A 114,912-nucleotide genomic window follows, 5' to 3' on the forward strand; every position below is an offset into this window, starting at 1 on the left:
TTGTCTCTGTTGGAGCAGGAGGACGCCAAAAGGAAAACCGCCAATCAGCTCCTGAAAGACCAAAGGAATGGTGAGCGTCTCAGTTTATGTTTTTTTTTTTTTTTTTTTTTTTTTTTTTGTTTACTCTTTGTTTCAGACCACTGACTGACCCTCCCCTCTCCACAGTATATCCTGCCTTTACTCCTCAGGACTGCTTCCAAAGAATCGATCGCAGGCTTCAAGCGACTCTGAGAAGGAAACAAATACCAATGGTGGGTGCAACCTTTTTTCCTCTTATATCTCTGTTTATGAAATGTTCACATCTGTTACCTCTTGATTTAAAACTTCAGCCGTTTACTTTTCTGTCCATACATATATAACCGCTTGAGAGATTACCTCAGTACAGTAAATCTTGTAGAAGTGGGCTAGTACATGTATAATCATGAACCATATAGCCTCTTGCTGTGAAAAATATTTTCAGGGGAAGTTATCTCATAAAATAACTGCTTAAACACAACGTTGACTGTTTTATTCTGATTAGTAGACACTGGCACACTCCTATGCCAAACAGGTCTGATGACAGTATCAGGTGTTGTGTTTCAGACATATTGAACAAAGCCGCTGTAAGAAGTAAATCAGCTTGTGTCTTATGTCATCTGAATTTGCTGCTTCAAGTAACTAAAGAAAATTGAAAACTACATTTTGCCATTGTGATAATCAATAAGCAGTAGTTGATGAGGAAGGACACAAGAAGAATGAGTTATCATGACTTTCAGGAAGTTCGTATTGCTATTGATGGGCAACTAAATAATTAAAATATTATAGATTTATTAAGAAGGGATGGGATCAAATAAGTTTGTACATCCTCCTGCTCTTTTCAGATATGTTTATTGTAAATTTTTAATATTTATGGCTGTCCATTCATGTATTATTTGTTTGATCATTACATGTTTAAAATAAACTAAACTAAACTTTTTACCTTCCTATCAATGTCTATTTTTCCTTTCTGTATTTTTTAGGGAACTTTGGAAGTTCTTGAGGAAGGCCTTCTGAGCTTCTTCAGGGCCGAGCCTCGCTCAGTTTACACCACCAACCTCAGCAGCAGGTAGAAATCGTGTTTCTGTTGTCTATCTGCAGGTCTTCAGTAGCACTGCACTCACTTTCTTAAGAGGATTTTAATGGTAAGTCTTTGTGGTGGCGTAGTCAGCCCTCAGCATCTTTTGGTGTTGAAAGTGAGATGCTGTTGCTTTAATTAAAAAAAAAAAAAAGCTTTATATATCATATATTTTATTTGATTTATTCATCTATCTTTATCAGAAAATGCTGACATTTGTTAGAAAATAGCAGTTTTCACCCTGCTGAAATGGATCCAGCACCTAAACTGAAAGAAGCTTTTCAGCTCATAATCAGCCTTCATCCTTCAGTCTCGCTGATGATGAATGTGAAAGATGTGCAGCGCTTTGGCGCCAGATAGCCTTCAAAGCCATCAATATGTTGCTCAGACTTAGTTTGCCTTTTACATCTCAACGGTGCCTGAAATAGCACAGCCCACCAACTCAGCTGTTTAGATTGCGTTAACACACTTCTGTGTCCAGAGCACTTCACAAATAGTGCAGCCTGAATACTCAGACCGATGGGGCTTAATTTTATTTGGCCACCTGGAAAACCGATTCATATTAGATTATATGAAAACTGCACAAAGCAGTAGAGTCCCTGCAGTAGTAGGAGGCGAGCGAGAACAGGATGTGAGGAAATGGCAGATAATTGGCCTCAAACAGACAGACAAACTAACTTAACTGATCTATGTAGGGAAACTGGGTCACGACAAAAACTAATTAATTCTCCATGTTTGAGCTGATAGTAGATGCCTAGACGAGACTGAGGAGGGGAAAGTCATGCTTCTGTCGTTTGTCTTTGTAAACTAGTTTTGAGAGACTGCTGCTTCACGCCATCTGCCAGTATATGAACCTTGTCTCTGCAAGTAAGTAAAAATTATGTATAGCATAAACACACACACACACACACACATACACATACACACACGATCACAGTGTCAGACAGGTCAGCAGTTCCCACATTAAATGCTCTATATTACCTGCAATCTTTATTTCTACCATCCATCGCAAGAGGTTTTCTTCCTGTTAAAGGGAGTTTTTTCCTTCCCACTGTCGCCACATGCATGCTCAGGATGGGGGATTGGATTGGAGTCATGACTCGATGCAATCAGTTGGTTTCTCTAATAGGCTACGTATGAATTGGCTAAAAATAATGTGGATGTAAAGTGTCCTGTGACAACGTTGTGGTGAAGGGGCGCCATACAAATAAAGCTGAATTGAATTAAATTTCATTTAAATAAATTGTGTGAAATGTACAACCATGGGGGGGCCGAAGGCAGCCCACGAAAGGGTCCTGTCTATCCCATTGGATGAATTTGGTAAATGGGAAAACTATAATAAAAAATTAACAGCAATTTCCAAATAAAAGTCCTAATTTGTCCATTGGCTGGTGTATTTTTTATTTTTAATTGTAAAACTGTAGAAGCTCCTGTTTGTATGATGAGGTGAGTCGGTTCAGGTGGTCCGATTTGCTACAGATATGTAGAAATGTATGTTCATCAGGGCCACCAGGATTTGTCGATCAGTCATCGACTATTAAACTAGCCGACAACTTATTAAATAATCGTCTAATAAATTTTTTAAGCCTGTTTTTTCTCTAAAAACTGCCGCTGTACTTTCCGCTGCCTTTCTATACATGACGGACATGTGCAGTCGTGGCGATCAGAGTCAGCAAAAAGTTACGCCCAAACAATAGTATGGCGAGCTGGGAGTGGAGTTTGGCAGGATTTTATAAAAATTCAACTCTTTTCCTTTCCTGGCCGTACAACGGCGACACACGAGCTTATAAAGGAAACACGTTGCGACTGATTCAGTTTCTGACAAAGTATCTGTAAGATAATTGGTTCATCAGCTGCTAATATTAACATCAACAGTGGGTTAAAACATATTTTTTGTGGGTAATTTATTACTGGTTTCAGGCGTCGTCCTTATTTGACTTTGTAGCACAAACATGGCTGTCTGATGCCACAGACACATGAAGTAAAGAAAAACTGATACAAGTGTCTACTTTTGTTTTCCTTGTTTTACTACAAGCTGCAAAGTTCATTAGAAGTTGTTAAAGGAGATTTGATCTTAATTGTCTTTATTTTTCGTCGATACATCACCGAGATAACACTTCATGCTGGAATCTAATGATCATCCAAGAGCAGCTGCTTGCTGGTGCCATGAGATACACTTTACATGTTATTAGTTGAATAAACGACGGAATAGTGGTGACCAATTATCAAAACAATCACTATGTGGCTCACATGACATCATTTCTACTCTAATACAGTTACATTACTAAATTATCTGTGTAATTTATTGTTAAATGTACTTCTTCAGGCCTTGCAAAAGATTTTAGTCTGGTTAAATAAAGATTTGATTATTTTTTGAAGTGGAAAAACTGTATTTCTCAGTTCCAGATATCTGATTTAATTTTTTTTCTTCATATTTATCTATTATTTCTGAAGTTTTAATGTATGTGTTAAAATAGTGCAAAATATTGTTGATATTTTTATTTTATTTTTCTCAAAAAATGTCCGATTACTAATAATTTGTCTTCCAAAAGAATAGTTCATTAAATGTAGGCATGTTAATATGTACTTCTTTGTGTTAAAACAAAGGGAGAATTAGGAAGTGAGTCATTTTTGGGTCATTTTGCTGTTATATTACTAGTCTGGCCATTTGAAATTACATGGTATATACATTTTACTGTTAACATAATTTGTTTACATAGCCTAGCTGCTCTTACAAGCCAGTCTAATGTGTTTGAGTCACATGAGAGTGATCAAAGTCTGTGTGTTTGACCTTCAGGCACCAACTCCAACGGCTCACGTCAGACTGAAGTGACAAACAAACAAGAGGATTTCCTGCCTCCCGGACTTCTTCTCTCTGCTTACCTGGAGCAAATGAGCTGAGAGCAGGACCCACTTCCCTGTTAACCTGCAGCCAGGAGCTCGGTGAAATGTAGATATGATGTGCAGCCCCAACACAAAGCCTGAGATGTCTTCGAGGCTCAGCATACAGAGCTAAAAAAAAAAGATGCCTCCTTGTTTATCCGGTTAGTTTCTGTTGTAAATTTTCCATTCATTTTATCCAGTAACAAGTAAAAGTAAACGTTAGCATGGTAGCTGTAGGCTCATTCATATGATGCAGTTAGCATGCAACTCTGCACAACCTGAGCGAACGTCTGGCGCTGGCGAGCCATTCTGAGAGTGACTGCTTTTATTTGGATCTCACTTCTTTCCGCCATCCTCGAACACTTCAGCTAACGGTGCTAACGCTGCTCTCCAAGCAAACGCATCACTGCCTGAAAGCCTCACCTGTAGAGTTATAGCGTTTGTGAGGTGTGAAGCATGAATCAATCTGAATGCACAAACATGCCACCCGTCATAGGTGGAAAAGTAAGTCTTTCATCATTGCTTTAGGAGTAAGTCTAGCTTTTTGTGGCAGTCTGTGTATATTTCCGCTTTAACGTTGCATTGGACCGGTACTCTGACACCTGGTCAACACTGAACGTGTTACGGCCTACGTTCCATTTGACGAACAATGTTTACAGCTAAACCAACTAACAGTGTTACGATTTCACCGCTACTGCCTGAAACACTGTTACAAGCCTTCAGGCGCAAGTCTGTAAATGTGTGTGTGTGTGCGACTGCCTGTGAACACACCACTGCATTTCTGTTGACGATTTGCAGTTACTGGAAGATGCTGCTTTCACCACACACCCACACACACACACACACACACACACCAGTGTAGACAAGGTATCAGTGTTGCTTCAGTCATACTCAAAGATTAAAGAAAATGACATGAAAGCTGTTCAGCCTGTACATTTCCATGTATGTAAGGACACGTACACACACCTACTCTGTTTTACGCTCAGTTACAACTTGATATAAACTAGTAGAATAAATGATTTTGGGGATTTACTGTACTGTGTGTACAGTAGCACACGCCCGCCGTCATCTCCATAGTAACATTGACAACCCCAGAAAAGCACTTCTGCCTTAGAAACACCAGTTTCTATGTCTGTCTGTACGGGTGTTTCTACGTTTGTACTTGAACAGATTTTGGAGAACATGTATCCTGGTTCATGTACAGAAAAAAAAATGAACTACATTTTTTTTTTTTTTTTAATATATTTACTGTTGTTGGCAATGTAACAAAACTTCACCTGTTGACATGTTCAGTCAACAACCAAAGTTTGTGTGTTTAAACTTATTGTGTGGATATCCAACTTCTCAGGCTTTGAATTTCTCACTCTGAACGTGGAGTAGTGATTTCACCGTGTCGTTTTTCTGTGTGCCGTGTGCTCGCATGGGAAGAAACTCATCCGGATCATTTTCACCCCGACACCCCCAGCCACCGTGCTGTCAACATTTTGAATACAGTTGTGATGTAAATATTTAATTGATGTGTGCCAAAACCTGGATTGTAAAAGTCTTAATAGTCTGAGAGCTTTATACGCTGTACTGAAACATCTTTATGTATATTTGGTGGGCGTATTTATAATTTTCACAACAATTAAAAGAATTTAAGAGTTTTTCCTCGTCTCTCATTTTTTTTTTTTTTTTTTAAACAAATAGCCTTAATCATTTAGCTTTGTGTAGAATTGGTGGAGAAATGGTTCACATCTTAAAGTTCTGCAGTCAGTATTTTATTCCAGTGCGAAAAATATCAATGATACAAACATTTGTTACTCAGTTAAGATTTTTTAAAGTGCAATGTTTTATTTGTACTTAATATTAACTATGGACCCATGTCTTATCCTTTAGTCATTCAGTGAATGTTGCTGACGAGGGAACAGTAAAAGTGATCAGAACCCACCAGGAGGACACGTCAACAGAGATGCTCCTGTTGTATTTTTATATATGAGTATTTATAAAAGGTTTAAATTCAAGATTAATAGTTGTGTCTTTCTTAAGTAAGGTTTTTGGGCAGGGGTGGGCAACTTTGGTCTTCTAAGGCCACAGTCATGCAAATGTTTGGAGTTTCCCTGCTGCAACGCGCTTGGAGGACTGCAGCCCTCGAGGACCAGAGTTGCCGATGCAGCCCTGTTTTAGGGAATGCGATTGCTTGCATGTTCTGACTTTGTCCACTAGATGGGGCAGGCGTACAGGGAAACTCAGACCAGTATTGATCAGAAAGATCAGAATTGATCATCATACAGAGATAGCTAACAGCATGAGACCATTTTATCCAGTGTGATAACTTTGCATACTCTGCTGTTTAAAAAATAACAAATCTGTTGCCTTAAAATCTTCTTTTTCAGAGGACACAAAGATTCACCACAGATTGAAAACAAGATAATGTAAATTAAGTTAACTGGTTGGATGAGTTTGCAGTTAGTAGCATTTGTTTGCACTGCAGACTTATGAAAATAAGCAGTTTGGGAACAATCTGAACGACACATGACTGCAAAAAGGCCAAAATGATCTCAATATAAAGGACGGATCACACATATGTATGACAACATTGTGACTTGAGCTGATAAATGCAGAATTTAAGTAACATTACCTCACAGCATTTTGTTCCCTTCAAACTGTTTAACCTTTTGTTTTCTGTTGTTTTGCTTTCACATTTTAATAAGCTGTAAAAATTGTAAATATTCAGAGGAATTTCTTCATTTTTATCTCAAACATTAAGCAGCCTAAATGAAACATGATCACTGTTTATCGTGAAAACTTCAAATGATAAACATTTAATCAATATGTGTAATTGTAAAATTGAAATGTCATGCTTTTAGGCTTTTTTTTTTTCACCTACCATGCGTCACTGTGGCGATGAAAGCAGTGAGTTTCAGTACTGACCACACCCTGGCAGACGTTCATTTCAGCTGAAAAGCATCAGTCATCTTTAATTATTTTGGTATCAAGTGTGAAATTGCAGTTGTCATCACCACAGAGGCCCATTTAATTTTAATTTAATCTCTCGTGTGACAGAGCCAATGAACCCACGTGTATCCCAGATCCTGTTTCATTTAATGGGGCAGATGGAGGATTGGTTTTCTGTTTTAAAATATCACAAGCTCTTCATTTTAGCCAACAGCTGCTGCCAGCAACTGAGCAGTCAGCATTCATGGGAATTGGTTTTGTAAATATCAGAAATTGAAATGAAAGATGTGGCCGACTGGCTTTTGGGAACTGTCAACAGTTTAGATATGAGGATGGAAAGTTTTTACTCGCTGTGAGTTTATTCACCTGCAGCTGAAGGGCTTATTTCCTTCCCTTGCAACCAAAATATAAAGTTCTCACCACATGGCTTAAAGTGAGTGAACATACCAGGACTTTTTATATGACGTGTTTATTTGCAATCTTCCATTCTCAAATGTATTTCTATGTTCTGTCATTGTCTTTCACGCTAGAGTTTTTGGCATTTCTCATCAGCTTTGATGCCAAAATAACTTGAATATAAGTATATAACAAATACGTGTTTGTTCAAGTTCTTAAATTCCAGCAGAGGTGAATATTTGCACGGTTTTGTTCATGTTTGTGTCAGACAATATCAGATAATCTTCTGTCTGATGTTATTCATCTATCTGAATCTAACTCTGACTCATTCATTTTGAACTTCTGCTCTTCATAATTAATGTTTGTTAAGAACAAATCAGCTGGCTTCTCACTCACATACATATATTTTTTTAAATTAATCTGATTTAATGAATTACGATAAACCTGCAGATTATCTCGGTAACTAAAAAAAGATGATGTGGTTAAATCAAATTGAAAATGTTTTAACAATTTTGACAGAAAAACAGTCCTTCAGGGACGGTTCCACAGTCAAACTACAAATAACTTTCTATCAATAATAGGTTTCATTTTCAATGATTCAATATGATTTTTTTTTAAAGGAAGAAAAAAATCAGTGAATGCTAAACGATTTGGGTAAAGTTTAGTTAAAGGAAGCATGGAAAGTTTATACTTAAATAGTTTAAAGCACTTGTATTTCTATTTTCAAGCTCCATAAAATCAATATCGTTTCATGTCCTTTCCTGGCCTTTGTTGTGAAAATACAGGGTGTTTATAAAGTGTCTATAAATAATTTAATAAAAAGTAAATCAGTAGATCATTCTCTGGAAATTATCACAAAAGGAGGGGCAGATAAATAAGTCTTTTTTTAGTAGCTTTTTATACACCTTCACATCCGTTTTCCTCTAGGTTGTACACTCCTCCTTTTATCCAACACCATGTATGAATTTCTTCTGTACAAATTAAGAGACATGATGGTGAATGTCATCCATCTTTATTACTGTTGACTGTGATTCTAATACTGGACTTCTACTGAGTGCATGGGAGAAATCTGATTAATATTTGTCATCACTTGTATTTGTCACACAGTTTTTAAATGTTAAAGAAACTTTATGGATACCCTGTATATTCTTTTCTTCTAAATTCAGTTTGAATTATCCGTTTGAGGACTAAAAAATAGAAAGTGACAAATATCTTCTGCAGCAAACGACTAGTTTCAGTATCTGTTAATCTGCTGGTTATTAAGCTGGTTAAGCTTGTAACGCTTTACAGCTGTAATGTGACAGATAATGAAGGAGGGAAGAGGACCAGATGACCTGGGCTTTAAAACATAAACACAAACAATGAGAAAAGCAAATCAAGCACAATTAAAACACCTTCTTATTTTATTTACATATAAGGTGTCAATTTTTGTTACCGTAACTGTAGATCCAGACAATATTAAAACTTACAGTTTTGGAAGTACTGACAGTCCCTGTTTATACTGTACTATATGTACTAATGCAGAATATTTATGTTGGGTGTAAAAATACTGACTACTACTTCTCTTTTTTTTCCTTTTACTTCTGAGTTTATTTACTTCGCGTTCTGCCTTTTATTAATCGTTATTAATGTGTGAAATACAGCAAGCAGATAAAATGTACAGTTTGTTTGAAGTGTGCACCAGCAGTGCCAGCTTTCTGCCCCTCTTTCAGCCCGGTTTTGCAGCTCACACCCTCGCACCTACCGACGCCCCCCCGCCGCTGGGGGTGGGGGCGCCCGGGGCCCGGCCCCTGCTGATTCAGAGGTTAGGAATTTGCATCTGATTGCTGTTTGTCAACCAATGATGTGACCGTGCAAGCCAGATAGTCTCTCCACGCCTCTCTCGGCTCTGTGTGTCTCAGAGCGACACTCCAACTCAGAAAACACAATCTACACGCGAAAAGCAGAATGCGTGGATATCATGCAGTCACATGAAACCACTTCATTTTTATCCGATAAACACACGAACCACGTCTCCCTTTCATCGTGTTGGTGCCTTTTTCTCTGATCGGGAGGGGAGACTCGGGATTCAGACAGACGGGGAAAACGGGAATGTTTCTTCCGGTTCCAAAGAGTGTGAAAATCGAACGGAAGCCGATGTGGTAAGTCAACATTTCTCCATATTTCCCTTTTGCTTTACTTGCACCGTACTAACTTTCTAATCACCTCGATTTGAAGAGCTTCCTCGTTTTTCTTTACCTTCTTCTCCGACTCTCCAATAATAGGGCGCAGTTATTTTTTTTTTTTTTGTAAAGAATCGATACGACTTTATCAAATTACCTGATCAATAACCTATTGCAAAGGTAGCGGATGGATTTAACCACCGCGAGTCAGCGTACGTGAACCTATGCAAAATGAAATGGCACTTTATAAAATAGTGAAATATAAAAGACACGATGTAGGATTTTTACAGCGTGTTTTATGGGTAGTTTGAACCGATTTTAACCGAATATGGAGTTATAGATCAGTCGCGAGCGCGTGTCAGGCCGTTAGGCTTCGCGTTCACCGTAGAAACGGCTGAGGTTCGAATTCTGACCGTTAACTCGATTTTCAGTTGTCAACCTAAAACTGTTACCAACGTACGCTAACGTAACTAACGTTACCAACGTAAAGTCACAACTCGGCCAGCTTCTGCTGTTAGCCTTACAAGAGGATTATTTACAGCGTTAACCACTGCTTTAGCCTCTTACGGACCGGTGTGGTTGTCTGTTAAAAATTTAAGAAGTAAAGTATAATCACAACAATCCCTTTGAAATGTACTTCTCTGCGCCAGCGCCTGCTGTATTGAATCGAATGCAACATTTTACAGCGCCATTAAACATCCACTGCGAGATTGTGTAACATCAGCACATCACATTGCCCTTGAAGTTAGATATAAAGCCAGTGTGTGTGGCTGAAATGAAAGTTTGGCCCGTCTATATCTGTAGGGGTCAAAGCAGAGCCTTATAGGTGCTTATGAATGAACGCGAGGCATGTTTGTTGACTGTTCGCTTTATTCATGGAGTAAACGGGTTAATCATAATAATGACGCAGAAAGGGTCTAAAAACACGATTCAGGCCAGAGAATATTAAAGTCTACTTGGTCACAATCATAACATTTTAGTTTAGAATTTCATTTTTAAAAGATACAGTTTAATATATTACATTTATGTCACTGATAGTTTTACCTGTCACCCAACAAAAAGCATCTTCAAAGTTATGGAGCTGTACTTTTTTCATGCTGGTTTCCATGTTCAGCTACATTGTCAACACATACTTATTTCAGTTTAGCTATATTCCAGACATAGAAGCTAAAATACTGGTGGGAAAATGGAAAAGATCATATAAATCCAACTTTTTAGTTATGAAAATAGTCCTAATTCAGATAAGGATGCTTAAAATGTATTTTGGAGGTGCATAGCAAAGGTGGAGTAGGTGAACAAGATTCTGGTGGCATCTTTTATTGGCTAAGATCACGACAAGTCCAAACATCCCAGATGCAAGTCCAACATGTCTGGTGAGGGATGGCTACAATGAGCCAAACTGCCTTGAGGACCACTGCGGTGGTGGGAAAATCCAAAGTAAATAATAAGTTGAGTATCCCTCCATAGTACGTCAGCTGACATGAAAATGGTCAGCAGACCTTTCATCCCAAACGGAGTTCAAGAGGTTCTTGTAGTGTATTATGTCAGGGGCGTCAGCCTGGCCAAGCAAAGCTGAGAAACCTCACAGCCACATCCAAAAGCTGCCTGGCATTTGGTTTGTGGTGCTAAAAGTTCCACCAAGAACTGGGGGTTGGGAACGCAGACACAGGAAGCAGGTTTTGTTTTAAAGCCACGTATAGTTCTTTGTCTTAATGACCTTCAGCATGAATGTTCTGAAAGCAATTATAACAACCGTTGTCAGTGAGGATTTTCAGGTTTCATAAGAAAGTGTGGCGTCAGATTTCCACGGTGAAAACAAACGGTGAAAGTAAGAATATTTTGAAGTGTCACAATAGTCACTTTTTTAAGTTTAAATCTATTTCTCTGTAATTAATTATGTGTTGTGCTGTTTCTTTAGCTAAAATAAAGGATATACTTACAGTAATAAGCATTTTGACTGAAACAAAGAAACTGATAAAAGACAGAATAAAGAGGGAGGCCTGGCAACAAGCTTTATTTTTATATTTACTTTCAGAGGTTTATGTTAAAACCATAGACTGTATGGTTACAACATGTCTGTTACAGTGCTGTGCAGCCATCTACCATGTCAACATGCTGCACCCTGAAGTTGTGGTTGATAAATATAAGTATCAGCTGCTAAATTGCAGAACATGGCACTCTCAGGAGATTTCGTGGCCCTTATCACACCCGCACCCCACCGAGCACCAATCACCTTAGGGGAAAATAAAATGCCTCACTAATCTGTTTGGTCCAATCTGGCATATGGTATCCTTCCTCTGACCGGCACTGCCTATCTGCACCAGGGTTTCCAGAGGAGAGAAATACTGCTGCAGCAAGCGGTGTGGGGGATTGGGGGTGGGGGGCATTTCTGTTGTGATTGGCCCTCTGTGGATTAGAAACGTATGGCAGGGCGATCAAGTTCAGGTCTTAAAAGGCCTACCCTCACTTTTGCATAATGTAGGCAGGACTTAATGAGCACACTGCTTCTTATGAAATGCGGTTAAAGACACTTGTTGCTGTTTTTGATTTGAAGAACTGATGGTTGTGTTGTATTTTTGTAGAAACTTCTGTTCAGTTTCCCATCAAAGGTCCGTGTTGAAATAGTGGCAGACCTTGACCTGATGTATCGGTGTATAAACCAGGCCTCGTGACTGCATGCGTTGCAGGGTTGGGGGGAATTAAACAGCAATGATTGAAAGCTGTGTTGGAAGTTTCTGAAATATTACATCTGATGAAACCAATGTAGAATGTGTCCATTAGGGCTGTTGTCTTTTCTTTTTGTTGTTGTTGTTGTTGGTAGTAAATGATGTAAAAAACAAGCCATAGAGTGGTTAAATCACTGACTTACTGCTTTTACTTTACACAGACTGATCATGCTTGTTGTTGTCTGTTATCACACCCTCAGGTCTCTTTCTAAAGCAGGAAAATCTCGCATAAAAGAACTGTTGAGACCTTCAGTGTGAATTATATGTAGCTTTCTAGCTTGTTTTTTTCAAGTGATTGAGACAATCTCATCATATCGGAAATGAATGAGCTAGTATTTAAACCCACTAACAGGTTGGGAATTTACGCTCATATTGCTGCTCGGCTACGTATCTTCACATAGTTTTGGGTAATTTGTCCAATGTCTGTCTTATTGTTTATCTTATATGTCCATGGCTCATTAAGAGTGTATTAGCTTTTGACTTGTAAACTGGTTAGAAACAGCCTCAGGTCCAGACCCAAGCATATAATATGTTTTGTTTTTTGTTTTTTTTATATATTCGCTTTATGTGTTTTAAGTTGAAATTCAAGCCAGCCCATGTTGTTGTTTTTTAAGCAACAGCCCTCTTGGTTTCCTGCCACCACAGATGCTTAAGTTCTAGTCAAGGGTTTTTGACAAATTTTTTTTAGCAGCAAGTGTATTATGCAAATAGTGTGCAGAGTTTGACTTTGGGCATCATGGCTGACTGAACGGCACCCACTGGCAGTTTGCCACTAAACTGGTTAGTGGCTGTCATTTAATGACAGACAAGTCTGTTTATTTCTTTATGATCAAACTACAGTGCAGTCCCTCCGTGGTTTGCAAAGGCTGTTTTTTAGGTTGTCGCTTCATTCAAATTCATCTTCAAGGATTAAGGGTGTGGACTTTGGCTTGAACTCTACATTGTATGATCTGCATGTTTCAATTTTAACCCATCTGTAAATACCAGCATGCATTGTGTCACAGTGAATGCGAACGCTGTCTTCACACCACAAGCTTCCCTGCCATTAAAGAAACGAGAGGCAGAGTGGCTTGGCTGCCTTTCAGCTGTTCTCCTGCCAAAAGCTACTCTTTTTCCAAAGCCCCTGTTTGACTTGCGGTGCTGAATCTCTGTTACTCAGCCAAAACATGCAGACGGAAGGAAAAAACTTCACAGGGTACTTTTATTTCTTGGGATGGCGTCACAGAGGGAATCCCATCAGGCCTGATGGTGACGCAGGTGGAAGGAAGGATCTAAGGTTTTGGGATGCCCTGCAATGCCTGAACTAGACTGTATTGAGTCTGCGGCTGAAACTAGGTTCAGTGGCAATCAGTGCGATGTACTCTAGTCTGCCTGGATACCAGCACGCAGCTGCCGCATGCTGACATGTGCATCACACATGAAGCATTTGTGTTTTATATTTTTGGTAGCAGACACTCACAGCTTGCTCCACCACTCAGAACTAATTTTTTTTTCTTTTTCTTTTTTTTTGTCTTGTCCAGCATTTAAGCAGGCAAAATGATTTTCTGGATGCTGTGTTCTGCTGGGCAAATTTACTTTGCCAAGGGAAGCATCATAGATATAATGCTTCCCTTGATATTCTGGGTTCTTATTTTATTTTTTTTATTTATTTTGCATAATTGTTTGTATTACAAAGTTTGTACTGCTGGACCAGACCGGAGAGGACAGACGAGGGACAGAGAGAGAATCGAAAAGAAGAGGAAACAGAAATACACCTTGTAGAGAGAAAAAGAGAAGGAGAAAACTCATAACTAATTTAACCAGATCTTTTCGTCAAGTTACCGGATAAAGTTTTCATTATGGAGCTTGACTGTACGTAAAACGTATCATCTATACTTTGCAGAGAAGCAACAATATTTACTCTGGATGACTACATGTAGGCTACAACATGTCAAACTTTTTTTCTTTTTTAATCCAAGATTCCCTCTCATCTTTCATGTCTTTGCACACAAAATAGTTTACTGTTAAAGATCACAAAGCAATGACGTGACAACATGGTCACCACATAAACCAACAAGTTAATCCAGTTTTCATACCATTCAATGAAAAATGCAAATCCTCTACTCCACCTCTCCTGCACTTGATGAACTATCGTCATACCAGCTGTGTAGCAGCGCTCTGGACTCTGCAAGCTGCAAGCTGCAACATGCAGCTCGTCTCCGGAGTCTTAGTCTTTCTTGACAAATCCAGCTCTGGTACACGAATTTGACTTGGTGTCTTGCCTCAAAATAAGCATGGAAACGACATTCAATAACTAAGTTAAAGAGGCATTAACATGGTTTAGTTTTAACCGCACAAATAGTTTGTCACATTGGCTAATTATGTAATGTAGCAGAAAACTGCTGCTGAGTAAAAGCCAACTGCATGCCAAGGGAACTATGAAACCAAGTGAAAAGCAGAATCATTCAGGGAATACAGACAATAACGGCTTGACTAAGGAAACGCAATCCGCCACAATCTGCCTGTCATCATTTGGATGTTTGCCTTTTTTTAAGATTGTTTTTAAAAAAGGCTTTTTTAAATATAATTTGTGGGAGAACTGCAGAAAATAAATAAAATCATGTGTTTTTTTTGGTTGTTTTACTGCGCTGACCTCCTTAAGAATGGGTTGTGTTTCCCCTCCGGAGCTGTCATCACATGAGATTTATGTTTGCTCCCATAATGCTACTGTCTCTATGTCAGGCTTTAGGTGGAGTTGTAACGTGGCGAGGTCAGTATCCACGAGGGAGGCGGACATAATCTGCAGCAAACATTTCAGCTGAATCAGCAGAGATTTTTCTTGCATTCAACATTATATGTCATGACTTCTCCTGTGGATAGAAGAAGTGATCCTTTTAACACATAAATGTCCTGCTCGCGTTATGTGACCTTTTTCATTTTACAGATTTAGAATCTTGTGCATTTTGGAGGTCACATATGGTTGACATCTTGTGGCTTTTTTAACACTAGAGATGTTTCCTCCAGTTTTATCTTGATTTCCCACAGTTTTGGTTCCCAAACCTTTAATTATAGTCATTACTGTGTTCTGTACTGCTGCAACTTGCTCACCAGTATGTCGTTCTAACATATTACTCTGAATGAAGCACTCATAATGTGAACAGACACTTAAGTATTTTAATTTTCCAAGTGAAATATATTACATCAACACTTAAATCTAGTCTCTGTATATTTATTAGTGCAAAGTCAGAGCACTAAAACATATATGTGGTCACAACTGCTACACAAATCACTTTCAGCCTCTCTTGCTTGCATAGTGCAACTCTGTAGCTTGATATATGGCTCCAGATTTCACTGCTGAGAAGTGAATCACTGGATTATTTTTGCTATATGCCCACTTAATTTATGGCATAGCTGGGCCTAATCAGATTTGGCTTGGTGTATTGCTTCGGCTTGCTGGAAGAGGTCAGTGGAAAATGCGTGACCAGCCTGTGCGACACTTCCTCAATGATCTTGTTGTTGGTGCACAGGGGCTCAATGGAGCCTGTGTTACTGCCTTACGAGGTAATGCTGCGAGGAATGTGAGAGAGGGTCACATAATCAAGACCAGCACCACTGACCGACTTCTTGCTTTAATGCTTTTCTTCCCCTTTTTCGTAATGTTGATGAAGGGCTGCAGTCTGGCTTCTCTCTGTGCTCCTTCTGTCAGTTTATATGCCAACATGTTTTATATAAAGGGGTTTGAGCTCGAAGCTATTTATTGAAGCAAATAACCTCTTAATATAATTAAAAAGCTCTGAGATTTTATATAATTGAAGCCATTTGCATGTTAATTTTTTACTTTAATTAAACATGTTAATATGTTTGCAAGGTTAAATATAAAGTGATTAATGTATACTATACAAATATATCTTTTTTTTTCCCGTGGTCCTTGATGAAGTATTTTTATTTTGCAATCCATACTTAGAGGTAAAAAAATGCAAAACAAAAGTTTGTAAAAGAACTTCAAAGTGGACATGGGGATAATCCGTAATTTAGTACTGGTGAAGCTGCAAATAAAGGTTCAAATTCCCCTCCAGGCGTGCTTTGCACTTCATCAAAATAAGCTGCTATGACTCATACTTTGCTAAATAAAACATCTCCAACATTTAAAGTGATTTAAAAGGGGGGTACTATCGTAATTATTACCACTCCAGGCAAACATCCGCCCTCAGAAAGCATCAATTCAGATTAGAAGGAAACTGGAGAGATTCAGTCCTGCAGGTTTGAGTTAACTGGGATGATGAATTTATTTTTCTGCGTGGTGGCGATTAAGTAAAGGTTCTTAACATCGCTTTTCATGTCTGTAAGTCTGTGTAAATAGCTCACTTTGTTACCCTTTACTGGCAGTGACTGGCACCACATTGGTGGTTTCTTATCAGAATTTCCATTTTGCTAATTCTCATGTTTTTCACTCGAGGGCTGTGGTGTGTTTTGCTGCCACCGGACAAAATACCAACTGCATCTGTAAACATTTCTCCAGAATAAAACTTTGTTGTGAAGAGGAGAGGATTTGTCTTTGCACAGCTGCAAACCTGAACTGATGAGGAAACAGCACATGTTCAATACCAGTCAAAGGTTTGGCGTAGACTTTCCCATTAAGTTCGGTGGGAAAACATACCCAAACTTTTGACTGGTGCTGCATGTCTGTCCAGAAATATGGTCATTGATAATATCAGCAGAAATTCTGAGTGAATGCTAATGTGACTTGCTCAAACTGAGTGATTTAAAAACTCTGCACTGATGCTTGTGATTGATTCTAATTTAAAACAGGTGTTGCACAAGCGTCATTATGAAACATGAACAGATAAGGAAAATGGTCAAACTGGCACCCACAGAAACCCAAACCAAACCAGCCCAACTCCAAAGAAGACATGAAAGGATCATCCACACTGACTGACACAAAGTGAAGAGCAGAGACGCCAGCGAGCGCTTAGCACCAGAGATGGAGACGAAGAGTGGATTACCACTTTAAGAATCTGACTCTGTGATTTTCAGCCAAGCAGAACAGACAGACGTTCATTTTAATACCCAGTTTCAGGTCTCGCAAAGACCTCACCCAGCTCCTCTCAAACCACATGGCTTTATCAGGCAAGAGATGGTTTGTTCTTTCAGTACATAAAAGGAAAATTATGCGTTTGCTCCAGAAGTTAAATAGCTACACTGACATCAGCACATACAAACAACAGTACCTGCTATATTTAAACAAAACAGTGTATTCATACTTGTTTCTCTTGAGAGCTTCCTTTTTTTTTTGATTGTTTATGTTGAAAACACCATATGTGCCTTGGTAAACTGCACCGTCAGTGTTTTATTAGTTATTAGTGGGCGCATGGAAAAAGCTATTCTCAGTGATGAATTCTAGTTTTTAAGAAGGACTGTGGTGTTTGCCGTATTTCACAAGGTTTGCATGCAGCCGTACTATATGGACATGTATATATGTGCATGTGTGCGAGGCGGTGTGGGTCTTTTTATCTCATTGGAATTAGACCCTTAGCTCTTGTTCTTATCACTCTGCCTTGTTTGCTCAGACCTTGCAATCCTCTGCCTCTCAAATGTGGGTTTAGAGAAAAAAAAAAAAAAAAAAAAAAAAAGAGGCTTAACCCATTAGCTCTTGTCATTTCTACTTTATCCTTCGTTCAGCCAAGCCCTGACGTTTGTGTGCCAGTTGGTCCTCCCTTATCTGCTCCCACTGTTAGAAAGCTCCCTGCCACCTTGCCCAGCAGGTGGTCTCTATTTAGCCAATTAAGGTGTTATATGAGCCCTAAGGCTCTTATTGTCCATTCCACTTGAGCTCCAAAGTCTGAATTCCCAAGCACAGGTAGGAAAAATTAACTGGAGCTGGAATTGGGTGTGATATCATTACAAACATTAATTTTTCATGTCTGAGGAATACAGAAAGCGTCATTAAAGTCGCATGTTGCAATTTGAGGCATTGCTTCTTCGTGTTGTAGAACAGCTTCAATTCCTTGAGAAGATGTAGGGCAGTTTCCTGAGCAGAACGTCTGAATACTGGTTGCAAATGAATGCAGATAGTGTCAAATGAACACTGATTTGCCTCTAAACTGCACCATCTGTTTGCAAATTCCAACATTTGTTTCAAAGGCTGGCTTTAAAGTAGACTCTTTAAAACCAAAGCGTACAAAAGCCATTGTTAGGAGTCAAAGTGACACAATGCAACCCATTTAAATATATTTAAAATTCCAAAAGAAGAACGATAATTTTCATGCATTGCTCCTTTTTAAAAAAAAAAAAAAATAAATAAATGTGTTATGAGACGGCAATTATTAATCAGTGCATTAAATCTGCAATCCTGGATATGAAACTAAACTGCAGTTTTATTGATAGGAATGGGAAAATGTGCATGTGATTAAAAACTACATATCAGACAGGAAATAAACAGCCAATGCTGTGGTGGCATGGCACTCGGATGAGGAACCGTTATGATCAAACCCACATAATTGTCTAGGATGAAGAATGCTGCTGAATGTCTCTAAAACAGATGGTTGACCATAAAAGAAAGTCACCATATGTCAGCCATCACAGCAGGGGTTACATTTGTCCTCTGATCTTTGGTGAAAGATGCCCAGCACTGACATGGAAAAAGACTTGTGCAGTTCAGGTTAAACTGCTAAAATTATGAGGGAGAGGCTCCACATTTGTAATCTGAGAAGAAATTCACAAAAGTGGTAATAAAACGAAGGAAACAGTATGTTGTCCTCTACATGTCCACTCAGTATTTCCTCAACTAGAAAAAGCCCATTTGCCCGGTTACATAAATATCAGGATTTACCTGGTGATGGAGAAAAGTAGTGATATGATTTGCTTGCTGCAAACCAGTTTCCGAAGCATTTTGACTGGCAAAGGAGGACAACAGCCACCTGTTTGTGCCCTGCCTATAGAGGCTTCCTCTAAAACTGAGTCATATATTCAAATGTTTTTGTACATATAAGAAATTACAAATATCTACTGATCACATCACATAAAGAAATGACCCAATTAATAAGGATTTTACAACCCTGGTTGCAGTACAGAAGACATGCAGCCAATGTATAAAATGATTCAGTTTGGGTCACTAATGCTGCGTAATGTGTGCTCTGGACCAGTTGTGGTCTGGACATTATACAACTTATCACTCTAGCCGACGCTTGGTTATTAATGTGTGAGAATGAGATACCAAAGTAAACCTGCGGCGTTATTTGCCACAGCAGAGTTGCACCCAGAAAAAAAAAAAGGGAGAAAGTTCAGCAAGTTAATTGCTTTGTCATGCACTATTAACACCCCCTAATCCTGTTGTTAATAAGTACCCAACTTTATGACTAAAATATTAAACAGTTGCTTGCTTTTTCAGTACAAGTTTTCAGAAATGGTGGACCACAAAATTAAAGGAAAAAGTATTTGAAAAGCATACATGCAGTGCTAGAAAGCTTTGCAAGCAAGTTTTCTGCAAGACCCAGTAACACTTTTCTCACATTTCTTACGATTCCACTGTGCCAACACAAAAGTGAGAAACTGCTTTTTTTTTTTTTTTTTTTGGTGCTGTTGCTGATATTTATTAACGGAAAATGTCCAGTCAGGTTGATGCTTTGTTCACAGCTGCTATTGTGTTTAGTTTAAATAAAATCCTGACTCATTCAGGAATGTGCAGGTTTCATTGCAGAAAAACTTATTCAATCTGTTGCAATATTGCGACACGTTCATATCGGAACTTAATGTTCCCTAATGAGATTATACAGAACAATTTATGAGCGTCAACATATGCCTCCTGAATTGGGGAAGCGGGCAGAAACATGTATCGTGGTGCAATGGAATTTACACCATCTAGCATGTAGGAAATCATGATGCTTGTGATCATTAGTGGCATGAAACAACGAGACCACTTCTGCTTCCTTCTGTATAGGAAAGCCCAGCTCACACAACAGCTTTGTTGTAATCACTTCTGTCTTTAGAATGACACATATGGCACATGCAATGAGAGATGTGTCAGAAACGGCACTGGTAATGGCACAAGCATGATCTTTTGAGTTTGACTATCTGAGTTATTAAGTGTTGGATGGTGCGTTTAAAAATGCCACTAATGGCGCAGTTAATGCTCAGAGTGTCCTACAGCGAATCTGTATTGTGTTAACTCACACATATGTTGGGTTTCGTAGATGCAGAAAGTAGCACAAACTTGTTACAAGTTAAGATCCAGTTAGGTAAGATGCTTTAATCCTGTTTACACTGGTGCTATTCTGCGGCCGACAACTGCGGATGTTCAGTTGTGCCTCCCTCGCCCTTAAAGAATGCAGGGAATCAATATTGAAAATCTGTCGGCTGCTTCACTGCATGTGTTGTGAGTTGTCACTTCCTTCACTGTCTGAATAAGCATGCCAGTTTCACAGTCCCTCTTTCCTGCGCAACATTTCTCCAACATATGTATGCAGCGGCGGAGGTATTTTCCTGGACAGCTGTCGGTTCTGGCTTGATAGTGCTGCAAACTTAAAGTTTACCTGTTTTTCAGAAGTTTATGCTTCTGAAGTATCTTTAGTGCAGCGAAGATATGGCAAACTTAGGGATGAGCTGCAGATATGCTGATTTCTTATGACTTGAAGCAAAATAGCAGCTGAATTTTACCATTTTTACCGATTCACCATCTACTTCTTTTTTTTTTTTGACAGACATAATTTGTCCTTGCAACCTGCATTTAGATGCTTTGCGACGCTTATCGCATATCAGAACTGCACTTTGTCAGAGCTATGGTAGAATAAGCAGATTGTAGATTTACGGCTGCATGAAAACAGAGCCCGTCTTTGACTCCAGCTCCATTTTCAGCTTCATCTGCCATGAGGGAAGGAGCATTCACCATGCTGGTGTGCTGCTTGTGTTATACCCAAGTCTTTATGCAGCTGGAGATTACTGAAATTATGTAAATATAATTTAATCCTTCACATGAGTCAAATCTATGTAATGTAATTATAGTTTAAAAAAAACAAAAACAACGTACATGCTGGTTGAAAAGGTACTTCCAGCTTGACTACTTGCATAAAAACAATCAGTGTGTTTACATGGGAGTTTTAATTCCTGTTTAATTCCTAATAAAAGTTAAAACTGCTGAAAAACGACCATGTAAACACTTAATTCCTAATGCAAATTTCTATTTGGAATTAAACTTAATTCCGATGAAAGTGACTGGTTTATTCACATTTTATTTCCTGTCTATTTAATTCCTCTGTCATGTAAACCTTCATTCTGCTCTAAATTAATTCCGGTCGTTCTGCGCATGCTGGTGACCTCTTCCTGTCCCGATGACGCGCATTGTTTTGCCTCCCCGTGTTCGGTGGTCTATCTTTCTTTCCTTCTCAGTTGCTGAAAAAAGTGAAGTAGTACGCTTGTGTTAAACTGGTATTCCAAATGTATAATAACAATAGTGGCAAAACTGGTGCTTATTATGTAGTTTTTACAAGTTACGACTGAAAAGACGAGAAGCAGGGAGTCAACTTTGTTTATTTCCGGTACACGTCATACGTCCCATTAACCCTCTATCCAATCAGAACCCTTCCCAACCTGCCGCTCTAAAGAGGAATTTAGTAAGGACGTGTTTCATGTAAACGTTCATTCTGAATTATTTTCTTCATGTAAACTCGTAGGAGAATACATTAATTCTGAATTATTAATTCCGAATTAAAAAACACCATGTAACCATACCCAATGAAGATGTTTCTCAGTGTTTCCTCCTCACCCCGTTATGTATTCATGACTGTAAACATTAAATATGGAAAATAGTCCATTTTCCTGTCAAACTGATGCACAGCATCTGTTTGATTTCATTTGTTCATGTGAAAAAGCCGGGATTTAAAGCGTATGTATTGTTTATCGTTCTCCTGTGCTCCTAACCTGCCTACATGTATTTATACCACCGTTGCTGTGAAACTCAAGTAAGATTTAGTGTAATTCCAGTGAGCCACATGCAGGAAAACGCCCCCCTCCTCTCCTGGGAGACAAATAATACCTGCATTGTAATGATGGGGTTTGCTGCGGGCAAAGAGTGCTGAGGTGGTCACTTTTTAGGCAGCTCAGCGTAGCGTAATGTAGTAGTACTTTGAAGAGTAGAATTACCTTGAAGGTGTGCTGACTCAAAGACTGCTTTTTAGAGTATGTTTTATTCAAGGGCCGTCATGCATGTGGTCAGCTGTAATACCAGCAAATGTGAGCTTTCAGAAGAGGAAATAATTTTTGTGGAATAAATGATGTTTTATCAATAGTTACTGTTATCTCATATAAATCAATAACTTGGAAAAGAACCTCATCGTTGCTTTCATCAGGCGTGGAACTGGTGAAGCAACGCAAACCCTGAAGTTTCACTAGCTGGGTGAGATTCAGGTGGTTGGTTACCAGGGTCTGTCTCTTCGGGTATTAGTCAGCGCAGCTGATGACTGGTGACTTTTACAGTCACTGCCAGCTCCTGTCATGACTGGTAGTTATGCATGTCCAGCACCTGCACTCAAATCTAAATTTCCCACATGCTGGATACTTGGCGTGCAGCTGTTATTGGTACTTGACTGATCTGGAAGAAATTCTGCAGACACCGACCTCTAAACATTTTGTGTTATATCTAGTAATCCAATCCACTTTATTTATAAAGCCCTTTTTTTAAAAAAAAAAACAAAAACAGAATATCATCAAAGTGCTGCACAGAGTCGAATATCACAAAATAAAAATAAAATGAAATAATGTCGTTAAAATAATAAAAACAGGTAGTAGATGGAGATGACTGGAAATGGATGTTTTGTGGTGGTATTTGACTGTAGGCAGCAGACGATTTTGATACCAGAAAGTCAGGGCTTTCTGCTTATAGCAGAGAGTTATTTGCATACTTGCGCCTGTTCTGTAGCAGGTGTGTAGGACACGTTTTGCCACCTACACACTGTAGAAAAACTCCCCGATATGTCTCTCATTTCATAGGGAGAAAATATCCTGTTCTATTTTGTGCTTTAACAAATCCAGGTTGACGGGAGAGCAATATATTGTTCTTTTTTTGTTGATAAGCTGAAAATGACTTCATGCCAGCCAGGTGAGGAAAGTGACTGTTCTTCCTGTGATTTCACTTCCTCTTGTTGAATTTAAAACATTGTGTCCTGTGTGAGCAGCTTGACTGGTTTGATTCTTGTGTGAGTAATCCTGCACATGCTGCAAAATAGATATTATCTGTGGGGCCGCCTGAATATGTGTCACTGGTATTTCAGATTGAAATTTGCATTTTTTTTTTGTGTGTGTGAAATTGAGCATTTCCTTCTCGGCCACCTTTTTCTTTTCTACTTGTGATTTCAATTGAAGGGGCAGTCCTGGAGCCATTACTGTAACTCAAGCTGCAAAACATTTACAACAGTTAAATGAGATTGTTGGTTTGTTATACATCTAAAAAAAAAGATTAATCAGGTTGCTTAAATGCCATGCTGGAGTTTTTCCTCACAGTATCACTTATTAACTTTGTTTTATCTATAAGAGGTTATGAGATACGTTGGTTGCAAAAGTGGGAACTTGAACCAGTGCAATTGCAACATTAAAGTTGCAACATTACCAAAATGAGCGTGGTTTTTAATCTGTTTATCTGAGTGAAGGAATTAAAGATGTACATGAGGAAGGAGGTGTAAGGTGTGTGTTTTTTTTTCCTTTTGTGACATGCTTTGCTGAGGAGGAAGAGTGAGTTTTAACTGCTTTGGCATTAAAACAGCAAAAAGCTTGTCTCAACCTTTAGCTCAAGTTGCTGATGTTAACAGAAAGTAAAAGAAAGCCCTCTGACACTGTGCTATTCTTTCTCTCCTTCAGGTCTTTGTAGTCTGTCAGTGAAGCCTTGTACTCCCACCTTCACTGCTACAAGCCGTGCTTCACTGAACACCGTACGACTCAGCTCTGCCCATCGGCTTTGATTCTCCTCCAACTGCAGGGAAAACCCTTGAGACGAAAGAGTGGCTTCTGCCTTCAGACTGCATGTTGCAGAGCTTTTACCAACCCCTCTCCTCTTTTTCTTCTTTGTACTCGTCCTCAAGGACCCACATTTTTACTTAATCACAGCCTTCAAGCATCCACACAGCTGTTAGCTGCTCCATCCCAGGTGCAGTTCGCGATAGTTACTTATTGGGAAAAGGTCTGACCGTCACTCCCTAACCAGCCTCCGTCTGGTGCGCCTTCAAGTGGGGGGAAGGAAGGCTGCTGAACACGGTGCCGCTTTCCCTGGAGATGAAGCTGCAGGCCGTGATGGAGAACCTGCACAGGCAGCAGAGGGCCAAGCTGCTGATGGAGCAGCAGCTACAGCAACAAGCCGCCGCTCAGCACACTCAGGTCCGCGCAGGCAATGAGCCAATGGGGAGCCCAGCGCCGGAGGCAGAGCAGGCCCAGATCGCCGCCCTGGCAGCCATGCGTGCTGCGGCGGCTGGACTGCAGAGGGTATCGGACAGTTCCATGTCGGAGCGCAGTAGTGGCGGTGAGGAGGACCATGATGATAACGATGAAGGGGAGGAGCAATACAAGGACATGATGGGGTCAGATGAAGAGGAGCAGATGTAAGAGCAACATTTATTTGGTCAAGTTTTTAAAAGTTGTTTCAGCAGATTTAAAACAATATTATTCTTGTGACATGCACAGAAAGCAGAAATGGGATGAAGAGGACTTTGAAGGTGAGATGGAGGACGACTTTGATGACGACCTGGCAGAGGAAGGTCTGCCAACGGGGCATGACGCTGTGGCACCTGGAAAGGGTATCCTCCTGCTGCCTCATCGCCAACTCAACCCCCATTCCCAGCTACTGAAGGTCCGTCCCAGCGTTGAACAGGAGCCCCGCGTAGCCATCATGCCTCCTCACGCAACACACAGCCATCTGGGTGGGCAGGATCATGGTGACTGGACCTATGAAGAGCAGTTCAGACAGGTAGGATCACTGCGCATGTCTCTGTGGTATATTTTTATGCTGGACCTGACAAGGAGAAACAAGGGAAGGGGGGAGCGGCAGGAGGAGACAGAAGAGAAGAATGAGGAGAAGAAAAAGGACACAAGGCGAATGAAACAGAAATACCAGCTGCTACACTTGTAGATTAATAAAGCAGGTTGAGGTTGCATGCACACTGGCACTGTTTTGTTAAACCACAGCCTCTCCTGCTGCTTATACTGAGCTCCATTAGTTTATGACACCAAAGGACAAACAGAAACCCAAGAGTGCAGAAACGCTGTGTTGCTACATTGTTTACTTGCAGAGAATGAGCCATTTTCGATCCTGGCCAATTCATGAGCCCATTTTTTTTTTCTTCCCAGAATTTCCCGATCATTTGAACCAAATCACATGGACTGTCCTGGTATGAATGCGGCCTTAAGGCTCATTTATGCTCCCTTACGTATGTAAATGGGGACGTCTGTTTAAAACATTGTCGTACTTCGCCACTTTCATGCTTCCGTGCGTGTTTTATGTTGCCATAGTTGTTAAGTCTGTTCATCCACTTGTAGGCAGTGCTGAGGCCGGAGTTCACCTTCCCGTTTTGACGCTGGTTGGTGGCCGTAGCTGCAGACACACTTGCACAATCTCTCTAAATGCCCCCGCCATGTCTGTAAATGTTGATGCTGTTTTCCTCATCTTCTTCTTCTGCATCTTCCTCTTCTTTAGGTGCATGTTATTTGGTGGTTTCTGGTTGCAGTACAGCTTTACAACTCAACACTGCCTGGTAGTTTTTCTGGTGGTAGTGCTCTGTTTTCTGTGCAAAGTGACGAATAGCTAAGCCCCTTCAAAAATGACCAAATTATGCACGTAACCGACTCGGGAGACTAAACTGTCCGTCCATCTGCATATCGATCTTCTGTATCAGACATAAGTGGACCTTTAGCTCTACTGTGGTCACTATAAAGAACCATGCAATATTAATTCCTAGAATATCCTAAATTCAGCTGTTTGGCACATCAAGGGAGTGGATAAAAAAAAAAAAAAAAAAAAAGTCTCCCAGTTAACCACATCTGGCCTTCACAATTCTCACGTCAAACATGTGTGGTACTTTCTCAACAGCAGTGGATGATGTAATCTGACCAGGGTGGGAAGTCAGCACCAGCCAGGCGTCATATGTAGATAAAAGTTGAGACTTTTCCATTTGCATTTGCCACCTGGCTTTTTGTTGAACTCCATATGTGAAAAGTTCTCATGTAAAGAAACCTCGTTTTTTGTGGTGGATCTTCGCTGTCTGCTTAAAGTTGGACATTAGCAGCATAGAAGTAAAAAGGTTTCTGTACTGAGTAGGGCAGAGAGCTGAGGAAGAGAGACTCTTGAGAGAGTGGCGGGGGGGAGGGGTGAGTTCGGGAGCATTTTACATGCTGGAGTTTACTGTAAACATGCCAGTGGGCTGGATATTATGAGGGAGGCCCTGGTGAAATAAGACAGGCTGTGTACATGAGGAGACTTAAGACTGTCAACAGCTACGTTAAGATTGAAGGCTGTTGTCAATAAAGAGACGGGGAGGAACAAGGAAGCCTACTCACACTTAATGCCTGATGTTAAATAATAATAGTTTTCTTTCTTTTCTTTTTATGATTATATTACGCTTAATCATAGAGTGAGTCAATTTGATCAAATTACAGATACACTTTTTTATTATTTAGCCTTTGTCTTAATTTTTAAATGAATTATTTCTTTATTGTGAGAAACTTGACAGTTTTTTTTAACGTTAGACAAAAACATGGCCTGTCGCAATATTTCAAAACATAAAACCTGCTCTACCGCTTTTTTGAAATCCTAGAATAGATTACTTCACTCTTTGGAATTCATACATGTTAATTATTGAAGCCTGTGGTTGGTTTGGAGGTAAATTATCTTTGCCACATTGCATGCAGCTTACATGTTCTCCATTATCAAGTCTAACTATAGATTCTGTAATTCAAGGCGGATTTCTTGTAATTACAGAGCATATGGAATATAACTTCCCTGCAACCCCCATACTGTGCTTCTCTAAATAGTCCGCCCCTTCCTCTGTAAAGTGTGTGAATGCCTTGAATTTATACTTTCAGTTTGCTTTTATGTGTCAGGTATGAAATGCAGACCAGTTTTATGGGAACTTGTCGGTTAGCAGTGGATCGGGCGTGCTTGCATTTAATGCAGCTGACAGTTACATAATCAGGACAACGAGTATCTTGGAAGTTAAGAGGCTGTTACCTAATCTATCTTTGATTAAAACCTATATCAGACCTCTGCAACATTAAGTTAATCACAGAGATTAACCTAATGTTAACGGAACCGTGGACGGGTTGTTCTGGAACCTTGAATTTCCCCTCGGGGACGAATAAAGGATTGTTGATTGATTGATTGAAACATGGAAAAAGAAAAGCTGCATATGTCATCATTTTAATCATATTAGCATGATGCAGCGTAGGGGATGCAATAATATCTGTTTACAAGGGGTGTCGTAAGCCATAATATTCATAACGCTGATAGATAAGAAATCATGAATCCAATTTTGCACATTTTCTTGGGGGTATTTTTTTCTCTGTACAATTACAGAGGTTGGTAGTAACTAAAGTGATTCCCTGTTAAAATGAATACTGATTCTGTCCGAACAGTTCTAACCACAGTCATCAAAATAGATTTCTGCTTACTTTGTTTACAGCTGTACTATTTTAATTTGCTTCTTCTTTTTCATGTGACCCTAGCTTTTGTGGTTTCTTCACATTATGTGAGGATTATGACAGTTAAACGTACGCTTTATGGGTTTTTTTTTTTATAATCAGAACAATCCACCATATCCACTGTGCTTGCTCAGCAGCTTATACACTGAGAAATGATAAAATTATATAGGATTATTGGTAATTGTGGTGATCGGAGCACATTAAGTGTTCATGGTGCAGATGCCCTAATCAAAAAAAATTACATGCTTACCAGGCCTGCATGTGAGTAAATGTCCCACTTCAGCAAAACATTAAATATAATGCATGCATGGAGCTCAGCAAAAGCTCTATCCAGAAATCCCTGTCACCATAGCACTTAGCAGTAGAGACGGCTCAGGCCATCGTGAAATTCAAGCGATTGATGCTAAACTAGACAAATGCTGAGCTTGAAAAGTCCATTTTTATCAGTTCTGCATTTATCACGAAAAGTCTGATAGTATAGACTGCTTTTCCATCTTATCAAACAAGAGTCTGGAATCTCCCCTTTCAGCCAACATTCAGGCTCACGTCAGGCCTGTGGAGGGAAAAAAATGGCCTCTTTTTGTTCTAATAAGGTCAGTTAACTTAGTGCAGTGTTTTTAATGTCTGATCATCCTTCACATTCATTAGTGGGAAACTCTCAGGACACATTGGTCTTTTCTTTAATTTATTTCAGTTACTGATCAGCTTTTTCACAGTGTCATCAGACATGTGACTGTAATTGGTTTATGTCTACGGAGAGTGGGAGGGGGCGTATTGTGGGATGTTAGGCGGTCAAAGCATGTGTGGAGCAGAAAAAATTTGTTGTGCCATACGTTATAGCAACAGATTCAGGGTGTTTTTAGAGTTATCTTTCCACACATTTCTAAACAGAGATGCTTAGAAATGTAAAATTTCAGTGAATAAAAACCCTTAAATGTCCACAAGCAGAGATAAGTTATTTAGCATCTCCTTGTCATCATGTAAATAACTGCAGTGTTTTCACTTATGGTGAATGAAACATGTGACAGGACTTCTTTTGGTATGCGTTGTGAATGAGGGTCATCTGTAATTGGTCATCACAGTTTTCTATAAAGAATTGTGTAGCATTGTAAAAGAAAAAAAAAGACTCTACACAGAAAGTGTTTTAACATTGAAAGTTTATTCCAACTATTTTAAAATGAAATTTAATATTTTTGTTATGATAGATGGCTTGATAATGGTGTTCCTCATCTCCAGTGTTAATTGAGCTGAATACTCAGTAAAAGGCTTTTTTTTCTCCTTTTTTAAAAAAAATAAAATGACCACTGTAAGGTGAAGCCTGTGTGTAAACTATCAAAATGATCGCTGGAGTCTTCGGCCCCTGAATGACAGATCCTGCTTTTCAGACATTTGGACTTTTTATTTGCTTTCACACTTTGCTTCATGAATTTTCTGTGCATCTGTGGAGAAGCACAATTTCTGGCCAAGTCTGAATGTTTGTGGTCCACAAATTCTTCCTTAGGTTGCACAGATGGCCTTTAATTTAAGATTATATCCCCCTGTTTTGTCATTCAGGAAGGCATATTGGGATGAAGCAGAGATGGAAATGAGCATCCTTTCAACCAACTTGGTAGCTCAGCTCTTTTTTTTTTTCTTTCTTATAAATAAATGATCACCTTAAGACTTCCCAAAGACCTGTTGCATGTCAGCATAACCCAGGGAGTAAGGCCGTTTTGTCATGACTATCTGTCCAGAACACATGTTAGGAAGTTTTTATTGCACTTAGAACAATGTAACAACTTTTTGTCCACTCAGCCACCGTTATCTTTGGTACACCATGCCTCCTTGCTTGGTGTGGCATGGACAAAGCTCAGGTCCATGCCTTCCATTACACATTTTGTTAGTATTTGTGTGTATGTGTGCATTTAAGTGGGGTGTGTGTGTTTGGGGGAGGGCAGGGGGCACTTGTTTGCTTATCTGGGACTTCCTGCCGACATGGGAACCACACTTTTGTCCTTAAGGGGGCTATGGTTAGGTTTAGGATTAGTGTTGGTGGGTTTGGCATTCAGTTCTGATGGTTAGTCAGGGAAAGGAGCTGGGAAATGTACTCTGTCAGTGGAGAATCCCCATGGGCAATATAAACCAGACATGTTTGAGTGTGTTTGTTGGGGGTGGTAGTTTTGGCTAGGCTAAACCCCAGCACTAATCGTAATGGTCCCCCTCTAACATTCACAGATCAGTTTCTCAAACTCGGCTTTTGTGATAGAATTCCATTGTCTCGCTGAAGCCTGAGGCAGCATGTCAACAAAAAACAACTTGCATTATTTCAAGGCCTGTCTGCTCCCTGGCCACAGTATTTTGGTAACAGACTGCAGCTGCCCAAACTCTTCATATTTTAACATACTTTTTATTCCATGTTTGCAGGAAAACACTTTTAGAGACCAGATAAGATGTTTTAATACTCTCATTGTATGAGCTGCGTGCCATTTACCAGACATTACCGTAATAAAAACAAATAATCTTAATGTCTTTTTTTTTTGTTATTTTTAACAGACCTTTACAAGCTAGGTTACTTGTATGAGTTCTTGTGCGTATTTGTGTGCAGTTTAAGTGTTTTGGAGGGCACAGGGTGGAGAGGAAAGGGTTAAGGCGATACAGTTTATTTTGGGCAGGTGGGTGGAGGCTGTTGGAATGTGCCTGATGGAGGGTGATAATGTGGCCACTAGGAACCTCAGATCCTCAGCAGAAACTTTGCATGCCTCTATCAGTTTGGAGCAGTAAGACTTCTTCCAACTGAAAACTGTCCTTTTCTTTCCTCTTGTCATGTGCAAGGTACATATAATGTGTTATATAGTGTCTCAGCATGAGGATTGTATTGTATTGTTTGTTGTTGTAAGCCAGTACTTAAGATGTATCAATCTAATATTTAAAGACAAAAATGTGGAAATCAAGTTGAGTAAATCCCCTTAATAGAAGAGGCTTAAACTTATTTGTTTGTTGCAAAAGAAAGTGACACACAAGCCCAGCCTTTAATTGAGCTTTGCCTCAGGCTGAGTGTGGCAAAGACATATCAGCAAAGCCCAACCTGCATTCCTGCTGGATCACCCAGCCACCTTCCTCCTCTTGCTCCACTTGCTCCATTTTCAGCTAAAAGGTCAGACTAAATCAAGCCAAGAAGTGCTGTCTGGTCGGATGTCTGATTACTCTGTGGTTTTTAAGTAAATTAATCAAAATATTCAAGGCACCTTGCCAGCTGCGTCATATCTGGCTGCTGCAGAGAGCAGCAGAATTAAATAAAGGATAAGGATTTATACAGATATCAAATTATGCCAGCGTTGTTGGATTAAATTGTAAATGAAACTGATTTGTGTGTCTGGTGGAGTTATTTCTATGATATCAGTGTGATGCCGGTGCAGTATTTGAGCTCAACACATATCTCTGCCTCTTGAAACATCACTATCTGTGTCTTAACAAATTCATTTCCAAGAAATACTGACGCTGCTATTAAAGTTCAGGAGCTTATAGCTAATAGGCTTGCATCCATCTGCTGCCATTAGCCCCTGGTAATATGCTAGGAATGTTTAGCTGTGCCTTTGCTAAATAGCCAATCATGAGAGGTGTTTTAGGTTTTATTAAATAATAAAAACACTTAACTATCTTAATATTAGTGAGAAATATAATTAATTTTATATGAATGTGTTTTTGTGTTAATATTAACTAAGAGTCACTACTACAGATTGTTAGCTTTACTAGCTAGGAGGTTTTTCAAATGTTTTGTGTCGAACAAAACAAACAATACATTCAAGTTTATTCTTTTAACTTATTAGGTAGTTTTTTTTGCCTATTCTACTCTTTGTCATTTTTATTTCAATGTTCTCAAAACACTGATTTTATCCATTCAGTATTTTTCAGTGTACATATTAGAGATGGAGAATTACAAAAGTATCACAGTTGTGTTGTCTTTAAAATGCTGTGGTGAAGCCATGACGAAATACCTTGCCCCCTTTTTTCTTTTAATAAACAAAATCTTTATCAGGCCAGAAGTTGTCCAGGGGCCATGCAGAGCCTTTGAAGTCTCCTCTTCTGCGTCCTCTGTCTGCTTTAAACACCAGCAGCTGGACAGATGGAGCCCAGATGGACAGTAAAGTAGGGATGTCTTTAAAAATTCATGGCACTCACCATGATCAGTTCAAATGGTGGGAGGGGGGTGGCATTAAACATTAAATTGCTCAGACACATATACACATCCAGCAGGAATAGGGGGAGGGGGTTGTTAGTGACTACAGGAAGTGTAGCTGGAATAAGACCCAATTGGGAGCGACACTTATTGGGATTGCCCATCAGGTTTCCGCTGATACAGCTGTCTGATAAGTGCTCGTTGGGTTTATATTCCACGGTAGGAAAACCTTTTGATCAATTTTGCAGCACTGTTTGAATAAGTCAGAATTTTTTTTCTTTTAATTGTCTTTTGTTGGCATTTTGAAACCAAAACCAATTGCAATATAAAGATAATTAATGTTTCATGACATGATGAAAGAGAAATATTGACAGGAAGTGGCTGGTTCCGTTTGTGAACAGCTTGACTATTTTCTACATTTCCAATCTTCTGTCTTGTCTTCCTGAAGTGAGGTGTATTTGTGTCTTTTGAGTGGGTTTCTAATCACATACCACAAAAAAGTACTGATAATTTCAGGTTAAACCGACCCCACCTCCGAGCCTTTGATTCCCAAACCTGCTGCCATTTATCATGTGAATGAATAACTGATGTCAGTCTATATGTTTTGCATCTTTTCAATCAATGTTTCACACACTATTGAGTTTTTCTTCCATCTATTTGCTTGGATTGTGTCCATTATATCCAGAGCAGTAATGTATTTGAACCTTTATAAAGCACTTTGGCTAAAATTGCTGATGTTATGTCCAGCATCAACATCCCTGCAGGGTCATTGTGACTAGTCCACAGGGCCTGCAGAAATCGACACAGGGGAATTTTTTACTCTATTCATTGTGCTGTGCCTGGAGAGACCTCTGTTTGCAACCGCCTGTGCTTAATAAAACAGCAATACAAGGTTAAAGGTCTCTGGTTATATCGTGAAAACAAAAGGCAAAACAAGAAAGAGCAGAACTAGCATGGGAAGATCTCTGAATGTCTTCCTGTTGAGAGGAAAAGGAGCTGCACAGGAGGGGAAAGGGTAGGTGTGACTCAGGCAACAGGAAAAAGTCCGTCAGTTGGCATTGGGCTTTGAACAGCTGCCAAGTAGAGCGTGTAGTAAATGCTCATTTTGACTGTGGAGCACCGCAGAGCATTTGAATCGTGTCCAACCCCTAGTGCGCTGCATGGAGCTGATGTCAGAAACTGTACAGCCATGGGGATTGTGGAAATTGGCAGGCACTCAATACGGAGCTGGAGAGGGGGGCGGGAGCAGGAATGTAAACAAAGATTGTGTAAAGGCTGAGGTTAGCTCTTTCATCCCGTCTCTTTATTTGGCTATTGTACTTTTTTTTATTATTAAGATAGTATTACATTCATTAAGACAGGTTCCCTGGATGCTTTTTTTTTTCCATTGAGCGTCTTTCTGACTTTTTAGCCTTTAGAAAAATGAAGAAATGATTAATTGTCTGGAGCCTCTCAAATGCCACACATTTCTCAATGACATTTTGCACCATTATGTGAGAATCTAATTTTGATGCCTTTCTCTTTCTTTTCAACGGAAGTATAAGGGTGCCGCTAAATCCATATCTTTCTTTTTGTCCCTGTTAAAAGCATTCCTAACTGCAGCCTTGTGTCTTTGTGTAAAGACAGATATAGATGAGCAAGGAATGGTTCAAGTTGTCAATAAACAAAGCCCTAGCTGACATGTCCTCATACAAAGACTCAGCGGTAGGCATTCAACTCAACAATAGCTGTGCAGTTTTGCACTTCTGCCTTCATATTCATCTGAAAATGTGGTGAGTGCTGAAAGCTTTCAATCTTGGAGGAATCAATTAAGAAATAGGTCAAACACAGATAAAGGTATTTAGCAGCGCATTTTCAAGGTCTGAAATGCTCTTTGTCCCGGTGTGAGGTAGAACTGGACTGAAAAGCGGTGGGAAATAAATCTGCATGTTTTTAAAATGGCCTGTAATAGTCTGTGCAGTCAATAAGTCTGACACAATGTGAAGCAGGGCACCTTTTTTTTTGCATTATTATGCATTCTGTAAGCAATTTGTGACTAATTTGTGACAAATTTCTCACTTGTGACAAATGAAGCTTCCACGATAGTAATTTCATAATTGTGTGGGTTTTTCTGGAAGTCAAAGTTGCCAAGCCGTAACCACTACAGATTCATTATTATCAGACTTTTATCTTACATGATGGGAATCACCTTTTTTCATGTCTCGTAAAGAAAGCTCCGATCATTTCTAATGACGTTAACTGTGGCATGTCCATGTACCATTTTAAGGTTATAGTATTATTTATGAGAAATTAGCAGTCATTGACATTAATTTTATGTTTTGTTTGAAGTAAAGAGTATTCATTTGTAAAGAATTGATGTGTTGTATACACAGCATATTTTGCAGCTGTTGCACAAACAAGATCCATGTTGGTTCCAAATGTGAGTGTAATGTGTATGTTTCAAGTTCCTCTAAAAAAGATCTGCAAATATCTAATAAGAGGAAGGTGGACCACGGCTACATATAGGAAACAAACTCAGGGGGGTTTGTTCAGGTCAGATGGCTGCTCATCCACATATTGACTGGAGTGGGTTCGGCCACGTGGCCACTACATCTCAGTCTCTGATGAGCCACATGGACAGCTATCTGCCCTTCATGGGGCCGAGTGGGCCAAATATGTTTTTAAGGTCACTGTTGTTAACCATTAAACCCGTTGCTCTGTCCATCTATCACTCTGACGGGCAGCACAGGCACCCAACCATGAGTGTTTTCCCCCTTCACTGTAAGGTGATCCTTATTGAGGAGCAGCAGCGTAGCAGAATGCCCATTTTTAGTCCTCCTAAGAAGGCAAGATCAACACGTTGTCTGACTCTTGTTTGTATAAAAGTGCCATTACAAACCTTTTGAAACTAAAACTAGTCTGCTATCTATGTCTCCATCTGTCTGCATTCAGACTTATGTTATCAGGGCATCTACTCTGGCGCTAAATAAATACCTTCAGCTTTTTACATAGACTGTCATTAGATGATTATCTAGCTCAGGCATTTTCTGTCATCTTAGGTAAAGGTTGGATAATAAGCTCAGTGCCTAATGTAAAGATACTTTACAGCGAAACAACATTAAAAACCTTTTTGATCAATTAGACGAGTCTGTGTGTGGTATCACACGTCACTTTATGATCTCAAATTGTTGCTACGCCCACTTCCCCCTCCTTCTCTGTCTGTTCAGTGTTGCCTCGCCCAATTTGGACATCCATCATCATGATCCTACTCATTAGCAGTGCAGTTAGAACATATATCAGACTCTGGAGAGCCCTGGGAAAACTTGCTGCTATTTCTGATTCTTATCCGAATCCGCGAGCCCTGGCAGCTGACCCAACAGTAGCGGGAAGGAGGGGAGTGTATGTCATTTTTGCATAGTGCTCATTCAGGTTTAATGTCCATGTGATCGTCAATTGATTTTCACCTTTTTCCCATGTCAGCAGAGGATACAGTATATCCAGTAATCCCAGCATAAAAAGATCTCTTGGCACAGCCTCACTTACAACATCACACATCATAAAGATAACATGTTCTCAATCTTTGAAATGATCTTTGAAATTCTAGAGATGCTTTAACACATAAGCCGCTCATAAGCTGTCTATGATAAAACTTATATCATGTTATGTGTTTGGCTCCAAATAAGGTGGATGAAAAGCTTTAAACTTGACAAACCAGGCTAGAATGTAGTTCAGTAGATCATTACCCTAATTTATTTCAGCCATTAAAGGGACTGAAATGTTCCTTAGCCCTTTACATCAAGTCCATTTATTATTAACCTTGAAACAATGATGGCAGCTGTGTATTTTTATGAATCATCGCCGCTTGGTTTTGTGCCACGGTTGGCACATTCAAACGTGTGGTTTTATACAACAGCTATGCAAACTGCATCTGTGTCACTCTTGCTTTCTTTTCCTAGCTCCCTTATCTTGTTTTTTTTCTCTCTCCTGTCATCTTTTTGGTTAAATGTGACTGCTGCAGATAAAGCCACATCAGTTAGAGTCAGTCGGAGCGATAAGCAAAGTTGTCAGCTCCTCATCCTCCCGTCGATGGAGTTGAATTCACGAGGTCAGCCGGTCAGTCAGGATTATGACGTGTGTGTGATCCTGCCTGTCAATAAAGTAATGTTGGGTGCCTCGGCAGCACCACAGCTCTGTTGTCGCTGTTAATTGTGTGCTTGTGGGGGGATGGGGATGGGCAGGGCTGAGAGCAGCGAAGACAAAGATGGATTCATTAAAGATGTCAGTTTATGGAAACATGTCCGCACAGTTTCTGTCACGCTGTCACCTGACTGGATTCAAAAGGTTCCAGTTTAAAGTGAAACACACAGGCAAGAAATTTAATATCAGACTAAAGGAAAGAGTGGAGATTAATTTCCATAGTTTTATAGCTGTTCAACAAACATACACAGGATGGGTTTTGTAACAAGGTTGTTTACATGTCTGCTCTAGATGCAAAAATAAAACATGAGTGTATTCTGTACTCAAGTCATTTGTGATGAACAGGTTTGAGGAGTCGTCGTAAAAACATGTCACGTCTTCACAATTCTTTCATCTGGTGATTATCATGTTTCCATTAATGTCTTCATTTAAAAAAAAAAAAAAAAAAAAAAAAAAAAGAGGCATCAAATATGTTGCTATAAATCAAAGGAGGGTGTGGACAGCAACCTATCTACATTCCTAAACATAATTAGCCAGTGCACGTATATTTTGTGCATCCAGATTTCTTCCTCTTTTGTTTTTCAAACTCAATGAGAGTCTTCCTTATACGTTTCTATGAGCGGCATGGTATGAAATGTATGGACGTGCATTTGAAGCATTGGAGTGTAGCTTTGTCTTTAGCACACGTTACGCAGTCGCAACCATTTTCTGAATAAACAAAGAAACTGGCGCAGGCAGTCAAATTCTGGCCACAGCAAGCACAGACGTCCCAGTTCTACTTCCATTGTTTGATTAGCAGCTGATCGCTGGAAAATGTGATCCAAAGCAGATTCCCAAATGACGAGAACAAGAACACTTCCACAATGACTTTTCTTTTATTGTTACTGTCAAACAGAACAAAGAGATGAAGAAATCAGAGTGTGCTATTCATAACTATTTTCCCACAGAGAGAGATGACTTCAAGACAAAGGCAGTCTAATATTTGCACAGAGGATTTCACTTCTCTAGTTCTTTCTCAGCAAAACCTGTAAGCTGATTATCTTGATATCAAAAAGCTCAATAAAACATTTGAAGATCTGAGGGGGAGGGAGGGAAAAGCAGTTTAGTGATTCCCAGCTTCTTCTTATCGTCTCTGCTGCACCACATCATGGCATGTGTTTTAGAGATCGGGTTTGACTGTTTTGGGTGACATTAAACTGCATCCTTTGATGGAAGGGAAAGGCCACTTGAATGTCCAAAATAGATACGTTTCAGCAGCATTCTTTTCACATCTCCGTCCATGGATCTCACTGTGATGATGGTAATCCGATAACGCCATCAATACTCACTGTATTGCCTTCATTGCGGAAAACTGAATTATGTGTTTGCATGGAAGTCCAGTGAGGGAAATTCTTTCTGTATACAGAAGAAACGTTGTTGTTGCCGAGGCCACACTTAGCATAACTCAAAGCTGATGAACCACAATTGCAGAGCTGGATTTGGGTTTGGCCTGTCATTCAGTCTGGGTTTGTTCTCTGCAGACAACAAGACATTAGTAAACGCAATGATTGCATCAGTATAGTATGAAAGAGGCTGTCAGATGAACTAATAATGAAAGTAGTCGTTAGTTTCATCCATGGTATCATTATGCTGGGATGACAGATATCTCCTGGTGTGACAAAGTGGTGAGAAAAAAAAAAAGCACCAACAGACAGTCAACATCATGTTTTCCTCATTTTCAGCTCATCCATATTCATTTATGTGAAACACCTGTCAGTTTACTTTATAGTTAATTACATTGGATTGGCCGTGTGAGACTAAATGTTTACATGCAGCAACATTTCATTTTCATCATGAAAACATGTTGTGAAGGGATCCTGTCCGGCTGTTTGCTTTGGACATTAATGACAGTTGTAAAGGGGCTTTGGCCTGGAACAATGCCCTGTTTGAATATGGCTGATCATGTGTTCATGTGTCCCCTCTCAACCCTTTCCACTGCTCTCCTTTCCCTTTAGGGAGTGGTTGCGTTTACGTTTTAGGTTGTTTTTTTCCTTTCTTTCCTTCATGCCTACAAACTAGCTCGGTTAGACAGTCTGCCTCTTGTCATCATCTAATTTTCACATCACAGTTTAGCAGAGATAATCTGATGTAGTCATGCTAAAACACAACCTTAGGAGACAGCAGCATTTTTTTCATTCCAGTCAGGCAAGGCAGTATAGAGAGAAAACAAGTTCCTACTAATCGCCTTCATGAGAAAAATCAACTAAAGGATTCAGATTAATTTTGATGTTGTGAAACTATACGTTCAGCGTTGGGTAAAAGGTGATTTAGTCTTTGTGTAATTCTGGGTTTAGCCATAAACATCTCCATTAAATAAAAGTCATACGCAGCTGGAGGATAAAACACACCTAAAGGTTATCACCCTGTACTTATTGAAGAGGTGTAACCACGTTTAAGGTGTGTTTGCTAGTTTCTTTTGTTTCCTGCAGTAACAGAGCTGATCAAAATGTCACTTTCACAAGCCAAGTCTGAACTTTTCCATAGACTTTGAATCATTAGATTTAGTGTTTTGTATACCTGTGTACCACGCAGACATCTCACCTATCAGATTGAGTTGGACTCAACTCAATCTGTTGGTTTCCTTATATAGGCTATTATGAATTGGCCTTCATTATGTTTTCCCCTCTGTCTGTAAAGCGTCTTGAGATGGCATTGCCGTGATTTGACGCTATATAAATAAAGTTGAATTGAATTGAATTGAATCAAATAAAGTCCCTTCTACCAGAAAACCACTGTCAGAGCTGCAGAATTAGGTCAGATGTTTAGATGAATGATGAGAAGTCATGCAAACCTAAAATTGTAAGCGTGACTTGTGCACAAAAGGGTATGACCATAATATCTTTTTTCTTTTTTTCTTTTTTTTTTTTCCTTCTAAGCTTTGCACTTGAATGTTGGTCATACGCAGGTGTTTACAAGTTATGTGTCCAAGTTAACCTCACCTGAAGGTGACAGGCAGGTGTAAGGGAGCATGTAGGTGATACTCCGCTTGTCTTGGTTTTGGTTTTTAGTTGCAAAGTCTCTATTGTGTGCTATATGATACCGGTGTGCCAGCAAGACTTACTACCATTTGTATTTATGGTTGAGCAAGCCCCCCCACCCCCACCATCCTAAACACATTCTGTTACCTATAGTCACAGCCGCTTGCCTTTGAGGCTACAAAGGCTGCTCTTTGATAACTGATTATTTGCACTATAAGGCCTGTTTACAATTTATCTGCAGACAGTCTGTCGCTGACCTACATACGTAGCCAGACTAAGAAACTATCAGACAACCGTCAAACACCAAATAATTATTTGTCTGAAGTTGTGAAATCTTGGAAGTCTCATTTTCTGGAGCGCTTATACAGCCAGCGTTTACATAGCTTTGATAAAGTTTCGCATCATCCACATAACAAAACATCTTAACTCCAACAAGATGATTTTAAAAAAAAAATCTATCTGTAAATGTTATTACAAAATTTTAATTCTCATTGAGAAACCCTAAATGTTTTTCTGTTGCAGAGGATTCAGTCAAGGGGCGTGAAGCCTGTGTTACCAGTTGGCCCAGTTTCTTGTCGTTTATCTAGTTTCTTATTGTTTATCTGACTTGCAGAGCTTTAATCCAGGAGGGGCCCCTGTCCCAGTGCACACACTATAGACATGAAAAACCTATAATGACCGCACCCGTGTGAGCCTGATAAAAGTCTGTATGTATGTTGGTGGGTGGTAGTGTCAGCGGCAGGGGAGTTATAATGTACACAAGGATTATATAGATGGAGCTGAGACAGGGCAAGAGACAAACAGCTGACAGGAGTTGAGGGACGAATGAGAACGGGGGACAGAATAAACAGATTCAGAAAGGGAAAAAAGTAGCAGAGGAAGGGAGGAAATGCATTTGCAGTGCATGAGAGACTCACAAGTCATATAGTTAGGGGTGTGGTGTGGTAGTGGTCTTGCCAGTTGGACAGGATAAGCATTGGCTTTTTTTTTTTTACTCAGCCACATATCCCACTCTGGTTATGTCAGTTCTGTGGCAGCAAGTCAGCACTAAAGCCCTCTTTAGCTAGTTCTGTCCATAATGGAGCCGTATCAGCAGCTCTACTCCAAGCCACACTCTGATACGTTTCCAATGATATATTGCATGAAGAGTGACTTGTGCAGCTGCTGGACACACCCAGTTTAGAGTTTCTTCCATTTAAATTGGCTGCTTGATTTATATTTCCCAGTAATCACGCATTTCTTTTACCTGTAAGAGAGTACGGTCTAGTCTGCCTACCAAGTTAGACGCTTATTTTAGTAATTTCAGTGACGTTTTATTCTAAATACATACTGTGCTTTAAGCAGTCATTTTATGACCATTTATATAAGATAATTTAAGCACAATAAAACTGGAAGCCTGTTAATTTATCACTGATGATTCATTATTTGAGATATGGTAACAGGCTATGTTTAAAAACATTTAAGCCCTTATTTTATTGGATTTTATCATGCAGTCCGGTTTTTTACATAATTTCCAGTTACAGAACGAACATGGTGTGATACTTCTGTCCCCATATCTGGACCTCTTTAAGCTCTCACTGTCAAACCTTCAGAATGACAGCAGATCAGAACACAAGATAAAAACCGGAAGAATTGAGATTATTGCCACATGTTCATTGATACAAAGCGGGACACGGTGCCCACATTTGTAAACACTGAGTGAGATTTGAAACTGGATATGCACATGTAAGATGGATACTGTCAATAGCGAAGTGTTAACACAGTTCACACTCCTTCGGCGAGACATGGGAACAGCGACACTAATCATCACACCACCTTTCAGTTCCAGTTATTAGTCTTTAGGAATTGCTGTGATAAGCAAATCATCACATGAGGATTGCAGCTTAAACTGTTAACAATAAAAGGATTTAGTTAGCTGGAAGTCTTGCGCCGTTTTGTGCATTACACTCAGCAGAATACAACTCTGCGCTTTGTCACCACATCTTATGGACTGGAGGGAGTGGGATCAGATCACTCCCACCACACCACAAGGCAAATATTTATTGGTGTGATTAGGACAGAAAGACTGAAAGAGGGATTGGGAGCAAATAAAGCAACATGGGGGGGATGGGAAGCAGGGGAGGGGTCATTTCTAAGATTTATGGAGCGGCACTTCACCAAATGCATGCATCCTGTAATTAAAACTCCCCCTTGCCTCCAGCAGGCCTCTACATTAGCTGGCATGCCCCCACCGCAATGTTCACCTCAACCCTCTTCTGTCCCACCTTCTCCAACCCACCCCCCCCCACTAGATAATAAGTTCCTATGGCAGCTTGGCGTCACTAATGAAGGTTGAAGGCCACAGAGAAGGACACTCTTTAAGTGGTATGAAGCCACTGCAGCCGCCATTGCGCTTTAAGCATTTCAGTTCTAGTTTAAAAATAACATCTTGCAGTAATTTGCAGTTTATATTGATGTGCCAGAATCAGCCTAATGGGCAGCATTTAGTCAGGTGTCAGATAAGAAGGCAGCTCGTTCTGTCAGACTTTGGTGGACACAGAGATTTGGAACTGATATTGCAAGATAACATGAAAAATGAACACATTGTGAGGGTCTAATTTCAGTATGGTGTGTGCAACACGGGGAAGCTGATTTTGTGCTGTCAGGTTTTAATAGTGTTTATGTCCTGCCTACAGTTTCAGTCCATTTAACCAGCACAGAAAACAAGAAGCGGCTGTTCACGTTTGCTTCTTTGCGTCGGTGTTGCTGAGTTGCGTGATTTCCTGAGGTGATATCAAATGCTCTTAGCTGAAGTGTGCAACATGAGGCGAAGCAGTGGCTTGCTTGCGAGCTGTGGGCTGATGGCTGTTCAGTAATAATACGCTTGGTTCTTTTTTCTGTGGTTTTCTTTGTTGGTGCTGTGTTGCACATTGTGTTTCACAACCTGTTATTTTCAATAACATAATGAAACTCCATGATCTCACTCAGACACTGTGTGATATTATCGATACTATTACGCTTTATATGTTACAGTTATAGATGTGTCTGTGTTGCCCATTGAAGGGGGATGACAGTTAAGTTGTGCTTCTGCGTACACACAGACCAGACAGGGGAAATTTTAGCATTCAGTGGAATATAAATAGAAGGACCTTTTACACGATATTTCACTATCACAGCGAATGGAAAAAAAACAACCCCAGGCTCAATAGCCCCACTGTACTCCCCCGAGTGGGTGCCTCACTTTTACTGCTAACGTTCACTGAACTTTCCGGAGCCCGGGGCCTCGCCAGCAGCTGGACCCACATCAGGTTCTCATCAAGTCACACTGGTCCACTACATTTCTCCATTTTCCTCTCTGTCATCTCCTTTTTTGAGTCAAAAGGTACCATCCATGTCCTCCTGTCATCATTTAGCTCAACATTTTGTTTTATTTTCCTTTGTTTAATTAAAAAATGTCAGCTATCACTGTGACGCAAAATGGTATTGGTTGTCATAGTGATTTGTAGACGTCGTTTTCTATCAACTTATAGGTCACATCTTTGCATATTGAGATTGATTTCCTGATGGCAGGGTGCTCTGATCGCAGATATCTAATGTTGTTTCAAAATATTTGTTGTCAAACCCATGAGCAGTATTTAAACCACCTTTTTCTTCCCATCTGAACAGCTGTATGAACTGGACGGAGACCCAAAGAGAAAAGAGTTTCTCGATGACCTTTTCAGCTTCATGCAAAAAAGAGGTATGTAGCTGCACACATGCATGTGTCTTTTTAAACCCCCAAACTCTCTGTATCCCATTTGCTCCCTCATTAAAGTACACCCTATCCACTCCAACTCTTATCTTGTTATATTATATCTCTTCGCTTTATCCTCAGCCGGTGCCATAGGCAGCTCCTGATAGTTATATAGAGAGGATGATCACCCTCCCCCTTCTCTCTCTCTTGACATATGACACAACACCGTCTACTCGTCTTTCACTGAGTTGGGTGGGGTCTTTATTCATTTCAGAGATGATTGCTTCATGGTCACACAGCAACTCATCATTCCCAGGCTATAACTAGAAGGTACATGTTGTATTAATGCCTTGGGATGGATTGACTTACCCTCCCATCTTGCTCACAATCCAAACACTACGCACACGATCATTCCTCATCTGCGCGTTTCATTCTGATACGAAGGCAGCAGCAGATTATTTGGACCTTTTTTTTTTTTGATGGATATCTTCTGGCTGCATGGCTGCTTGAGATTATTTCTCAGAGGAAATGCTTCTGGGGTCACAGGTGGGCTCAGGGCTGGTGTTATCACATCAGGGGCCACAACTGACATTGGAGGCAGCAGACATGTGCTCACAACTGTAAAAACTAGTGCAAGATATTTACAGTGTCAGCCACTGCCAGTGGGTGGGCCTGCCAAGTCGGCTCTGAGAATCTGAGAGTGCCACCTGTAGGCCATGCTGATAACTGGGCCATGGCTCCAGAATACGCTAATTGATGACCATTTATGTTTATGAAAAGGTAAAAGAGAAGATATTTTCATGTCCAATCAATCAATACAGCACTTTTTAAAATTTTAGAAGTTCTTACAGAGTATTACAAAGTTATAGGTATTGATTTCTCCTCAGGCATTTTGTCTCGTTATTTTCCATTAAACCATATTTGAATCTTTGTAAGTTTAAAAAAAAAAAAAAAAAAAGATGGAGAACATCCCCACATAAAATATCCAAGAAATGTTACATCTTATTACCCAGATATTATTGAACGATCTCCTGTACCTGAATGTTATCTGAGGCTTGTCCTGTAGTCAATCTCATACCAGATATTTCATAAACTGAGTGGATTTGCATTTAAGGCCAGAGATGCTCCACAGTCTCTGCTTGCTGGAGGACGGCCTGACTTTCATTTTAAGTGGCTGAGAATAATACTTTATGAAAATGAAACAAAGTTTAGTCCCGTATTACAATTAGTTAAGTTTGATGCCACAAATGTTGTTTCCACTAAAGTTTTCCATTACTGTTGGTATATAATGTTATTTCCTGTCTTTTGACCCTCCCTCCCCCTGTGTGTGTGTGTGTGTGTGTTGTAGGAACTCCTGTGAATCGTATTCCAATCATGGCCAAACAGGTCCTGGATCTGTACATGCTCTACAAGCTGGTGACAGAGAAGGGCGGCCTGGTGGAGGTCATCAACAAGAAACTGTGGAGGGAGATCACCAAGGGACTCAACCTGCCTACCTCAATCACCAGTGCAGCCTTCACCCTCCGCACACAGTCAGTACACACCCACACACACACACGCACACACACACACACACACACACACACACACACACACACACACACACACACACACACACACACCCACCCTCCTTTTTTGATTTGAATTTAAGCTAAAAGGTTACCTGGTTGCATTGTTGTGCTTGCTTTGTTTGGATTCACCCCGTTTGTTACAACAAAGGTGCAGATCTGTTAACTATCGCGCCACATAAAGGATCAACACAGGCCGAGTTTTTATAACGTAATGTAGCTTTAACTGTCAAAGCTATAATCCTTTAATCCTTGGTCTGTTTGGCGTTTCGCAGGTGTAGAAATGCTAGTGATCAAATGTCAACAACTGCTTTGTTTTACAAATCAACCCCTGTGTGCTGAAGTAATTTCCTATATCTGGTTCAGAATACAGGATTCACTGAGGCCTAGTTCGCAAAAGATCACATCACATGTACTCCTAATCTCTTCTTACAGGAAGGAGGCTTGTCTGCAAGTGGTAGACGATGATACTCTCATCTTGTTCATCTGAACTTAAATGCCTTAAGACACACCCATCACTACTTGTGCAAAAAAAAAGCTTTAAATTTAACCCTGTTGTTTGTTTCAGATACATGAAGTACCTGTATCCATATGAATGTGATAAGAGAGGTCTCAGCAACCCCAATGAGCTTCAGGCAGCCATCGACAGTAATCGACGGGAGGGCCGTCGACATAGCTTTGGCAGCTCCCTCTTCACCTACTCACCAAACGGGACTCCCACTATGCTGTCATCGCCAAAGGTCCCCACTCCCAGCGTGGGCCTGACAGTGGGGTCCAATGGGGCTTCTCTGACCTCCATCCAAAAGATCAAGAAAGGTTGTCTTTTTACAGGAAGTATTATTTGAAACTGATAGACTATAAAGTGAAAATACAGAAAGACTTGTTTTGTTTGCCAACATTCAGTATGTAAATATCGCTGTGACAGTTGCCTCGGACTGCAAATGTACATCTGTACATATATCTGTGGTGTCCAACTCCAGTCCTCAAGGGCCACAATTCTGCAAGTTTTCCATGTATCCCTGCTCCAACACACCTGACTCGAGTTAATCAATGATAGGGAAGAACCTCATTGGCCGTTGGATTCATTTAAAGTAAACTAAGTGTTGTTTGAACAGGGATGCATCAAAAACCTGTTGAGTGGCCCTCACGGACCGACTTTGGAAACTCCTGGCGTACACCCATATATGGGTTTTGCATCCATTTTACATTCAGAATTTGTAATAATAAATGGTGTTAAGAACCATTAATACTTGCCTGTATCATTTTGAAATGAGCTTAGTAATTCATTTTCACTGCAGATAGTTTGTTGTTGAGATGAGAAGATAAAATGAATCAGGGTCTTCAGCCAAATGTTGATTTTTAGAAATAAATTTTAGAAGATATTGACATACCATTGATCTGCTTTCAAACCTGACAGGCAGGAGCCATATGCATTCATGTAGGATAACACATCATCCATAGCTGCACAAGTTAACCTGAATTTACATTTCTATTTTTACTCCCTTTCTTACCAGAAGAGGAGGGAGGCCAGCCGCTCCCTGGGGTCAGCATGGCTCGTCTGCCACCAGTGGCCTTAGCGAGTCACTCTGTGGCTGCCGTACAGGCAGCAGCAGCAGCCCAGGCAGCGATGGCTCAGGTGGCGGCTCTGGAACAACTGAGGGACAAACTTGAGGCTGGTGAGCCACCAGAAAAGAAGATGGCGCTGCCTGCCGAAGAGCACCACAGATTGCTGCAAAGAGCGCTGCAACACAACCTGCTGGCAATGACCGCTCAGATACCAATGAACATCCGGATCAACAATCAAGGTACTGAACGCTCCATGCAGTGTCTGATATGTTCTCCTGTCATGAGACAAACATCAGCTACAGAGGTCTGTGCTGCCCTGTTAGTTCTGAAAATGTCCTCTATATCTAATGGATGTCAAATAAAAATACAAATCAGTTTCTGAACTCCAAAGTTTCCATCGCTCCAACTTTTGTTTGGTTTAAAAGCTGGAGCGGCTATCTTTTTGTCATTATTGCCCCAATTCATTAAAATATAAATAATAACAAAATGGAATGATTTGCAAATGTAATCAATCCATATTTTATTCCCAGTAGAATATAATAAACATATCAGATGTTAAAACTGAGACATGTTACTATTTCATGAAAAATATAAACTCATTTTAGATTTTAAAGCAATTTTAAAACAGCTGGAACAGGGGCTGCAAAAGGCTGGGAAAGCAACTGGTGAAAACTTAAAGCTGGGGTACGTAATGTTGGGGAGCTAGCAAGATGTGAAAGTGGCGCCCTGTCTTGGCTCCTCCCCCTCCTTGTGTGATCCAAGGCTTTTTTTATTAGCAGCTTTTTCCACCAACAATTTTCTCTTTCTCGGCTGTTTAGCGGGAGTAGGCAAATAAACTGAGCCGAGTTGCGGAAATCCTTCCTGCATTTGTCAGCCATGTTTGCCTTCTGAGTTTCTTCTTCACTACTTTGTATTTTCATCCTAACATACTATTTATATGCAGGGTGTGGCTGTCAGGTATGCACTGCTGGAGGGGGAGGAGAGGAGCTGGGAGAAGAAGCTTACGAAATATAAGAAATAAACTACTTCAATTCGGCCTGAACGTTTTCATTGGTCAGAGTTTTTACAGATTTACAGTAAACTGAGGGGTCTAACTATATTTCTTGTTTATGATTACAGTATACTTAGACTGCTATCAGGACGAGGAACCGCTTCACCCAGAGTAAAAAAAAAAAAAAAAAAAAATCTCTGAGCAAGATTACCAACTATAGCTTTAAACTTCCATCATAAACGAAGAAGAAGAAGCTATATGTGAACATGATTTTCTGGATTAAAGCTGATCTAAAAAGATCTGAGGCAAAGTGGAAAACTGTTCTGTGGTCAGTCTAATCAAAATATGGAGTTCTTTTTGAGGACCATAGACACCGATGTGTCCCGCAGACTAAAGAGGAGAGGGAGCATCCAGCCTGAGATCAGTGGATAGTTCAATAGCCTGCACCGTTGACAGAATGGGGTTTGCATTCGGGCAAGGGTGGCCAACTCTGCTCCATGAGAGCCGCAGTCCTGCAAGTGTTGGGAGTTTCCCTGCTGCAACACACCTGACACACATCAGACTTAATCAGCAGACTTGTGCAGTGCTTCACATCAAACTCTGCGAATTATCCATTGATTTGAGTCAGGTGTTTTGCAGAAGGGAAACTCCCAACCCTTGCGGGACTGAAGATGGCCACCCCTGCATTAGAGTTTATTGTGTGGGAAGCTTCCACATTTGCTAGGCTCCATAAATACTAAAAGGTAAAAGGTTTTAGAGCAACATCTGCTCCCATCCAAACAACAGGGGGTTAAAAGACGAGTGGATGTTGCACAATGGTCGACCAGATCTGTTGCTGCTATCAACATCAAAATCAAAATCAGTATTTTTCATGAAATGATAAAATCATTCGATGTGTTGCTTATATTCTGGTGTGAATAAAATATGGGCTCGTGTTCAAGATCTTCACCTTAATCTGCATATTTGAAATGATATCAAATGTCATCTTGCATCTTGCTTTATTTTCTTCTTTTTCTTTTTTTTTTTTTTTTTTGGCAATCTCCAGGAAGGTAATTCATCTGAAAGTATCCCAGTTGCATCACTACATCACAGTTAGAATAGGTTTAATTTTTAACAAACTCTGTCCTTGTTGGTTAGACAATCTGGATATCTCACTCTGCCTCTTCGTGACAGTTAACATCTCAAAACATGCTTCTTCATCTCACCTCAAACCACAGCACCCGGTAGTAAGGAAGTAAGCCACAGAAGGCCTATATGTTGACCTGTTTAGCTTATAGAAGCAGTACGCATGCATATATACAATACATGTGTATTGTCTTGTGGGGATTCCCTTCTGCAAGAATACTCTTTGATCTTATAGCAGGGTTTGTCTCACTTATTGTCTATCATATGGAGCATCAAAACGGTTTCTCAGTAAGTGAAAATACTTGTGAATTCGAAGAAATGTTCTGGATATTTTCCAAAGAATTCATTCACTGTGAAACTTGGTACCATGTGAAATGTTTGTTGACTTTCACTCATTTGGATTATCTTGTTGAGAAAGATGTCGAGTTTGGTCTGAGGAAAGACAAAAAAAAAAAAAAAAAAAAAGTTAAAACTTTTGTTTTCCTGACAGATAGCAGACAGGACTCTGCTCTGAACCTCACCACCAACGGCACAAGCAGCATCAGTATGTCAGTGGAGCTCAATGGAATCGTGTACACCGGTGAGCACCTATATCATGTGATTCAGGATGCAGTGATAACCATCCTCTTCTTTCTTCCTTAACACACACTAATATATGTTCAGAAAAATACTGTGAATGCTTCCATATCCAGATTTGTGTGTCAGATTACTCGGCTATGAAAGACTACAAACATAGCTGAGCTCTAGAGGTATTTAGCTTAGCTTAGCATAAAGCCTGGAACCAGGTGTTGGTTAATCCCATGCTACAAAAAGAAAAACACCAGAAATCTTTGTCTGCATCTCTTTAGTCGTATTGCAGAATATCTATAATATGACGCATATAGTTCATTAAAAAGTGAATATTCAGGATGGGAATAGTAGAAATAATTATTATTGAACAGGCTAGCTGTTTGTCCTTGTTGGGAATCTATCTGCTAAGCATGGCCTGACACCAGTGGTGCAAAGTTATGTGTGAAAAAATCTTCTCGCATGACAATAAATTAAATTTGTCGTTATTTTGAAATAACAAGGAGCTTTTTCTCGAGATAACGAAATGAATGATCCCGTTATCTCGAGAAAACCGAGCTTGCTTCGTTGAGCTATAACGACATGACAAAAGAGGGCTCAGTGACAGCTGGGGTACAGTCACGGTTTATATGTGTAATTCTGTGAAACAGTGATTGGTGAAAGTTAATAGACAGACATGTTGTAATTTCAGCCTTTGCCACGCTTGATAGAAGTAAAATCAGATATATTGATCAGTGATGGGTGTTCCTCAATCTGATGTCAGCTTGCTATTGCAGGTCCTTAGACTGGAAACCAGCACTGCTCCTGGCTCACCACAAACATTCCCAATAAAAACTAATATTATTTATTAATGGTCACACCTAATTCTTCATGTTTTTATCATTCTTTTATATATATGCATGGGTTTTCACCCACAGTCTTACAGAGGACACACCTCACAGACCACATGTGAGTCTTGCTAGGAGTGACTCCAGTTATGATCAACTATTTGTCTCTGTGTCGGTTCTGAGATGGACTAGGAACAGCTCCACCCCTCTTATTAACCTGCATTTGAATTGTCCATTATTATTCTGGAGATATAAAACCTCGCTATCATGAGGAAACGGTATTAAAAAAGCATGAGCACAACTGCTCTCTGTAGGATTGCTTCCAGTAGAGATGACATTAAAGTCCCGCACTTTGTTTTCTCATGTTAATTATTGGTCTTTGTATCTTTTTGCTGTTTAGGTGTTCTTTTTGCTCAGGCAGCAGCAGGGTCGGCCTCATCTGGTGCGTCTGCATCGTCCCTCTCCAACAAGCCTGTCAGCAGTCGTGTCGCTCCACAACAACAACAGCAGCAGCACACACCTACCTCAACCTCCAGCAACCCGTTGTCTTAACAAACTCTCAGCCTTTCCAGTTTTTTCCTTTTTTTTTTTTTTTTTTTTTTTTTTTTAAAAAATACCACGCTAAGAAAAGCCAAAAAGCAACCTCATTTTCTATATCGTCTATGCCAAAAAAGGAAAAAAAAAAAAAGAGAACCCTCAACAGTAGAGAAAGAAACTGAAACTCAGATCACTTGAAGTACACTATCTCAGGTTTTCTCTCACAAAATCACCTCTTTTGTTCTTCATCGCCAAAAGGATTTTGCAAAGAAATATCCCAACTGAGAGCCAGTATATGCTAAACTAATACGTATGCACATCCTGTGAATTATTTATTTCTGCATAAATGTACAGATTATTGGAGAACAACAGAGAGGGTAATAACTAGGAAGGCTAAAGCATTGTTTACACACACACACACACACACACATACAAACAGCTACTGACTGACAATGATATTTTATCCTCTACAGAAGACCTTTTTTTTTTTTTTTAAACTTTTCATTGTCATTATTATCATTATTGTTATTCTCTTTATTGTGTTTTATCTTTTAAATCTTTAACTATCTTCCCATTGCAGGAAAAAAAAATCTATATATTTAGAATTCTATAAGAAAGAAGTATGAATATCCTCTATTTGTAATCAGAAAAGCTTTAAAGGTATGTGTTATTTCTTCAGGGCATATAACGATGCACGGTTGTGACCTCATTTTGTGGAAAACCAGATAACCTTATCCACATGGCAACCATTTTGGATTTCTGTGTGGGCGAACAAGTCCAATGTAGGTCTGTGCTCTGGTTGTGTAATAAGATACACGTCATATCAATCCCACAGGGTGTCCTGTGAATCTGAAGGATCTAGAAGGATCTTGTAATCTCCTTTTAAGACATTTGGTGCATTATAGAGCCTGACCAGACTTCTTCTAGAGGGCTTCTGCACAAAGCTTGTTGTCTCGCTTGTTCTTCCAGTGAGAGCTGGCTATTTTTTTTTTAATCAAAAACCCACTCCTGTTTGTTGACATAAGGCCAGTTTGAGACAAATCTATGCCAATCTTGCAGGTAGTTTGTCAAGCTTAGTGTTCAGAATGACTCTCTGTAGGAGTAAGGTCAGTTGTGCGGGTTATAAAATGAGCTAAAACGCTTTGTTTGGCTTTCGTACTTAATGAGAATAACACAAATTTTCATGATTGTTCTCAGGTGTCTCTGCTTTGTAAAATCTCCCACTGTCTTCTTGTACACTGGACAGAGCAATGCTTTTCCACTTCTTTCTCTTCAGAGAGATTCATTTTTATCTTAACTCTGACTTGGCCTTCTTGTGGATTGACTCTCTTAAGGTCAGATGCATGCCTGTGTTTGTATATGAAAGCTCTTCTGTCAGAAATGAAATTATTTCCTGTCTTTGCAGAAGTTGAGTGTCTGCTATTAATGTGGAGACACTCACATGGACAATCAGATGTCAGGAGACACAATCTGGGCCTCAGAAGAAACTTGACAGGGATTTCAGCTCATCTCTGACCTTTTTTTTTTTTTTTTTTTTTGTATTATAGATGACAGATGCTTCTATTTTTTGTGTTCGGCTTTGTGTTTTGCATGACGTTGTGCTTCTTCTGATCCAAGTGCTTCTTATCCTGAGCTGTGACGTGGACAGGGTCTTATCGAGACCAGCTCACCACCTATCAAGGATATAGCAAAGAATGTCTTGTGATCCTTTGATTGTGCAGCTGTTGTTGAATTGGGCCTTTTGATAATACGAGCTGAGAGGTAATCATAGCCGTGGCTCTGCGTCTGCTTGTGTCTCAGTGTTTGTGCAACTCTCAGTTTGATTCATGACAGAGGCACCATGGCACTTCATGAGGACTAGTGTCTATGCATTTTGAAGTTGATCAATCATTCAGCTTTTTGAACTTTAACCTGTGTTACCTCTCTGGACTGTTGTCTGTTAAAGATTGTTACTCAACCGCCCCCCCCGTTCCTTTCCTTCCCTCTCTTCTCCCCAACCCCACAGCCATGCCAAGCAGCCTCATTCCTGCTGACGTTAGGAAGTAAATCAGGCTTTGTATGTGGGTTCTGTTCTGAGGCCTTAACACAGCGTGAGATGGTTGGAGAGCCAGCAGTACCTCAGTCTAATCAGTTTTTACTGTTCCAGTCAAATATCACCAGATGGCTATGGTGGCTTTGATTCTGTACTTGCTTCTCGGTGGGAAATTACCACCAGCTGCTCCACAAACACTGGTGACTTCTGAAAAGAGCCCGTCATACTCTGCGAGGGGGCATCAGAAACTTATTATCAAGTCAAATAAAATGGCAAAAGCTGTAGGAAAGGATTGAATTGCTACGACTTTATTGAACAGAACAGAAGAGAAAAGCAATCAGATTTGAAAAAGTCATATTTCGGTCACCATGTTGGTTGAAGAGCATATTTATTCTGACTTTTTAAAGATTTAATGAGCAGTACCTAAATAAACACTGCTGCTAAACAGTGATTTGAGCAAATTTAAAGGAAAACAAGTAGTATGTGCTTCTTCTTCTCAACTCACAAATTGGCAAGTTGCTTCTGTATTAATGTTACATTTTATTTATTTTATTTGTGGTTTTAACGGTAGCTTAACTACATAAAATCACACGCATGTCCCTGGACTTCAGTGCCACAGAAAGTCTGCTCACCTTTGGGGTCATCCTTTCTCTGTTATAGTTTAATATTTAGCACTTGTATTATTTATATGAAAAGACAAACTCAATTTGCAGGTTTTTGTAGCACTGAAGCAGATTTTTCTGAAATTACCTTTAAAACAAACTATCTTATCAGTTAGCCCGAGCGTGCCAGACTTCCCTTTGATTTTTGCTTTGTGAGTTTCCATGAGGTTTGCTTTTTCTAACAGGATGAGAGTTTCTGTGTTTGGTACACTGTAAACCATCTTGACCATAACAAAAGCACCGGGGAAAAGGGAAAATTCGACTTCTGTGTTAGTAGATAATATACTTTCTGATGGAGGAGGGTGTTTGTGTATATTAGTCTGATGGGTTACAGACAGCTCAGTATTTTTCCTCTTGCTGCTCTATGAGTTGCAGGTGTCACCGTTGCTGGTAATGGCTGACAATCAAATAGAGGCACGCAGCAGCTGAATGCACGGGTTTGTGGGGGAGGACGACTGGAGAAAACTAAATTCAATCAATCCAGATCTAAAGGATCAACATTGCTTTTTCAGATTTGACCCTCTGACCTTTTGGCCCCCAAGGCAATTTTCAAACACCTGCCCCCATTCAGTCGATCCATGTTTATTGTATATCTATTGACTGCTTCTGTGAGATATTTGCATTTGAACAGAGGAGGTACTGCAGCTCTCTTCTCTTTGTGCATGGCAGCGTTTTCAGGGAAGGTCAGAATCTTTTTAATTGCGTGGTAGCGACAATCAGGAGACATTAAGGCAGCACTGTATACCTTTAAACACTCTCAACATCCCTTCAATCACAACCAAGCCCTGTTTCTACCTCAAGGACTAAAGCTTTGGCAGATTGCTTTTCATCAGCCACAACAGAGAATCCTGTTGTGGTCTTCGTTCATGCAGGAAAACCTCATAAAAATTACTCTGATGCACGTTCACAATAACAAAAATAGAGATTGTAATTACTACAGACAATCAGATATCAGCTTTAAGTGTGACTCTAACCTTAAATCAATATCCGTTTTAGTTATGCGAGGGGGTGAAGGACTGTGGTAAGAGCGCCCCTTAGTGGAAGGTTTTATTATGATGCACAATCAGTTAAGTGTTCCTAAATGGAAACACTGAAAGGTCAGAAAGCTTCAAAGAATACATTTACCTCAATAAAAGTACATTATTTCCATGTATCCTTGTATCTTTCCAGTGTTTCATGGGTGTTATACCAGTCGTGGTGTAAAAGCCTCTGAATCAGCATTCAGATGGTCAAGAAACACTCATTTAATACTCCTGAATGCAGACTCGCTGTCTTGTAGAGTCAGCAGCTCATCAAGGTATTAAATTCAGAAAGTAATTCAGAAAGAAATAACAAAATGGATCTACTGATCAGTGATTAAGCATCCCTTTACTCTGACTCGAGCCTGTACATCAGAGGTAGCTGATTTCAGATGTTTAAGTCACAGTGTAGCATAACCAGTCTAACTGTAGCACCTGGTGTGAAACCCGGGCAAATTCAGCGTTTTAAAACAACAGATTTCGGTTCAGGCTGGTTTTTCTCTCCTATTTTTTTTTTCTTTTTTATTCCTGAATGCTGCATCTGTTTGTCCATAGGCGGTTCTTCTCATAGAGCCTGCAGGTGGATTTCATCATTGGATGCGATGAAACTTCCTCAAGACTTTGGCTTTGCTTTGTTGCCAAAGCTGAACCTGTGTTGTGTGGTGATGCAGTTACAAGCTTGGATTGCTTTCTGAAGTCTGCTTGCTTGATGCTGTTGTACAAAGTAAAACTTGAGGACTTAGCAGGAGCATTTTTTGTTCATCTTGAAGTTAAAATTCTTGACCAACTTAACAACAAAACCGCACAATTCATCAGTCTCGTGTGCTCTTTGTCAAATATACATTACATAAGAACAGCATAACCCTTGAAATACTGCTGCTTTTCAATCCCATCAGATCTGTAGGTAAAATAACTTGTAGAAATCTTACTTGGTCCAGAGTGTCTTGCATGCAGAGTTAACTCTGACTCCTGCCCCCACATGCTGCCGACATGGACATTCAGCTGGAACATTTACGGGTTGAGGCGCATGTGGGTTCAGGGCTTTTGACTGGACTTCATCACTGGCTTGACCTCTGTCAGGTGGACTGTGGGCAGGGAAAAATGATGGAAAATAACAAGATGCCTTCTGCTGTGACAATTGTATGAAATAACCTGTATTACTAAGATTCATTAAATAGATTCTTTCTGAAATATGGCTTTGTAGGGTTATGGATTATATCGTGTTTATATTGTTTGTCTTTTGCAATTTCTTTGCTTTTTTTTTTTTTTTTTTTGGACATGCTTTAGCGATTGTGGCACACAGAGATTACTTCTAGAGCAGATTTATGAATACAGCAATGATGATGATGATAACAATGAAAAAGAAAAAACAAAATGTGATTATTTTAGGGAAGCATGTGATGTATGTGTGCGTGTGTGCATGTGTGTGCGTGTGGGAGCTTCAGGTGTCTGAGTATCTTCAGAACAGAAATAAGGTGTGTCTCTTGTGTCTTACAACTTCTCAGGAAAATCTACCTCTACCTCCAGTCTAATGCATTTAACCCGGTGAGGGCTCAAGGTTCTGTTCAGCTGGAAGAGGCATGAGGACGAGCACCAGGGTCTGAAATGAACTTAAGCGTGCCGTATTAGAAATGAACACTCATCTCTGGTGATATGCACGAGATGGAAACTGTAATCATCTCTGCTGGATCAAAACAAAAACATCCTCAGAAATGTCTAGCTTCATTTCCAACACTAGGACGACTCCTTTTGTGCTCCCCTCTTGTCGCCGTTACACATCTGTAACACCTACTGGTCAGTTTGTTTGAGCACCGACAGCAGGGAACCTCCAGCTCTCAACAGCGAACTACTACCAGTACTACAGCAAGTACTGCTCCTTGTACCACTGTTAGTGCGGCAAGTGTGTTGTTCTCAAGTTTTTTTTTTCTGTCTGCTCGTAATTGTGTGCTTCTTCCTCCTTTTTCTATAAATGATTACATTTTTTTTTTTTTTTTTTTGATGAATGGGATGTTTCCCGGTAACCACAGCAGCAGTGAAGTGGCAGCGGGCAATGCAACTGTTTTGTTTTGGGTTTTTTTTCTGAAGGGTGAAGAGCAACTCTTGCCTAATTACTTAATATGTGTTTGTGTGAATACTTTCATTTGAAATCTGAAATAAATAAAATATCACCTTTCTTAAATGTCTACAGAGGTTTGGATGTTGTTTTATTGTTATATATGACAGCATACTTTAGCCAAACAGTCACACAACTGTTAACAAATGACATAAACAGGGATTTTTAGGGAGATGTTGGGCCTGGACAGACTCTTGGAATTGCTTTTTCTTTGTTTTTATTTTATGAAGTCCCCTACACTCTGCTGGAGCTGCTATTTTTCCTAAACACCTTGTGCTTTATGATGGGGGAGCTTTGACATCCATGAAGGCTGCAGCATGATTCACATCCTTTTGACACTCAACCGATTCTGTGACCTTGTGTCCTGTGGATGTGGGAGTTTTCCTCCTAGATGCGACCACTCCCATCACAATGGCAGTGGTCCCGTGTGGGATGAAGGGACCACTCAGAAAAATGTTCTATTGATTTGCAGTGATCCTTCCCTCGAAGACAAGAACCAATAAAATGCCCTCTACAGGGTAATCAAGCCACCTGATCCATCCACTCAGGGGGTCAAGAGTTCAATTTTTATTTTATTTTTATTTTATCAGTTTGCATTTTCAGATTACTGATATTTTTTATAATCATCAACAAGAAGAGAGAAACAAAAATGTCTTCAAATAGCTGATTTTATTTGGTATTTTAAAAATTAAAAAAGGGGAGAAGTATAAAGAACGAATCCTCATTTTATCACAATAACAAAACAGGTCTTTGAGTTTCTTAGCATCTTTATTTGATCTTCAAATTTTGTATATTTTTTCCAAATGGAAGCAGTTGTAAATTAAAAATATGACAAAGTATCCCAGAATGAGTTTTGAGGTAGTTATTTTGAAATAAAACTCATTATTATGAGATAAAAAGTCATTACATTTGAGTCAGTTTTATTTCATAATTTTAAATCTCATAATGACTAACTTATAATTATGACTTCCTCTCATAATAATAAATTATTATCTGAGTTATTTTATCTGGTTCTGTGTTGTTGTACCATTGTCTTTACGCCAGAGGCAAAAACAAATTTGTATTTTTGAGAATGAAATTGACAGTAAAGTGGTCTGAGTCTTATAAAAAAAAAAAAAAAAGGGCATATATTAGTATTTAAATACCATAGATTTTTTCTTACAATAGATCTCTGGTGGATCAGTCAGTCATATTCATACAGCATTACTGGAATATCTGTACTGACCTCCAGAATTTAATGGAAATGATAAAGAAGGAGCACACCTGTCTCTTTGAGGTCACATAGCTGATCTTGTCTCCAATCACAAAAACAAAGCCATCATTCTTGACAGATATGTGTCAAGTCACAGATGTTGAAGGTACAAGAAATGGGAGACATTTACAACCACCAACAGACTCCCAGGCTGCCCACCTTAACAATGATCTGGATTAAACACCTTCTGTGAGATATTCTTAAGAGATAGCAGATTCTTAAAGAAGGTAAAATGTAAGACCCCAGTTCTACCTCTCACCAAACATGGTGATGGCAGGAACACTGTGGGAATGTTTTTCTGCTGCAGAAGCCAGGAAACCAGTTAGTCGATGAAGATGAAGAAAAATACTGGGCAACTGAGCGTGAAAATATGTTTGGCTGTGTTAATGCAAAGATGAAGTTGACCTAAACCATGTGTAAAACCTAATCAATGGCTGTCCAGCTCCGGTGCTCAAGGGCCACAATCCTTCAAGTTTTCTATATATTCCTATTCCAACACACCTGATTCAAACGGCCTATACTAATTTGAGTCAGATGCACTGGAGAAGTAATTTATCAAAAACATGCAGGACAGCAGCCCTGGAGGACTGACCTGGGACAACTCTCCAATCTTAAGAGTGCACTGTGTAACTACAGCAAAGACCAATTACAGAAAAATGTGATACGTTACTTTTAAAAGAACATGTTTCTATTGGTGTATTGTCATTTTAATAAAATAACTTGTGTTTTTATTCTTTTTATATGAGCCATTCACACATGGGTCCACACTCAAGGCAGCTGCCATGTTGGTGCCATCATTTTGAGTCAAACAGCAACACCAGCTTTGTTTTAAGGAGGACCCTCTGGGATAAGAACACCACAAGGCACAAAGAAGAAGACTTTTTAATTCTTACGTATGATTAGCATCCATTTTCACACCTGTTGTTTGTTATTATAAGTTCAGTTACATGGGGTGCAGCTCTTTCCATGACAGCATTTCTAAAAACTTCTAAAGTTCATCTTTCAGTTGATTTGCATCTCAGTCCATTGCTATTAGTCTTTCAGATAGATATACACTAAGTTAAGATTTGTTGGTCAACTTTCAGCAAAACTATTTCAACATTACAGTTAAAAAGACATAAAGATTGATCACATTGAAGATTAAAAAAAAAACCCAAAACATTGTATAACATTTTCCCAATAAGCTTTTATTTCACTGCATTTAGTGAAAGGTTCCATGATCTTGCTTGATGCTGCACAGTCAAGCAGAGTAAAGTATGTTCTATTAATAAAACCATTAATCATTATTTTCTTCACTGATCAGGAATCTGCACAAAATCCGTTTCCTAATTTCTTTTAACTCCATTACTATTATTTACTGATTCATTGTATGGTTTTTATGCTACTTTTTTGACTGGCAATTACTTTTAACCTCATCTACTTCACTTTGACGTGACTTTAAAGTATGTGGTCAATTGTAATCTGATTTGTAAATATTTGCACTCCATTCATGCACTCGTTTAATTGCCAAAAGACAGATAAATTCTACTTTTCTTCAGAGCTTTAAGTAAGAAAGTTAATGTCATTAATTTGTTGTTTAAGTGCCTTTCTGCACCTATTAAAGCAGGTATACCATGGTCAGAGATAACTCTAATGACAACTGCATTATTTTCGTACATAGCACACGTAGTTTGGAGAGTTAAATTATTGTAATAACACTCCGCTACCAGGCGTCACCATAACAACGCGTTAATCCACTGTAATCAACTGATGCAGATAAACTGGCTTTTAACAGGTGAATGAGACAACCGTGCTGTATCTCGACGACGGTTGTTTAGCACAAAAAGTATATCGAGACCAACATTAAATTGTTCCTATATTTGAGTATAATCAGCAAGTGTAGTAAAAAAAAAAATAAATAAATAAAATAAAAATTAAATGTTTACGGTGTGGGACCAAACAAAATGAGGATCTGTGCATTAAACGGTTATAATGAACGACGCGGATCCGTATTCGTGTTCCTCCACGAAGTTTAATTCTTACATATATGTCGGCATATTACCCTCTTTTTCTAAATACAACGTTTATCTGTTGACCTAGATGTTTCCCCGGTTCACGTGATCATATGAACACCCAGCTCAACCATAGACTGTGTAAAAAGAACTCAACGTGACTCGCGGTTTATGTTGGAGCCTGTAGCTGAACTCCTCTGAAGCACCGCCCACACACAACCGTACGCAGCACCGAACCTAACGCACCTAAGCATATTTAAACAGGTCGCGGAGATTAATGGGGCGGAGCTAAGAACTAAGCACAATCTGTCGAGTGGATAAAAAACGAGGCATCCAAGACAGAAACGGGTAAACAGAGAGGTTCGCATTTATATGTTTATAAGACCCTCTCTGGAGACACCGAAGACGAGCCGTCGACCATCCAGGTGTATCTCATCTCTTTATATACAGTCTATGGTTGGAGCCTGTGGCTGAACTCCTCTGAAGCACCGCCCACACACAACCGTCCGCAGCACCGAACCTAACGCACCTAAGCATATTTAAACAGGTCGCGGGGGTGAGCGGGGCGGAGCTAAGAGTTAAACACAAGCGGTAGAGGCTTGTCGAGAAAAAAAACGAGACATCCAAGAGAGAAACGGGTAAACAGAGAAGTTCGCATTTAGATGTTTATAAGACCCGTATGAGAAACAAAAATGAGACTAAGGTCTCAAAAAACAATTGCTGCCTCTCCGGAGACACCGAAGGCGAGCCGTCGACCATCCATCAAAGGGGTTTCTAAACAAGCGGAATCGGTAACCGAAAGCCCAGTCTTGGCCAAGGTAACACACTGGGATAAAACTACAATTTTCTGTCAGATCAGTGGCATCTTACATCTTTGTATCACAGTGGCAAACACTTTGAAGGTGAACGGCACTAGATGTGTAAGTTACTGCTTGTTTTTACCGACGCTTGGCTGGCTAGCCGCTGGCTAGTGGCTAACTAGCCTAGCCTCTCCTCAGTAGGCTGCCTTGCTAACCACCATTAGCCACTGGTCTGTTGATGCAGCAGCTGAACGATTGATGGCTTTGCCTTCCTCTTTTAGTTTGACTTCAAGTTGCTTTTTCATGCAGGAACTCACCATCGTGTGGGAGATTTGTTGTTCCCCCCCCCCCAAACACACTTCAAAATCTCAATATGTTCAAAATACATTGGAAATCAACCTTATTTGATAGAGGCCATACTGACAAGATTTTTTTTTTTTTTTTTTTTTTTTTTTTTTAATGTTTTAAACGTGTCTAGGTTTTCTTTTGACCAAATGATTCCAATTAATAAAACAGCACGATACATTTTTGCACTTTCCCTGAACTAACCTGATTAAGTGTGGTGTTTTCTGTACCTAAAAATATTCACTTTTATTATTTTCCCTCTTCCTCTGTTCATTTCAGTCTTTGTTCTGTAAATAAGTGGATTTTTTGTGTCAGTCTTCAAACTGGAAAATTAAAGTACTTTAGGGGGGAAAAAAATTAAATTTTTGTGGGAAAAAAATCTATTTTAAAATTGTGAAGCAAAATAATCAAGATATTCGATTTTTTTTTCCTTTTTTTTCCCCCCAGCCCAATTAGGTTCTTTTCATATTAAATTGCAAAGGTGCTGCGTTAATTTAATGTCATCGTACTTAATTGTATGTCGTACTATACTAGTTGGATTGAGGATAAGTGTGCACCTCAAAGTTGTGTCACCTGGGTAATGCACTGATAGAATTTCATCCTAGTGTGGGGCGTTTTTATTTTTTATAACTCACTTTGACTTCTTGTTTCGGGTTGGGTAGCTTGATGCAGCCATAAAGGATTAAAAAGCCCAGTTGCATGTGAGAGATGCTCCCAGTAAAGTAGGTCATTAGGTCACATGCTTGCACATGGTGGTTTATGCTGCTGAAGCCCACAAGGTCTATTTGCAGGTTTGACTTTGACTCGGTTTACACCAAAACACTTTATTTTGAACCATTGAATATTTAAAAGAAAAATAAAGAGAGAAAACACAAATAGGGCTAGAAAGAAACCATGTCGTGTGCCTCGAGCATGCAGTGACCAGCAATAGGGTTGGTTGGTACCACCTCGGGGAGGAACTCCCATGGCGATTATTTATTTATTTTTTTGTCTCTGTCAACACCCCTAGTCATATATGATAGCAGTCCAGAGGTGTTTGCAAATTATGCTATCACATGACTTAACACTAAATAATAGGGGTGTGACGATATGATTCGATTCTGATTTTTTTTTTTTTAGTGCTGATTTGATTTAAATTGCGATTCTCACATTTTTTTTTTTATATATTGCTGATTTTGTAGATTAAAAACAAAAAAATGTATGTATAAAAATTTTTTTTTATTATTTTGCTAGTCATTTTTCTTGATTTTAATGAGGAAAAAACAGCACAGTGGCCAGATCATCATTCTGCTTCTATAATGCCCAATGCCCAAGAAGACAAGTAAAAAGATCAAAAATGATTTTTTTTTTTTTTTTTTTTTTTAAAAAAAAAAAAGGACAAACTTTATATTGGATTAATGTTATTTATTTGGAAGAAAAAAAAAAAAAGGTTTAAAAACTGTGAAACAAAAAATCCAGATTTTCGACTTGATTTTTCCCACCCCTACTAAATAATAATTTTCTGGTCAGGAGTTGAGGGCTTTAGGGATATTTTCTTTCTGTCAACCTCAGAGGACCAATATTGCCCTGGTTAGATCTGCCTACATCAGCAACCCTGTAGGTCATCATGGCAGCCAAATCTAATATGGCTGCCACCAATAAAATGTTTCTGGCACTAGCGATTGAACTATATGATGTACACATGCAAACTTTGTGCATATTCACCTTTATTTCACCATGAGAAACACACTGGAATTCATATTTTCTAATTTGCATTATTTCTAAGATGGTGGTGACTTGAAAATTAATGTTACTGAAAGTATTTATTTTGGAAAGCTTGGTGTCTATTTTATGCTCTTTTAGCAAAGAGAAAGTGATTGGAAAAATGCAGATTTATGATTTTGTGTGTGTACATGCTTGTGCATTTAAGTGGCTAACTCCTCCTGCATCTCTGGTCATCCCTTCTCCGCAGGTCATTGCCCGTCTGATGGTAGAGCTGACCTTTCAAGGGGTTCTTGTCAAAAACTTTGTGGTTTTATTCTGCCAAAACTTTGCCTCTGTGTAAATCAGAAGCTACAACACATGTTTGTGTTTCACTGTCTCAGGGCTGTGATGTAAACGAGCAGTCTTTTGTTGCTTTAGTTGATTTCATGGCATTTTTGTCTTTATTGCTACAACTCTACTCCCATGGCAGCTTTCTGAAAATGAAAGATTATAAGGGTAGACTTTCCTTACTGTGGCGTTTTGAGAGATGAAATGTTTTTGTTGTGATATTTTTGGTGTTTTTATTCATTTTATAGTTTCCTCATGTGTACACCATTGTTTATAAGAACTTATAAACCATCATATTGACTACAAGTTAGCACTTTGAGTTTTTTTTTGTATGTCAGACATATTTTTCACTTTATTCACGTGTATGTTAGATGCTATTTTTAAGCTAATTGTTGTGATGTGTACTTATGTTACAGTAAATGTAGTGTAGTGAAACATCAGTTTGCTGACCCCTTCCAACTGCACGTCTGACCACTGTAACCGGTTTCATATTCATCATTATAGTCTGAAACAAGAAATTGATTTTAAATAATTTGATTTCTTTATGCTTGGTTCTCATGTCTGTCTGCAGAATTTACACACCTTGCGGGGAATATACCTTTTACCCTATAATATGTTAGATATGTAGAACTGATAGATGTACTCTCTATTTTAAAAAAAAAAAAAAAAAAGTATTTTGCTTTTTACTCCATAGAGCGAAGAAACGTTGGATCGAAACTCTGATGATGACGATGAAGTTCCCATGATGAGGAGGCGGCCAGTGCATCGTGGCCGGGCCAGGAAGAGGGCCAGAGCTGTGGACGACAAAGAGTCGGGTAAATTTGCACCATCAGCAGACTTTCCCAGAGGATAAAACCGTAGTACATTTTCACGTTTACTCCTGTCTTTTCTCTGTTCTGACTGATGATGGTCTTTCTGTGGTCTAGATTTGGCATTCAAGACTCCACTCAGGCCCATAATACGCCATGAGCGCATACTGTCAGAGATTGACGTGGCGTCTCCTCGAAACTCAACCGCCAGAAATATCTATTCTCCCATCGTGCGTTTCCTCACACCCAGCAAAGAAAGTGAGTGCAGCTACCGTTGCTGAATTCTGAGCCTGGGATTTCAAGAGAAAGGAAGCCGTAATTGATCCTTTTTGTCTTGTGAACATGAGTTTTGTCACTTTATCCTCCTCTTTGGGAAATGATTGTTTATTCCTCAGAGGATTTTTTTTTTTCCCGTTTCCTTCACCAACCATGAGAAAAAAATTCCTATTGCCTTCGTCACGCTAAGTTTGTTCTCTCTTTACAAAAACTTGACAAGCTTTTGTTGCAGGAATCTGAAAAGTCCTGTTTGGTTTTCCTAGTTAAGAATAGTGATTGTGGGGAATTTAGCCGAGCTGCAGTAGATCAGCTAAACTTCACCAAACTCGTCCATGCTTTACAATGAATCATGTTGTTCATAGATCTAAATTGCTGTTTTTTTTGTTTTTTTTTTTAATGCCATCTTATTTAAGAACCCGAAGTCGGTATTTTAATTTTTTTTATTCTTCAGCATCGAGCTCTAAAATTCATAATTAAGAACTAAATAGTTGTGTGGATAGCTAATATCAGTGAAGGATGGCTTTTTTGTCATTGATCTGAGTCATTACTGTTCTGAAATATCAGAAATAAGGACTTCACTGTAAGATTATCAGTGTTTGTCTGTGTGCTGTTGTAACATTACTTCATGTGTGTAAAGTATCTTGTTTTGTATTGAGGAAAGAGGAAATTTGGTGATGCTGAGTCATTATTTCTTGACTCGTAAATTCATAATGCTTCAGATTTTCTTTGCTTTTATTTATTTATTTATTTTGTTTCTGTCTAGATCTGAAGTGTCCTGGAACAGGAAACAGTGTAATAATGAGCCCAGAACAAGGTGTGTTTGGTTATGGCTCCATTGATCTTCTGGCTGGTGATGAGGACGATGATGTCTTTGATCCGTAAGTACAATTTTTACCCTTCATCCCATCCACCAGGCATGGCAAACATTGGAAAGATATCTTTATGTATTTAAAAAAAACAAAACAAAAAAACCCCATAAATTCTGAGAAAAGTCCACTTTCTAACTGAACTTGTTTTTGCAACAAATGAATAAAATCTTTTTTTAGCTAATCAGTAAATTTTGAAGATGTGTTCAACACTTGTCTCTGTAATCTCATGAATGGTATTTTGTATCGAACTCCAGATGTATTTCTTGTTTCCAGATTTACCTTTATCAAGAACATCCCATCACAGTCTCAGCATTCCTGTCCCTGTCTCAGAGATATTCCCCCCAAAACCAGAAGCACCCCAGAGGCCACACTGGTGGTTGATCTGGTGAGTTTAATCTGCTGTGGCTTACAGCTTGCAGGACATGAACACAGCAGTTCAGACCCGTACATATTCACCAGCAGGAACTGTGACGTAATAATCTGCATCCATACATACTTTTCTTCTTTTCCTCTGAACTTTCACGGTTGTGGTTGCTGAATTGATTTCTCGTCTTGGTTGGGACACAGCAACGGGGAAAATATAAACCTTTTAAAACTGAATAGTTTTGCAAGTGACAGAAAATGAGAGAGATGTTTTTAAAACAAAACTCTTCGACTGCTTAAGCTTAACAGCTTCAACAACTTAACGCCAACGGATTCTGATGGAGGTAACATAGATTTCACATCATGTGCTGTATATAAGGCTGAGACTGCAGATGGGACTGATTTGTGAATGACATCTCGTGCTGAGGACGAGTGACGTGTCCAAAATAAATATCTCTGTGGATGACTCTGTGTCCTGCAGAGTGTTGTGTTTGATGGTGAACTTTGTGCATTCTCATATACTAGTACTTTACTTTCATCCTCATTTGTCTTTTAGCTTTCATTACTGGAGGCATTTGCTGAAGCATCATTTTGATAATATTATAAACTGTTAGAAAATTAGTTTCCATCCTGAGTTGCTTAGATTTTTCTCCAAGGTTTTATATTATTGCAAGAATCAAAATACTATATATTGTGTTCTCTAGTAAAATAGTCTCTGTGGGGTCTGGGCCACTGTTTTCCAGTAATCTGATAACCTGGAGGTATGACTGATGGAGTTAAATGACAATTATGTGTTTTCTTTATTTTTGAGCAGTTTACTCTTTTTAAATATCCTGATTTTCTGCAGTTATTTAAATCACAGGTCATTTACATAGAAATCATTGTCACTCTGTGAAACTGTGTTTTGAAGTTTTTTTTTTTTTTTTTTTTTTTTTTTAAATTTCAGAAAAATATTACACAATACTATTGGATTAATTAGAAAGAAGTTTGAGTTTTTTGCTGTACAATAAACTTAAACTGCTAAATGTGTCTTTCCAGGAGGAGACGCTGATGTACAGTTCCCTGAACGTGATTGAAGAAGCAGATTACACCTTTAACACAACTTTCCAGGATCATCAGTACAAGGTGACTACTTAGGATCGAAGCTGGTTCTAAGATTTCGACAGAAGCTCGAACACAGCCGTAGTACAATGTATTTATTTTAAAAGAGCTTAACTTGAATAGAAACCCTGGACCCACTTATCATCTTTCTCTTTTCCTGAAACAGGCGTATATGATCCTACGACCATACATGAGGGAGTTTCTACAGGCTATGGCAAAAATATATGAGGTATGGATCACAAACATGTTTCTTTTTTATTTAAGCTTTTGCCAAATCAGATTTTCATTTCCTCTTTCAGTTTTCATATTAATCCCAGACTTTTTTTTTTTTTTTTTTTTTAAATACAGCTGTTTGTTTACACGTGTGCAAAGAAAGAATATGCAGATAAGATCCTGGAGATCCTGGACCCTCAGAGAAAATTGTTTCGGTACGTTTCCCAGCGAGCTGCTTGTGTTTGTGTTTAAAAAGTTCCTGCCATAATGTCACCAAACGGCAGACTGACCTTCTGTAAAATGAACATGTTCAGTGTATTTAGGACAGAAATTAGGTCCCATCTGCCTCTGATCATTTGACGTCATGTTGATTTCTCTTTTTAAGACACCGTTTGTACCAAGATGATTGTGCCTGCGTTCTTGGACACTACATAAAAGATCTGGGCATCATTGGGAGGGACCTCAGAAAGACGGTGGTTCTGGATAACGCACCACACACATATCCATACCATGTAAGCCCTTTGTGCATTTAATATCATAACTGTTTTATTTACAAAACAATCTAAGACTATTTTATGTTTTTAAAAGAGGCAGGTCACATGACCAACTCGGATATTTCTATTGGTTTGTTTTATATCAAAGCTTTATTTTTGTGTTGTTTGTCCTCACCGAGCTGCCGTAGAAAATCTTATTGCCACACGGTGAAAGGAGAAGCGATTCACTCATGTTTGTGGTTGTTTTGCAGCTGATGAACACAATTCCCATCAAGAGCTGGTCTGGAGAGCTGGAAGACAAAGAGCTGCAGAAGCTCATCCCCTATATGGAGAAACTGGCTGCAGCTGTGAGTTTGTTTCGTAATAAAGACATTTTCATACATAAACACCAGGTTTTCACAAAGACGTCCACACACTGTTTCTTTTTCTGAAGTTGCTTTTCATACAAACATCACAGCGTCCGGCTTTCTGTGCTGTCGGGGGGGCAGCTGTTGAGAGCATGCAGGAGGCAACACGTGGTGCAGAAATGATGCAAGCTGCTGTCTTTTAAACATTGACATGATGCACTTCGCTTATCCTCCATAATGGGGAGAAACTCACCAGTACACAGACATGTTCACAGCAATGTGGAACATTTGTCGACACACACTTGTATTGTCGCTCTAGAGGTTTATATGAGGCCTGGGTGGAAAAATCACTGCAGAAAGTCCAGAGTGGACGTTCGTGTTCTCACGTGGCACTACGCCGGAACACATCAGGACTCCAGTCAGCGTGAAAGTGGTTTTAGTTTCACCCCCCTCCGTTTCAGCTGTTTCCCATAAAACGATTGGAGCCATGATGGTCCTGGACCTGTTCCGCTTCAAGCAGAACAAAGCCAGCAGCTGATCACAGCGGAGCAAGATTTTCATCTGTTCCTCTGGACAGCGGTGTCGAAGGAACACCGCCTGAAAGAGGAACTGTTAGGTCTGCCATGGGGAAGTTGTCAGAAAACATTTCCAGATAAACGGCAATGTTTCATGAGCGCTAGCTGTATGAATGAGCGACTGCTGCTCTGGTTTCGCCTCAAGGAGCTTTGTCCTCGTTTCTGTTGCCCCCGTGTGGCCACGGTGTGTCACACTGTGTGTGTTTTAAAAGGGTGGATGGAGAAATGTTGGAAGAGGCCTTTAACAATCAATAACTCTGAAAGGCACCAGACACACACCTTTTTAACATGAATAAACAGTTTGATTAACTCACAGGGTGTTTGTTTATAATGCCAACACACGGTCGCAGCATGTAACTGTAGGAAAAGTCAAACCTGCGGATCTGACTTGAATCTGTGTGGATTCATATCGTTGGTACCTGATGATGTAGATCAGGTGCATCCGCATAAACTGATGAAAATAATTTATTAATCTGCAGGAAATATTGTTTTGTACCAGCGAGCTTTAGCTGTATGGTGACGGTTGGTGCGGCTCGTCGACTGTGAGTGCAACAGCTGGTTATCTGCAGCAGCATCTGCCTGCTAACTTTCCTCCCCCAGCTTCAAAGTTGGGTCTGAATATCTCCTGCTGTGTTTTTTCAGGAGGATTTTCAGGAGGTGCTGAAGAAGAGGAAGGATCATTTCCACAGGCTGCTGTCGGAGGACTGACAGGACCCCCCCCCCCCATCCTCCTCTTCAAGCTGCTCTTTGACTACTTCACATGACTTTCACAGTTCATGTCCGCTTTCGTTTTGCTGCGGTCAAAAAGCAGAATCCAGCCGGGCTTTGGCGAACCTGCAGACCGTTGGTTTGTGGTGGACGTGCCCCCCCCCCCTCCTCTGTCCTCCCTGGCGACATGTAAAACCTGCAGATCAGTCGTCGCTGTAACCTGCCTTCTCACCGGGACTCATTCCAAAAGCAACAAACTGCTAACCTGTGTATATAGTTACAAAACAAAACATGAGATCTTTTGTCATTTTTTATTTATTGATTATATTGCTGATCAGCAGCTGTTATCTGTATATTTTAGAAATGCTTTCAATGCAATGACCCTCATAAATGTAGAAAATAAACGCCAGTTACGTAGTTTTGTCTCAGTAATTTGTTCTATAGCGGTCACTGTTATGGTTATACATGTTCCTTCCCACACCAAGAAGCCGTTTTTCTTACGAATATTAACACAGAGAGCAATGATGAGCTGGAATTTTAATATAGATTTGGTCTCAATGTTTTATGTATTGCAACACCAGCAACTTCAGATTTTCAAGCTTTAAACTGGAAAATCAGGTTTCAGTTCCAGATTTATTTTTTTATTTATTTATTTTTCCCCCCCAGAAATTTTAACCTGAATGTTCTCGAAATTTCCTTTTATGTGCAAGAAGTTGTTCTCATGTATGTGCTGTCATTTTCTACCAATTCTCTACAGGAGCCATCATCACAAAAACTGACTGTTAAACAAAGTGCATCGCTTTCTGTGCTGCAGGAAAGCTAAACTTCAACACAGCTGACGGAAAAGAGGCTTTAAAACAGAAAGTCACTGGAATACAGCAGCTCTGCTGTGTTCATACTTTCATGTTTTTCTAAACACTCAAGCTCCTCAACTTTGACTTCTCAATTATGAAAAAATGTTGATTTTTTTTTTATTATTTTTTTTTTATCCCTGAAATGTTTGATAACATTAAATGGAAAATTAGATTTGTGCAAAGACTGGAGTTAGATTTACAACGTATTTAAGTTCACATTTGTTTCGTCAATCGCTGGTGCAGCATCTCCAATCAGATCATTTGAGTACATGTGAATATGAAACACTGAACATGTCACAACACACAGCTGATTACTATAAGCTCACACTTCACACGAATCAGCTGGAAGAAGCTGCTGTGTTGCGGATTTTAAGATCAACAAGCAGCTTGGTGATTTTTGAGGAATGAATATGGGACTTAAAACGTCCCCAGCGGTGCAAACGCTCATCCCGCGTGGATGTTAGAGGAAAGTCAGTGTAAATGTTTACTGTCCTGTTTAGATAAACTTGCGCTTGTGATGGATGTGATTGTTATTGTTGGATTTGAAGGTAAACTGAGAGTAAGCGCCTCCTTCGGCTTTATTTGCTCCATATGGTGTTTGACATGGTACCCAGGAAGAAAGGAGGGGGGAAAAACAGCCCTGTGTGGGCGGAGGAAAAGCCTAGTATTTTGTCGGTCCTGAAATTTGATTCAGAAGTTCAGGATCCTGGAAGACAAAAAGCAAACGGAGGGGGAGGGAAGAAAGGCAGACGAGGACGGAGGGTCTTTTTTTTTTTTTTATCACACGGCGAGAAGAGCAAAAGCACCTGAATACTCTGCAAAGTAAAAAGTAAGTGCATTTGGAAGGGAAATGTTTTTAATTCGTGGGAATTTATCGCCAGGCTTGTAGTCAAGACTAAGTTAAGTGTGTGAAACTGCTGGAATCTGCGTGGCCACAAGATTGAAGATTTCTGAATGACTCGTTTGTATTTTAAGCACCGCTTCGCGGAGGCGCGAGCGCTTCATTTGATTTATCAATAAATGTGGCATTTCCTGCACCCCCCCCTTTACAATAATCCAGATCTCGCTCGCTCTGTGAAGGGGGAATCGCTGAAAGTTTTCGTTTTAAGAGTTGCTCAGCAGCAAGATGAGAAAGTTTTCTTTTTTTTTCACGTTGGCCCCCCTCACGCGCCTTTCCCCATCCACAACAGCTCCGATAACAGCTCCGTGATTTATTCCACTCTCACCTTAAAGTCCGACGCCTCCTAATTGCGCCTCTATACATGGTAAAGTCCTCATATGTTTGGAGGAACGTGGTTTTTGCGCGGAGATTTGCGTGCCGCAAGTTTGAATGTGCGCCAAGAGGTCCAGCAGAAAACCCTCCAAATTCAATCTGCAGATGTTAAAGAAGCCTCTGGAAGCGTTCAAACACCGTGAGCCCGACAAAAGCGCGTGATTGGTGCCATTTTCCTTTCGTCTGACTGATCCTTGGATTCTGTAAGTGGACTTCATGCGTAAAAGGAAGCTCAATGGAGAGTCTGCAAGATAAAGTTAGTTTTCTTGTAACCAAAAAGACCAAACGATCATATTCAATTAAAAGTATTTTTTTGTATAATATAAGTAAAGAGCTGAATGTTTCACTCTATGTTCAGTGTAAAAGACAGTTATTATGGCAACACCGTAAGAAATACTCTCATAATAGTGACTACTTGCATAAGGAGAGCTATGACAGCTCACTGGTTTTATGTTGAATAAATGTGATTTTTGAGCAGTTTTTCTAAATGCCATCATGCTCTATGTCTGGAAGCAGCTTGTCTATAGGTTTGTGAACATTGTGAATCTGCTGGATTTTTTAGGACTATAAAAAACATCCTCTAAAAAGAAATAATTGCTTTTTACCCACGAGAAGACAATGAAACTTGACACAAGTTGTCACAAGCAATAAGTGCTGGGGAAGATTATCTCAGTGGAAGCAGTGGCTCTGTCACAATTAGTACATTTACGCGCAGATGCAGTTCCATGAAGTGACTGATTGTTTCTCTCGTTACAACAATTTTCCTGCACCTGTTAAACAACAAGGCGTTGAAACTAACTAAATATGGCATATGTTTAATTATATTTCTGTGAAATTCTCCACTCATTCCTTCCTGCTCTTGTTTTATTACAACACGTCCTATCACCATTACTACTACTACTACTATTGTATTTTCATAAGCATTTACTGACATAAATGAATTGATCTGGCTGAAAACTAAGCGTCACAGCATCACGATGGCCTTTTTTCTTGGCCTTAAAATATGCAATATATTTATTTAGTGTTATTGGTATAACCCACTGATGCCTGAATTAACAAACGGCGCCACATTTTTTCCTCACAGTATTGTACATCATGTAAAATCATCATGTACAGACAGTACATGATGATTTTCTTTATTTTCAATCTTATTTGACTTTTCATTTTAAGTTATTCAGTTTATTTCGAAAAGAATATTTATGAAACAATATGTTGTCATATAAACATTGTAAATAAAGATAAAACCTCAGTGAGTGGATGAGGGTGAATCACTGATGTTTATTGAAGTGGTTCATTTGCAAATACGCCATCCAACATCCATGCATTTACAAAATTACAACTTTTGTGTCTTGATGTTGAAGATTAAACACCCTGCACCCTCCCATACCTCTGTTTTTAACTCCAAAACCTTTGTTTGACTTCCTGTCTGCTAAAAGGCATCCCCCTAAAAGGCCAGTCTGTTCTGATTGGTCGGTTTGTGACATGAAAAAAGTCAGCAGATTTTTATTTGCTTTAGGTGTTGCAGACTAATCAATAGACATATTTTTATTATGATTACATGTCATCGTTATGTTATCAAGTAAAGTTAAAAAAAGAAGCTGAAACAATGGATGTCCCCTGGACTTTTTATTCCACATTAAGGACATAGACTACGCCTACCACTGATTCCTACTGCCATGTTTTCAGCAGACCACTAACAGGACCTTATTGATACCTGCAACAAACCGACATTTGGTCTCAGTGTTTATATTTCTGAAATGTACTTTTCATATAGTTTATTTTTTTTAAAAAGTAAAAAGTGCCAGATTTCACAAGCGGCTATTGAACCAACAAAGGTCAGAGCACTGCTTGCAACCTTCTGAAGAACCAATTTAATCTGATTACACAGAGTCTACTTCCGTCTTTAAAGGTTGATGTGCACAAAAGACATTTGCAATCTTTTTCATCTTAATAAATTCCCTTAAAAATCTACCTCCAAATGGTACATGTCCAAGTTTTATGCCTGCCAAAAACAATATTTTGAGATATTTTTACTGAAGCTCAAGAAAATGAGCTTTCTTAAGTTATTACTGGGTTACTTGGAAGCATCCTGGTGATATGAGCTTTCAGTAAATCAGGTGGTAAGCTCCAAAAAACAGGCAAACTTAAAGACGCAGCATGTTATATAATCAAAGGTCAATGACAGAAAAAAATGTAATATATCACTAAAAACTGTTTTTATTGGTTTCTAATCACTTTATTAAACAGCTGTTATGTTTTCAATGTCATATAACTATATCTACTTTCCGTGGCCCCACATACGTACATTGCAGCTGCCATAACCATGTTTACTACGGTGTCTCTGACTGAACAAACATCTAAGAGTGTGAAAAGAGTTGAGCTTGAAAACTTTTCTAGCAGCTTTGTTTGAGAAGTGCAAGGCTAATGTGGGATAACTAATACTTTAAAAGGAACGTAGAAGAATGCAGACATATATTGCAGTAGTTACCTGTTTCCACTGGACCCACTCCCAGATAAAAACATGCAAATGTATTGAAGAATTTGCCACCATCCATTTTACGCAATTTATATGCTCATCTTTACCCCTCGATGGTAATCATTCTTACACACTAAAATGATAAAGACTACATTGTTACAGTTAATTGTTGACAGTTATAGTTTTTCTTTATTTAGACTCTAGGTCCATTAAAAAAAAAAAAAAAAAAAGAAGTACAGACATATGAACATATTTAAAAAAGGCAATTGCAGCAACAGTGATAATATAATATAATATAATATAATATAATATAATATAATATAATATAATATAATATAATATAATACGAGTTGTACAAAAATCTGTACATTATGTTGTACATTATAAATAATTATTATAATATAATCTAAAATAAATGAAAATTCTGCAATGTACTGGCGATCTGTCCAGGATGTACTCTGCCTCTGGCCCTAAAGACTGTTGGGATAGACTGCAGCTTCCCTGCTACCCTTAATCAGACTAAGCTGTAAGGATAGTGAATGAAAGTATGTTAAAGTATGATAAAAAAATGAAAGTATATCTGAGGAGTTTGCACAGGAATGTATAGAATATGGAGGGTAATAAATCTATAGCAATGATATAGACCATTTAGGTTAGTGGATTGCACATAAATAGTCTACTTGGTATTTTAAAACCGAGTTGAGATTGACTTGTCTTTTTGAAAAGTAAACATTAGTAAATTGTGAGAATTTAATTTAATGTTGAAATTAATCATTTCTTTACTTACTTTACTTTTCTAAACCGCTTAATCCAATTCAGGGCTGCAGGGAAGCTGGAGCCTATCCCAGCTTGGGCGACAGGCAGGGTACACCCTGGACAGCTCGCCAGTCCATCGCAGGGCCACACAGAGAGATGAACAACCACTCACGCTCATACTCATTCCTATGGGCAATTTAGAGTAACCAATTAACCTAACATGCATGTCTTTGGATGGTGGGAGGAAGCCAGAGAGAACCCATGCATACACAGGGAGAACATGCAAACTCCACACAGAAAGGCCACTGATCAAACCCCTCGCCAGCCAAGGATTGAACCAGTGACCTTCTTGCTGTGAGGCCACAGTGCTAACCACTGTTCCACCTTGCAGCCTACTAGTTCTTTTTTTTTTTTTTTCATTTCTTTTTCTTGTGTGCATTTTTCCTAAATACAAAATAAAAACTGAAAAACAGTTTTGTGAGCATTTGTCTTGTGAGCCATTGTCTGTGCACCTTTTTAGAGCTATTAGCTCGCCTAATGCTGCCATGAGGTAGTACAGTTCTCATATAAAACACGTAAAAGCAATGCTAAGTGAGAAGTTGTTGCTCTCTGCAAGCCGATGGGAGGTTTGCTTGCTGTGGGAGTACTGGTCTAACCAGAAATTTGCTTACGACAGAGGCACCAGGATTCATAAGCCAATAGGAACAGGCCTTAGCTCCTGAAGTAAGCTGTCTTGGTACCATTTCTTATCAAGTGCAGCAGGTTTGTCCATTAGCCTAGCCACCGATGTGTTCTAAGATTTCCCTCTGCTAGCTCCTGAGTTAGCCCAGGTCCAGACTGTCCGGCCTGGTGCTCCTATAACGTGCCTTCCACAGTTAGCTCCCATGCAACCAGGAGCAAATCAGCAAACTTCTAACCTCCGTCCTCTGAGAGTTTCCCAAATGTAAACTCTGTTTGCTCAACCTGTCCTCTATACCCTGTTTTAATTTGTTCTTATAGTATGCTAGCATCTCACTGCACTGTGCTTTTTTTCAGACAACAGATGCTGTTAAAATAAAAAAACAGAAATCCTCAGCCAAGCACTGATAGCTGAGTTTACTCATGATCAGTCGATGTTGTAACACATAAAAGAAACATCCTTTATATATGTTTAATTAAAGGTTGAAAATTAAATTTCAGTGAAATTACACTTCTAAAATTTCATGTGTCTACTTTCTATTAAGGATGAGAAATAAAAAGGTTTTGGTTGAGAAATTTGAGCTTTCCAGGAAACCTTCAGGGTTTAGAAGTTTTCAGTAAAATCATAGCTTAGTATTGAAACAGATACGAGCTGGGATAGTTTTCAGTCTTAGCATACCTGAATTCCACATGATTGTAGAATATAAACTTCCAACAAGCTTTGGAAGCATGAAGAGCTACAACCTCAATGTCCCAGCTGCATCATCAGAGCTTTATGTGGTTTGTGAACTTCCTGCAGACTGTACAGCTGTGTTCTTTTCTTTTGTTTTCTATCTGTTCAGAACAAACCACATCATAATGTACAACTCGTATGTGTTGATTTAGTTAAACGTCAACACATTTGCACTTTTAAGAAAAGTTCAAACAAAAGAAAAAGCAACACAAACCTGCAATGACAATTCAACCTTGAAGGAAGGAAAACTGATTTTATGCGAGTGGGAGAGTTTTCTTTATTTCTAAGTTATTATCTTAGTTATTATCTTACTTATTATCTCTAGATGCAATCAGCTCACATGAAGTCCCATCAGAGGTTTGAAACTTTCCAGAAAAATGACAGAAATCAGAAAAAGCCAAAGAAAACAAGTATTGTAAAAAATACTGATTTGTCTTCTTTTGCGTCTGCCATATTATTCTGAATATTACCATATTAAGGAGGAAATCCAGATAATTATTTAATCTTTTGGCTCCAAACGTGTCTTTTAAAAACTTTTAGATGACTTGTCAGATATTTTTCTCCCCACTGACACTAGTTTAGATTAAATTCAGTGTTTTAAGAGAGAGATGCATGCACTGATTTTCACTCTCACACTTCTCTGTGTCCCAGGTCTGGTGTTTTTTTTTTTTAGCTGTTTTTGGCCTGGTTTCTGTCTGGACCTCTTCCTGCTCCTCTCAGGCCGTGTTACTATGAGCGCCTCAGGGCTTCAGGCCACTAACCGGCAGAACGCGAAGGAGCTCGACAGCATGAAGGAGTCCATCAGCGACATCATCAACCAGCTCCAAGACATTGACCCAGCCAGGCTCTCGTTCTCCCCTTTCCTGGACCTGGACACCCAGATCTCCTTGGCGCCGGTGTCAGACAGCCCTGAGTCCTCAGTGGAGGAGCTCCACTCGTCCTCCCACTCTGTCTCCGGCTCCCAGCGCTCCCTGGAACTGCCACCAGCAAGAGATCGGCCAAGCAGTGAGTTATTACTGCCACTTTTCTACTTTTAACCGTCTGCTTACTGATCAAGGCTTTCGGGATTTGAGAAGATCGAGACGTGCAGCTTCTGTCATCTCCCTGGAGAAAAACAACAATGATGACATCAGAATGAAAATGACTATCATAGTTCATGACTATCATACAGAATAACTTTTAAAAAAAATCTTTTTTATGAGTTTTTCTAGATAAATTGTAAAACGAAAAAAAGAAAAGATGAGTGTGAGGAAATGAACCGTTTTTCATGCAAATCTTCCATTTTAAGATAAAGCTACACTTTTTTGTGGTCTCTTTTTCTTTCTTTCTCCTAGCTGTGCCGCTCTAGCTCCGAGAAGCCAGTAATGGGACAGATAGAGAGATTTATATCCATAAGTCCAATAAAACACTTCAAAAAGACTTCAGGGCAGAGCCTCATCAGATAAATCAGCAACTTTCCCACAACAATGCCAGCAGAGATCATAGGAGCAGGGACTACTGTTGTCTGGGTGGTGATTTTCTTTCTCTCTTTCTTTTTGGGGGGGAATTTTAGAGTGTTTATAACTTTCCACCCCTTTAGTCTCAGAGGTTTGATAGATGTTGATGAGAGGACCAGCAGCAACAGAAGGAAGGTTTTCTTTTCAACATTCAGTCTCTTAATCTCAGTTTAATTGTCTATTTTTCTTTAACATATCAAAATCTCAGTTCCTGAAGCACAGTTTATGCTTAATCATTTTTTAACAAAAATGCCTCCAGGACACACTTTATCATCAATAAAAGCAGGATAAAAAGTGTTGTATGAGTTCCTCACCCTGTATGGGAGCCAATTATTTAAATGTTATTCAACTTGTTGCTGTTATGGGACGCTCTGTTGCTACCTGGGCAGGTGATGTGTACTGTTTATAAGGAGGGTACGTTACTGGTATATCAGACGTTTGGCCAGAGGGTTTTGACCGCAAGGGCGCGAGTTGACACTTTTTTGTTTGCCACAAAGATAATGTACCAAGGAATAAAAATGACTGAATCTGCAATGAAATAATCCAAGTGGAAAATCTGTTATGGATAGACGGTCCATGAAGGTTCATGGTGAAGCGCAGGGCCGGATTAGAAATGCACAGGCCCCTGGGCCCAGAGTGTTGCAGGGGCACCCTTCCCTACCTCAACATTGTGAAAATTGTGAATGATATGCTGTGAAACGACATTTCTAATATCTCTCAGCCAATAATACCAATAGAAATACACTCGATGTTGTGGTGTAACTATCTGGCTTTTCTGTACATTTTGTTTCCTGTGCTGTTGGATCAACAGTGCATGGTGAAGTGGCGTGTCAACCTACACCTGGGCCAAGCAATCTCCGCTGCTTTGTATAGACTTAGCCTCTTCAATGCCCCGTCTGTGACCATCAGCCCGTTGAGCTCACTGGTTCCTTCTGATGGCACAGAGGAAACCTTTAAAACCAAGCACATATAAAAGTATTTCTTAGAAAGCGGAAGTTTTAGTAAACTTCTCTCAAGCATTTCATGGGTCATATTTTCAGCTGTGGAATAACTACAGAGTCTTTGGTCTTTTGATGAAGATCACTAGTTACTTATTTATGCGTCTTTAACGCTTTTTATCAGCCATGGCAGATTAAACTACTATACAGGTAGCACATATGCTGAAAGAGTTTATTGTTATTTCAGTACTATAAAACAGATAGATCCAGAGGAATTTAATGAAAAAGCCTCATGCATCAGTAACACTTTACACGAGACTCTGGACTCTAAGATACTCTGGACCTTCAGAAGTGAACAAATGATCAATGAAACCCTGCAGTTGATTTCTTTTTCTGTTTCTGTTTTAAAATGTGCTTTGATTTGAACAGGCTCAGCTCCACGCCACCAGCAGCCAGATGTCCCAGAAAAGCCCGCAGCAGATCAGACCAAAGAAGGGAAGCGGGATCAGACCATTTCCAGTCCGATCATCACAGCGCACGGTTTGGATGCCACCACGGAAAACTGCATCGGCCCTCCAACACCAGTCTCTCAGGGGGACATTCCCAATGGCACGGATATGCCGAGATGGAGTCCAGAATCCACTAATCTGGACTGTACTGTGGATGAGGGCCGGCCTCTGATAGGCTCGCTGCCAGAAAGCGTTGAGCTGGCCGTGTGGAGCTCAGAGAGCCGAGGAGAGACCTGCACGGCTGCGGTGGAGGCTTCAGATCAGGGACGATGCTGCTACCGCTGCTGCCAGTGTAAATGCTGTCAAAGTGGCCGAGTTCCAGCTTTCCTCTCAGTGCTGGCATCCATTCTGTGTGCAGCCGGGATCCTCTATGCACTCTATTTCTACGTCCCCATTAGACCCCCTGACTGCCCCGACGTCAGCAGCCGCATGCTTTTTACCTTCTGCTGCTGCGTGGTGGCTGCACTCCCCATCCTGCTGGGTACGTTTCAAACACCTGCGCTCTCACAAACACTGCCTCACATGACAGATAAAGATTAAAAGAGGACGGGATTTTGTCTTGGAACGCTTCAGTGTCCTTTTTAATGTCATGCGCTCTCAACCTCAAACGCAGCAGACATCTCCGCAGGCCTCTGGAGAGAAGCATAATTCCTTTCTCCTTCCATATTTCTAAATGGAAACTACAATAAGAGGTTTGCTCTCCCGGGCTGTGGCCTAATTGTCACAGTCATTTTATTCACTTCTCAGCCTGGTGACTTAGAAAGAGAGGCCAGGTGGCAAAATCATCCAAACCAAACCCAGCCCAGATGAATTCCTCTCACCCATTTATCAAACAAATGAGAGTGAAAAGTATTTGCATGTAGGACATTCTGCTGGCAGCTGCTGTATTCAAATGAAGCACTTAGGATGCTGTCAGACTGGTTTGCCATTAGCTGAGAACTTGTTGTGGAAAGATGGCCCAGATTGAAGATGCTGACTGACTTATTGCTCTTTTATCCCTTGCAGCGATGCTCATGGGTGCAATGTGCCAATTCTGTGACGGTTCCTTGAACTTGCAGGAGACGTTTCCCAGAAGACAGAAACTTCAGCAGCTGTTTGTCACGACGTCCTTGGAACAGTTACTCCTTTATGTCCTCAACCTCGTCGTTATGGCCGCTTTATTGCCTCAAGACCAGCTGAAGTTGGTTCCTATACTGGTTGCCATTTTCATCTTTGGAAGGTGAGGCTGTAAAATGGAGCAGAGAAAGGTTTGATGGTTGTGAACGAAGTTGTAAAAATCACTACAGAGCTAACAAAGCTGGTTAAATCAGAGTAAATTAAACATGCTTAAACAGGCCTGAAAGAAAAAATGTGAATCAAATAAAAGGAAACTTATTAGCAACCTTAAATGGCAACAGCTTGATTCATCACGTTATGTTATGTTATTAATCTCACCGATTGTTGTGGCAAATTCTTGACAGCTGCTATCGAATGTTTGATTGTTCATGTAGCAACTTAGCAAACTTTAGCCCCTATTGAATGAAAATGAGAAAAATTGAAGCCTCTTTGTAATATGCAAAAATGTTTATTGACATGCTTCAGGTGGTTTTTGCTGATTTTAATGAGGACTTGATCCACATTTACGGGAATGGAAACAACTCGAAATCTTGTCTGAGACAGAAAATACGTTAAAATGACTCGATTCACCGGATGTTTCTACTGTGAGCCAACAAATCATAAATTCACATGGCTGACAAGAGTCTTTCCCAGTTTATAATCTCCCAGATAGTCCCTGATAAGAACTGTCTCCATTTAACTGTTGTGGATGTCCATCGCAGTTATTGTTTGACGTTTGTTTTAATTCAGGGCAAATATCTCTTCTGAAATACAACCACTGACAATATAACATATAACAGAATATTTACTGACACTACACAGCCTAGTTTAATCACATTAAAGCCCCACTACTGAACTTTGGCGCAGTTTCACATTTTGGCGTCATAATGATGGTTAATTCAGAATTGCCTCCTGTCTCTTCTCTGAGCTCTCTCCAGCCAGTAAAAGTCAGTCCTGTTAACTCTTGCCTTTCCTCATGCTCTGTTACTTTTTATCTTTACTTTTCTTACTTCCTCCTCCAATAATATCCTCCTGGGTTTCTTTGCTGAATCAGCTATGTGTGTATTAATCACGACTGTTGGGTTGATATCCAGTTGCAGGCGTGTAACACTGTGCTGTAAAGTAAAACTCAGTTGTCATGTGATGCTCTGAGCTGGGACAAAAAGTTGAGAAGTGCATTTTTTTCAGTCGTGGGACGCTGTAGGGCGACGACGGCTCTAAAAATATACATCACAGAGTTTAAAGTTTTGAAACCAGTTGCTTTAAACCAGTTATTAGAAACATGTTTGAGATACATTTTTTTTTCTCTAAAGATTGAAGACGTTTCCTACTAACCTGATTGGCTAAGCTGTGACTTCCTTCTGCTGTTTTCGTTTTCTACCAGTATGTAGTGTTAAATCATCATTTATTTCAACCAGCTAGTCACAAACTTTGTCTGCACCCATCTTTGGTGCTGGATAAGTTATAAACATATTATTAGTGCTAAAAAGTGTTATAATGTGACAATATTAAAACAGATTAAAAACAGTAAAATCAGTCAGAAAAGTCCAAAATGAGCTGACAAATGCAACAAAACTCCCGAGATTAGTTTGTTTCTGTCATTTTCTCCGTGGCTTTGTCACTTTTAACACAACAGATTAAATGATCCCATCATAAAGTGAGCTTGACCATATAAATAAATTCATTGAAATGTTTATGTTATTAGTATTTATAATAACATTTAGATAAATATAAACCTGACTGACTGCCGTAAACGTGCTTCCACTTGTAATCACCATCCATCAGGAAGTTATGAGTGTTTATCATTGATGTTTGAACTCGATCTGATTTCCTGTTTGGTGTTTTTTGATCCTCTGCAGGCTTGTTTACTGGTGCAGCCTGAACACATGCAGCTCCTGGCGAGGCTTTGGCTCCGGTCTGACAGTCTTCCCACTCCTTGCCATGGTTGCTCTCAATCTGTACCTCATGTACATCCTCAATCTCAAAGATCCCCTTTTTGTCTCTCAGGACGTCCTCTATAATCAGGTCACCCCCTCTTCCTGGTCCAAAGAGACATCACAGAGCCCGAGTGGCAAACCAGACATCCTACCAACAGACATCTTGGACGCTCAGTGAGAAGGCGAGTCGCGCTTTCTTCTCTAAGAGGAGGCGATCTTTCCAAAAATAGTCCATTCCTGTGGTCTGCATTTGAGCACAGCTACACCCGCTGCCACTATAACCTCCAGCTCTGTGACGGCTTAACTTGTGTTTTTGCTCCTCCTGTGCGCAGCCTTTTTTATGTGGATTTGTGCTTTATTATCTGAAATACAAGACTTCAGCCTGCTAGTGGCCGAGAATGCCTTTGAACAATGCTGTAGTCATAAACCATTTGTCCTTTTAAGCTATTCCAGTGCCTTTATTTAAGGTTTTAAACTCTTGAGTACTTAAAAACTCTCCCAAAAATGTCTGCATTTGGTTTGACTTTAAAAAAAAAAACACAAAGCGCATCCAAGTGTCAAACATTTTATTATTTCGACTCTCCAGAAACTTTGTGCGACAGAATAAAAACCATTTTTTGAAAAAAATGTTTCCATTTCTTCCAGTTGCTTTCCGCATCAACCAGTTGTTGCTTCTGAGCAGCTATTCCTGGAGAAACTGCAGTTTATTTTCAGTGCCGGGGCTGTCATTATGTGATAACGTGCTCTCGGTGTTTGCACTATATTTCTGCCCTGCTGGCCGGCTCACTGCTGCTGATGAATTTGTTGGTTTGTGGTACCCAAAGAGGCCAAAACCAAAACAGAATGAGATGCACTTAGTCTCTTTTGAACTCTCAGTCAACAGGAGATTAATGAGCTATATGGATTACTGTAATTAGAGGCAATTCATTGACTAAACATACACATCAAGTCAAAAATATAACTTTTGAAGCTCAAATGGTGTGTTTGGTTTCTTACTGTTACTCCATGACAGTAAAAGTTGAATCTCTCATGTTTCATATACACAACGCCTGCTTTAATTAGCAAGTTGGGCCTGAATTTGCAGTATGTGACTCTGACATAAACACTTCTGCTTTCCTCAAACAAATCCTATTTCTGGACTCTAATCTACTGCATCCTGTCAAACAAACCTATGTTTTTTAAATCTGATGCTGAGGTTTGATGGTTGAATTGAATACGATTGCTTCCCATCTGGTCTGCAAAGCTGCTGCAAATGTCAGCCTTGAAAGTTGTGGGATGTGAGGCTGCGTTCATTCTGGCTCCAATCTGACTAGGTCCATATTTGACCAATATCTAATTCACTATAAGAGCCTGAACAGCAGAAATCCAGTGTCAACAAATCCAGTCCAAGCCACTTTCATATGTGGTACTAAATGAGAGGCATGTCAGATTTTTTCAGTCTGAACGGTCATTTGTTGCAGTTCATCCAACATTTACATGCTTGAAGTGAGACGGACGTCACAGTTCTGAACCAGAGTAAGCAGGACACGGTACGATCAGATATGAACAATCAACAAAACAAAATCCTTGTTATTTTGTATGCTCTGAAGTCCAAAGCAGCTTAAAAACTGGTAAAAACATGCAGACGTGTAGCATCCATATTTACCTCCATACAGCGTCTAGTGTGTGGCATCGTGTCTTCTCCTGAGTGGTCACTTCAGGGCCATAAACTGGTCATACTGGAATCTGAAGGTGATCACATATAGATTATAATCTGCATGATAACACAAAAATAGATCTCTGCAAAAAGATCCCTGGTGTGCGTGCAAATTATCTGTGAAGAGACATCCAAATAGTTGTCAGGATTATGTGTCCATGATTCTCCACACAGACGATACGGCTTTCTGAGAATGGAAATTATACTCTGCAAACTCAAAGCAAAAATCCTCAGCCAGAATGCTGATGGCTGGTTTTGCTCAAAACATACCTTGTAACACATAAAAATCTTATGATCATTGATTAGCTGCACTTTTTACAATCTGTGAGGGAATTAGTGAATATCCTTTTCTGTGCATTCAAAGACAGAGATGAGCAGCTTCACTTTGTCCTGTAGAGATCCACTGTCTCGCCTGAAACCCAGAAACAAACCAGCTTCATCTGAAATCACAAAGAAGTCATCAAAATTACACAAATTTTACTGGCGGCTGTTTGAAATGAATATTTCAGAGATTTTCGAAATGTTTTCTTTATAAAAAATATCTATGTTTGTTAAGATGGATGGATGGATGGATGGATGGTTTTTCATTGCCTCCTCACAGTTCTTCTGGGATGTAATAATAAGTGTCAGAGTATTTCTGGGTGTGTCATTACTAATAATCACTATTAGTGGTGTAGTCCAGGGTATACACGGGTATACAGAGTATACCTACTTCTTTTTCAGTCAGCATTGAGTCTACCCACTTCTAAACCCACAGTGATGCTGCTTTTACAATTACAAGCATCCCTACACATGTACCTACATCACCCAGCAGCTCAGATAATGTTACCAATGCTACACTGATGCAGTTATCCATCAGCTGCATTAACTTTAGCCTGAATGTAGACATAATAAAAATATGTATATTTATATTTCTATTAGCCTGTCTCTCTCTAGTCTGTGTGCCAGTACTGGTTTAGTCATTTCATAACGTTTCCTTTCTGAAACTGAAGAGCAGAAATTATGTAACGATGAGCTCTAAACTAAACTAATACAGTAGTCTAAACACTGTTTTTCTGGGCTAACTTTCTCTGTTTTAACACAAGGGTAAAAAATTGAGAATATGTCCACTTCTTGAGGGACCACTGCTCCACTGATCTCTAATTGAAAGGATCAGATATATTTAATCAAATGAGCTCACCGCCTGTGAAATTATATATTTTCTAATAAGTTTAAAACAGCAATATTCAGTTTCATCTATGAATATTTTCACCAAAATCCCAGTTAATCAGATCAAGTAGACTCATTTTATGGGGAACAAACTTGGGACTTTTGGGGTCCGTGCAGGTGCTGCTCTGGGAGCTGCCCAGCATAACCAGTCTCTTGCTTTAAATGCATCTCAGTGATGTGTTAAAGTGAAGTTTTGTTCCTCCAAGCTCTTCAAGCACAGTGGTTTTGTACAGAAACAGAGAAACACTGATCAAGAATGGTAATTTAGATTCATCTGAACATAATTCAATCTCAAGATCTGCTTTTAATTGCCGTCTGAGCATTAAGAAGTTTTTCAGGTGAAATAACCATTTAATTTCCTCAAATGAAGCAGCGCATTATTAAAAAGGTGTAAAACACAACTGCTTTCATAACAGGGTGAAATATCCCACAGCGAGAATCTCTGAGTTACACTCAGCCAGCATAATTTTTTTTTGTTACAAATGATGCGTTTGTTATGACAACAGATGTGAAAGCAGTTCAACCAGTGGAGCCAGTCTGCTGCTCCCCTTTAATTATCTGGGTCACACAAACTTAGCTCTGAACTTCTTGCTGCAGGGGAGAATCGCTGCTGTTACAGTTAATGTGTGAGAAACTCCTGCAGATTCTGCTCTGTGGATGAGCTCCAGAAATTTGACGGTTTTTTTTTAGTTCTGATCTGAGCTGATTTACATATAATCTCCTCACAATGGCCTGCACACCGAAGTGGAAAAGCTTAGGAATGTTTTCTCAACCCTTTCTGAAAAATTTAACGCAGACATTCAAAAATTCATCTTTCAGTAAATCAGTGAATTTTTCTTTCACTGCAACAAAACAAAGAACAGCACACAATCCAGTAATAATAATAATAACAGCACAAAATCAACTAACTTCGTTTTCTATTCTATAACAAGAAATCATGTTGTTTTTATAAACTCTCTTAAAAGCAACAAAAGTTCAACTTTATTTTATATTATTGAGATTTTTACTCCTCTAACAGAGACAGAGTAATATTTCTATAGTAGTTTGTGTTTTTGGTTTGACAAATAACCAAGTTCCTCTCAAGTTATTACTGGATTCCTTCATTTTGAACAAGTTTTGGACATGTTGAGGTAGAAGTTTTTGTTGTTTTTTTTTTTTTTTTTGCTCTGTACATTGTTTGTATTGCCATATAATCATCTAAGCCTTTGAATTTCAGAATATTTAAACAGATAAATAGTGGGTTAGCTAGCTCACTGTCAGGTTTATTACAGATATTTCTTATGGATTTCTTCTGCAATAAAACTACTGAATTAGTTACTGATTATTGAGAGAGGAAATCTTGGGCTTTATACAGAATTGCAATAGATTTGGACATTTTGAATTTAAAATGATCTTTGTGTGATTTCCAGCTCAATTTTTCGTCAATAATAACTCAAAGAAATTTGGTTTCAGTTACAACTTCAATTTAATTTGTTGTTAAATATCTGCTTCAGTATCCTGGGTTTTCTTCCAAATTTGTAGCACTTCGTTTTATCAAATCAAATCAAACTTTATTTGTATAGCACTTTTCTCGCAGAAGTATATCAAAGTGCTTGATAACATAAAACACAGTTTACACGTACATTATCCACATACTCACACAACCCAACTCTTACCCTGACTATTTATGCCAAAATAAAAGTCACTAACTTCAGGAATCTATCTCTCTATCTGGTTTTACTAAAGTGATGTAGATCATAGACACTGATAGGATTAACACCAGAATTAATTCCACATCTTCAGAACCTGGGACCTAACTCCATCTGCCAGGATGGCAATGCTCTCCCCACATCAGTCAAGATCATTTTGGATTACCTCCAGAGTTTGGGGTAGACAGGATGGAACAGCCTGCCAGGACTTCAGACCTCACCCAGCTGAATACTGTTTTATGCTAGAGAGAAAATCCCAACCACACTGGTTGACTTTCAGCAACCTTTCAGCATGGTGGAGGAATAGGAGGATAGCCATCTCACAGGAAAATGTGACCAGGCTGGTGATCAGCCTGAGGAAGAGGTGTCAAGCTGTTCTGCCATGGGCCCTCCAGACACTACTGAGGCCCCAGACTGTGTCAAATTAATAAAGTGCAAAAACAACCAGTGTGTTGTACTTTCTTCAATGCTGCAGGAAAATGCAATCATTCAGTACATCAAGCAACTTAAAACCAGAGTGAATACCTACAGGAGAATATTACAGAGGACTTTGGGACATGTTTTTAGGGAAACTGCCCACACATTTAGTTATGTTGCTTATTTTACATAAGCACAATTCTTACAGTCTATACTTAGTTGTAAAGATTTAGGGCACATAGTGTGTTTTTCTGCAAACCTATGAGTTTTTCTCCCCGAATATTGCTTTTCAAAAACCACACACTCAAACTAGAATCAGAATCAGAATGACTTTTATTGCCATTGTCTTTGAACAATTCTCAGACTAGGAACTTGTTTCGGTGATAATGTGCTGAATAATAAAAATAAGAATAAAAACACTGAATAATGATATAAAAGTGGAAATACAGCTATTTTACAACTATTTTACAAATAAGGTAAGGGCATGCAGAGAAATTAACATATATACATACTTTTTTTGTTAAAAATATATAATAAAAGTAAAGGTAAAAGTAATTTTCTATGTAGACATGTAGATATGTACAGTATGAACAGTAGCATCCGAACAACCGTGCAAATTGGCAGAGCAATAGATGAAGTGATGTGATATGACTTATTTAAGTGACTGGAGTTATAAAGTGTCCAGCTCAGGTATTATGAGGTATCAGGTGTTATTACTACAGATTATAGTTGATTAAAGACTGCCGCTGATAACTATGAATAGTCTCATCTGTTTAATTTACAAAAAAACATTTTAAAAAAAATTAATTTCTGAGCAAATACAGTTGTGCTCATATGTATTCATCCCCTTTCATTAAAGAAAAGGCTGAATTTAAAACAGTCACTTAAATAACTGGAGACTTAAAAAAGGAACAATAACTAAAAATTTGCAAAAATATAATTTAGTAATATAAGACACTGTTTTTTCATTTAATTGAGTTGAAGAAAGAAAAAAAAACCAAAGAAACAAATTGGTCCTGGACAAATTAGAGCACTTTTCTGTTGAACAGTGGGACAAAATACCTGTTAACAGGTGCAGAAGTCTGACTGAGAGGAACAGAAAACTGTAGTGGAAACATTAAAGGATTGTTCAACAAAATATAAGTTTATGAGTGATTTAATATGTAATAAAACTCTTTTCTTTTTCGAAAAAAATTCTATTAAACCAGAATTTAAAAAAAAAGAAAGAAAAGAAAATGTAATGATTTTCATTAAATTTTTTATTTATTATTACTTTAGTCAATTTAAGCTTATTTTACAGGCAGCTGTTTTTCCCCCTTCTTTAATGAGAGGCTATGAATAAATATGAGCACAACTGTAAATTGAGGGATAGTTTTTTATTTCACTTAATTCAAAAGAAATCAAATTTGAAGCTGCAGCTAGCGCCCCCTGCTGGTCAATTGGTATATTACATGTTTACGTCCCAGTTTGGCAAATTTTTTATAACTGAAAAATGATAATAAAATATGTCATTTTTTAAAGCAGTCCTTAAAAATGCATTACACACTACCGCCTATGACTAGTGGGTGTAAAACGTCCATTTGTGGCTGAGTAAACCGGGTCACTATGCAGCAGCGCCCTCAGCAGCTCGAGCTCCTTCACGCACCGGAAGAAGCGGTTTGATGTAACTAGGATTTCAAAGATGGCGGCGTTGGTGGGTGAGTGATGTTTTGACAAAAATTATCCTCTCTTTCAGCAAACATAGCTTAGTCTTCTGAGTCGTGTTATGCGGGTTACTTAGAAATAATCATGCACAATTGTTCTGTTTAGTGGCTTGACTGTGTCAGGAATAGTTTTTGTAACGTTTTAGTGAACAAACACGCTGACCTTGCGCTGACGGCGTTAGCACAGCAGCTAACCAGGTTAGCTCAAAGTAACACTTACATGAGCATTGATAGCAGATGCTAAGATGTTATTTTATAATCACTACTGTCAGTTCACAAATAGTCAGGCTGACTTTTTAATAGCGATGTCCTTCAGAAGACTAAATAAGATATGTCGTGAAACCCAGCTCATGTAAACAATTGTGCACTGATTTTGATCCCAAACCTGTGGCAAACTGCGAGGTTTTAGTCTGTGGTTTAAAGTTATGTTTTATATCACGTCGCCTCTTAACAGTATTAGTTATTATTTTTAAATGTTTACCCAGGGATACTGTAGAGTTTGGGATACATTTGCACACCTAAGAGAATAGCTGGTTATAGTCAATAAGATAAAATATTTTGTTCTTCCTAAACAATGTTAAGAGTCTGTTATTGTTTTCCACATACATTTAGAGGACATCAGGTCGATTATTTACATATCTGAAAGTGAACTGTTGACATTGAAAAGCTTAAATGTTAATACTTGTGTAAGAAATGACAGCTTTAAATATTTGTAGGTCAGAAAGTTGTCTTGTGTCACTCTAATAAACACCTGTTTTGTAAGGTCTCTGATATTTAACACTTACATGAGCAGTGATAGCAGATGCTAAGATGGTATTATGTGATCACCACTGTCATCTTAAAATATTCAGGCTGATATTGTAATAACGATGTCTATCAGAAGACTAAATAAAATGTGTCGTGAAACCCAGCTCATGTAAACAGTTGTGCTCTGATTTTGAACCCAAACCTGTGGCAAACTGTGAGGTATTATTCAAAATCTGTGGTTTAAAGTTATGTTTTACCATCACATCACCTCTTAACAGTATTAGTTAATAGTTTTTAATGTTAACCTAGGGATACTGTAGAGTTTGGGATACATTTGGACACCTAACAAAGAGAATAGCTTGTGATATTCATTAAAATAAAATAAAATATTTTTTTTGTCCTTCCTAAACAAACAATGTTAAGAGTCTGTTATTGTTTTCCACATACATTTAGAAGACATCAGATGAATTATTTACATATCTGAAAGTGAATTGCTGACATTGAAAAGCTTAAATGTTAATACTTGTGTAAGAAATGACGGCTGTAAATATTTGAAGATCAGAAAGTTGTCTTGTGTCACTCTAATAAACACCCTTTTTGCAAGGTCTCTGAAGTATTTTCTGAAGTATAGATATGACTGAAGTCAACCGCTTTAACACCAGAAACACCTGTGGTGAATTTTAACTGCAGCATTATATCAGTTTTGGTGAATTCTTAACAAACAAATATACTTATTTATTGCATGTATACACCTGTTAAAGGAGAAATATTTATCTTGACAGCTCCCAAGCCATCCCACATACCAGTTTTTAGTGTCCTGACCAATGTTTGCTTCTAACCACTTGGGTTTTTTTTTCTTCTTTTTTGGTTTGTTTTTATCTTATTGACCAAAGACCATGCCACGGGTCTTTAAATTAATGATGCAATCATATTATCTATAACAGTATATTAATGGAAGCTACAAGACAGTTGTCAAAATGTTCTGTGTTTTTGTTAAATTCTTAAGCATATTTATGTAGTAGGGTATTTTTTAATTTGTTGTTATTTGGGGCAGTGGGTCAGGAGGTGGAGCATGTCGTCCAGTAACTGAATCAATCAATCAAAGTTTATTTATATAGCACTTTTCATACAAAAGTGCACAACAAATAAAAGCAAGAATAAAAGTCCTGCTTCCTCAATAGAAATTCTTCACCTGCCTTGCCTCTAGTGTGAGCATCGCTGGTGTATGAATGTAAATGAACTTTTTGGTGGTGGTAGGTGCATGTTGACCGCCATGTGCCCGTCATTGTGCCTCGGGACAGCTGTGGCTACACAGCTTACTTTAACAAAGTATGAATGAGGAGTGAATTAATAATGGATTCAATGTAAAGCTCTTTGGATGCCTTGCAAAGCGCTATATAACTCTGATTCATTATTATTACTTTTTATGTTATAGCTCCTCGCCTGGCCCTGTTTGGCTCTTTTTCAACAAGGTAAGAACTTCTTAATCCTGTTACTTGTGTTGAACAGATTTCAACCTGGCCTCATCCTGCTGCTCCTACAGCTGCTACAGTACCATTCACTAGCCGGGAGACTATTTCTTAGATTTGTTTTATTTGTAAATATCTCATATATTAGCTGATGTCATATGATTTCTCATTGAAGGAAACTGCTTGATATAACAATTATTACTAAGAAGCAAAGCAGCATTTGTTGTTGTTTTCCTTTGGAAAGAGGAGGTTTTCAGCTTGCCTGCTGTTTGGAGGAACTGTAGTTAAGCTTTAAGACATCATAAAGTTTCGGAGGCTCAGACAAAATCATCATCCTTCTCAAGGAAATCCACCCATCTGTCCTTGAGATAGACTTCATCACAGCACAGTCATTTTCTCTTTTTAATTTAACAATAACGTCTTTTGAATCTGAATGTTTTATGACAATTTTCATATTACAAGTAAAATTTAATTTCATCTTATTATTATTTATCTTCTTGTTATTTCTCTCTAACCCGTTCAACAGGCCCATCTCAGTATTTGCTATTCAACACAAAGGTCTGCACAGCAATGCTAAAGGTGATAATACCAGCACGAGGTGAGAAAAGCTCTGTTGTAACAGACACCTGGTAACCGTGTGAATGTTAAAGCTTTCGTCCTGCATTCTGTCGCAGTGTGGTCCCTGTCAGAGAGAGGAGCACAGCTGTAGCAGCAGCCAAACCAGCATCCGTAGCCAGCAGCAAGGGGGAGTATGTTATTACCAAGCTGGATGACCTGGTGAACTGGGCACGCAGGGTGAGCATCTCAGAGACTGTTGGCTGTATTAAAATCCAGGAATATGTTGATACTCAAATGTGTGGTCATTTTGAACTTTAATGGCACGACTGACTGATAGATATTAAGTAACATAGCTTGATGTAAAGATTTCAAAGCCAAGTCATCTGTTTAATTAGATGCAACTCCATCATTACGTGTGAAATACGACAAAAAATTTTACAGGAACAAAGTGAAAGTTTGAACAACAAATACATCAGAATTATACTTTGGTGTGAGGACCAGGTGATTGCAGAGATATGGAAAAAGCCGACAGAATTACAAAATTTGACAAAATAAAAGGAATTCATTGTAAAATGAAGAATATTGTGGAATTTGATCATTTTATGGACAAATAAAAGAAAAGCAAGATAAATAACGCATGTATTTTGACCGCTGTAGCTTCCTGTCTGTGTGACATCACCTCCACTGGTAGGACAAGTGGAGCTCCCTAAGTGGCTCCAGAAAACATGAAAAAGGCTGCCTCACTTTTGGTGAATTGTTACAAACAAGGAGGAGAGTTGACGGAAAGAGGCTACAGCTCCTCCATGGCGCAGGTTCTAATCCCAGCCAGGAGCCGTTTTCTGTCTTTGACCCTCTTTACTGCCCGGAAACTGTGTCATAAAGGCCTCCAGAGCCAAAATAATGATACCTAAAAATAATAGAATAATTATCCGTTAAACTGTTTAATATTCACATGATTTTACAAATCCCTCGTGGAAAAATTGGTACATAGTAAAACACAGAATTGAGGAGGGAAATGAACAATTAAAACATGTTTCATAGGACCGAAGGAGACAATAGCTCCGTATAAAAGTCTAACATCCATGGATATTAACTTATTAAAAACTTTTCACGCAGTAACTCAGTAACAGAGACAGTCCTCGAGGGCTGATGTCCTGCAGGTTTTTGATAAATCCTTGTTCCAACACTCCTGGCTTACATTAAATAGATCCAACAGCCAATGACGTTCTACACAATGAGTGATTAGTTTGAGTCAGGTGGAGCAGGGAAACATGGAAAACCTGCAGGATTGTAGATGTGGAGCTGGGTGCCCCCTGTCTTAGACTCTCCCTGCTGGTCTTAAACCACTGAAACAGTAATATTAATATCAGTCGCTCCTGAGTTCTGCGTTGTTGTGCTGTCTTGGCTCATCACTGCTGTGTTTCCTCCACCAGAGCTCTCTGTGGCCCATGACCTTTGGCCTGGCGTGCTGTGCAGTAGAAATGATGCACATGGCAGCTCCCCGTTACGACATGGATCGCTTTGGGGTCGTGTTCAGAGCAAGTCCCAGACAGGCCGACGTCATGATTGTTGCAGGAACGTTGACTAATAAAATGGCTCCGGCTCTGCGGAAGGTGAGGGCAGAAACTGATGTTATTGTAATTATGGCAGGTCGCGGTTCTTGTTATTGTTCAGATTCGGCCTCCAGACTGACTCAGGTCTGTGAAGCGGAGGATGGAAATGGGATGTGTTTTGAGTTGCTGCTTTCCAACACGGAGAGCTCTGTCAGTCAGAAATCTGTGTACAGGATGGGAGTGATGGGAACATTTTAGCCGAGTTAATGCTGCTTGGATTATGACCAACCTGTCAACGGATTGGCAGACTCGCACGAAGCCTCTCTTCAGCTGCATCTACAGATTAGTTCTGACTCAGACTTTATATAACAATGAATGAATGTTTTTGGTTTTTTTTTATCTAACAGGTGTATGATCAGATGCCTGAACCCAGATACGTCATCTCCATGGGGAGGTACGTTAACACCTTCACATCCTGCTAACTCCCCAACATTACCTACCCCAGCTTTAAATCTTGGTTGTAATGATAAGAAAGGTTGACCCTGAAAATGTATCTGCTCAAATGAAGATGTAGCAAGCAGCAAAACAGAATTTGGTTAACTTCTGGGGGGGTGGGGGGGGTTCAGTTTGCAGGCGTACTCAGATGTACGATGGTGTTACTGAGTCGATGTTCGTCCCATTAAATACAAAGAAAACTATTTTATTTCAGCTACAATCAACTAACCTGTGGATTAATGGGAATTAGTTTTAGCTGAAAAGGATCTTCTTGTGTTTGTTTACTAAAAATGAGATTCTGTTTTGTTAATGATTTCTTTCCCAACAAGAGGAGAGAAAAGATTGCTTCAGATTTTTCATTTAGTCTGATGTTACAGATGTGGATCTGCTAGAATATTCCAGCAGCTTCAGTGTCTTTCAGATCAGACATTTTTACAACCCTGTGCTGTGAAGTAGGAGGGAGGTATCATAAGGCATGATAGATTTGGTTTTGCAGGTATTAACTGGTTTAGCTTTTAGTTTGTTTTGTTGCTGCTCTGCGTATTTCTCCAGTCAGGACAGGGTGGGTAGGGATTGTTGGTTGGATTGGGCAGTACCTTAGTAGAACTTTATAATCTGCTTTATGAAAGAGCTGCGCTGGAAAAATCCAGCCCATGCTGGTAGCGTTGGCCAGCTGTTGGTGATTTTAATGGATTTCCTCTAATGTCCTTACTGGTGGCTCTAAATGCCAGAGCTGCTGATGTTGCATTGTTGACGTTTTTATTGTTTATGTTCAGATTTCATAGAATCAGACAAATTGACTGAAGTTACTTACGAACCAGATGTTTTCTCACAATGTTCTCTTCCAGCTGTGCTAACGGAGGGGGTTACTACCACTACTCCTACGCTGTGGTCAGAGGCTGCGACAGAATTGTACCAGTGGACATTTACGTTCCAGGTAGGCTTTACTGGGTTATTTTCCTTCCAGAGCCAGTCCAGTGCTGGTTCAGAGCCGGGGCCAAAACAGAACCAGTTCTTTCTGATTCTACTGACTTCAGCCGCGCAAAAGCCTGGTAGAACAGCAGAGCTAAGTCTTAGCTTCGACGTTAGCACTTCCACAGCCAGTATACTTAATTAGTTAGAAAACCAAGGAAGAACTGGGCTTCATCGTGGATGTAAAGTCCAAACATCCGTGTTCGTACATGTTCTACTGATCATTTCCTCCTGTTAAATGTTTTCATGTCACCATTCACATTTACGTAGCGCTGAAGTCATAATATCCATTTCTCTTCATTTCATTTGACATTAGTTTGAACTTTTCTAAACTTTGTTGGATGTTGCTAACTGAATGATATCGTTAATATTGCCTACAGTTCCCCAGTGGTCGTGTGTAACTCTGTGGGATCGTTGTGACCAATAGTTTTGCAATCTGTGTAGGAGGTTTACATCGCAGCCGCCAAAGGTGGTGTTTATTCAGACTTTATATGTTAAATCCACGTTATTCATGATTTGTAAAAAAAAAAAAGGTACAGGACCTGTTTTGACCTAAATATGATGAGAAATCCACTTCCTGTAAACTTTTGATTAATCAGATGGTTTAAATTGAATCAGGAGCAGCCAAAGATGTGAGCAGAAAGTTCTGTGTCTGTCTGAGAAGAACAAAGCTAATGCTCCTCCATGGCTGAAATAAAGAATATTTCTGACACATGATGGCGCCAGAAATGAGTTTGACTTGGTTTTATAAGGAAAACAGGTAAATAGTAGCATGAATTAATGCAAATGGCAAAAACACCTGGAGAAAAGGTGATCCTTTCTCCTTGTCTTTGTGTCAATGTCAATATTTTCTATTCCTGAAAGCCAAGAGTTGATATGCAAATGGAAAAGGGCTTGATCCATGTTGTTTCTACAGAGTACTGTTTATAAAGTAATAAATCCAGGTAGTTTTATTGGTATAATCTGTTGACAAATGAATTTTACCTGCCTTGAACCTCCTTTTTTTGCAACTGAGGCTCACCTGAAAATGATGATGTCTATATGTTGACTGTGATTAACAGATAAAGACCTAACCCATGAAAAAATATAAATATAAGTACATTTTTATGAGGACTTTATTTATCCCTTTAACAAAATGTAGAATAAAAAAGTACCAACATTTTTTAGGGATAAATGGCATTTATTATTTTGTAATGTGTCAGAAATGTTATTTTATAATCTTCTGCTTTCTGGTGTCCATTAAGGGACAAAAGACCAACATCACATTGTTTTCCACAGGATTGTGAGCAAAGTTTGTAACATAAAGTGATGCTAAATGCCTCAGAAACTGTATGTATCACGTATGTCAGGGTGGCTTCTTCTGGGTTAAAAGGGTTGAGTTTCTACCAGAATTTTTATGGTATATAAAACAACAGGCAGATATAGAAAGAAACTGCTTGAAGTTTTAAGGTTTAAATCATGTATATAATACACAGAATCAACTTAGACTTGGCTTTGGCACCAAACAGAGAAAACTGCACACGGAAAGGATGAGAAACATGAGCAGTGTTTGTAAATGGCACAGAGAAATATTGTGACTAATGTATACAGGCGGTCCTGGGTTTACAAACGAGTTCTGTTCCTACGCCGCGGCGTAACCCGAAAAATTCCACGCAAGTTGGATTTTTATCCTTAAATGGCCCCTCGATCACTAAATAACTATCTAAATACATCAATCTTATATATCATAGTAATGGAAAAAAAACAGTACAAGCAATTAAAATACATATTTTAATTAAAATAAAATAAATATGCACGCACCGAGACGTCATCTTAACCTCTGCGTCATGTGTCGTAAGAGCTTATATGCAACCTCGTAACATCAAAACTTGATCTATTTTTTTTTTTTATTTACAACACTCATTTAATGAATGTAAAGTCGAAACAACGCAAGTCAAGAACCGCGTAACCCGAGAACCGCCTGTATTGTATTCATGTAAGCTTTTTGTGTCTTCAGCTTTTCTTTAGTGGACTAACTGGATTCCCAGTTTGTGTAGAAATTTGCCCTCAGAGGCGAACTAGTTAAAGAGCTGTGTGACTTTACTAATGTTAATATTGAAACGTGATGATCAGCACCAGCTGACGAACACAGCCTCCACTTTGTTTCCTCATCCTACTTTTACATTTTACTGAGAACTTTTAAGGCTCCTCGACTCTTTCCCAGTTAAGTATCAGATCTCTCAGTAACATAAACACTATTACATGCATGGAGGTTCTCGGACAGAGGATTGTTGTGTCCCAGGGGTCTGGATAATACTGAAGAGGAAAGAGTCAGGACCCCGAGGCTCTGAAACGATCTAACCAATAAAATCTTCAGTTGAAATTATAGCAAATTATTTCACTAATCTCTTCAGAGCTGATTTGTCTTTATCTCACTTCCTTTAGTGAAGCACAGTGATAAATAATACCACCGTTATCTCTAAGTAAACTCTGGTTATGACAGTTTTTACTTGTGTGTTTTTTTATAATGCTAAATTTCTCCTTTAATTTTCTCCATATTAATGTTCTTCTTACATTTTTCACATTTGTTTCACTTTTTATTGGACTAAAAGGATTTTACTGTTCAACCGCTTCTTTAGTTTTGGGGGAAAACACCAGTTTAACTTGACTTCATATCAAATTATACATAAACTATCCTCTGGTTTTATCCTCTAAATATAAGTGCTTGGCTTCGCCGTGCTGCTGTTACAGGATGGAAATAAACATCTGGGATCTTCGCAGAACAGTGGAGGAGGGTCAAGCTGCTAATTAATGCTCAATAATCATATATTTTGACACGCAGATAGATTTGATCAGGCGTATTCAGTCCACACTAGTTTTGATCAACATCAGTAGCTTGTTGCAGCATCAGCCAGAAATCCTCAGTAGTGTCTGCATTTGTAGTTCAGGTTTTAGTCGTATCGTTGCTGTTTTTCCTGCTGTAGTGGCTGCATCGGCGCAGTCCCACTTACAGATTGGTAGTTTGAATTGTTTTAATGGTTTAATATCAGATAACCGAGTGACTTGTTTTCAGTCATGAACCTGACTGGAAGAGTGTGTAGTTTCATATACATAAAATTTCCTGTGTCTTTAGGTTGTCCTCCCACTGCAGAAGCTCTCCTCTACGGGACTTTACAGCTGCAGAAGAAGATCAAGCGTGAGAAGAAGATAAAGATCTGGTATAGGAAGTAAATGTGTAATATATATCTGTGTGTGAGAGTATTTCTGGTTGCATGGAGCGTCGCTCCTCCTCACTGTAAAGCTGCAATAACCTCAATAAAGTCAGTTTTGTAATTTATTCCCTCCTTATTTTCAGTCAGCCACTCAGCAGCCTCTCTGTTTAGATTTATGTTGCTTTAAGTCAGAATTATTCAGACAACGTTGCTTGTTTCTTCTGCAAGATTTTAAAACAGCAGTTTTAAGTCTGATTCCTATTAAGTAGTCATGAATGATCTATTTATCATCTGTGGTAACATGCAGTCAGAAATAAACATTATACCACTTATATTTAATAAACTGGGCTTCTTGAAAACATTTCTTTTGCTAGTGTCTCTTTTTCTGCAAAGCCGCCAGGCTGTGATCCCCCGCTCTGACCTTCACTGGTCTCTGTAGACGCTCAGCTGTGGCTAGAAGCTATTTAATTGTGTGCAGAACACTGCAGACCCACAGAGTGAAATGTCACATTAAAGATGAAAATCCGTTTTAAAGTTTAGGACCTTCAGCCAGAGCCAGATTTGTGCATGCATAATTATCGTCAACAAGCCAGAATAATTATGTATGCAGAGCTTCTTTATGCATCACAACTGGGAATCAGCAGTCTGAGGTTCAGTCGCGTTTGCTGCAGGAGACTTCATGAGTCACTCATTTCATTCTTTGTTTACAGTAAATGACCATGTGGCCGCTGTACCTTGAAGCTGCACCAAGAATAAAGTGAAACATCTCTTGTTAACCATTCAGTGGTTAAATATGTTTTTTTTAACCTGTCTATGTGGTGTGTTGTTGTATGTTGTCTTCAGTCAAGATGCAACACAAATGAAGCATGACTTCTACTGGCTGATATTTCAGATTGTGATTTAAAATGTAAACATGACAACAAGCTTTTTTTTTTTTCTTTAAATTTAGAAGCAAAAAACTGGAGTAGATTATTACATATTTGCTGAAATAAAAGGACAAACCTCTGCTTTAATTTATAACCCTTCAAACACTTTTATACTTTGTCATTTCATCCTATAGTACAACTTATCTGCTTAGTAATACAATAGAAGTTCTGCAGGATGTCTAATAACTGATGTTATTTTTGTTTTCAACTAAATGCTTTTTAAATTTTAATTTAATTAGCTGCCTTTTCCTAGTTTTCCATTTTTGTGTTGTATAAAAAGTGCAGAATCCTCTGACGAGCTGAAAATATCTGCTTTTTTCATTAAAAGCTGATCCATTTTCCGTGTTTCACTGTTGGTTTCTGCTTTTTCTGGGCTCTACCTCTTCGTGTTTATTTAAAAGAGGTTGTTGTAACTTCCTAAAGCCCTGATTCAGATCTGAGACCTGCCAGCTGCTGTGGTTTCCCACCTGAACGCCGCCTGGTGTTGCATCATCCAGTCATCTAATGATTAATGTGTCCTCGCCAGCTGGTAACTTATTCCCAGGTGCTCAGATAGTGCAAACTGTTATCTGCTGCTATAGATTAAGGCATGGCTAGTGTGTACTCTGTCCATCTTACAGCTCCTGCATGTTTCAGTCTGAAGAAAGGCCAGAAACATCCGTTAGTTCTCTGTCAGCCCCAAGTCAAACGATACCAAGCTTTCTTAGATATTTATCAGTGCAGTTTGTGTTCAGCCTGACTAAAAGTCACGCATTTTTCACTCTTAATTTACATTTTTAGTTTTGTGAAAACAGATTGAAAAGGGAACTGGCAGTGATCCTGAATTAAGAGTTTTTTGTATTTGATGAAAAACATTTTAAGTATTTCAGTTTCATTAGTCTGATAGTTTTCTGTTTTTATGATAACAATTAATTTGAATCTTTTTTTTTAAAGAAGTTTTTTGTCAAAAGATGTAAAAAAAAAAAAGTAAATATATACACATTAAATTCAGTTTCCTCCTCTTTCCACACTCTTAATTTTAGTTTTACAGTTTTTCTCTTTATATAAACAAATATTTCATGTAGAACATTAAATTATTGCATATTCATTTTATATGAATGCATTAGATTTCTTTTTTAACATTACTACAGATGAGCCCTGCGATGGACTGGCGACCTGTCCAGGTGTACCCTGCCTCTCCATCAATGGTTGCTGGGATACGCTGCAGCTTCCCTACGAGCAGTTAGGAAAACGGACGGATGGATGATTTTTCTTCATTTCTGTTTTTTTATAATAAAGAACTTCTGATATTTTTTTAGTTAAAGGAAGAGAGTAAACGTCAGTGTGATATTTTGGGGAGACAAATCAATAAAAAGCACTTTGATGTTTAATTTGCAACATTTTTATTGTATATTAGCATATTTCTGACAATCACCACATGTTTAATCACATAATACATCCATCCTTTTTCCTACCGGCTTAGTCCAGTTCAGGGTTTTGGGAAGCTGGAGCCTATCCCAGCAACCATTGGGCAAGAGGAAGGTACACCCTGGACAGGTCACCAGTCCGTCACAGAGAGACAAATGACTCAAGACAAATGAATTGACTTCTAGCGACAATTTAGAGCAACCAGTTAACCTAATATGCATGTCTTTGAACGGTGGGAGGAATCCAGAGAACCCATGGGGAGAACATGCAACTCCACACAGAACCACCGTTCAAACCTCCCCTCACATAGAGCATCATTTGCACATTTTGTTAAAAACAAAACAAAACAAAAAAAACATCTTATTGGAAGTATTCAGCTGTACAGGTGATATTTTCTCATTTTTATGCACCTGCAGTGTCTGTCTCACCTCACTGGGAGCTTTTCTCTTAATGCTTCTATTTCTGGATGTGAATGCTTCCTACACAACCAGCTGTGATAAACACACTCCTGCCACACACCACACCAAGCGCTTGCACTGAGTTAGCATTTTACCGTCAGGTTTCTCATAAATAAACACAATTCTGCAGACTAGCAAGCATCTGAGAACAGAGCGAGCACTTAAAAATAAGCGGTGATGTATTTACAGCTTGGACGAGCACCAGGCTGCATATGGCAGAGAGGATGCTGGGTAATAACAGACACGAAACAGGTGAGTGTGGAGCAAAGGCAGTTTTTGTTCTTTCAGCCTGTTTTGAGGTTTTACTGAAACATATACGTAAGTAAGTTTCACCCACCAACGGCAGAATGAATATAAAAGCCTGTAAACAGAGTCAGGATGGAGTTGCGTTTATTAAAATCTGACAGAGTTGGGAAAGAAGGCACAGAATATTAAAAGATTGCAGCAGTTTCGTCCAACTTTATTCTTTCAGAATAGTAAGAGTGATCATCTTCTTGAAGGAATAGTATTTGCACTCAGTGGGTGGAGCAATGTCCATGGTGGTGGTGCTAATCTTCTCCTTTTTGAAGCCGGCTTGGAGCAGATGAGACACCTGAGTCTCCTGAAAATCATTAACAGAGAGTCGGTTAGCATCAGCGGCTCACAGTTTGCTCCCGTTTATCAGTAACCTTGAAATGAAAGTGGCACGTAGTTCAGATTCTCTGTTCTGCTGCAGGAATAAACGCTGCTGTTAAATTCCACCCTGCAGGACGGGGAGCAGAATGAAACTCAGGAGTCACCTCCGAGGAAACGTGTGGAGGATTCACTGAGAGACTGCATGTGCTGTCCTGTCGTCATTCACGCTGCATTTACTTCATCAAACCTAACACATATTTCAAGGTTTGTGGGTTCATATATTTAGGACAACCTGAACTTAAATTATAAATTACCAATTCTGGCAGTTTTTTTTTTTTTTTTGATTCAGCGCAAATTTCCTGTATTTACTTTGCTTTATAAGAGCAGGTTCTATATAAAAAACAGAATTATGCATCTTAAAACTGTGTTACTGATTGTGTCCACAAATTGCAAGGAGTAATGACGGCAGATAATCAGGAATAAAACAGCCAAATTGCAGAGGAATCTGGTTCACATCTGAGTTGTTTGATTTGCAACATGAAAGCTGACAAACCTCAAACATTTTCTCAATGTTGTCATATTTGGTCTTGAGCAGCTCGCCCCAGGAGGTCAGGTTGCAGTAGGTGAGGACGCCGCCGGGTTTCAGCAGCCTGTGAGCGTGACCCTGCAGACAAAACAAGAAACCATCAAGTCGTTTGGCTCCTCAAATGTCCACAAGCATTTTAAATAAACAGGATAAGACTGGTTCGCTGTCTCTTTATTCTGTTTGACTCCATTAAGCTTTTTCTAGCAAACACCGCTTAATTTTCATTAATTATCCCTCTTTTAAATCTTTGTGAGCATCTTAAACACCTACCTTGATGAAGTCAAACTGGTGAGTGTGCCATGTGTCCTCTGACAGAGGGTATGTGTCATACAGGATGCCTGATGGAGAAGAAAACTGTTTTTATCCAAACATTTCACGACTCGAGATTCATCCATCTGTTCCTTCATTTGACCTTGTTGGAATATCTAATATCTAAGAGGCGTCCTGGACAGTGTGATTGTGTCAACCTGACTGGATGTTTCAGGAAACACTGAGGTGCTTAAGAGAGACTAAATACAGTATCTGCTCCTGTTTTCATTTCTGTAATAATAGATTATCAAGCTTAGCAATTCAGTGAATCAAAACTCCACGTGTGATTAAAGTTCGCCCACGTCTGGTCGTACTTCTTACCATCAAAGTGATTGTCTGGCAGGGTGGGAACAACGTTCTCCCAGAGGCCCTTCAGAGGGACAACCTGCAGCAGCAGCAAAAACCCTCATTAACACCTTCGCATTTCAGAGCAGGAGCAGTGAAGTACATTTGCATGTTGCAAGCAAACAGCGCCGCCAGTATCGATATCGTTAATAAAAGTCATTTATTACTCGGTTCTACTGACCTTGTGAGGTTGAGACTTGGCCCAGTTCTCCAGGCGGGCAAAGACACCATCATTGCACTCAATGATCCAGTGCTCCTCGATGGGAAAAGACTCTATTTTGGTGGCGGCGATGGCCATGCCGAAACCAATCTCCAGAACCCGTCCGCCTGCCAGACAAACACAACCAAGCTGAATGCAGGGATCTGAAGCTTGCTAGTGTGCATGTTGCTGTTTCTGAGAGTAATCTCCCAAAAATGTCTCATAAATCCAGCAAACTCAGATTTGTTGCAAGAACATTTGGTTTAAAGAACACTCAAACGGGTTTTTTTGTACACTAATGCTTTCGTTTTAAGCTGCTGCTCTTATTGCATGTTTATTCCTCATGACTACTACGGTGATTTTTATGGTTTGATCGAAGCTTTGTCGCTCTGTTGGGTGCAGCAGGAAAGCCAGGTGGCTGCAACATGGGGTCAAACGGAAAGGTCAAACGGTTTCATTTCCTTTAACAGTAACACCTAAATAGATGAGGGGTAAAGGTTTTTAGTTATTTCTTGACCCTTTCATAATGATTTATTCAATTTTTCTAAAGCTGTCTGAGATTTTTAGTTGAGTTATCGTTTTAAAACCTGTTAATTGTTGTTTTGTCCTCAGGGAAAACTTGGTTTGGCAAGATTTAAATGTCGAAAAATAAAAAGAAAGCGAGAAGAAAAGAATGTCTTTATGTGCTATAAAAACACAAATGCACGTGAATTAAAAACAAATGTAGGTGTAAATATATAAAGTAGTTCAACTCAATGAAAAAAAAAAAAAAAAAAAAAATAAGACGTGTAGAAATCAGTGCATTTATTGCAGCATTGTGCAGACTGAGTGCAGATGCATGTCCAGTGTGCATGTGGGTGGGGGGGGGGGGGGGGGGGGGGTGGGGGTGGGGGTGGATGGATCAGTCTATTTTCATATAAAGCTAAAAGCAGATGAGCTGAAGTGTTCCCCTACAGATTTGTTGGCCTGTTCCCAGGAGTGAAGTAACAGCTGCTTTGGAGCTCGCCAACACAGACAGCCACGCTGCTCTCACACACACACACACACACACACACACACACACACACACACACACACACACGTTCCCAAACATGAAGGGAAATGTTCCACCATGTGGAAAAAAAACTCACTGATTTTTATTCAACCCCTTTAATATCAGGGTTTCACAATAAACTTTTACTTTATCTATATATATTAATGTGTTTTAAACATAATTTGGTAAAATATTATCTTAAAATGTCTTTTACTAATGATATTCTATTATTTCTGGTTGACTTTCTTGTAAGTTCGATATTCCATGCAGCTGATTTATTAGTTTGAATATTCATTCACTTATTCACATATGCACTTCATACACCTGTTAAATAAAATAAAGTTGACATCTTGTGGCACCCAGTAGATTTATTTGACAATGTTTCAGTCTTTATGTTCCTGTTGAGCTGCCTCCTCCACAAGTTTCACCAAATGTTGGAAAAGTCACATGAGTCCATTATCGGACAACCCGTTGATCGCCGTTCAGTGTCCGACAATACACCAACCACTTTCTGCAAAAATGACTTTTACCTTTCGAGGACGCAACTGTGGCGAGGGAATGCATGTAAGGTGTTTCCCAGCGCTCCATCACCGGCTTCCCCATGATCTCCAGGTGCGTGTCGGCCTCATTGTAGCCGGCGTTAGCGTCGTGCCAGGAGGGCTTGCAGTCCTCTCCCTTTGAAAATATGGGCTGAGCAGAGGTCATTTTGTTTAGCTGGTGTTGTTGTTTGGCTCTGGTGAACGGTTTGGCAGACAGAAGAGGGTGAGAGTGACAAGAAGGCGGTTTATATTGAGCACAGAAGCGCTGACACCGCAAAACGCACGGCTGCGGGTCAAAAGCGCAACGCATTCCAAGATCCAAGCTCGCCCGAGATCCTCTGAAGACGAGATGGATCACTCGGTGGTATATAACTAGCCGTACTTGGAAAAGAATCCCTGTCGCAAACAGAGCCAGATTATACGGAAGAGTATTAGGGCCACTGAATAAAAAAAAAAAAAATTAATTATGTGAAAAAAGTCAGACGTCTGACTTTAATCTCAGAATTCTGGGAAAAAAGTCAGAAGTCTGAAATTAAAGTCAGAATTCACAGAATTCTTTTTTTTTTTTTTTTTTTTTTTTTTTTTTAATTCAGTGGCCCTTATATTCTTCCGTAAGATAATTATGTCTGACTTGCCTTAAAATGATTAGTGAATATAGTTGTAACCACGCAAATTGCCCACCCGACGTGGGTTGGTGAGTTTTGGTGAACCTAAGCAGTTGCATGCTTGTTAATAATTCTGCATTCATCATAGTATCAATTTAATGATAAGACTGGTCACCAATTTGTTGCCTAATTACATTTTTAGTAGACCTATAAGTAGCATGGAACATATTGTCCAATGAAACTTCCTTTTTAATAAACAGGCAGGGCCGGATTAAAAGTGCAGAGGCCCCTGGGCCCACAGTGTTCCAGGGGCCCCCCTTCTTCACCGTTGTGAATGATACACTGAAATGACATTTCTAACATCTCTCAGCCAATGGTACTAATAGCAACACACTGGACACTGTGGTGTAACTACTTGGCTTTTGTATACATTTTGTTTTATGTCCAAACTGCTGGTGTTTTCCCTACGTAGGTGTGGGCCCCTGGGCCTGTGCCCATAATGCCCATTGGATAATCTGCCCTTGCTAACAGGGGCTCTTCACAGGGAATGTGTTTGCATTTTCATTGTGAAGATGTTAAATAACATCCCTTTATTGCTGGTGCAGCCTCATCTGATGAACAGATCTGAGCTTCAGTATTTAAAAAAGAGGTGAAGGAAAAGATGCACCTCAGCCTCAGACATGAACCATAAGCCACTTCCATATTTGTACCAGTGCCCAAAAATGTTCCGAAATGTGAGAAAAACAATGTCTGCTACATTTGTTTCAGAGTTCCTGTAAAGATTTTCCACCAACGCTCTTTCCTTTTAACACATTTTTTCTTACTCTTATGTTAATTAGTTTCCATGCTTGTTTTTTGAAGGAATACCATGTAACTTTTGAGCCCAACATTAGCATTATGTAATGATTTCAGGGGTCAATTTGCAATGCTTGACATGTGTTGGCGTTCTGAGGGGGCTTGCCTCTTCAGAAACCAGACATGTTCTTGTTGTTGTCGTCTATAACTGCAGCTGTAGGTTTTTAAATTTGTTGGTGCCACAAGAAGTGGAAATGAAGAAGCTGGCAAGTGGCATAGCTACCAATCACAAAACACCTACATCATGTGTTTTCCTATGGAACCCTGTAAAGACCCTGCCTCGGAAGGGGGCTAAAGTTGTTATAGGAACTAAGACCCCTGATCCCTGGTTCCTGTCTGTGCAAATGCACAAAAAGAGGATCTTCAAAAAGTTCCTACAGTGAGAAAGCAGTTAAGAAGTAGCCAACAAGCTAACGGATGTCACCAGGCTAAAGCGAAGTCACACTGCTAGCAGCTAAAACCTGCGATCGTCCTACCGTCTGTCTTCTTACAGCCAGATATCGAGTTCTTGTCAATCAAAAGGGTACGCCCCAATTATTCCAAATTTTGAGATTAAATGAAGTCTAAAGGGATTTTTTAAAAACCTTTATTTAACCAGATAAAAAAAAACTAAAACAAAAACATTGATATCAGGATCTCTTTCACCAGGGTGACCAGGCCAAGAGGTCAGCAGCACGTTATAAGAACCGTTGCATAGATGTGATGTGTTCTGCCCTTGGACTGACTGGACTGTTTTGAATACCAAGTATATTGCGTAAGATGTTTATGTTACGGTATTTTAAGTAAGAATGCTTGCCAGTACGAACAGACATTTCTCTGCCTTAGTTATATTCAATGTTACTTCAGTTCTCGCGAGACTTCTTAGCAATCGTGAGCTCCGGTATCCGCTAGTATTCTCCGCTAGCCAGTTATCTCCGTCATGTTATAAGTTTATTTTTCCATCATCGTCCCCAAGACATCAACGTCGTAAGTGTGTTATCTGGGTTTATCTTGGCTGATTAATATGTTTGCTGTAGACGCAAACAATTAATGTGTCTGGTTTATTCTGTCCTGAATGTGTGCTAATGCTAGGTTGAACGTTACTTCCTGTTAGCTTAGCTGAGCGGTATTTACCGATCTTATCATTTATTTTCTGCTGTTTGTTTTACTAACCACACAATTTATTTTCTACTGTTTGTTTTACAGTTTTACTCGTTTTTCACATGTCGACCTGTAAAGAAAAGGAAATAAAGGAGCAGGACGCTCATCATCCTGGCTTGTTAGACACGAGTTTGGCTCGCTGTTTAATCTGTGTTCAGGCACCAGCTTAACACACAGACAGAACAGTACATGATGATATTAAGTAAAACATACAGATGTGCAGGTGCAGTAGGATTTTCAAATGCAGACGCTGTGACACAAACAATTTTAGATTTAAAACACAAGCACTGTTTAATGGTCCCACGCTGTCTATCCCTCAAGATAGAGTGTGCCCCCCCCTCCTTTCTGCGGTGAAGATGACCTTTTTGAAGATCATGAAATCGATGGTAACTTGCTTTTTTTTAAAGCCCCTAGTGGACAATGGGTGAACTGCCATTTCTGGCATAGGCTTCACTATTGTCCAGCGGAGGTTGCCGCTTGGTCAGGTGGCAGGAGCAGCTGTCGAAGCAGGGAAGCCAGCTCGTCTGGGGGAATCCCGAGGCGTTCCCAGGCCAGCTGAGAGATACAATCCCTCTAACATGTCCTGGGTCTTCCTCAGGGTCTCCTCTCAGAGGGACGTGCCAGGAACACCTCACCAGGGAGGCGTCCAGGGAGCATCCTGACCAGATGCCCCAGTTACCTTATCCAGTTCCTCTTGATGTGGAGGAGCAGCAGCTCAAATATTACACCTTGAAAAATGAAGGTTTGAAAAAAGGCAAATCTCCAGAACATTGAGTGGGACAATAAATGAATGCAGCAGTAAATATTCAGATGGTTAATTATAATAAACAGTCTGTATTTCTTTGCCCTCCATCCTCTCTAATGTGGACAGGCAGGACATACGGCGGAGCCTTCTCTGTTCGCTGGTTTCTTACAGAGACTGATCTGAGAGGATCAATACAAAGTGAAAAAGGGGTTTGTGACAAAAGCTTGATTATTTCTTGCATTTCTGGACTTGCATATTAAAATAAATTAGACTGAAATGTGCATTTTAGAGTCGCTTTTAATACAACTAAGACTCTCACCTGCTATTCTCCACAGGTGGAAAAGGAAAAAGCTATTTTCACAGTTTAACTTCTACGTCAGGCGCTAACTCCTGGCCTGCTAGACCAGACCTGATTGTCCAAACATTCTGTCTCTCCTGTGGTCTCGTGTGAAAATGACTGTACAAACGAATAATGTGGCTCCTTTCTGCAGAGCTGTGCTGAGCCATTTGAGGTATTTGACTCTCTGCCTTCATGATGGTTTCTTCCTCTCCTTGCTCATTCTGGAAAACATTAAACCACAACTTAATGTACCAGGCTGTGAAGGTCGAATTTAAATGTAGTCACAAGCAGAAACAATATTTCCTGCAGAACATTATCATTTGAATAAATCTGACCTTTCAGATTTATTACTTTATTATTTATTATTATTTATTATTTATATTATTTATTACTTTCAGGTCTGGTGCAAACAGAACTTGGGATTCTTCGCCTGACAAAGCAGTTTTGTGGGGAAACTTTTTTTAGTTTGTGGTCCCTGTGGTGATGTTGTAGGACAGCAGGGACTTGGATGCCCCAAAGGTTTTAAGTCTCACATAAAAAATTCCTGTTTTCAGAATGAAATATTGCTGTAGCCATACCGTTGTCTTCCTACTGTTTAATCTATGTGGTACTCAGTTTTAGTATCAGAGTGAGAGGTCTTTGTACTGTTTTACTCTCTGAATGTTTGAGTGAACAGCTGGGGTCAGCCATTGCACAGTCTTTTTCACACGTTGTTCTTCGACTTCTGTTGCATAACTTCATGTCAGCACTCAGAACAACTGGATGTGTGGTTTAAAAAGAGATTTTAGTTAATTAAAACATTGTCTGTAAATAAAGCTTTACTACAGCTCTGCAGACGCTGTACGCCCCTACCTGCCTGCCTTAGATAGATAGATAGATAGATAGATAGATAGATAGATAGATAGATAGATAGATAGATAGATTTTAACTAAGGATGTGCAAAAACAAATGAATTGAAACGATGTGCAAACCCAACAAATAAAGAGTAGAACAAAACAGCAAGTGAATAAAAGCAGCATAGAACAGGTTGGTTTAGTATTAATTGAATATTAGTTGCTGCATTTAGAGAGGCAAGCATTCGTCTTGTAGCTGATCATTTCTGCATCGTGCAGCAGTTTGTGGAAAAAGTCACCAGTTCAGAAGTCTTAATCTTTGGATTTTGTAATCTTCTTTTGAAACAAAGCAGTGTAATCAATAACCATGAATTAGCTGTTGCAATTGTAGTAGGGGTGGATTTGGAGATCTCCGGAACTCCTTGACTTCTCCATGTGAAATTTGCTAATAATTTCAGCCCATAAGAGCTAAGTGGGACATATTCGATACAAAGTTTCTGAGACATTTGGCATCACTTTATGGTAAAACTCCTGTTGAACGTTATCTGGACAGTGTCATTATTCCTGCTCTGCCAGGCCTGTCCTCCCCTGTGCCTTGCCCTACTGAAACCCCCTCCAGTCTCTGCTTCCCTGCCAGATGCTCAACAGCATTTACTTAGTTGAGATTTAGTGGTTTTTCAAAGTTTCAGTCTTCCAGCTATCGACCAAGTCATGTTCCCGGATTCATCTTTCCCACGTCTGACCCTTCTAACCCCCGTGTTTGTCTGGACATCGACTCCTGCTCTGATCAACTATGGATTCTTACCTGCCCCCTCCAAGCAGTCTGATCTCTGCTTCTCTGTATATGACCATTGCCTGTTCCTTTGACTACAGTATTGGATATTGAACTTAAGCCCTGCTTGTTGGTGTGTTTACACATTCCAGAGTAGGAATACACTTCTGCCCCAAGCCAGGGTCTATTCCAGGTTCTCCTTGTCGATCTCCAACTTTCTTTTCAATTTAATAACTTCTGTTAAAATGTCCACACCTGTCTGAGGTTGAATTTCCAGGTCTTCAGGGTTAATCCTTGTAGGACACCAGAAATCAGAAGGATTAAACTAAGAATTATAAATTCACGTGGTAATAAATCCTAGATATCCCTAAAGAATTTTGTCCCTTCGTTTTACATTTAACCCCTTCATGCATCGTGGACACCTATCCAGAAGCTTTTTTCTTACATATTCATGAATGAGGATGGTATTTTTGTAAATAAACCACTTCAGTGGCTGTTAATGAGTCATCCAACATGTTTCCACTTGCTTAGGAATAAATAAATATATGATATAATTGAACATAATCCATAATTCTGCAATTTTGCCTTTGCGATAGGAAAAGAAAATGATACAGCTATATTTTATACTTACATAGTATTATTATGATTATATATTATTTTACAGAATACATTAAAATAAATCAGAATAAATTCTAAATATCACCAGCAACCAAAAAAAAGTATAATTGCATTTGTCTGTAGAGGTAAAATACTGTATTTAAAACAAAATGTTGCATTGTTTTTCACAATTTCATAGATAAAAGGGTTAAATGGACAACAACCTCATAATTAAAATTTTATTTATTTCCATTTTTAAGGGGTCTTAAAGGGTTAAAGATGGGGAAGTGGAAAAACAAGCCTACTCTTGCTTTGCTCTGTAATTCAGTCACTTTACTCTTTTCTGCTGCTCTTGTGACTCACAACGTAAAGCAACTGACAACCGGTCTAAAAGCGATCACCATCTCCTCAGCCCCTCTTCCCTGATCACCAATTATCCACTTTGCTCCCGTTAGATGAAGCTGAGTGGTGCCGGCTCCTGTGTGAGGGTCCTCATCACGCTGCAGGTTCTCACACACCCACAGCTCTTACTGAACATGCATTTCATTTGCTGCTTTTTCCTGACACTCACTTCCACAGAAGCTCACTAATGCAGAAACTAATGAACCCTGACATGTGAGACTACAAACCATCACTGTTCTCCTGTAGCTCTCAGATGATCATTCATGGACCCAGCAAAGCCGTTCTGAGACCGTTGGATGAGATTTGGCTTCAGGAAATGTCCCGTTTTGGTTTGTCCACTGTTTCTATGGAATTAAAGACGAAATGTGATAACCTGGATGATTTTTGCTGATGTTGGTTTCAAGACTGTTGGTCATATTTAGAGCAATAAAACACCTTAAAACATTATATAGTTATAAACCCTTTACACTATTATGACAGCCTCATGGCAGGGATTGATCAGAAGCTGGTTTTCTTTACTTTTTTACCTGAAGCATCTCCTTAACTGGAGATTAACAATGTGAGCTGAGTTAAACTTAAACCATGGTTTGTTTGTTTGTTTGTTTTTTAAAAAAAGACAGCAGGTTAGTGATTGGCCAAAAAGTGATATCTCTGGGTGATTAATGGAGGCCATTCCTTCCCAAACTCTCCAGCACTTTTAAGTCTATTGTCTCGCCACCAGCAGCCTTCTCTGGCTCTTTTACCTTGAGTCTGACAGAAAGCCATAAACCCAGTGGCAGTGGTACCATCAGCTCAATGTTCTCCATTGTTTTTGTGTTCATGGTGCAAAATTTCACAGAACTTTCAGACAGCCTTGTTGAAATGGATGTTGAGATGGTTCTCAGTTGTAATGGAAAATATGTTACCTGGTAGGTCTTGGATAAGCTCCAGCCTCCCCCCCAACCCTTCATTTGGATAAACAATTATAAAAGACAAGCTCCAGTTTTATAATAGCATCATGAGAGCTTGTTATTTATCCATTTAAACATCCCACTACTACTTTAGTGGCAAGTGTCCATTTTTTAACCAGTAAATATGAACTTCTAACAGGAGAAAAGATGTAGCTGCAGTTTAAGCATCTCGTCATACACTAAGCATGATGTTGAAGCTAAAGCGCTTACTTCTGGAAGGAAATTCATACATCTTGAACCTGGAAACACAAAACACATTTGTTGAGGGGTGAGAGAGAAACACTGCCGAAAGTTGTTGCAACTACACCAGACCGGCCACACTGAAGCCAAGCAGTGTCCCAGTGGCAACAGGAAGAGGGTGCTGTTTTATCAGCCAGTGAAGTCCAAGCTGGAGGAAGAACTGCTGGCAGCAGCAGTCGGTGGCTTCACGGCATAACAGTTGTCTTAGATGGTGGGAGATTGACTTTCATGACAGACTGCTGTGGTGCTGGTTGAAGATGGTGGGTGATGACTTAATCAGTCACATTTCAGATTATTAGACTGGAATAAATAAAACTGATTAAAGATTAAGAAACACTCAGTTTGTATCACACATGGTCAGAAAGACCGGTTTCCCCAGAAAGCTACACGAGCCACAACAGATTTCCTATTTCCATGGCTTTATGCATCTTTCCCTATTTTGTCAGCATTTATTTAATTCTGTTTTTGTTGTAGGATTTCTGTAGTAATCCTTGGAAAAAAAAAATCACATTTGCTAAATGTACTTCTGGGAATGGTCTGATTGTACCTCTGGGTTCACTATAACAAGTCATACTGAGTGTTGACATATAAAATCGTCATCTCCTCATGTGCTCAACTTCAATCTGTTTTCGCCAAATACATTGTAATTTGAAAGAAACTGGCTTCAGACCCAGTAGAGAGTGTGTGATAAATCTCGACATACTGATGCATGACCTCATTTTGTCCTCTATAAATGATATGGAAGAGCAACAAGAACACCTTCCAGGGACATTCGCTGTGCTGAGTGTGGAGCTGAAGCTCATTTTGACTTTTACATTTCCCAGTGGGAGATTTATAAAAGCTCAGGGAATACTGCCACAGGAGATCTCCTCTGTTTTCATTGTTAATTAGTTCTTAGCAACATATTTGACTGCAGGGTCTGCAGATGAAGACAAGAGCATCTGTCTTCATCATGGTGATGATCCACAATTAGTTAAATAATACACACACAATTTCATTGGTAATGTTTGATCTACAGCAAGATTGTTTTCTTCTGAGCTGGCAGAAGATCTAATTCTGATATGGTTTGAATAAACATTTTTGCATGAATTCAGTAAACCTGAAAATGCAAAAGTGGAAAGTTGCAACAGGAGAGATGTTTCTTTACAGACAGAGTTTGTGCTGAATGTTTACTGTGGAAAAATATAAATATGTAATTTTTTTCTTCAAGTTTGCACTTTCAAAGAAACAGCAGAACATTAATAGAGAAAAAAGTAAGAGGAAAGGTTTAAATGATAGACAATATACATAAAATAATACTATAAATGACAGTGCTGGGTAGGTTGGAAACCCTGTAAAGGCTTATATGTAGACATTGATTCAGTTCTGGGCTGCATGATGACATCGTAATTAGCACTGTGGCCTCACGGCAAGAAGGTTGCTGGTTCGAGCTTCGGCCTCGGGGAGGTTTGCAATGGTGGCCCATCTACGTATTCATGGGTTCTCTCTGGGTAGACATGCGTGTTAGGTTAATAGCTTTTTAAATGGTCCTTAGAAGTGAGTGTGAATGGTTGTTTGTCTCTGTGTGTGGCCCTGTGATAGACTGGTGACCTGTCTAGGGTAAACTGGACAAAGCTGTTAAGAAGTTTAATAAATAATTAAATTTAAAAAATGAGTAAATGAATAAATAAATAAATAACACTAAAACCAAAAGGATTCTGTCTTCACTGACCAACTTTAAAGAACTAATAGAAAAACACAACAGCTAAATTTATAGGCAGAAACATTAAATAAGGTGTTAAAGATGCATATTTTTTCATATACATTAGTAATTAAGGATGTTAATTGTTGCAGTTTTGTAAAAATAGTATTGGTCTGTTCTTGCTGAATACAACATTTGAGCTGCTCAACAGTACATTGTTGTTGTCACCTGATTCTCTTCCTCATGATATCTCATACATTTAGAGTAGAAGACAGATCTGGACAGGCCATTAAAGCACAAAGACGATGAAAAAAGTTCATGAAGCTACACTGCTGGAACTCCTGCAAAATGTTTTCTGGCATGATTCTCTTGAAATTCTATCCTGGATGAGTACTGATCTAATTGAATGCATATGTCTCACCAATAAAACACAGGCCTCTGCATCAGTTTCTTCACATGTATGCAAATTCCTCCTACATCAACCGAAGATGCACCACAATACCATCACATGTGCTAACTTTTGCACTGTTTACCTGAAACAGGATAGATGCTCTGCGTCATATACTTGCCACGTAGAACCAGATGACAGCTTTTCTCCAAAGCAGACACATGGACATGCATTTACTATTTTTCAGTCCACCTGAAATGAGCCTGTGTGAGGAGGTGAAGTTTGTCTTCGTGGTCGACATATTGCTCAACACAGTGCATGGTGTTGAAGACAGTGTTTTTCCAAGAGCTCATGTGACCTTACTGATTTGCTGCAGGAGGACTCAAACATCACACTGATGCAGCTGTGGTTTCTGACCAAGGTCTTTATGCACTTAAACTTTCCACAGTGCCTGAATATTTTTACATTGAAAGACTTAATTTATTTTTGCAATTTTGCATTAAAAATGGATATATATTTTACTGAATGATAAACGTTTGACATTTGGTGAGCTAAGACGCGTTATAGGAAAAGCTAATAGAATACATTCTCACAAAACATTACTCGACTGTGAAATACTTTAAATATTTGTTCTCAAGTTTCCTTTTTTCCACATGAAAGATGAGAATGATAAGTTATCATCTTTCATTTTCAGTGTGGACTAAAATTAAACCTTAATAGAAGATTAAGAAAAATCCACAAATGACAACCTATAACGTAAGTTTGATCAAAATAGCCGGAAGTAATCTCATCTGATTTTACAAAGCAGATACAAGAACATTTTTAGGGCTGTGATGATATGCTTTTGTCCAGATTCGATTCGATTTCAACAAAATTCTTCGATTTTGTTGATTTTTGTAGATTAAAAACAAAAAAAATATATATATAAAAAAAAAGACAAGCAAAAAAAAGGTATAAACCTTTTTTTTTTTGTTGTTTTTTTCTCGATTTCAATTAGGTAAAAACAACACAGGAGCTAGAACATCATTCTGCTGCTATAACGCCCAAGAAGACAAGTAAAAAGATCAATCAAAACAATAAAAATGACTAGAATTTCATAACAGATTATTTTATTTTGTTTTGTTTTTTAAAAAAAAAAAAAATTTCTAAAAAAAAAAAAAAATCAATTTTAAAATTTTCGATGAGATTTTCCCACCCCTAATTTTTCGCATATACAAACTTGAAATGATCCCAACAAAATGATTCAAGAACACATAACTATACACACTACTTTAATGTCACGACCAAGGCCGGATTATCCAATGGGCATTATGGGCACAGGCTGAGGCGCCTGCGCCGACTTGGGGCCCATGTGGGGCAAACATCAGCATGAAACAAAATGTACATAAAAGCCAGATAGTTACACCACAGTGTCTAGTGTATTGCTATTGGTACCATTGGCTGAGAGAGGTTAGAAATCTTGTTTCACAGTGTATCATTCGCAAGTTCACAATATTGCGGTGGAGAAGGGGGTCCCTCGAACAGTGGTTCTCAACCTTTTTGCAACACAGTACCCCTTGTAAAATATTTTTTCAGCCAAGTACCTCCTAACCAGTGCAAAGTACTGGAAAAAACACAAAATACAGCACTTTATCATTTGTGTTTGGCCTTTTAAACTTTAATTGTGTTTTGCACATCTCTGCTTTGCGCTTAAACCAGGACTCCATTATTTGCGTTGTCAAGGCGAGAGCATGGTTCAATTCACGTCGAAATGTGGGATTTTGGGAGGAATAAAATGTAAATCTAAATGTAAATTCAGTTTATGAATGTACACTTACATTTATTGGAATATATTAAATATTTATATGATATTAAATTTATATTATTTTATTTAAGGGTGTTTTAAAACAACAACAAAAATATATATATTTTTTCAAAAACTTTCACGTACCCCCTAGAATGCTTTGAGGTACCCCCAGGAGTACACATACCCCCAGCTGAGAAACAGTGCCCTAGAACACTGTTTCTCAAATGGGGGTACGCGTACCCCTGGTGGTACCTCAAGGCATTCTAGGGGGTACCTTATATGTTTTGAAAACATATGGTTTTATGTTTTCATTAAAACCTCCTTAGACGAAATGATCTAAATATAAATAAATAATTAATAAATAAATAAATAAATAAATAAATAAATAAATAAATATTTAGGGCTGCATGGTGGCGCAGTGGTTAGCACTGTGGCCTCACAGCACGAAGGTTGCTGGTTCAATCCTTGGCTGATTTGGTCAGTGTCTGTGTGGAGTTTGCATGTTCTCCCCGTGTATGTGTGGGTTCTCTCTGGGTACTCCAGCTAGGTTAATTGGTCACTCTAAATTGGTGTGAGCGTGTGGTTGTTCGTCTCTCTGTGTGTGGCGATGGACTGGCGAGCTGTCCAGGGT

At 39.3% G+C, this 114,912-nt stretch overlaps 6 protein-coding genes across 9 annotated transcripts in view; 5 read left to right on the forward strand and 1 right to left on the reverse strand.

Annotated features, from left to right (window-relative positions):
* r3hdm4 (R3H domain containing 4) overlaps positions 1–5,622 on the forward strand; it is an 8,335-nt gene extending 2,713 nt beyond the window's left edge. Inside the window, exons 4-8 of the mRNA XM_079244603.1 lie at positions 1–70; positions 166–251; positions 999–1,084; positions 1,905–1,960; positions 3,891–5,622. The exon at positions 1–70 is cut by the window's left edge and continues 48 nt beyond it. Of these exons, the coding sequence (XP_079100729.1) occupies positions 1–70; positions 166–251; positions 999–1,084; positions 1,905–1,960; positions 3,891–3,994 (402 nt within the window). The 3' untranslated portion in view covers positions 3,995–5,622. The remainder of the gene's footprint in view (positions 71–165; positions 252–998; positions 1,085–1,904; positions 1,961–3,890) is intronic.
* Positions 5,623–24,431: 18,809 nt separating this feature from the next.
* Positions 24,432–50,102, forward strand: arid3a (AT-rich interactive domain 3A; the record flags this gene model as incomplete). Its single annotated transcript, XM_079244459.1, has 8 exons — positions 24,432–24,754; positions 24,837–25,119; positions 42,840–42,912; positions 44,255–44,438; positions 45,043–45,290; positions 45,989–46,279; positions 48,647–48,736; positions 49,951–50,102. 8 exons carry the CDS (start codon positions 24,432–24,434, stop codon positions 50,100–50,102), a joined length of 1,644 nt encoding a protein of 547 aa, XP_079100585.1.
* Positions 50,103–59,807: 9,705 nt separating this feature from the next.
* On the forward strand, positions 59,808–68,354 carry ctdspl3 (CTD (carboxy-terminal domain, RNA polymerase II, polypeptide A) small phosphatase like 3). The gene is made up of 11 exons (XM_079245226.1): positions 59,808–59,974; positions 63,027–63,147; positions 63,259–63,399; positions 64,181–64,295; positions 64,560–64,671; positions 65,688–65,774; positions 65,917–65,979; positions 66,099–66,178; positions 66,349–66,475; positions 66,709–66,804; positions 68,022–68,354. Exons 1-11 carry the CDS (start codon positions 59,849–59,851, stop codon positions 68,085–68,087), a joined length of 1,134 nt encoding a protein of 377 aa, XP_079101352.1. The 5' UTR covers positions 59,808–59,848; the 3' UTR covers positions 68,088–68,354.
* Positions 68,355–69,676: 1,322 nt separating this feature from the next.
* LOC306759554 (uncharacterized protein) lies at positions 69,677–81,412 on the forward strand. Of its 3 annotated transcripts, none has more exons than XM_079245228.1 (5): positions 69,677–69,770; positions 75,509–75,862; positions 77,721–78,281; positions 78,806–79,019; positions 80,755–81,412. In XM_079245228.1, exons 2-5 carry the CDS (start codon positions 75,589–75,591, stop codon positions 81,008–81,010), a joined length of 1,305 nt encoding a protein of 434 aa, XP_079101354.1. In that variant the 5' UTR covers positions 69,677–69,770; positions 75,509–75,588; the 3' UTR covers positions 81,011–81,412. The 3 variants fall into 3 exon arrangements, with proteins under 3 accessions (XP_079101354.1, XP_079101355.1, XP_079101356.1); XM_079245229.1 differs by lacking the exon at positions 69,677–69,770 and adding an exon at positions 70,357–70,470; XM_079245230.1 differs by lacking the exon at positions 69,677–69,770 and adding an exon at positions 70,386–70,417.
* A 6,085-nt stretch (positions 81,413–87,497) lies between these two features.
* On the forward strand, positions 87,498–97,801 carry ndufs7 (NADH:ubiquinone oxidoreductase core subunit S7). 2 transcript variants are annotated; one of them, XM_079244972.1, is made up of 9 exons: positions 87,498–87,539; positions 89,728–89,764; positions 90,288–90,359; positions 90,436–90,556; positions 91,753–91,932; positions 92,280–92,326; positions 93,216–93,304; positions 96,452–96,536; positions 97,241–97,801. In XM_079244972.1, exons 1-9 carry the CDS (start codon positions 87,524–87,526, stop codon positions 97,245–97,247), a joined length of 654 nt encoding a protein of 217 aa, XP_079101098.1. In that variant the 5' UTR covers positions 87,498–87,523; the 3' UTR covers positions 97,248–97,801. The 2 variants fall into 2 exon arrangements, with proteins under 2 accessions (XP_079101098.1, XP_079101097.1); XM_079244971.1 differs by lacking the exon at positions 97,241–97,801 and having other exon boundaries at positions 96,452–96,655.
* A 1,893-nt stretch (positions 97,802–99,694) lies between these two features.
* gamt (guanidinoacetate N-methyltransferase) lies at positions 99,695–103,188 on the reverse strand. The gene is made up of 6 exons (XM_079245070.1): positions 102,939–103,188; positions 101,358–101,503; positions 101,153–101,216; positions 100,793–100,860; positions 100,490–100,600; positions 99,695–99,922 (listed from the first exon to the last, which is right to left on the reverse strand). The coding sequence occupies exons 1-6, from the start codon at positions 103,111–103,113 to the stop codon at positions 99,782–99,784; spliced, it is 705 nt and encodes a 234-aa protein (XP_079101196.1). The 5' UTR covers positions 103,114–103,188; the 3' UTR covers positions 99,695–99,781.
* Positions 103,189–114,912: the final 11,724 nt, after the last annotated feature.

This window comes from Telmatherina bonti, assembly GCF_933228915.1.
Source record: "Telmatherina bonti genome assembly, chromosome: 8".
Taxonomy (NCBI): Eukaryota; Metazoa; Chordata; class Actinopteri; order Atheriniformes; family Telmatherinidae; genus Telmatherina; species Telmatherina bonti.

What these genes read in the sequence shown, in the direction of transcription:
- gamt (XM_079245070.1), bottom strand. Translation starts at nt 103,113, where the DNA reads ATGACCTCTGCTCAGCCCATATTTTCAAAGGGAGAGGACTGCAAGCCC. An exon ending in CCAAGTCTCAACCTCACAAG is followed by an intron (nt 101,217 to 101,357) that starts GTCAGTAGAACC and finishes CTGCTGCTGCAG; the next exon opens with GTTGTCCCTCTGAAGGGCCT. An exon ending in GCCAGACAATCACTTTGATG is followed by an intron (nt 100,861 to 101,152) that starts GTAAGAAGTACG and finishes CTTCTCCATCAG; the next exon opens with GCATCCTGTATGACACATAC.
- ndufs7 (XM_079244971.1), top strand. An exon ending in TTTGGCTCTTTTTCAACAAG is followed by an intron (nt 89,765 to 90,287) that starts GTAAGAACTTCT and finishes CCCGTTCAACAG; the next exon opens with GCCCATCTCAGTATTTGCTA. An exon ending in AGTGGACATTTACGTTCCAG is followed by an intron (nt 93,305 to 96,451) that starts GTAGGCTTTACT and finishes CTGTGTCTTTAG; the next exon opens with GTTGTCCTCCCACTGCAGAA.
- ctdspl3 (XM_079245226.1), top strand. Translation starts at nt 59,849, where the DNA reads ATGAGACTAAGGTCTCAAAAAACAATTGCTGCCTCTCCGGAGACACCG. An exon ending in CCTCACACCCAGCAAAGAAA is followed by an intron (nt 63,400 to 64,180) that starts GTGAGTGCAGCT and finishes GTTTCTGTCTAG; the next exon opens with ATCTGAAGTGTCCTGGAACA. An exon ending in TGGAGAAACTGGCTGCAGCT is followed by an intron (nt 66,805 to 68,021) that starts GTGAGTTTGTTT and finishes GTGTTTTTTCAG; the next exon opens with GAGGATTTTCAGGAGGTGCT.
- LOC306759554 (XM_079245228.1), top strand. Translation starts at nt 75,589, where the DNA reads ATGAGCGCCTCAGGGCTTCAGGCCACTAACCGGCAGAACGCGAAGGAG. An exon ending in AGCAAGAGATCGGCCAAGCA is followed by an intron (nt 75,863 to 77,720) that starts GTGAGTTATTAC and finishes TGATTTGAACAG; the next exon opens with GCTCAGCTCCACGCCACCAG. An exon ending in TGCACTCCCCATCCTGCTGG is followed by an intron (nt 78,282 to 78,805) that starts GTACGTTTCAAA and finishes TATCCCTTGCAG; the next exon opens with CGATGCTCATGGGTGCAATG.